The sequence below is a fragment of the Apium graveolens genome, chromosome 4, assembly GCF_009905375.1.
Source record: "Apium graveolens cultivar Ventura chromosome 4, ASM990537v1, whole genome shotgun sequence".
NCBI lineage: Eukaryota > Viridiplantae > Streptophyta > Magnoliopsida > Apiales > Apiaceae > Apium > Apium graveolens.
The window spans coordinates 7640446-7784624 of record NC_133650.1 but is presented as its reverse complement, the minus strand read 5'-3'; the positions used below and the strand labels follow the sequence as shown (position 1 = coordinate 7784624).

Sequence of the window (144179 nt, the reverse complement as noted above, 5' to 3'; positions counted from 1 at the left end):
CTTGGATTAGTTTGGGGTCATAGATGATAAATATCTTCCGCTAGCTTTTGTTTATTGATTTAACAGGTTATTTTGGATTGAGGTTTCATAGTGACGACCAAATCCTCTGACCCCGGATTTGGAGGCGTTACACTTCTCTACAGAACAAAAGGAGACCTCGACAACCTATCTCATAATTTAAGATGCAGACAAATGAAAGATCCAAGATTATCAGTCAACAAATAACTCATTCACTGAATTAGAAAGTCTATAAAAGCAGCTTGAAGAATACAAGATCAAGGGCCAAGATTCACTGGACAAAGGATGGTCACAGACCTACAAAATTTTGCACAGATTTTCTAACACCAGAAAAGGAAATAGACAAGATAGCTTTAGAAACTGTGTTAGTACATTTTAGTGCAAGTTTTGTACACCCGAGTTGTTGGTATATAAAGCATGCATGGGTCTTAGCTTTAGGAGATATCAAACAGATCTAAAAATTATCTTGTATTCTCTCTCAAGATTTGTAACTGAGTTCTTATTTTTAAGAACACAGATTTGTAGCAAAATAAATTTGATTAATACAGTCAATTGAATTTTTGATATTTCGTTTGTGTGGTTACAGTTAAATAATTTATGTCTACAAGTTGTTATCTGCTTTGTTCACTTATAAGCCAAACACTTTCAAAGCCAATTAAAATCCAAAGAAACACATTCACCCCCTGTGTTATATTTCAATGAACTCAATATATAACATGTGGTATCAGAGAAAAATTTGAAAGTAAACAGATAAAGATCTTGGAGGTATAAATGCACAGAAAATAAGCAGCATCAAGATACCTGTCTTTGACAAGATAAACAACACCTTATGGAAAAAGAAAATGAAGTTATTCCAATCCAATGTACATTGAGATTCTCAGGCATGGACCCTTTATTCCTATGGAAAGGGTTCCTGAAGCAACTGATGGAGACATGGTCATTCCTGCACACTTTGCACCTAAAGATCCCTCTACCTACACAGAACCAGAGAAAGAGAAGGTTGCACTGGACAGTGGCTTACAACTCATATTAATTGAGTCTCTTGATAATGTAATGTACAATAACGTTATTAATTGTGAGTTAGCTAAACAAATCTGGGAGAAGATAGAGATCTTGTGTGAAGGAACATAAGAGGTTAGATCTAATCAAAGAAGGATCATGGTTTCACGGTATGGGGGTTTTATGGCTAAACCAAAGGAAGGAATAACTGAAGTTTTTGAAAGGTTCAAAAAACTGATAAATGTTTTGCAACTTCATGACAAGTATTATGAAGCTGAAGAAGTTAACCTAAAATTCTTGCTCACTCTCCCTGATCACTTGGAACAGAAAATTTCTGCAATTGGAGAAGGAGGAGATCTAGGGAGAATAACCTTGGAGGTTTTGTATGGTATACTAAAAACCTATGAGCTAAAGATGTTGCAGAGAAAATCATTAAAAGATAGTCAAGGACATGTTGTGGATGTATCAAGTGCCTTGGTAGCAAATGATAACAAATTGATTGAAAATGAAACTGAATCCCAAACTCAGGATACTCAAGCTGTTGAGGAGAAAAATAAGGAACCTAAAAAGCAAGTCAATTTATAGCTGGAAGAGGATGAATACTACACTCTTGATGAACTGGATGAAATGGACCAGCCAATGGCTTATATTACAAGGAAATTTTCAAACATCAGAGTCAAGAAGCCTAAGTACTTCAAGAGTAAAGGCCAAACATCGAAAAATAGCAACTGGAAAGGATAAACTCATCTTAATGCAACTGGAAAAGGTGGCTACAAGTCGGGATATGTGGACAGATCAAAGATAAGGTGCTACAACTGTGATGAACTTGGTCACTTTCTCACAGAGTGCAGAAATCCAAAGAAAGTGAAGAAATACAAGGCTTATTTGGAACTGGAAGAAAAATATGAAGCACTTTTGTAAAAGTAACATGGAAAGGCTTATGTTAGTGAGGGAAAAAGTTGGGATGATAGAGATGATGAGGAAGATGGTGAAGAATATGAAAATTATGCTCTCATGGATTTGGAGCAAGGAGAATCATCTACATCTAAATCAGAGGTACCTATCCTAACTATAATTGATTTAAATGCCACACAATATAAAGAAAATGTTGAGAAAATGAGTGTAGAAATATTTCACATTCATACAAGCATGGTGGTAGCTACTGAGGAAGTGAGTATGCTGTAAAAAATTAATGAAAAACTTGAGATTGAGAAACAGGGGCTAGAACTGCAGCTTGTTGGTCTTGAAACATTTAAGCAAGAAAATGAGTATCTCAAGAACAAGCTTAAGTGTGCTGGAGAAGTAGAGGCAGTGTTGAGAGAAAGAATTGAGAAAAATGATTTGAAGCTCAAGTCATTCAAGAATGCATCTCAGTTAATTGGTCAGTATCATGAGAAATATAAACCATGTACCAACACAGTTATTGGTTTGGACTATGAGGCTTTGAACTCTCACAAGAAAAATGAAGTTGATAAAGGGAAAGAGAGTGTGAACCAAGATGTTCCTGTAATGCTGAAGAATGTAAATGCACCTTTGTTCAAAGCTAGTGAAATGAATTTCAGTGAAGTGGAGTTGGTCATCAAGTAGGAAATTGCAGATGAAGACAAGGAAAATAAAGATGCAGAACCCACTCCCCACACTGAATGTGAAAAAATGCCTACAGTGAACCAAACTGCTAAGAAATCAACAAATGAGATCAAGACTGAAAACATTGAAAAATAGAAAAAGAACAGAAATAGAAAAATAGGTGTGAACAAAAGCAACAACTATGCCTATATTGCAAATGTGCCAAGAAAGCAGTGTCAGAAATATGGCTCAACAAATTATCTAACTCACCTTCATAAAAAGGCAGTTAGTGAGCTAAATTATGGAGCATGCAAGTACAATGAGGCACAATCAGAAGATCCCTATTCTTTCTGTGACAAGTTTGACTGTATTCCATGAAACATGAAAGTAATGACCAGTTGTCATAAGTTGAGGAAAGATCTTATAGAACTTAACTTTAGATCTGTAATTGAAGATAAAAATGATGATTAAACTAAGAATGTTGTTCTTTTTTAATGTTCAAGTTCTACTTCTACAAACTCAGTGAAAAAGAAGAAAGTGCCCAACGCTGCTTGGGTAGCTAAACACACTTAATCCTCATTGTATGTAGAGCAAGAATAATAAAGTTAAATGGATCATTGACAGTGGATGTTTCAGGCATATGACAGGTGATAAAGCCCTGCTATCACAGTTTGAGTAGATGGATGGCCCTTTGGTGACTTTTGGAGATAACATCAAATGATTCACAATGGGATATGGCAAGTTGATTTCTGGAAATATTGTCATTGATGATGTAACACTAGTTACTGGTCTTGAAGTAAATCTTCTTAGTGTCAGTCAATTTATTGACAAAGTTTCAAGGTCATTTTTTAAAAAGAAGTCTGCTCAATCATTAGCAAGAAAACTGGTGAAGTTGCTCTGAAAGGAGAAAGAAAAGGAAGCTTGTTTCTTACAAATTTAAACTCAGCAAATAATGATAAAATTTGTTGCTTCTTTTCAAAGGCATCCAGTGAACAAAAAAATATGGCACAAGAAATTCTTCCACTTGAACTACAAGGCAATCAATACTCTAGTGAAAAGAAAATTGGTGAGAGACATGCCAGCTTTGGAATTTTCTCAAGATGAGGTATGTGAAGCTTGTCAAAAAAGGAAAATGTAGAGGTCCAGTCACAAGAGCAAAGCTGTGAATTCCAAGTAAACACATTCACCCCCTGTGTAGTATTTCACTGCACTTAATATCTAACAAGTGGTATCATAGCAAAATTTTAAAGAAAACAGATAAAGATCTTGGAACTATGAGTGCATAGAAAATAAGCAGTATCAAGATACCTGTCTTTGAAAAGATAAACTACATCTTATGGAAAAAGAAAATGATGATATTCATAAGGATGGCCAATCCAATGTACATTGAGATTCTCAGGCATGGACCCTTTATTCCTATGGACAGGATTCCTGAAGCAACTGATGGAGACATGGTCATTTTTGCACACTTTGCACCTAAAGATCCCTCTACCTACATAGAACCTGAGAAAGAGAAGGTGGCACTGGATAGTGGCTTGCAACTCATTTTATTTGAGTCTCTTGATAATATAATGCACAATAAAATTATTAATTGTGAGTCATCTAAACAGATCTGGGAGAAAATAGGGATCTTGTATGAAAGAATAAAAGAGGTAAGATATAATCAAATAAGGATCTTGGTTTCACAATATCAGGGTTTTATGGCTAAACCAAAGGAGGGCATAACTGAGGTTTTTTAAAGGTTCAACAAACTGATAAATGATTTGCAGCTTCATGACAAGTACTATGAAGCTGAAGAGGTTAACCTAAAGTTTTTTCTCACTCTTCTTGATCACCTGGAGCAAAAGAAATCGGCAATAAGAGAGGGAAGAGATTTAGGCAGAATAACTTTGGAGGTCTTATATGGTATTCTCAAGACCTATGAGCTGAAAATGTTGCAGATAAAGACATTAAAATCTAGTCAAGGGCATGTTGTGGATGTGTCAAGTGCCTTGGTAGCAAATGACAATAAAATGTCTGAAGATAAAATGGAACCCCAGACTCAAGTTGTTCAAGTTGTTGAGCAGAAAAACAAGAAGTCCCAAAAGCAAGTCATTTTAGAGCTGGAAGAGGATGAATTTTACACCCTTGATGAACTGGATGAGATGGACAAGTTAATGGCTTATCTTGCAAGGAAGTTCTCTAACATCAGGGTCAATAAGCCAAAGTACTTCAAGTGTAAATGTTAGATATCCAACAATAGCAATTGGAAAGGAAAAACTTAGTTCAATTCAGCTGGAAAAAGTAGCTACAAGTCAGGATCTGTTGACAGATCAAAGAAAAGGTGCTACAACTGTGATGAACTAGGTCACTTTGCCACTGAGTGTAGAAAGCCAAAGAAAGTGAAGAAAGATAAAGCTTATTTGGGATTTGAAGCAAAGTATGAAGAACTATTGAGAAAACAATAGGGAAAGGCTTACATTGTAGAAGGTAAAAGTTGGGATGATACAAATGATGAGGATGACTGTGAAGAATATGGGAATTATGCTCTCATGGCTTTAGAGCAAAAATGATCATCTTCATCCAATTCAAAGGTACCTATTCTAACTACAATTGATTTAAATACCACTCAATATAAAGAAACTATTGAGAAAATGAGTGTAAAGATGTTTAATATCCACACAAGCATGATGGCAGCTACTGAGGAAGTGAGTAGGCTGTCAAAAATTAATGAGAAGCTTGAGATTGAGAAACATGAGCTAGAACTGCAGCTTGTTGGTCTTGAAATAGTTAAGCAAGAAAATAAGTACCTCAAGAACAAGCTTAAGTATGTTGGAGAAGTGGAAGCAGCGTTGAGAGAAATAATTGAGAAAAATGATTTGAAGCTCAAGTCATTCAAGAATGCATCTCAGTTGACTGGGCAGTATCATGAGAAAAACAAATCATGTGCTAACATAGCTATTGGTTTGGACTATGAGACTTTAAACATTCACAAGAAAAATGAAGTTGACAAAGGGAAAGTAATTGTGAACCAAAATATTCCTGTAATGTTGAAGAATGTAAATGCACCTTTGTCTAAAGCTTGTGAAGTGAATTTCAGTGAAGATGAGTTGGTCATCAAGCAAGAAATTGCAGATGAAGATAATGAAAAGAATGATGCAGTAACTACTCATATTACTGAAAGTGAAAAGAAGCCCATAGTAAGCCAAACTGCAAAGACACCAATCAAGGAGACCAAATTGAAAACACTGGGAAAAAGAAAAAGAACAGAAATGGAAAAATAGGTGTAAACAAGAGTGTAATATATAATAGATGATGTCAAAGATTACTGAACTGACAATGTCATTAGCAATCAGTTAAGCTTGGGGCCAACCCTAAGTAAGTTATATTGTTATCTAAATTTGTATTATGTACTTGTAACACTTAAAGTCTGTAAAAATGCAAAGGAGCAGACTGGAGTCTTTTTCCTAAAATAGTATCAAGCCTAAGGATTCTATCTGGAAGAAGATCAAGAAGATCATGCCTCAGAAGAATTTTAAAGAAGTTTGGAGTTGAATAATCTGTTTGGAGAAAAATGTTCTAAGTCAAGATCTCTACAAGTCACAGATTTAATGTTATAGAGAAGTCATTCGAGAACTCCAGAATGACTTATCGAGAAGTCATTCAAACTCCAGAGAGTACCGACGGATAAGCAACATCCACTCGACAAATGAGCTATATATCTACTCGACGGATAAGCAATATCTAATCGACGGATAAGCTATACATCTACTCGACAAATGAGCTATATCTACTCGACGGATATACATCTACTCGACGGATGAGCAATATCTATACAACGCATAAGCAATATCCACTCAACGCATAAGTAATATCCACCGGGAGTAGAGAAGTCAGGAAAGCTACTCAAGAACTCAAAAAGTTATCGACAAGTCATTCCTTCAATAGAGAACTGTTATTCCTAGTGGACTAACAATGAGATTTACAGAAGGGGGGTTGAATGTAAATCTCAAAACTTTTTCAAGTTTTGAGCAGTTTTAAAGGCTTTGTGTTCAAGATAAACAAGTGTGTGAATTGCTTTAAGCTAATACAGACAGATATATATTCAAGCACTAATGTAAAGAACACAACAGACCTTAAAAACTTTTCTGGTGGATTGTTGTTCCACCAGAGATGGTATTTCAGAAAATCTGTGATTCAAGATGTTGATCACAGCTGCATCCTAGTACAAACTAGATAATTTTTCTCTCAAGATTTTTCTAAACAGCACTGGAAAAATTCTTGTCTAATTACTAGCTGCTACTTGGTTTATATATCACCAAGTGTACAAGTGAAGACAAAGATAAAAATATAATAATAAAATAAGTTCTCCACTTGTTTCTTCTCCATATCACTCAAGTACTTTGTTGACTATTGCCTCTTTGTACTAGAGTAGAACGACTGCTTTTTCTGATGTTCCTGAAATTAGGCTTCCACATTTCAGTTATCTCTGACAACCCATGTGCCTCTGTCTGCTGTTACAACTACCACTTATCAACTGCTATTTAACAGAACATCCGTTGAAGCCTTCATCCGTTGATGGCTTTATCCGTTGATGTGTTAGCAGTTGAAGCTCTATCCGTTGAAGCTTTAAAGACATCCGTTGAAGCTTTGTTTCTCATCCGTTGAAGGTCTTTAAAATATCCGTTGATACCACTTCATTTATACAAAATTACAAGGCATGAAATATTTACAATTGGCCTTCCTATTTGCATATCTTCTAGTAGTCAACATGACTTATATTTTCTCTCAACTTCTAAGAATTATATCTTAAATACAGAGACTGAAATGTGCTACAACACTAGACTTATTTCTAAGTAAAGCTGCACCATCAACGGATAGCCAAAGTGGTCTTATCCGTTGAGGCTACAAACACCAAACTTCTACTTAAGTGTTTTGTTAAACATATCATCAAACTAATGCACATATATTCCTAACAATCTCCCCCTATTTATGTCTATAAGAATTGTAGACATAAATTCAGGGTTAACTTGATGATAACAAAACACTTAACATATATATGAATTGAAACTAAGTAGAAATTTAATAGTGCTGCAAAAGTGTATGTACTAGGAGGTAATTGAAGATTTACAGAATTTCCAAGGGTGCTCCTCTAGTCTGAGCAAATCATCTTTTTCTTCTTTGTTCCCTTGTTTTCTTTCCTAGCCCTTTGTCATTTTCCTCAATTTGGAGTTGGAGTTGTCTGTAGAATTCAGCTTCATCTTCATCACTAATATCCAACTTAGATTGCATTTCCTTGAGAGTTTCATTGCTGGCAATCTTGAGTTGGTCTTCAAGTCTGAAAAATCTTCTGACTCCTTTATCATCTCTAAATTCCATCAACCAATGAGGTGATTTGTGGATTGTAATTCCCCTTTCTTGAATGAGTAAAGTTCTGGGCAAAGCATTGGGCTCCCTCCAAGTTTTCCTTATGTTGGCAATCTTGTTGAGAATTTCAGTCTTGGCAGTCCTGGTAAAGCCAGAATCCTTTTGTATGGCTGAAAAGACTCTGATCAAGGTAGAGTAGCCTTCATTCAGAATCCTGTAGAGAGGCCATGTTCTTTCCCCAGCTCCTTTGTATCTGAACACCAATCTCTCTGGTAGCTGTCTGTAGGCAGCTATTCCCCTTACATCCTCCAGCTCATCCAGATAGAGTTCAATGTCTGAAATTTCTTTTATGTCACAGATGTGAACATAATCATCTTTAGAAATGGGTGGCATAGGCTTAGGTTTTTGTTTTTGAGTGAATTTCTTAGAGGTTAGGGGAGGTGTAGATTTGGATTTTCTTTTCTGTTTCTTTGGTAGTGGAAGAGTGGTTAAAAAGGTAGGCAATTTGATGGTGTCCCAATCAATAGGTTCCTCTTTTGGGATGATTAGTTCACCATGGATGTTTATAGTGGGATCAGCAACACAAGGTTCAGGTATGGAAGGTAGTGGTTTAGATATTGATTTAGTTTCTTCAGTGTTATCTTCACTCCTTCTATGTGCCTTGGCCTTTCTTCTGTTTCCCTTCTGCCATTCCTCTCTTTCCTCCATACTCTCACCAAATATACTCCCAAAAACCTCATCTAGGTTTGCAATCTTGTCTTCACCTCTGACTTCAATTCCTTTCTCTCCTTCAACTTGACTTGACTTTAGCTGTTGTTCAAGCTTTGCTTGTGCTCTTTTGTCAGCCTTGAGTTTTTCAGCTTCTTTCTTCAACCTTTTGGTTTCTTCCCTCTTGGCCTTTGGAAATTTGGGATGTCCTTGCATCACACAGATACTCTTTCCCTCTCTAAAGATAATGGCCATTTTCATTCTTTCAACTATGTCCTTGGTCTCCTTAAGCTTTTTGATGTTAGCACCCAAAACTTTGTCTTCATCAGGCTTTGGAAGAGGAAAGTCCACTTCTTTCATCTGAGCAAAGTCTAGGGGGTTCTTTGTGGAGTCCTTGCTGGATCTAGTGTTGGGCTTGAGAACTATAGGTTTTAGATTCTTGAAAGAAGTCTCTCCAACCTTATTCCTCCTTTCTGGCTTGTGCTCCATAATGATTAGTTCAACCTTTGTGCTATGTTTCACATATATTGATTTATCTTGTGTTGAGCCAAACATTTGTTGCACCCTTTCATCAATTCTCCTCCTTTGCTCTTTCACTTGAATTTCAGCTGCTGCTAGCTGGATTAGGTCAATTCCATCAGGCTTTCCTTTGATTTGCATAATTGGAGAAGTAGTGATGGCAGGAACTAGCACTTTAGATATCTGGATTTTTGTAGATGGCTCTCCTTCCCCTTCCCTTTTTCTCTCCCCCTTTTTGTTATCATCAAGGAGAGGGGTCAAGCCTTGTGCCTTTGCCAGCTGCATAAGTAGACTTGTTTGAGATTGTTGGTTGTGAAGAATGCTGGCCACAGAATTTTCAATAACTTGGACTCTGTCTTCTAACTTAGCCAGCCTCTTTTCAGTATTTGAATCCTTTTTCAATCTCAACAATAAGTCCTTTATTGTACCATAGGGCATGACTGAATCCAATTTTTCAGAATTGTAGGATTTCAAGTCAGCAATATCCTTCTTGAGTTCATCCACACTCTGATTCTGGCTTACTTGCTGCAACTTCATGAGATGCAGTGAGTCCAGATGAACTGTAAGGATTGTCTTGGTACCAGCATGTGAAGTTTTCTGAATGGCCTGTTGGATAGTACTGATTTGTTTGACTAAGGAGACATTAAATTGCCCTGGTGTAGACTCCTTTGTCAAGGCCCATTCAGGTAAATTTGGAATAGAACTAGGGCTTTCATCTCCCCCTAAGTTCATGCTTCCATCAAAAGAAACAGAGTCATTATCATCATAATTTACTCTAAATTCCTCAGATGACTCACCAGCTGTAGAAGGCATCTTGTTAATAGCAGCTTTATCCCTTTGAAGAGATTCTGTTGTATGTACTAGATGTAGTGTCTTTTCTGCCTCCTCATTGCCCTGAGCAGCCAACAACTGATAGGCTGACACAGGATGAGTAAAAGTGTCAGCATCCAAGGAAATGTTATCAATTACAGCTTTGTAATGTTGCTGAAATTGTCTTTCCTTTTCAGCATCATCCACAATCATTGACTCATTAGCAATGGCTGGATCCACCCTTATATCTGCTGTACCTGCCTTTCTCTCTTTTTCTCTATATTCTTGCATCAGGGGCTCCCCCTGGCTCACACTCCTCACACCCTCACCTTCACCTACTAAGGTGGTACTCCTCTCACTTACTTTTGCCATGCTGGAAGAAATAACATGCTTATTTGAGCTCTCAATCTCTCCTTTTGCCTGGGAGCAACCCAGCCTCTCACTCAAATTGTCACTCCCTTCCCTCAATCCTAAAAGTGATTATACAGTAATCATGTCTTCTACACTTGGAATTGTTTCAGTTGTGTGTGTAGAGACTATCAACGGATATGAAATAGCCATTGAAGGTGACACTGATTGTATCAACGGATAACTGCTGTTAAGCTTATCCGTTGAAGAACAACCACTTGTCAACGGATGAGTGATATCCGTTGAAGAAGGAAAAGAAGTAGAAATTGAAAGTGATATAACTGTTGAATCTGTGTGGATTGATTTGAGTTTTGGTGACACATATCCTTCAATTACATCTGAAAGAATTTGCGGGTGATCCAACAAATCATCTAAAAGATGATGATCACCTGTATTTGAGTGGGGCTCCTCCCTGAGTTGTAAAGAGGGAGAATCAGGAATTGATGGGAATAACATATCCACGTCCAGAGATGGTGATGAAGTGTGTGGTGATTGATGTGTGTGAATTGTGAGAGAATGGGGCTGTGACTCCACATTTGTTGGAGCCACATCAAACTGTGTTTGAGAAGGCATATATACAGAAGGATGTATCTGTGCAGTGTGTGCACCCTGTGTAGAAGATTGGGTTTTAGCCCTCTTTCTTCTAATAAAAGCTTTTGTTGGCGAGTGTTTGGCTTCAGTGTCCCTCCCTCGTTTGTTCTGTATTCCTGGTTGGGAACTATTTTCAATAGTTACATCCTTTTGGGAGGATGCAGCTAGGGATATGCTAGAGACCTTTTCAACCACCACAACTTTTTGAGAAACTGTGGCTTGGCTAGCTTGGGAAGCACTTATCTCTCCTTCCTTATCCTGGGGGTTTCTTTGATGTTCACCCCTCCCCTCACCACTCACACCCTGTTCACTCCCCTCAGGGTTAAGGGTAGGTGTTACAACTATTGTCTTTTGAGAAACAACAGAGGTGGTTTTCTTTGTCTTTGATTTTGAAAGTTTAGTTTTGGTGACCTTGGTAGGAATCTGTTGGGGCATTGTCACAGATTCCATGGGCACACTAGAAGATAAAGAAATAGAGGGGTTGGAAGAAGTAGGAGTTGTAGAAACAATTACCTCACTTACCTGAGGTGCATCCATGATTGGTAAATATACCAATGGTACACTGCTGTTGAGATCCATTCTCAATAAATCTGCAAGAACTCTTTTCTCTTGTGCCCAGCACTTGAGTTTGTTATTCTCATTGGTTATGACCAAACCTTCAGTAACATGGTTAGCCAATAACATAAAGAATCTAGCATAATAGATGTTATTAGGTCTATTAGCTTTGTTACCTAATCTAGTACCCAATTCTAGCATAACATAATTGCTAAAGTTAAAATACCTATCAGAAACAAGCATATAGAGCATATTAACAAGAGATGAAGTTATGGCATCAAAATTACTAATTTTCCCAGAGAAAACCTTGATAAAGGCATCCCCAAGAAAACTCCATTCTTTCCTAAGGCCTTTTCTTTTAATACTCCCTAAACTAGCAGAGTTAAGAGAATAACCTATGGAATCTAACATGCTGGATACATCATTATCAGTGTGTGGTGTCATGGCATTGTTCTCAGGTAATTTAAAACATGCTAGTAAATCATCACAGTTAACACAGTGATTTTTACCTTTGAGAGTGAAAGAGATGGTCATATCTATGGAGTTGAACTCAGCAGTTGTCCAAATCTCCTCAACTACTTCACAGTAAATCGTTGGGGCTTCCAGCATTGCATAGCTAAGTTTACAGTTTTTGATGAAGTCCATCATTTTGTGATAATCTGAGTGGGCTTCATTCTTTGCTACCAAAGCTATGAAATTGTTCTTCTCATAGATGAACCCAGATTGAGACATAATTTTTACTACAGGTGCCATTGTTGAAAGTAGAAGTTGCAGAGAATAACTTGAAGGATTTGCAGAGAGAAAATGGTAAAAGCTTTGAAATTTCAAGAAAGCGTAAAGTAAAAATGAAAAATCAGAAGGGCTTATATACTTTCTCAAATTAAAAAGCATAAATAAAAGATTAAACAATAAATATATGTTAGTGAATTTCAGCCGTTTAAGAATAAACTGTAAGTATTCTAAAAACTACCTTTAAAACAAATACATACAGCTATATGTATGAGTATCAACGGTTAAGAAAATAGAATCAACGGCTGTGAAACACCTGAATCGACTGATGTGACATTTCAACGGATAAAGTAAACTGTCATCCGTTGAAAGGTACTTCAGTTTTATCCGTTGACGGATAAAAAATTCCAGAAATGTATATGTCTTTCAACGGATAATGAACATCCATTGACAGAACAATTTTGACTTTCAACGGATAGGAAATATTCGTTGATGGAATAATCTTTGTTAATAAGTCAAATTTGTTCTAGCAACTAATACATTTCAGGCTTCAATTCAAATTGCAATAAGGAAATAAATTTTATGAGTAATTAAGCATACCTAGCTCACTTACCAATCTTGTGAATGTTGATTCATCAAGTGGCTTGGTAAATATGTCTGCAATTTGTTGTTCACTTGGAACAAAATGTAGTTCCACTGTACCATTCATGACATGCTCCCTGATGAAGTGGTACTTGATATCAATGTGCTTGGTCCTTGAGTGCTGCACAGGATTCTCTGTTATGGCTATGGCACTTGTGTTGTCACAAAAGATAGGAATTTTGTCAACATGAAGTCCATAATCAAGGAGTTGATTCCTCATCCATAACACTTGAGAGCAGCAACTTCCAGCAGCAATGTATTCAGCCTCAGCTGTAGAAGTAGAGACTGAATTTTGCTTTTTGCTAAACCATGATACAAGCTTGTTTCCCAGGAATTGGCAGGAGCCTGTTGTACTTTTCCTGTCTATTTTGCAACCTGCATAGTCTGCATCTGAATAACCAATTAGATCAAAGCCAGATTCTCTAGGATACCAAATACCTAAATTTGGTGTACCCTTGAGATATCTGAAAATCCTCTTGATAGCAATTAAGTGAGACTCCCTAGGATCAGCTTGAAATCTAGCACACAGACATGTAGCAAACATTATATTTGGTCTGCTAGCAGTTAAATATAAAAGTGAACCAACCATGCCTCTATAACTTGTAATGTCCACAGACTTTTCAGTCTTATTTAATTCAAGTTTGGTGACAGTGGCCATGGGAGTTTTTGCAGATGAACATTCCATTAAGTCAAACTTCTTTAAAAGATCATGAATATATTTAGTTTGACTAATGAAAATTCCATCACTAACTTGTTTAACTTGTAAACCAAGAAAATAGGTTAGTTCTCCCATCAGGCTCATTTCATAATTACTTTGCATTAGCTTAGCAAACTTTTTACAAAGTTTATTATCTTTAGAACCAAATATTATGTCATCTACATAAATTTGAACAAGTATACTAGAGCCATTAACATTCCTAAAGAAGAGAGTTTTATCAACAATACCTCTAGTGAAGTGATTCTCCAAAAGGAATTTTGATAGGGTTTCATACCAGGCTCTAGGTGCTTGCTTCAGTCCATAGAGTGCTTTCAACAGATAATACACATAGTCTGGAAAATTTGGATCTTCAAACCCTGGAGGTTGACTTACATAGACTTCTTCCTCCAATTTCCCATTTAGAAATGCACTCTTGACATCCATTTGATAGACTTTGAAATTGGCATGGGCTGCATAGGCTAGAAAAATTCTGATGGCTTCAAGTCTTGCAACAGGAGCATATGTTTCATCAAAATCTATTCCCTCTTGTTGAGAATAGCCTTTAGCAACCAATCTGGATTTATTCCTTATGACAATGCCACCATCTTATTTCTGAATACCCATTTTGTGTCAATAGGACTCTTGTTCTTTGGTTTGGGTACCATCTTCCAAACTTTGTTTCTCTCAAATTGGTTCAGCTCTTCCTGCATAGCTAATATCCAATCTGGATCCAATAAAGCTTCTTCCACTTTCTTAGGTTCCTCCTGAGATAGAAAACTACTATACAGACATTCATCTTGAGTAGCTTTTCTTGTTTGCACTTTAGATGATGCATCACCAATGATCAGTTCAAAGGGATGATTCTTGGTCCATTTCCTTTAAGGTGGAAGATGTGCTCTAGATGAGGTGGCCTCAGTATTGTCATGATGTGAGACAAAGTGTTGATTAGTTGAAACTCCCCCTGAGTTGTTGGTTCTTTGCAGGGAATTTGGAGTTCTATCAACCGATGATGTAAATCGATTATCCGTTGATGAACTATGATCAACGGATGCTTCATTTTGTACTTCAATGGATGATGCACTATGTCTTTCAACGGATACTGCATTGCCTCTATCAACGGGTGCAGAATTTTGTGCATTATCCAAGGGCATATTTTGAATCCCTTTTGAAGTGTCATCTCCATCAATCTCCTCTTCACTATCATCACAATATATCTCAATATTGTCAAATTTGAGTCTCTCATTGTGTCCCTCATCTGTTAGTCCATCAATCTTTTTATCATCAAACACAACATGCACAGATTCCATAACAATGTTGGTTCTTAGATTGTAGACCCTATAAGATTTTCCAGCTGAGTAACCAATAAATATCCCTTCATCAGCCTTTGCATCAAACTTCCCTTTATGGTCAGATTGATTCCTCAGTATAAAGCATTTACATCCAAAGACATGAAGAAAGTTTAGAGTTGGTTTTCTTCTCTTGAACAACTGATAAGGAGTCATGCCTTTAGCTTGATTGATCAAAGAAATATTCTGAGTGTAGCAGGCACAATTAACAGCTTCAGCCCAGAAATATGTTGGTAACTTTGATTCTTCAAGCATTGTTCTGGCAGCCTCAATCAAAGATCTGTTCTTTCTTTCAACTACCCCATTTTGCTGAGGTGTTCTTGGAGCTGAGAACTCATGCATGATTCCATTTTCTTCACAGAACAGCCTTATTGACAAATTCTTGAACTCAGTTCCATTGTCACTCCTGATATTCCTAACCTTCAAGTCAGGATGATTATTGACTTGCCTGATGTGATTGATAATGATTTCACTTGCTTCATCCTTTGATCCAATAAAATAGACCCATGAAAACTTTGAGAAATCATCTACAATCACTAAGCAATATCTTTTTCTTGCAATTGACAATACATTGACTGGTCCAAACAAATCCATATGCAGCAGCTGTAATGGTTCATCAATTTTTGTTTCAAGCTTCTTTTTGAATGATGCTTTCCTTTGTTTGCCTTTCTGACAAGCATCACACAAACCATCCCTTGAGAATTCAACTAGAGGAATTCCTCTAACTAAGTCCTTTTTGACTAGATCATTCATTGTCTTGAAATTCAAATGGGATAGCTTCTTGTGCCATAGCCAACTCTCAACTGAACTTGCTTTGCTGAAGAGACAAGTAATAGATTCTGCATCTGTAGAGTTGAAGTCAGCTAAGTACACATTCCCTTTTCTAACTCCAGTTAGAACCACTTTGTTGTCTTTCTTGCTGGTGACAACACAGGCTTCTGAATTGAAGGAAATTGTATTCCCTCTATCACATAGTTGACTGATACTCAGTAAGTTGTGCTTGAGACCATCAACTAATGCAACTTCATCAATGATGACATTCCTTGTTGAAATCAAGCCATATCCCATAGTAAACCCTTTGCTGTCATCTCCAAAGGTTATGCTAGGGCCAGCTCTCTCCTTGAACTCAGTGAGCAGGGAGAAATCTCCTGTCATGTGTCTTGAACAGCCACTGTCCAAGTACCATAGATTTCTTCTTTTTCCCTGCACACCATAAAATCAATCAAGTTGATTTTGGTACCCAAGTTTCCTTGGGTCCATTCCTGTTAGCCTTTCTCCTAGACTTCATTCCTCCTGCATCTTTAGACTTAGGTAACTTTGAGTCAACCTTGATCTTAAATGTAGTTGGTTGAGGTGTAGGGTTAGTCACAGAATCATTTAGCACATTTGGAATTTGATAAGGCATGGATTGTGCAAGCATGTTATTCCACATTGGCATATTGTATGGCATTTGAGGCATACTAAATGCAGCTAGATAAGGATTGTTAAAATATGGCATGTTTGCAAAATGTGCATAAGGATTCTGTTGAGACATAACAGGCATAGCATGCAGAGGTGATGCAGACATATTAGGCATGGAAGAGGGCACAGGTATGGGAGTTTTCTTAATAGATTTGCAATTAGCAGATAGATGATTAACACTACTACAATGCACACAGCTTTTTCTAGGAGCATACTTATCAGGTGTGTAATTGTTATGTTTGTTAACCCCTACCTTCCCATTTCTATTATATTTCCTTTTAGTTTCCTTTTTATCCTCAACCACTTTGAGCCTATTCTTTAACTGTTCTAAGGTCATGTGTCTTATATTCACCTTACTGAAATCTTTGGATGTGCTTGCTTCTTCTTTGACAAAGTTCTTGGAAGTTGAACCAAACTTTTTGTTGAGTTTCTTTAGATTTTCACTTTTAGAAACATCTGCCTGTTTTAATTGAGGAACCTTCAACGGATGCTCCTTTTCTTCCTTCAACGGATAACTTTCATCATCCGTTGATTCCACATCCGTTGACAGCCCGTCAATTAATTCCAGTTTCTTTTTGTTTTTATCTCAGGCAGTCTCACAGAATGATTCAATTCCTTGGACCTTGGAAATTTGAGCACTAACATCCCTAGATGTCTTCCAGGCTTTAATCACCTCTTGCTCTCTCTCTAATTGATTGGAAAGTATTTCTACTTTCTTGACATATTCAGCTAGTTCATTTTCAACAGATATACAATGTAGCTTAGTTTTCTCTAGGTCAATCAACTTATCTTCTAACACAGCATTTCTATTACTTAAAAACAGATTGTTCTCTTTAATCCTACTATTTTCTTTAGCAAGAGATTTAAGAGACACACGCAAATGATACAATTCAGTAGACATGTCATTAAAAGCATCATTGCACTCTTCTTTAGTAAGCTGTGTTAAATCAGTAGTGATTACCTGGTTGCTTGATGAACTAACTTCATTTTCCTCAGAATCAGCCATGAGAGCCAAGTTGACATATTCCACATCTTCATCCTCTTCTTCTCCATCAGCTGCCCAGTCTTTTTCTTGAGTAATGAAAGCCCTCTCCTTTTGCTTGAGCAGATCAAAATATTTCTTTTTGTAATCTACTTGGTCAAATTTCTTCTTTTCAGAAGTTGGCTTTCTGCACTCACTTGCAAAGTGTCCACTTATACCACAATTGAAACACTTGAACTTGGATTTGTTCCCCATGTTCTTATGAGGTTTAGTGGCTCTAGTGTTTTTCCTAAATTTCATCTTTGCAAATCTCCTGGACAGAAATGCAAGATGCTCATCAATACCATCAGAGTCATCTTGGCTGGAGTTGTCTTCATTCTCAGCAACTTGCTCCTTACCCTTGCTTGATTCTGATTTGCTTGTGCCATCTTTGGAGTTTGATGTAGATCTCACTGTTTCTTGTCTGCATTCTTTCTCATTTTTAGCTACCAAGGCAACTGAACCTCCTTTCTTTCTTCCCTTCTCCAATACCTCATCCTGTTCCAGCTCTAGTTCATAAGTCTTCAAGATTCCATATAATCTTTCAAGAGTGAAGTCCTTATAATCTTGAGAGTTTCTCAAGGAGACAGTCATGGGTTTCCATTCCTTTGGCAAGGATCTTAAAATTTTAAGATTTGAATCTTTCACCTGGTACACTCTACCATACAGCTTCAGTCCATTCAACAGCTTTTGGAATCTATTGAATGTGTCATTTAAAGATTCATTTTCTTCAAAATGAAAATACTCATACTGTTGAATGAGAAGCTGCATTTTGTTTTCTTTTACTTGTTCTGTACCTTCACACAGTAGCTGAACTGTGTCCCAAACCTCTTTGGCAGTTGTGCAATTTATCACATTATCAAACATATCCTTGTCAAGGCCATTAAACAAAATGTTCATAGCCTTCTTATCCTTGTGGACTTCTTCTGTGTCTTCCATTGTCCATTCTGCTCTAGGTTTTGGAATGGATTGACCAACAGCAATTGTGGCCGTAGCAACTGTGGCTACTTTGTGGGGAATGTGAGGACCATTCTCAATGCAGTTTACATAACCTTCATCTTGGGAGAGTAGATGAAGGTGCATTTTCACCTTCCAATGGTGATAAATGTCTTTGTCAAGAACTGGGATTTTTACTCCAATATCCTTCTTACTCATCTTTGTTAGTTTCCAAGATCTTTAAACTCTTTGTGTGTCAAGAGCTTGCTCTGATACCAATTGTTATTCCTAGTGGACTAACAATGAGATTTACAGAAGGGGGGTTGAATGTAAATCTCAAAACTTTTTCAAGTTTTGAGCAGTTTTAAAGGCTTTGTGTTCAAGATAAACAAGTGTGTGAATTGCTTTAAGCTAATACAGACAGATATATATTCAAGCACTAATGTAAAGAACACAATAGACCTTAAAAACTTTTCTGGTGGATTGTTGTTCCACCAGAGATGGTATTTCAGAAAATCTATGATTCAAGATGTTGATCACAGCTGCATCCTAGTACAAACTAGATAATTTTTCTCTCAAGATTTTTCTAAACAGCACTGGAAAAATTCTTGTCTAATTACTAGCTGCTACTTGGTTTATATATCACCAAGTGTACAAGTGAAGACAAAGATAAAAATACAATAATAAAATAAGTTCTCCACTTGTTTCTTCTCCATATCACTCAAGTACTTTGTTGACTATTGCCTCTTTGTACTAGAGTAGAACGGCTACTTTTTCTGATGTTCCTGAAATTAGGCTTCCACATTTCAGTTATCTCTGACAACCCATGTGCCTCTGTCTGCTGTTACAACTACCACTTATCAACTGCTATTTAACAGAACATCCGTTGAAGCCTTCATCCGTTGATGGCTTTATCCGTTGATGTGTTAGCAGTTGAAGCTCTATCCGTTGAAGCTTTAGAGACATCCGTTGAAGCTTTGTTTCTCATCCGTTGAAGGTCTTTAAAATATCTGTTGATACCACTTCATTTATACAAAATTACAAGGCATGAAATATTTACAATTGGCCTTCCTATTTGCATATCTTCTAGTAGTCAACATGACTTATATTTTCTCTCAACTTCTAAGAATTATATCTTAAATACAGAGACTGAAATGTGCTACAACACTAGACTTATTTCTAAGTAAAGCTGCACCATCAACGGATAGCCAAAGTGGTCTTATCCGTTGAGGCTACAAACACTAAACTTCTACTTAAGTGTTTTGTTAAACATATCATCAAACTAATGCACATATATTCCTAACAAGAACTCAGAGTTATCGACAAGTCTATATCCATTCGAGAACTCAGAGATATCTACAAGTCAAGTGAAGTTATGAAGACTAGAGATCTCGATGAGCTGAAGACCTCTACAAGCCAAACTCATTATGGAGTACTAGAGATCTCGATAAGCCTTTATACTTATCGAGATATTAAGTGTTCAAATGAATCAAACTGGAGATCTCGAAGTACAGTCTCAAAGTACAGAATTGCAGATCAGTTTAATATCCAAGATAAACAATCAACAAACAATCCAACAGCTGGATTGACAAGTCTACAAAAAGCAGCTTGAAGAGTGTGCAAGATCAATGGCAAAGATTAACTGACAGAGGAAGATTAAAGTAAACACGGGATGCTAAAGATATGCTAAGCCAGAAATGGAAGATTTGTTTTTCTATAAATAGAAATGACAAGTGACAGTTTAGAAAAGATAATAGCATATTTATTATCCACTGTGTAAACCAGCAGTTAACTGAGCTATAAAGTTAACACTGGTCCTCTAGTTAGAAGTAACAATTTAGATCAAAATTCTTGTAACACTCTCGAGAGGAAGCTGAGCTCTTTAACTTCAAAGAGCTTAGAAATTTTGTAGCAAAGCATCTTAATTTTTAATACAAAAATTAAGTGAGTTTTGAAGATTTCTGTTCTTTATTTTATGCAAGTTTAATTTCTGCATGAACACATTTCTATACTAGATTTAATTTACTTTGTTCAACCATTATCTTTCAAGAAAAGCCTAAAATCAGAAAAACACATTCACCCCCCCTGTGTGTGATTCATTACCTAACAAGTGGTATCAGAGCCAAATCTTAAAGAAAACAATTTCAAGATCTTGGAAGAATGAATACACAGAAAATCAGTAGCATTAAAATTCCCACCTTTGACAAAGCTAACTACACTCTTTGGAAAAAGAAAATGATGCTGTTTATCAAGATGACCAATCCACTCTACACTCAGATCCTCAAGAATGGACCTTTCATTCCTGTGATAAGGGTTGAGGAATCTACATATGGAGACATTGTCATACCAGCTCATTATGCTCCAAAAGATCTTGCTGAGTATACTGATCCTGAAAAGGAGAGGGTTTCCCTGGATAGCAGTTTATAATTGATATTGATTGAGTCACTTGACAATGTGATGTACAACAACGTTGTTAACTGTGACACTGCTAAGAAAATATGGGAGAAGATTGAAATACTCCGTGAAGGAACTGAGGAAGTTAGATCTAATCAAAGAAGGATACTGATTTCACAGTATGAGGGTTTCATCGCTAAGCCCAAGGAAAGCATTATTGAAGTGTTTGAAAGATTTAATAAGCTGAAAAATGATTTGCAGCTTCATGACAAGTACTATGAAGCTGAAAAAGTGAATCTAAAGTTCTTGCTTACTATTCCTGATCATTTGGAACAGAAAATCTCAGCAATCAGGGAAGGGAGAGACTTGAGCAGGATAACTCTGGAATTTCTATATGGAATTCTCAAAACCTATAAACTAGAGATAATTCAAAGGCAATCACTGAGATCTGGTCAAGGACATGTTGTGGATGGCTCAAGTGCTCTAATTGTTAATGAAAGCCAAACATCCAATGATGAACCAAGATCTCATATCTCAGTTGCCTCAACAAGTGAGCAGAGAACAATTGATTCACAGGAGCAAGTCATACTAGAATTGGAAAAAGGATGAGTTCTACACTCTTGAAGAACTGGATGAGCTAGATCAGTCAATGGCCTATCTGGCTAGAAAATTCTCTAACATTAGAGTAAGGAAGCCAAGATACTTCAAAAGTAAAGGACAATCTTTTAACAAAGGTGGCAGCTGGAAAGAGAAAGGGAAGTACAATTCTGATAGCAAAAGTGGTTACAAGACTGGGTCTGTTGACAGATCTAATATAAGGTGCTTCAACTGTGATGAACTGGGCCACTTTGGTACATAATGCAGGAAAACCAAGAAGGCAAAGAAATATAAGGCTTATCTTAACCTGGAAGCAAAGTATGAAGCTCTTCTGATGAAACAGCAAAGCAAAGCTTATATGGCAGAAGGTAAAAGTTGGGATGATTCTGAAAATAATGAAGATGAAGAACTTGGAAACTATGCACTCATGGCCTTGGAGCAAGGAGAATCATCCTCATCTAAATCACAGGTACCAACTCCTACCTCCACTGATTTAAATGTGAATCAATATAAGGAAACTGTTGAAAAGATGAGCACATAAATATTTCACATTCATAGAAGCATGGTTGCTGCTAATGAAGAAGTTAGCAGATTAACAAAGTTAAATGAGAAGCTTGAAAGTGAAAAACAAGAAGCTGAATTGTTGATAGTGGAGCTTGAAGCCTTGAAACAAGAAAATGGATATCTGAAAAACAAGCTCAAGTGTGCAGATGAGATTGAAGCTGTGCTAAGAGAAAAACTGGAGAAAAGTGAAGTAAAGTTGAAGTCCTTCAAGAATGCATCTGAATTGGTTGGTCAGTACCATGAGAAAAACAAACCATATGCAAACATTGCCATTGGTCTTGATTATACTACCTTAAACAGCAAGAAGAAGAATACTGGTGATAAAGGAAAAGCAACAAAGATTGAAAATGTTCCAACAATGCTGAAAAATGTTGGGTCACCAGTATTTAAGACTTGTGAGGTAAACTTCAGTGAAGAAGAATTGATTATCAAGCAAGAAATTGCAGATGAGGATAATGAAAAGAAGAATGCGGATTCAATTCAATCTTCCAAGGCTGAAGAAAATCTTATGGATAACCAAAGTACCAAGACTCTTGTCAAAGAAACCAAGATTGAAGATGCAAGACAAAAGAAGAAAAATAGAAGTGAAAGAATGGAGAAAAACAAAAGCAATAATCTGAACTATGTTGCAGATATTCCTGGCAAAAAGTGTGGAATATATAGTTTTACAAATCATCTAACTCATCTTTGTAAAAAGAGTGTTAGTAAGCCAACTGAAGGAATTTGTAAATACAATGAAGCAGATTTAGATGATCCCTACTCATTATGTGATAAGTTTGATTGCATCCCTTGCAACTTGAAAGTGATGAAGAGTTGCCACAAACTGAGAGTAGACCTTAAAAAACAAAAATTGAGTCTACATCAGAAAGGAAAAATGCACAACAATCATTGAACTCTATTTTATCTGAAACAAATCACTCTACTTCTGCTAAATCAGTTAACAAGAAAAAAGTACCCAACACTGCTTGGGTTACTAAACATAACTGAATCTCATTGTGTACAGGGCAAAGTGAAGAAAGTAATATGGATCATTGGCAGTGGATGTTCCAGACATATGACATGTGATAAGGCCCTGATATCACAGTTTGAGGAGAAAGTTGGCCCATTGGTGACCTTTGGAGACAACAACAAAGGATTCACAATGGGATATGGCAAGATTATTTATGAAAATGTTGTCATTGATGATGTAGCACTAGTAGCTGGTCTTGAGGTGAATCTTCTCAGTGTTAGTCAGTTTGCAGACAAAGGCTTTAAAGTTTTATTCAACAAAGAAGAATTCACCTTTATCAGCAAGAAAACTGGTGAAATTGCTCTGAAAGGAGCAAGGAAAGGAAGCTTGTTTGTTGCAGACTTGGACTCAACAAATAAGGATGGTATTTGCTGCTTCTACACCAAGGCATCAGAAGAACAAAGCAACCTATGGCATAAGAAGCTGTCTCACTTGAATTACAAGGAAATTAACAACTTAGTCAAAAAGGAGTTAGTGAGAGACATGCCCAACCTAGAGTTTGCTCAAATTGAAGTCTGTGAAGCTTGTCAGAAAGGAAAGATGAAAAGATCTAGTCATAAGTCAAAAACTTTGAATTCTATTAGTGCACCCTTGCAGCTAATTCACATGGATTTGTTTGGCCCAGTAAATGTCTTATCTATTTCAAGGAACAAATATGCACTTGTGATGGTGGATGATTTCTCAAGATACACTTGGGTAGAGTTCATGAACTCTAAAGATTAAACTCCACATATCATAATTGAGCACATTAAGAAGATAGAAAAGCAGGCTGAGGATTACAATTGTGTGAAAAGACTGAGAAGTGGCAATGGAACAGAATTTAAAAATGCTACATGAAGTGGATTCTGCAAAGGCAAAGGCATTGTTCAAGAGTTCTTAGCTGCCAGGACACCTCAAAAAAATGGAGTAGTTGAGAGAAAGAACAGAACATTGGTTGAAGCTGCTAGAACAATGCTGCAAGATGCCAAGTTGCCAACAAGTTTCCGGGAAGAGGCTGTCAACACTGCATGTTATACACAGAACATATATCTCATTAACAAGGCACATGGCAAGTCACCCTACTCAATCATGTCCAAGAGAAAGCCTACTGTAAAGCATCTTCATGATTTTGGAATCAAGTGTTACATTTTGAAAGACAATTCTGAATATGTGGGAAAAATTGACTCAAAGGTCTTTGAAGCATTTTTTTCTAGGATATTCACTGGAAAGAACAGCCTACAAAGTCTATGTGATTGATCAAAAGAAGATCATGGAAAGCACAAATGTGACCTTTGATGATGACAAATCTCCAGGCTTGGAATGCCTTGATGACAATGAAGCTGAAGCCCTTGCATTTGAAAACCTCAACATTGATAGTGATTCAGATGAAGAAGTTGAAGGTATTGCACAACAAATGATGAATGAAGAGTCTACCGAACAGGAAAATCATGAGAATGGAAGCTCATCTCAAACACCTGAAGTTGATGGCACAAACTCAGGGGGAGAAAGAGAAGAAGGATCTACCAGTCACACCAATAATGAAGAAAATGATGAAGGCACAAGTCAACACACTTACACAAGAAAGTGGGATAGAAGTCACTCTAGAGAAGAAATTATTGGTGATCTTACTGCTGGTATGAGGACTAGAAGTGCAACTGCTAATGAGTGCCTACATGCATATTTTCTGTCCCAAGTAGAGCCTAAGAAAATTGATGAAGCTCTATTGGATCCTGACTGGATATATGCCATGCAGGAAGAGCTGAATCAGTTTGAAAGAAGCAAAGTCTGGAAGTTAGTTCCTGCACTAAAGAACAGAAGTATTATTGGAACAAAATGGGTATTCAGGAACAAAATGGATGAAAATGGTGTAGTGACCAGAAACAAAGCAAGGTTGGTTGCTAAAGGCTACTCACAAGAAGAAGGAATTGATTATGATGAAACTTTTGCTCCTATTGTAAGACTTGAAGCTATAAGAATTTTTATAGTATTTGCTGCACACTCAAATTTCAAAGTGTATTAAATGGATGTCAAAAGTGCCTTTCTGAATGGTGAGTTAGAAGAAGAAGTTTATGAGCAACAGCCTCCTGGCTTTGAGGATCCAAAATTTCCTAACTTTGTGCATAAGTTACTCAAGGCTCTATATGGACTGAAGCAAGCACCTAGAGCTTGGTATGACACACTGTCAGATTTCTTACTGAAGCATCATTTTACTAGAGGAACCATAGACAAGACTCTCTTCTACAAGAAACATGGTGAAGATATAATCCTAGTTCAGATCTATGTGGATGATATCATCTTTGGCTCTACTAATGAGAAGTTGTGCCAAAGATTCTCTAAGCTTATACAGAGTGAATATGAAATGAGTACGATGGGGGAACTGAGTTACTTCCTTGGACTTCAAGTCAGCCAAAGAAGTGATGGTATATTCATCAGCCAAACTAAATATGTCAATGATCTTTTAAAAAAGTTTGGAATGGTTAATTGTTCACCTGCATCTACACATATGTCTACTGCAACTAAGTTGGATGAAGATAAAAAGGGCAAGAGTGTAGATATTTCAAGCTACATAGGGATGATTGGATCATTGCTTTACTTAACAGCAAGTAGACCAGACATCATGTTTGCAACATGTCTATGTGCAAGATTTCAGGCCAATCCAAAAGAATCACATTTGATGGCTGTAAAGAGGATTTTCATATTTTTGAAGGGAACTCCAAACTTGGGATTATGGTATCCTAAGGGAACTGGTTTTGAAGCTGTTGGATACACAGATGCAGATTTTGCCGGACGCAGGGTTGACCGAAAGAGTACCAGTAGGAGCTGTCAATTTCATGAACAAAGACTTGTATCCTGGTACAGCAAGAAATAACAATCTGTATCAACTTCTACAGCTGAAGCTGAATACATAGCTGCAGGGAGTTGTTGTGCTCAAGTGCTTTGGATTAGAAATCAGCTAATGGATTATGGCCTAGTGTTACACAAAATTCCTATCATGTGTGACAATACTAGTGCTATATCTATAGTAGATAATCCAGTTAATCATTCTAGGATAAAGCACATTGATGTGAGGTATCATTTTATTAGAGAACATGCTACTAATGGTACTATTGAGCTCATTTTTATACCAACAGAAAAATATCTAGCTGACATTTTTACTAAACCTTTCGAGGAAGCAACTTTCACTAGACTTGTAAATAAAATTGGAATGCTCAATTCTTCATCCTAAGGAAGGAACTCAGCTAATGTTGTACAACAGATTAATCTCCAGTAAATCAAAATTAATTTGATTAAATTGGAAATTAACTGAAATATGAATTATAAATATATCAGAAATCTCTATATATTTGTCTTTCAAATTCATTTAACTTGGAATTTTTCAAATTCTGAGTAAACTGCTGAGGTGTTAATTTACATCCTTAATATGTAAAATTAACTCAAGGCAGAATTACAATAACCAAAAGTATCTAGCAAACTGAGTTCTCGATAAGTATAAATTGACTTCTCGACAAGTCATTTTAGGACTTATCGAGTGAGTTCTCGATAAGTCAACTCACTGACTTCTCGACTGACTTCTCGATAGGTTTACAATGACTAATCGACAAGTCCTTGCAGAGTTCTCTACAAGTACAATTCTTGACTTATCAATAACTCAGAACTGAAATAACTTAAACTGATAAATTATTTTGGTAAATTACTTTTGGAAAATTTATTCTAATTTTATTTTGAATTTATTCAAGTAAAAGTTAGAATTAATTCAGTCCACTTTTTGGACAAACTGGGTATTTATTTGACATTTCGACAAGTCAAGGTTGAGTTCTCTATAAGAGTAATTTAAAATGACTTCTCGACATATACTTCACTTCTTTAAATGACTTCTCGATAGACAACTCCTGTTAGGTCACACAACATTATAGAAGGGGGTTGAATATAGTGTTTATACAATCTAAATCGATATGAGTTCTAACTTCAGTAAGTTCTGATTTCCAATAAGTCCTGATAAGTCCTGATATTAAGATCTAAAACTAAACACATCATATTAGTTATAACATCACAAATATATCTAACAATCTCCCCCAACTTGTAAATTATGAAAAATATACAAGTTAATAGATTTGATGATGTCAAAAACATTTAAGTATAAATGCAATGAGAGTTTAATTAGACAACTAACTATAACTTACAGTCCTTGCAGTTTTTACCGATTTTACTGAGTCAATCTGAATCCAAAGTGATTCTTGACAAAGTTTGATATCAGCTTCTCTTCTGCAATTCTCAGGACTTGAGCTAATATAGCCTTGACTTGCTTCATTTCTTCATCTTGACTTCCAATCTGGTAGATTGCAGTCCTAAGTGCTGAGATAGATGTTCTTTCAAGATCATCACCAAGTCTGATTACCCTAGGATGAGATAAGTCTTCATTATAGCACAGACATTTCTCTTTCAGAATAACTTCAAGTTTAACATAATTTTTCTTCATTGGAATTTTACTTCCATCATCTTCAACTATGTTTGGAACAAATTCTTTAACCCTTGATCCGGAGATTCTGGCTTTATCCCTTATGGTCTTCATGATGAAATTTGACCATCTTCTGGTAATCTCAGACTTTATCTCCAAAAGATAATGAAAGAATTGTAGTTCTTTCAGAGATTTGTTCAGCACATCTGATTCTGACATTCTGTATGTCCTTCCATCTTCATGAAATAGAATCAGATTTTTTTTGACATTATCCTTATCATGAGCATCCAGTACCACTTGAACATAAATAACCTTGTCAAGGTGTTTCTGTGTAACTTCTTCAAGTGGTTTGTCAGTTAATAAGAATGGATCTCTGGTAATTACTTCAACTCCTGTTTTGATCTTGGCTTCTTCAGAACCTAGTCCAGCTCTGTCTCTTGCTTCTCTGGCTTTCAATCCAACAGTCATGAAATCAGATAGCAGTTGACTTTTCTTAGGATCTGATGGATTAACTTTTTTCCACAAGAGTTTCCTCTTATCAGTAATTGTCATCTTGTTCAAATCAACTTGAGCTCTGTCAGAGGTTGATGTCTTAATGACTTGTTCAGGATTTGCAACTTGAGCAGATAGCTTCTCAGAATTTGATAAACTCTGAGCTTCCAGAGTTTGAGTAGATTGAGCAATATCAGTAGTTAACTTTATTTCTTTCAGTTTCTTCCTTTTCTTCAAAGATTCAACTTCCTCTTCTATCAGAGTATCTTCATTATGCACTGTTGCTTGATAGACAGGTTCTATTAGAACTGAAGGAACTTTCTTCTTCTGAATCTTTGTTGGTTCATCAACCTTTTCTTTTCCTTTTGCTTTGGGATCTATCTCACCTTGTGATCTTGTCTTGGGCTTTGATGCCTCAGAAGTTGACTTTCTCCTTGATTACAATGCCTTTTTCTTTAGGCCTTGGAGGTTTCTTTGCATTAGAAGTTTTAGACTTAAGATTTGTCTTCTCAGCTGCAAATCTAGCTTCTTCCTCCTTAAGAGTCTCTAAATCCATTCCAGGATTATGCTTGAGAAATAATCTTCTAGCAATTTGTTCATCAAGTGTTTGAATCTTGAGATTCTTGTAGTAGACAGTAGTCTCTCTTCCCTTAAGCTTCAGAGTTTGTAAAAATTTCTGAGAGTCTTGACTTTCAGCTTGAATGAGAACATTAGAACTTGATATCAGATTTTGATTATCAGAACTTGCTATCAGATTTTGAGCATTTACAGCTTCAGCACTTGAATTCTTCTGTGTAGAAGATTTGCTAGAATCAGAAATTAGTTTCTGTGAAGAAACTTTGTTGCTTTGCCCTTGCTAGGGTTTCCCTGGTCATCCCATTTTTCATCCTTCTTCTTCAGTGTTTGAATAGTAGAGCATTTGGACTTAACTATCTTATCCCCTTTTTGGCATCATCTGATAAGAGTAGAGAGAGAAGAAGTTCCACTGAAGATTGGATTTCATTCAGTTGAGTCTGTTGAGAGGCTTGATTCTTCAGGACCTCAGTCAGTTGGGCATGTTGCTTTTCTTGAACTTTCTCAATAGCCTCTACTTTTACATCAATAGGTCTGATAAACCTGTTCTTGTCTAGCTTGAGCACCAGGTCCATCTTATCAGCATTTTCCTGTAGTTTATCAACCTTGGCATGAGTAATGGAGTGTTGACCTTGAAGACTTTTAGTACTGAGAGCTGTGACTTTAAGTTGAGCTTTAAAGTCAGAATTTGTCAACAATTCATCAGCTTTTGCAATATGATCTGACAAAACTTTTGAGCTGGGAATGAAGTCAGATTCATTCCACTTCTTAGTCCACTCAACTCCTCTGTGAGTTTCTTCCCATGGAACAGGAGCATCTTCTTCAACAAACTTTTTAAGCAGTGCCTCCTTTCCAAGAATTGGAGCATTAACTGGAACACTTGTTGGAGCACTGTCTCCAGAACTTGAAGAAATCTCAACATCTTCTGACAACACAAGAGTGTGTGTGTAGCTGTAGGAGATTCTGGTACAACTTCATCTGTTTCCACATCCAGAATTGGAGTAGTTAGTATTTCAGCATTTAATGGAGAAACATGTGGAGTTGTCTCCTTTGCTGGTGCTTTCATATACAAGACAGTTGGTGTGTTCAGCTTGTTAATATCAGTTTCAGGACTTAATCCTGAATCTTCAACTGTAGCAGTTTCTTTTACTGGAGAGAGAGAGGAGGTGTGATCACTGTATCTGGAACAGTATCTTTAGGTGCTGGAAGGGCTTCAATGACAATTGGTTCTGTTGAGATCAGAGATTCCTGATCCCCTTCCTCAGCTTCTTCATATTGAGCTTGTGTTATTCTCAAACCTGCTCTCTCTTCTTTGATCTTGATTTCTTAGATGGAGAAACATTATATGTATCAGAGTTTGAAGACCTTTTTATTTTCTGAAGATCAGAACCCTCAGCTTCAACCTGTTTCTGAGGAGTTACCTCTTCAGCTTCTAACTCCTTCTGAAGAACTGATTCTTCAGCTACTACTGCCACAGAATCTGATGCAAGAACATGTGCTTCTTCATCCTCATCAGATTCATCCCTTAGAATAATCCTTCTTTTTCTCCTTGGTGGAGATCTAGGCACTGAGATAGTCCTTTTGGGCCTAGAGGATGAGGTTCTGATTGTAGGTGCTGATGGTTGTGGTTGTGAGGATTGTGCTGGTTGGAAATAGGTTCTGATAGTAGGCTGTGATGGTTGTGGTTGAGAGTTGGAAGGTTTTGTTGGTGGAGGTTGAGAGGTGGTAGGTTGTGTGGGTGCAACAGGATATATGGGTTTGTATGTGTGAGGATCATAATTTACTAAGAACTGTTTTACTGATGTAGGAATTTGAAGGGGTCTTAGTATCTCTTTCTTATTATTAGTAGATAACAAGTCTATGAAGGCCCTTTTAGCAAGTTTAAAAGGTGAAATTGACTCACTAAAGTTTTTGGGTGCATCAGAACAACAAAAACTGTAAATGAGTTGACAAAATCTAGCAAAATAAACAGTATTTGTGTCCTCCTTCATCCTATCCCCAATAAAACCCAAAATAGCAATAGCATAATCAAAGTGAGTTTGATTTAGAAGTGCATACCCTATTTGCTGACTCAGAATGGGAATGGCATCAAAATTTGAGCATTTGTTGGCAAAAGCTCTGGTGATGCAGTCAAAGAAAAAACTTCACTCCTTCTTATGTGGGGCCTCTTCAGTTGTCCCAGCTTGGACAAAGACTTCTCATAGCCAAGATTGGCCATCATACCTTGTAGAAGTGGTTCTTCAATTTGAGCATTGAAATTACAATTTTCTGGCAGATGTAGAGCTTGTCTAACAGTAGACAAAGTAACCAGATGCTCATCTTCCCCTGTTGTGAAAATAATACTTGGGGACCCATCTTCACCACCATCATCATAAACTCCACTCCTCCAAAACTCCAGTATCTGTGATCCTGAGAGTGATTGTGGTTGGTTTAGAGCATACCCAATCTCACTTCGAGCAAGAAAGTCTTGGATGAAGTGAAGATCTGATGGAACATCGTCCTTGGTGAGAATAGCCATGTAGTTATTGGGGATGAACTTGGCTCCATTAAAGATGATGTTCTTGGGTGCCATTTCTGTAAGAAATTAAGTGAAAAGTTATGTGTTTGCAAGGTGTTTGATAAAATGCCTGTAAGAAATAGCTTCAGAGAATATTAGAGAGTGAGAGAGAATAAGAGAGATTAGAAATTGAGAAAAGTAGGTAAAAGATTGTAAAATCTTTTAACTCTCTTATTTATACACCCCACGTGATAACAACTATTTTTGTGAAGCAGAACAGTCTTTTTACACCTGGCAGCATGGAAACAGTCAAAACAGTAATGAGTGGGCACAGTAAACGTGCAGTAATTATTGCTCACATGTTGTAAACCAAAACAAACACGCAACCTATTAACCAAATGATTATTACTATTTTTATCTCACTTAATCATTTTCTGATAAATATGACCGTTACAGTAAATACCACAAATAAGTCAAGTAAATAAATAATGCCACGTAAGCATCAGAGTTTCTATAAGGAATTGCATCAGAACTTGACTATTATCAAAATTTAACGGTCATCAGAATATGGCTTCTGTACAAATTCAGTGAACTGAAATATCAATTTTTGTAGTTTGTCCTTATTTGTTTGATATTTTATTGTTATGTTTTACTTTTGTCATGTAGGAAATATTACAAATGTCGAAAATGTTGATACGGTCGAAGACTTTTTTGATCCTGCTTGTTATGAAATGCTTAAAGAGTTGGTAGAAGGGTTTGATGAATCTTTTAATAAGACTACTCAAGTTTGGAATCCTAAAGTTGCTGACATTAAAGTCAAACCTTATGCTGGTCAGCGTTTTAAAGATATTGATTTATGTTTTGATTTCTACACTGAATATGGAAGGCAAGGTGGTTTTAATGTTCGCAAATCATCACATAAAGTATGTAATGGTATTATTGTGATAAAGTATCTTGTTTGTCAGAAAGAAGGTACTCATGAAACTGTTATGCCAAAAGATTCTGATTCTAAGACAGAATCATCCCATTCATCTAGTTTTGTTGGTAAGGAAGTTAGGCGGAGGAATACAGTCACCAAAAAATGAGGTTGTCGTGCCAAAATTATTCTGAAGTACATTGGTCCTGATAGCCCTGATAAATATGTGATATCTGGCTTTATAGATGGTCATAATCACCCGTTAGCTTCTGAATCGGGAAAAGAGTTTCTTCGTGCTAATCGAACTATGACTGCTTTTCAACGCCACTTCCTTTTAGATGCTGTAAAATCAAATATAGGGGCTTTTAGGGCTCATACCATGTACAAGTCCTTATTTGGCTTATATTCTGATGTTGGTCCTACTGCTGTGGATTTTCAAAACTGGATGAGAGATATGAAGTTGTATATTGGAAAACATGATACAAATATACTACTTCAGAAGTTCAAGAACAAGCAGGAGACTTCAGGTTTTTTTTACGAGTTTCAGACAAATTCAAATGGTCACTTAAACGTTTATTTTGGGCTGATATTCGTGGTCGAAAAAACTATGAAGTTTTTGGAGATGTTGTATCTTTTGATGCTACTTATCGTACCAATAAGTAAGGACAAACAAATTTAATTAATTTTTTTATTTTTTGTTTCTTTTTAAATTGATTACCTACTGTACTTTATGGTTTTTTGAGTTCCTGTTCATTTGAGATAAAAGAGTTTTTGTTAAGTTATTTTTGTTTTTATTTGTACTGCAGGTATGGCATTGGCATTGACAATCATTGGAAGAGTTGTACTTTTGCCTCTGCTTTGCTTAATAGTGAGAATGAGAGTAATTTTACGTGGTCCTGTGAGATGTTGCTTAAATTTTTTCCTCGTCCACCAAAGTGCATAATCACTGATCAGTGCCCTGCCATGAAAGTTGCAATTTCTAAAATATTTCCTGATCTATTCATCGATACTGTATGTGGCATATAATGCAGAAGTTTCCGGCCAAGGTAGATTCTGTTTTTATTTAGCTTCAATTAAAAATGGCCTTTATAAACATATAATGATGCTTGTTTATGTGCGTTATCTTACTTAACCGGTACTCTAAAAATTATTTACTTTGTTGCACTATTTGTTTATCATATTTCCAGTAGACTTTGAAGCTATATTGTATTTAGGGATACTAGTATGCTTAATTAAAGTGCAATAACACACCAAGAATGGTAGATTATATTGTTTTAGATATTTTATTTTGTCCGTACTTTCCAAAGAACTGTAAAAAATGTTGGGTCACTAGTGTCCACTTACAAGGCTATTGTGAATGCTCCTTTAAGACTTAATATTATAGTTGAGCCTAGTGTGCTTTCGTTCAAATCCATGGGCCACAAACAAAGTTTTTACGGTAACAGTTGTTGTAATATTTGGTACCAAAGTGTTGTCTGGTTCTTTAGTGTGGGATGATAGGGAGTTTCAAGTGAGGAGTCCTGTTGTTGCATATTTTGTTTCATTCTCCTAGTTTTACCCATCATTTACATTGATTTCTCATGTTTAAACGCTTGATAAACATCATGTGATTAAATTACTACAACATCTTACTTTTGTAACTTGTTTCATTATAATTTTAATAAGAAATGATCTGATTTGAATCAAAACCATACAAATCAACTTCAGAAATTGTTGTAGCTGATCTTAATTTCTTATGATTTGTTATTTTTACTCTGTATTCTGACTTCTGTATTCTGACTTGCGCTTTTTACCTTTTTTTAAAATATAGGTTGGACCTGTATTTTGTGTTGAATCTGGATTTATGAACAAACTAAACAAATTGGTATGGTCATCACATTTGACAGTAGCCGAATTTAAGCAAGGATGGAATTCTGTGTTGAATGAATTTGGAATGAGTGAGCATATATGGTTGAAAGATATATATGCAATCAGAAAATCGTGGATTCCTGTTTTTTCCAGGAAAAGCCAATGGGAACACTACTTAGAACCACATCAAGGTCAGAATGTACAAATTTCTATTTTAATCACTTTGTCCAGAAAGGAGACATGCTTTCTGAATTCTATATGTGTTATGAGAGTGCAATCGACAAACAAATTCATGAAATTAAAAAACTTAATGATGGAGACACATGTGTTCTATAATGTGTGACAGAAAAGCAAATTGAGAAGCATGCGACTCATCAATACAATCGTGCCATATTCTATAAGGTTCAGAACAGATTAAATCAAGTTGTTTTCATATTAGTTTGGCAAGCCAATCAATTGTTTTTTATGGTGTTAGTAAATATGTTGTTCGAGATAAAAGTTTTGATGAAAAATACTTTGAAATTGAATTAAATTTTCAGAAGAATGATGTTGACTGTTCTTGTAAACTATTTACAAGAGTCAGTTATCTTTGTAAACATTATTTCTATATTTTAGGGCTTTGGGGTGTGGAAAGAATACCGCATCAATATTAGTCTACTCGGTGGATGAGAAATGCAGAGAAAAGGTTTTCCAAATTAAAGTTTGGAAATGAGATAGAGAATAGCAATGACGCTATTATTAGAGATACATCAAAGAAAATATGGACAGAGTTTCAAGGCTATTTTGGGATTGTTTCAAATGATATTGGAGGATTGAATTTTATGTTGGAGGGAATGAGGTCTTTAAAAATCAGCATTGATGATAAATTTCAGAGTCGTGGTGTTTCAAAAGATGATATTCTACAAAAATGCTTTGGTGTTAGACCTTTCGGTTCAGGCACTGTTCTTCCTCCACTCCAAACCAATAAAAAAGGAAGCAGGAAAAGAATTGCTAGTGCTGCTGAGTTGAGTCGTGATGGAAAAAAGAGAAAGTTAAGGATTTGCAAGACTTGTAATACTGAAGGATACCATGATTCGCGAAAATGTCCAACTAAAGGTATCCACCATCAGAAAAATTCTTCTCTTCAGAATGCTCAAATTGTATTAAACCAAGTTATGCAATTTTCTCAAATGGATTTTCAGTTTTTTCATTTCAATTAGAAATTTTAGAAATTTGTTAAAGTAGGTAAAATTATTTTTTAACAAAATGTACAAACTAAGTATTCTTTTATGTTTAATGTAAATTTTAAAACTTGATTAACATATTAGTCTTCTACATAATGTTTATAAATGTTGGTAAATAAAATATTTGAACTAAATACGGTGCAAAATAAGGGATTTGTTAATACAGTACTTTCTAAGTGTTTATATCTTTCTTTTCACCTTGATGTTTTGAAAATAGTAATTTATTTACTCCACTTTATCATTACTTCTTGATTAACTTCTTTGCTGTATTTTAAATTCCTTATCTTCTACTTAATCTTGCATTAATTATTTACTGTTTTGTTGTTCAAGAAATGTTATAGCAGCAGCTGGACAAAGATTTGGAGTGGATTGATTTCATTTGTAACATGTTTCATCCTGTTATCAAGGTATTTTTCAGTTCTTAAATTCTGGTTATTGTAATGATTGATTGGTTCAGAATCGATGTGCTTATATACTTGTAGATTTAAATTGTTATATAATATCCATTTTCTTATTGTGATTATAATTATCATGTTTATTTCATTGTTTTTTGTGCAGGAATCTTTCAACACCATCAAACAACAGATCAAATAATTCAAGAATATATAGTTATATAGTTTATTTTCTTTTTGTGGATTAATACGAAACAATGCTAATGTTCTGGAAATAAATTTTTTTTATTACCATGTAGTAATATGTTTGAAATTTTTCATTTAATTTTTTTGGTTATCTTGTTGAATAATAGAATAATTGATAATTAAATAAACTTTTACTTAGCATTTTTATATATTTTGGTTCCGTCACAGAAACACGTTTAAATCTCTCCCTACCCCTTGATGTATTGAACACCAATTTTTTATTCTTATGTAGTAGAATCACAAAATAGACGCTTTTTGATTTTTAGCTATGAAATTTAAAACATTTCCCCAATTTTACATATTTTAAATGTTTAGGGTTCACCTATCCCTTTTTTGAGTTTTAGAAATATTGTATCTAAAATAAAATATCTGACTAATTAGGGTTTAAGATTTGGAGCTTAGGGCACTTAGGCCCTAAGCACCAAAGCTTAAACCCTAAACAGTCCTAGGGTTTAGGGCCGAAGGCCCTAAAGCCTAGGAACCGGTAACGTAAATCCTAAATTTTTGAAGTTACGAAATTTAAAACTTTTCCCCAATTTTACATATGTTAATCATTTAGGGTTCACCTATCCCTTTTTAGGGTTTTAGAAATATCGTATCTGAAATAAAATATCCGACTAATTAGGGTTTAAGGTTTGGGGCTTAGGGCCTAAAGGCCCTAAGCACCAGAGCTTAAACCCTGAACAGTTCTAGGGTATAGGGACGAAGACCCTAAAGCCTAGGAACCGGTAACGTAAATCCTAAATTTTTGAAGTTATGAAATTTAAAACTTTTCCCCAATTTTACATATGTTAATCGTTTAGGGTTCACCTATCCCTTATTTGGGTTTTAGAAATATCGTATCTGAAATAAAATATCCGACTAATTAGGGTTTAAGGTTTGGGGCTTAGGGACCAGAGCTTAAACCCTAAACAATTCTAGGGTTTAGGGCCGAAGGCCCTAAAGCCTAGGAACCGGTAACGTAAATCCTAAATTTTTGAAGTTATGAAATTTAAAACTTTTCCCCAATTTTACATATGTTAATCGTTTAGAGTTCACCTATCCCTTTTTTGGGTTTTAGAAATATCGTATTTGAAAAAATATCCGACTAATTAGGGTTTGAACTTTTAACGATTCGTTTTTTTCTCCTTTATTTTTTGGTTTTGTCACAGAAACATGTTTAAATCTCTCTCTTCCCTTCGATGTATTGGTTATGGACTAGAATAAAATATTGAAACTTTGAATATGTTAAAACTAATCCCTAAATTTTGATATTTGTTTCTGTTATACTGTCTTAATATATTGAACTTTGGTTGTTTTTCTTGTATAGTAGAATTAAACTTAAAAAATCTTATTTTCCTATTTCATATAATTCATATAGCACTATATTAGTACTATCTATAATTTGGATCATAAAAAATATATGGAACAAATTTATAGAAAACTTCTACATGTAATGGTTGTTAAAGTATTAGCAAACTAATACATTTTGGAGCACATTAGCATTAGACATAAAAATTATCAATTCTTAGATAAAGCACTATGTTCTAGGTTCATCAAAACTAAAATATTATCGAAACTAATATTCTTCACATCGACATGAACACTCTTATCAGTAGCAAATTACAACTCAACATTCTCGTTCAAGTCATTGCAGAACATTACTTTTCGTTTCTAGTCATTGTCTGAATTTCTTTGAACATCTTGTTTCGCCATCTATTTTTCGGAGAACAAATAATCTTTGCTGCATAGATTTGACGGGCCTTCAAAACTTGTCTTTCCAGTTTATATGATTGATACAAATATCGAAAAAGTTAGTTATTTGTAATTAATAATTAAATAAATAAATATATTTCAATTAAGGCATAAAGCAATAAGCAAGATGATATTGTCATGTTTAGGAGAAATGCCAAATCTTATACAGAAACTAATGAATATAGTGAGCCCGGAAATAAGAACACGCTATGACTTTCGATGCCAAAGACACTTAGGAGATTAACTCATAGGTCTTGCTGTGAAATCTGATTTGTCTTAGACCTCCAACAGGAGATAAAAAAAATATCAACAAAATCCCGACAATGATGTATATGTCAGAAAAATATGGTAATCTATATTATTTTCTGTTCATTCACTAGATCACAAATGCTTTATCATCACACACATATACAATCACCTGGACTTATATTACACAAATAGGGTATTGTATCTTCAGTTGCATACACGATACACTAAAGGGAAATATAAACAAAAAACAGAAAAGTTACCTGCATGATTAAGTTCCAAATAGATAAAACCTAGCATATCAAATATCTTCAGACTTAATTTTTACACAGTACAAGTCTTGCCAATTCTTGTCATTAAAATTTAATTTTGATTTTATCGTGGTAATCGTAAGTAGAATTATATTCTTAGACATCTTTTTAGCACTCTTATGACATAAACTGTCTTCTGAAACTCGGAGACATTTATGAGAAGAATTTGTAATCGTATAACTTACTATCAATTCTTCTATTTTTCACAATAAATGTTTTATTAGCTAACTATATTTAAAAAATAATATATATATATATGTACTTAAATTTTTATGTGTTTTTAATTAAACAATGCGTGAATGTACATAATTAGATTAGAGGGAAGAAGAAAGAACGTTCAGTCTCGTCGGCCAAGGCTTTAAAATTCTGGAAAGTACTTAAGGATGGAAAGAGGTGAAAGAATGTAGGAAAATTAAGCAGGGACGCCTTGCAAGAGTTTACATTTATAGATATATTTTTTGTTTCTGTGATATTCCCTTAATTATTTGTTTTCGAAATATATACCTTTCTGTTCCAAATTTGCATTCCCATCTTCTTACTCCATTTCCTTTGTACGTCTCCATGTGATGGATTGTAAAAATTTCAGAGTCCACATTGATATCACCACTGCACCATTTCATTTGTAAGAATACGATTGCAAGATTTTTTTATTACTGAGCTCCTCAATGGACTGATGTTCTTCATGTAGTTCACAAACAGATCTTTCTGAAAAATATAACACTCATTTGAATTACCGATATATTCATGCAGGTTTTGAAATAAAAATTAAAGTAATGAATTAGGAATCATACTAAGCTTTCTAGATATCCATCATAACCAGTTGTGCTGCCATTATCATTTATTATATTGTCAACCAGTTTTATTGATGGATTTTTGAGGTTAAAGCACATTAGATAGTAATGATTTGCATCTTGAACTGTAAAGAAAATCTGCACAAATTATCATTAACATAAGATGAATTTATATCATATAATGAAGCTTCACAATAAAAAAATTAAATATTAGTTAGTTAGAAATGTTTTACCATATCAATCTCAGTAATTTTCACACCATGCTTTGTGACAATCATATCCAATCTAGCACGAAATTTGTCAAACTTTATTGAATTCTCATCTTCATTACATTCATTTTCTACCTGGTTCTTGTTACTCAGTGTCAACATCTGCAAAAAAATTATTATTTATACATCAGTAATTTAGAAATATAGATGTTAAAGCAAACAGTGCAAATCTTTAGATCACCATGTTTCAGCATAGTATTTGATCCATATCTTGCTTAATCTAAGATCTGTTTGGTGGCAGGATAGTGATCTTAACCCAATTAGTTTTATTGATAGTAGTTAAACTAAGAAACACGTAGTCAATTTTATAAATAAGTACTTATTAGAAATTTTACCGTGATGTATGTGCTATAAAAAAACCTATATGGGGATTCAGCATATCTGAATTTCTCATCTTCATTTAAAATTGATGTATATGCATCAATTACACCACTGGATATTTTATTATTGATCTTCAAACTTTTAATCTGATATTTCATGCAAGTTATATCCTCCCAAAAAAAGACTGGTTGCCTGCGTCAATATTTGAAATTAAATGCATTAACATTAAGGTGCAAAGTACCGTATAATTAAAATTAGACAAAAATTTTAATTTGACATACATTGGGTTTCCAGCATCTTCATTAATCCAATTCCAGACCTCCTCCTTTGTTTTTGTCAATCTCATTCTATCAATATCAATCACTAGATCCAGGAAATGAGATTTCTGGAATTCGCCTACTTTCAGCTCCCTCCTTGGTCTTTCATTGTCAAACAGATCTTCCAATTCAATTTTTTTTGAATTATCACTGGCAAATCTATCAAAATCCACAATATCACCACCAATTGTTAATTCTCCTAGGATATCATCGATTTCATGTAATTTATTAATAGCTCTATCAAAACGAGGAAGTGACAAAATCTCAATTATCCTCCAGTCACTCTCTGATAAATTTGGCCATTCTTTTGCATTTCTGTTTTATTGAAACAATTTTTTTTAATAAAGCATACTAAAACATAAATTTAGAATTTTGATTAAGCAAAACAAATAATTTATATTCTTATTTTTTTAATAAGTTATCCATTATTAGCAGTCAAGTCAAACTTGGTGTGAAACATAAAATTCAATAAATCAAACGTAATACCTTGGATCAACAGCTTGTGAACCAAAGTCTTCAAATTGTTTGCCAAATTTTTCTTCAAACACCTTCACCTTTGGATTATTTTGGAAAATTTCATTTGCAACTACCAAGTTGTTCTTGAATTTTTTATTTGCTGCTTCAAATTCCATGAAATCAATATTCAGCTGTGATAGCATTTCCTATTTATTGCAAAGAAATTATTATTTAAAATTGTATAAGAAATTATCATAGCAACTATTTTTGAAGTAGAAATATCATTTTTTTACCTCCTCAGTACAGAAATCGTTACAATTGTATTCTTTTTAAACATTCCTTGAAATTGACATGATATCGCTGTTTATCTTGTCTGTTAGGAAATGAATAACACACAGGGGGGTGCATGTGTTTTACTATTTTTGAGCTTTTCTTGATCTTTTATGGTTGACACCTCGAGATCTCCATTTGGTCTATAGAGAACTTGACATCTCGATAAGTATATTAGTTTATCGAGATCTCTAATGCTCCATAGTAAATTTGACTTGTAGAGGTCTCTGAGTTCTCTATAAGAGAATTTGGCTTGTAGAGATCTATAGTCTTCATATCTTCACTTTGACTTATCGATATCTCTGAGTTCTATAATGGTTTACTGACTTATCGATAACTCAGAGTTCCTTAGTCAAATTTGACTTATCGACAACTCAGAGTTCTCTAGTGAACTTTGGCTTATCGATATATCTGAGTTCTCTAGTGAGATTTGACTTATCGATAACTCAGAGTTCTCTAATGAATGTTGTCTTGTCGATAACTCTGAGTTCTCTAGTGAAGAAATGACTTGTCGATATCTCCAAACTCCATGTCTTCAATTTGGCTTGTCGATATCTCTGTGAGTTCTCTAGTGCCTTTCCTGACTTCTTAATAGGTCATTTTTAGTTCTCGAATGACTTCTCTATAACACTAAATCTGTGACTTGTAGAGATCTTGACTTCGAATATTTTTCCTAAAATAGATTTATTCAACTCCAAGCTTTTTCATAATTCTTCTGAGGCATGATCTTCTTGATCTTCTTCCAGATAGAATTCTTAGGCTTGACACTGTTTATAGAAAAAGACTTCATTCTGCTCCTTTGACATTTTTACAGACTTTAAGAGTTACAAGTACAAAATACAAATTAAGATAACAATACAACTAACTTCGGGTTGACAAAATGTCTTAGTCTTGTTAAAGTACAGGCATGTCTTATACAACAATCTCCCCCAATTTGTGAGAAGATTGCTTAATACAAATTCATGCCTGTTAACAAGACTAACCCCAAGTTTAAAATGAAGGAAAATAAAATTAATACACAAAGCTTGATAGAGTTACAATTTTTGTACAACATAGGATTTATAAGATTCAATGGTTACAAGTGTCAGGTAAAGACAGTTTTTGTGTATGCTTCTTCTCTAAGTAAATCCTTCAAGTGATCTAGAATTTCAAGTTCTTATATGATAGGTGTTCCACTTAAGCCTTCTACAAGTTTTTTTCTTGCTACCTTGGGATAACCACTGTCTAGCAAATCTATTATGAACCTTGAGAATCCACCAGCTTTAATGTTTAGAAATTTCCCATCTTTTGATATTCTGCTCATTCCTTTAACCTTTAGTTCTTCTGATCTTTTTGTATACATCTCTATTTCTTCATCATACTTCCTCCTTCTCTCTTCAGCTTCAGCCTCATCTCTTTTCTTTGTTTCCTCCCTTTCAATCAACCATTCAGCTAGAACTGATCTCCATGCCCTTGTAGCAGTATCCTTGTCCTTTACCAAGCTTATTATTCTCTTAATTTCTGTGGTTGAAAGAGAGTCCATTAATTTGCTGCTAAGAAAGGTGAAGGAACCATCTTCATAGAAAATTCTAACTTCTCTAAGAGATACAATCCAGACTTTGACTCTTTCCTCAGCAAGTTATTGAAAATGGTCTTCATCTGAGATGCACCAGTTTTGAGGTGGAAAGTCAAATTGCTTAAAGTAATTCCAGATGGCCCTTTCAGTGACTTCTCCTTTCTTTGTAGGCTTGATTTTCTCAGGCTTTCTTCCAACAGATTTGAGATTGACTTTAAGTGAAGGCTTGGTTAAGGGTAAGGTTGTGATTTTCTTGAGATTTGTCTGGCTTGTGGTGATTGGGATTTTTGGGAAAGAGTTGGCTATTTGTTTGTACAGAAATTTTGGTTTTGAGATTGAAGGTGGTTTGATGTTTGAGATAGTTGAAGTTGTAGGTTGAGCTAGTTGTGTTTGGATTTTTAAGGATTGGTGTGGTTCTGAGCCATCATGAAGCTTTTTGCTTCTCCTCTCACTTCTTCTCTTCTTTTCTTCATCTTTCTTGTCATCCTCCTTCTTCTCTCTACTCTTGCTGTCAGATGGCTTACTGGATTGACTTGGATTTGAGCCAGAAGGATTTTGATCATCTTTCTTCTGTTCATCATCATCCAAATCATCCTTGTTGATTTGTGTTTTGGACAAGTTGACTTCTACATTATCCAGATATCTCCTCAGTAGCTTTATCATTTCCATATCATCATTGTTCTTGTTCTTTTTGGCTTTTAAACCAGTTCCAAGAATCATGATAAGCTTCTTGTTACTCATGACACACTGTTTGGGGATCTGAAAATGTTTGAATTGTTTGGTGTTTGGACAGATGTATGTTATACCCTTGCTTGGCTGTAGATATGCTTCAGTAAAGGCAGCCACTTGAGCATCTCTCAATTCAGTTAATAGCAAGGTATCTTCATGAGTTATAATTTTGACTTTGTTGTTGAAGATGTCTAACTCAGATGCCCTCCTTGAGACAAGATAATTGAGGGAAACCTGCATACATCTGTCTGTCCCTGAGTCATTTGCATTGATCACTATCCTCTTTTTCAAAAAGTTGTCATGATTGACCATGATCACTCTTATGAAATTAATTGTCTTGTCCAGGGCCTTTTTGTATGTGAAGTGATTGTTGTTGAGAGAAGCTTTTAAGGCTTTGAGTAGTTCATCAAACTCTCTGCTCAGACTAGGTCCTTCAGCAGCCCTAATAAGTCTCTCCATATCAAGATCAACTTCTTTAGATACTTTCTTTTTAGCACCCTGGACTTGTTGTTGAGAGGACATTGATTGTGCCAATCTAGCCTCTATCTCCCCCTTAGTCTTGTTGACAGGCATGAGAAGGGGAGTAGGGATTTCAGGCCTTACCTGTTCAGGTAGAGAAGGTAGTGGTATGTTGAGTTTGCCCATGATGGCTCCCAAGGCTATAGAATTCTACATTTGAAGATGCTTATGGGAGTCCACCAAGGTTTGGATATCTGTTTGTTGACTTTTGACAAGAGATGTCAATGCCTGAACTTGTGCAGTGAGATAAGAGTTGGAGTCTTGCAATGCTGTGCTTGACCTTGTAAAGATTGAATCTGTAGATTTGTTGAAGTAGATTCAGGTTGATGGGAGCTTGATTTAGAGACAGCAGTAGATGACCCAAATGTAGCTTGTACAAATTTCTGAATTTCATCCATGATCAAAGGAGAAGGAGTGTATCTAGCAGTGTGCATCTGATCCAACTTCAACCTTGTGTCATTAGATTTGGTGATATGATTTTGAACTTGATTGTGCAAGGCAACAAAGGAGTCCTGGAGTTGTGTTATGCTTAAATCTACACCACTGAGATAATATCTGGACATTTGGTCTGAGAAGTGTTTGAATTGATTTTTTATCTCAGTTTGAGAGGGAATGATTTCATCCATCTTTTCCTTTACCATCTTCCTGATCCTGTCTTCATGACCAGTTAATTTGACTTCAAGAGCTTTACCAAAAAGGTGAAAAGCCTTGAGTTGAGCTTTATGCACTTCTGTGACTGCATGATACACTTCTTGTAGAGTCAAGGCCTTTGCATTGCTTCTAAGGATAGTAACATACTCTTCCCTGAATCTGGCCAAGACTTGATCCATTTTCAACACAAAGTCTTAAGATAGCCATGCATCCACATTACCATCATGTTCTTCATCATTTACAATCTTCTCCTTATGTTTCTCCACATCTTCATTGTAGGTGAGCATGATGGCCTGATAATCCTGATTGCTCATATCAGAAGTGAGTAGATGTTGAGAGATATTTTCCAGTCCAGAAATCTGCTCCACTAAGAGATCAACTATAGATGTGGGTTGAGAGACAGATTCTTGCAGCCAGTTGGTGAGAATGTGAGGTTGTTGAGGTTGGGAAGTTGAAGGTTGTGAGGTAGATGGTTCAGAAACACATGTGACTGAAGTCACAGTTTGACTCACAGATTGCGTTATCCTCCGCTTGTAGTGGGAACCTCCAATTGAATTGGAGGGGATTTGACTGGGTTATTGTCATGTACACCAGCCTCAAATTCTTGTGTGTCTTACAACACAGTGGCACTTGAATGTGCTATACTTGTCTCCCCTATGACAGGATCATGGGCAATTGTACTCCTAGCTTCAACTGCCAAGGCAGTTTCTGCTAGGGTTGTGATGGGAGTTGTCCCTACATGAGAAACCTATAATTAAACTGGAGAGGGATTAGATAGCTCCCCCTCAGGAGTATTACCCTCAAACCTTGTAATCTTTGAAGACTGGTTTGCACATGAAGGTGCATTAGAAACATCCATGGGGTCTTCAGTAAAAACTGATGAAACCCCCATGGTTTTGATGGTGTCATCAAGGTCTACCCCAGCATGTAGCCTCTCACCATCTAAATATAGTATCTGGGTGGTGAGCAAAGCTTCTTGAGCTAAGTCACTTGATTTTTGTTGCACTTGAGAAGTGGATTCAAGTGAAATTGGAATAGAAGAAATTTTAGTCATAAGAATTTGTTGCTCAGTTGTGAGTGTTGGCAGCTCCCCCTGAATGAATGAGGGAGCTTCAAGAGATGTGTCCTCACAGTGTGTGCCTTCCTTATTTCTCCTACCATACACTTGAATTGCTTCTTGTGCAGGCTATGTAGACTCACTACTGGTGGCTTTTACAACTGCATCATGTTGGGAGGATACAGAGGAGGCTCGAGTGGTCAGCTCAGTTTGCTTACTCCTTTTGGATCTTTTGACCAGAGGTGACTCTTTTTCAGCTATCTCCTCACCACTCTCAGTTACTACAGTTAAGGTTGCCCTCTTTCTCTTCTTTTTACTCACCTCATCCTTTTGAGAAGATGAGATGGTTGGTTCCCTAGTTTCTAAGGGTTTTGAAAGAATGGTTGCAGCTTGGGAAGATCCCTGTTGGTGTTCCTGTATTTGTGCTTCCACAGGTTCAGGGATCATAGTTGTGCAAGATTGTATATTAGATCTCATGTCCAGCATAGGGTAAGGGTAAGTCCTAAACCTCTCCAACATAAATGGAGTGATTTTTAGACCTACATTTACTTTATTCTTTGTAGTAAGTGAGCCAAATATTATTTTGGACACTTACTTACAATTGCCTATTTTAGTACTGTCTATACCATTCAATGGGTGTTTGTCTGCTACTTTATTATTTAAAGTGGACATAATAAATCTCGGGAAGAAAATTTCCTTGCCTCTAGCTGACAGGGGCATAGTTAGCCTGGTTGCAAGTTCTTTCAGGATCAACAGACCAACATTCAAATGTTTGTTGTGGGCAATTGAGTACACCAACTTTTGCACCACACTTGAAATGTTGTCATATCATGTCTTCCTGCATGTGAAGGCTCTCACCACTGAATCAAAAATAAATGACCACTCCTTCCTTAGATTATTTATGTTCATGCTTGATAAGTTGATTCTTCCACCATAGTTGATGAAGTCCAGAAACTCAATCAGCTCATCAGGAGTTGGCACCTCCACCAGATTTGCAGTGGGCAATCCCAAAGCTAGGTTCACATCCTGCTCATTAAACTCAATTTGTTATCCTCCAACTGAGCAAGTCACCACCATTGATACAAAATTATCATTCATTATAGTCCTCACTATAGCTGTAGTCCAAAACGCATGCAATACATCCAGGTACAACACTGGATTAACAGTCAAGGCTCCTGCAATGTAAGATTCAGACAGAAATTTCACAAACCCCTTGAAACTGTCAAGGGCTTGGTTAGCATCAGTAAAAGCCAAATAGTTTGTTCCTTTCTCTGGGATAGTTACTCTAACAGTTTTTTGTGCCATTGTAGTTTAGGGAGTGAGAATGGGTAAGAAGAATTTTTGAGAAATGAGTGAAACTGAGAGAGAAATCGGTTTTTGCTTGAAAGGTTAGGTCACTTGAGATCTCGAAAATTGTAAGTATGTATATGTATCGAGAAGTCTGGGTATTTATAGTAAAAGTGAATGACTTGTCGAGAACTCAAAAATAGATGTTTGAAATTTATCTATCGAGAAGTCATTTTAAGAAATGAAGTACACATCGAAAAGTCATTTTAAATTACTCTTATAGAGAACCAAAAATTGACTTATCGAGATGTTAAATAAATACCCAGTTTGTCCAACAATGGACTGAATTAATTCCAACTTTTATTTGAATGAATTCAAAGTAAAATTAGAATAAATTTCCCAAAAGTATATTACCAAAACAATTTATTAAATTAAATTATTTTAGTTCTGAGTTATTGATAAGTCAAAATTATACTTGTAGAGAACTCTTTGAATTAACACTACTAGAGAACTCTACAAGGACTTATCGATAAGTCATAATTAAGCTTATCGAGAAGTCAGTAAATTGACTTGTCGAGAACTCACTCGAGAAGTCTTAAAAAGACTTGTCGATAAGTCAGTTATACTTATCGAAAACTCAGTTCTCTATATACTTTTGATCATTTTAATTCTGTCTTGTGTTAATTTTATATATTAAAAAAATGTAGATTAACACTGAACAGTTTACTTAGAATTTGAAAAATTCCAAGTTGAATTTTGAATTTTGAAAAATAAATATGCAGAGATTTCTGAAATATTTATAATTCATATTTCAGTTAATTTCCAATTCAATCAAAATAATTTTGATTTACTGGAAATTAATCTGTTGCAAAACAATAGTTGAGTTTTTGCCTTAGGATTAAGAATTAAGCATTCCCATTTCACCAACAAGTCTAGTGAAAGTTGCTTCATCCAAAGGTTTAGTAAAAATATCAGCTAATTATTTTTCTATTGGAACAAAAATGAGCTCAATGGTACCATTTGTAGCATGTTCTCTAATAAAATGGTACCTTACATCAATGTGCTTTATTCTAGAATGGTTAACTGGATTAGCTACTATAGATATAGCACTGGTATTTTCACACATAATAGGAATTTTGTGTAACACTAGACCATAATCCATTAGCTGATTTCTAATCCAAAGCACTTGAGTACAACAACTTCCTGCAGCTATGTATTCAGCCTCAGCTGTAGAAGTTGATACAGATTGTTGTTTCTTCCTATACCAGGATACAAGTCTTTGTCCAATAAATTGACAGCTTCCACTTGTACTCTTCCTGTCAACCCTCCATCCAGCAAAATCTGCATCTGTGTAACCAACAGCTTCAAAACCAATTCCCTTAGGATACCATAATCCCAAGTTTGGATTTCCCTTCAAATATCTGAAAATCCTCTTTACAGCCATCAAATGTGATTCTTTTCGATTGGCTTGAAATCTTGCACACAGACATGTAGCAAACATGATGTCTGGTCTACTAGCAGTTAAATAAAGCAATGATCCAGTCATCCCTCTATAACTTGAGATATCTACACTCTTGCCCTTTTTATCTTTATCCAACTTTGTTGCAGAAGACATAGGTGTAGATGCAGGTGAACAGTCAACCATACCAAACTTTTTCAATAAATCCTTGATATATTTAGTTTGGCTGATGAAGATACCATCACTTCTTTGACTGGCTTGAAGTCCAAGAAAGTAACTTAGTTCTCCCATCATACTCATTTCATATTCACTTTTCATAAACTTAGAAAATCATTGGAAAAGCTTCTCATTTGTTGAACCAAAGATGATATCATCCACATAGATCTGAACTAGGATCATATCCTCACCATATTTCTTGTAGAAGAGAGTCTTGTTTATGGTACCTTTAGTAAAACCATGCTTCAGTAGGAATTCTGACAGTGTGTCATACCAATCTCTAGGTGCCTGTTTTAGTCCATATAGAGCTTTGAGTAACTTAAACACAAAATTTGGAAATTTTGGATCTTCAAAGCCAGGTGGTTGTTGCACATAAACTTCTTCTTCTAGCTCACCATTCAGGAAGGCACTCTTGACATCCATTTGATACACTTTAAAATTTGAATGTGCAGCAAATGCTAGAAAAATCCTTATAACTTCAAGTCTTGCAACTGGAACAAAAGTTTCATCATAATCAATTCCTTCTTCTTGTGAGTAGCCTTTTGCAACCAACCTTGCTTTGTTCCTGGTGACTATACCATTTTCATCCATCTTATTCCTAAACACCCATTTTGTTCCAATAATACTTCTATTCTTTGGTGCAGGAACCAATTCCCAAACCTTGTTCCTTTCAGACTGATTCAGTTCTTCCTGCATGGCAGATATCCAATCAGGATCAAGTAGATCTTCATCAATTTTCTTAGGCTCTACTTGAGACAGAAAACATGCATGTAGGCACTCATTAGCAGTTGCACTTCTAGTCCTCACACGGGCAGTAGGATCACCAATAATTGTTTTTCTAGTGTGACTTCTATCCCACTTTCTTGTATGAGTTTGTTGACTTATGCCTTCATCATTTTCCTCATTGTTAGTATGACTACTAGATCCTTCTTCTCTTTCTCCCCCTGAGTTTGTGCTATCAAATTCAGGTGTTTGAGATGAGCTTCCATTTTCATGTTTTTCTTGTTGAGTAGACTCTTCAATTGTCATCTGTTGTGCATCAACTTCATCTTCCCCATCAGAATCACTATCAATGCTAAGGTTTTCAAATGCAAGGGCTTCAGCTTCATTATCATCAAGGCATTCTAAGCCTGAACACTTGTCATCATCAAAAGTCACATATGTGATTTCCATAATTTCTTTTGATCAATCACATAAACTTTGTAGGCTGTTCTTTCCAATGAATATCCAGGAAAAATTGCTTCAAAGATTTTTGAGTCAAATTTTCCCACGTATTCAGAGTTGTCTTTCAAAATGTAACACTTGCTTCCAAACACATGAAGATGCTTAACAGTAGGCTTCCTTTTAGACATGATTGAGTAAGGTGATTTACCATGTGCCTTGTTAATGAGATATATGTTCTGAGTGTAACATGCAGTGTTAACAGCCTCCTCCCGGAAACTTGTTGGCAACTTGGCATCTTGCAGCATTATCCTAGCAGCTTCAACTAATGTTCTGTTCTTTCTTTCAACTGCTCCATTTTGTTGAGGTGTTCTAGCAGCTGAGAATTCTTGAACAATGCCTTTGCTTTTGCAGAATTCACTTAATGTTACATTTCTGAATTCTGCTCCATTATCACTGCTCAATCTTTTCACACAATTATAATCTTCAGCCTGCTTTTCTATCTTCTTGATGTGCTCAATTATGATGTGTGGAGTTTCATCTTTAGAGTGCATGAACTCAACCCAAGTATATCTTGAGAAATCATCCACCATCACAAGTGCATATTTGTTTCTTGAAATTGATAAGACATTTACTGGCCCAAACAAGTTCATGTGAATAAGTTGCAATGGTGCACTTATAGAATTTACAGTTTTTGCCTTATGACTTGATCTCTTCATTTTTCCTTTCTGAAAAGCTTCACAAACTTCAACTTTAGCAAACTCCAGTTTAGGCATGTCTCTTACTAACTCCTTTTTGACCAAGGTGTTAATTGCCTTGAAATTCAAGTGAGACGGATTTTTATGCCAAAGCTTGCTTTTTTCTTCTGATGTCTGGGTATAGAAGCAACAAATACCATCCTTATTTGTTGAGTCCAAGTCTGCAACAAACAAGCTTCCTTTCCTTGCTCCTTTCAGAGCAACTTCACCAGTTTTCTTGCTGATAAAAGTGCATTCTTCTTTGTTGAATAAAACTTCAAAGCCTTTTTCTGCAAATTGGCTAACACTGAGAAGATTCACTTCAAGACCAGCTACCAGTGCTACATCATCAATGACAACATTTTCAGAAACAATCTTGCCATATCCCATTGTAAATCCTTTGCTGTTATCACCAAAGGGCCAGCTTTCTCCTCAAACTGTGATAGCAGGGCTTTATCACCTGTCAAATGCCTGGAACATCCACTGTCTATGATCCAGATGACTTTCTTCACTTTGCCCTGTAAATTAGAAGAGGATGATTCTCCTTGCTCCAAGGCCATGAGTGCATAATTTCCAAATTCTTCATCTTCATCATTTTCAGAGTCATCCCAACTTTTACCCTCTGCAATATAAGCTTTGCTTTGTTGTTTCTTTAGAAGAGCTTCATACTTTGCTTCTAATTCAAGATAAGCTTTATCCTTCTTTGCTTTCTTGGGTTTCCTGTATTCTGTAGAAAAATGACCCAACTCATCACAGTTGTAGCACTTTATCTTAGATCTGTCAACGGATCCAGTTTTGTAACCATGCTTGCTATCAGAAGTGTACTTCCCTTTTCCTTTCCAGTTGTTGTCTTTGTTGAAATACTGTCTTTTACCCTTGAAAAATCTTGGCTTCTTTACTCTAATGTTAGAGAATTTTCTAGCCAAATAAGCCATTGACTGATCTAGCTCATCCAGTTTATCAAGAGTGTAGAACTCATCTTCTTCCAATTCCAGAATGACTTGTTCCTGTGAATCATTTGTTCTTTGCTCACTTGTTGAGGCAACTGGAGTTTGAGATCTTGGCTCATCAGTGGATGTTTGGCTTTCATTGACAATTAAAGCACTTGAGCCATCTACAACATGTCCTTGGCCAGATCTCAATGATTTTCTCTGAATCATTTCAAGTTCATATGTTTTAAGAATTCCATATAAAACTTCCAATGTTATCCTACTCAAGTCTCTCCCTTCCCTGATTGCTGAGATTTTCTGTTCCAAATGATCAGGGAGAGTAAGCAAGAACTTTAAGTTTACTTCTTCAGCTTCATAATATTTATCATGAAGTTGCAAGTCATTTATTAGCTTGTTAAACCTTTCAAACACCTCAGTAATACTTTCCTTTAGCTTAGCCATGAAACCCTCATACTATGAAATCAGTATCCTTCTTTGATTTGATCTAACTTCCTCAGTTCCCTCACAGAGTATCTCAATATTTTCCCAAATTTGCTTGGCAGTGTCACAGTTGACAATGTTGTTGTACATCAAATTGTCAAGTGACTTAATCAATATTAATTGCAAGCCACTATCCAGGAAAACTTTCTCTTTTTCAGGCTCAGTATACTCAGAAGGGTCTTTTGGAGCATAATGAGCTGGGATAACCATGTCTCCATCTGTAGATTCCTCAACTCTAACAATAGGAGTGAAGGGCCCATTCTTGAGGATCTGAATGTAGAGTGGATTGGCCATCCTGATAAACAGCAACATTTTCTTTTTTCAAAGAGTGTAGTTAGCTTTGTCAAAGATTGTAATTTTGATGCTACTGATTTTCTGTGTATTCATTCTTCCAAGATCTTGAATCTATTTACTTTCAGATTTTGCTCTAATACCACTTGTTAGGAAATTAATAACACATAGAGGGGGGGTGAATGTGTTTTACTGTTTTTGAGCTTTTCTTGATCTTTTATGGTTGAACAAAGTAAATTAATTATTGTAGTAAAATGTGTTCATGCAGAAATTAAGCGTGCAGAAAATAAACACAAATCTTCAAAACTCACTTAATTTTATATTAAAATTAAGAATGTTTTGCTACAAAATTTCTAGGCTCTTTGTTGATAAAGAGCTAAGCTTCTTCTTGAGAGTGTTACAAGATTTTCTATCTCAATTGTTACACCTGACTAAAGGACCAGTGTTAACTTTATAAATCAGTTAACTGCTGGTTTACACAGTGTACAATAAGACATGCTATTAGCTTTTGTAAACAGTCACTTTTCATTTCCATTTATAGAAAAGTATATCTTCTATTTTTGGCTTGGCATATCTTTAGCATCCTGTGATTATCTTGATCTTCCTTTGTCAGTTAATCTTCACCATTGATCTTGCACATTCTTCAAGCTGCATTTTGTAGACTTGTCAATCCAGCTGTTTGGATTGTTTGTTGATTGTTAATCTTGGATATTGAACTGATCTGCAATTTTGTATTTTGAGATTTTACCTCCAGATCTTTATTTGGTCTATAGAGAACTTGACATCTCGATAAGTATATTGGTTTATCGAGATCTCTAATGCTCCATAGTAAATTTGACTTGTAGAGGTCTCTGAGTTCTCTATAAGAGAATTTGGCTTGTAGAGATCTCTAGTCTTCATATCTTCACTTTGACTTATCGACATCTCTGAGTTCTCTAATGGTTTACTGACTTATCGATAACTCAGAGTTCCCTAGTCAAATTTGACTTATCGACAACTCAGAATTCTCTAGTGAATTTTGGTTTATCGATATCTCTGAGTTCTCTAGTGAGATTTGACTTATCGATAACTCAGAGTTCTCTAATGAATGTTATCTTGTCGATAACTCTGAGTTCTCTAGTGAAGAAATGACTTGTCGATATCTCCAAACTCCATATCTTCAATTTGGCTTGTCGATATCTCGGTGAGTTCTCTAATGCCTTTCTTGACTTCTCGATAAGTCATTTTGAGTTCTCGAATGACTTCTCTATAACACTAAATCTGTGACTTGTAGAGATCTTGACTTGGAATATTTTTCCTAAAACAGATTTATTCAACTCCAAACTTCTTCATAATTCTTCTGAGGCGTGATCTTCTTCCAGATAGAATTTTTAGGCTTGACACTGTTTATAGAAAAAGACTCCAGTATGCTCCTTTGATATATTTACATACTTTAAGAGTTACAAGTACAAAATACAAATTAAGATAACAATACAACTTACTTAGGGCTGACAAATTGTCTTAGTCTTGTTAAATTACAGGCATGTCTTATACAACATTGTCTTCTTCGAAAGATAATGTACATGATTGAACTCCTTTAATCGTTTGTTCTGGTGTTTTCAAATTGTCTTTTACATCAAATATATGTACATAATATATTGATTTAAAATAATTAAATCCATAAAGTTATGACATTTCAATACATCTTGAAGTTATAACATTGGAAAACATTTGTTTTCTGTACTTTAGAACAAATTATCAAATTATATATAGGATATGATCAACTATGTAAGAAGTACTTTTTTAGTTCAATAAAGTTTACCTTGTTGACCATCCCTTTAGCATTCTCAATTTGCTTGTCTTGTTCGTCACTCTCATTAACATTTTGGCTCGCATCTGGATGACTATGTTGTTTATCAGTTGGTAGTTGACTGGTTTGTTCATGATATTTGTTTTCTTTATCCAATTTTTCATTCTGCAAAATAAATGTAAGTTAGGCAGTTCTGTACTAGTTAAAACAACAGAAATGAAGATTGGTACATAAGAATTTTAACGTTGCTCACCATTCTTTGATCATTCTCAAATTCCTCTTTTTGTGGGTTAGCATTCTCATTCTCTTGTACTTTTTCTAGAACTTATTCTTGGTTCTTAATTTTTTGAAGCTGCAAAATAATTCAGCACCATATTTAGAATGTAAGATATTTATCTATTGTACTAGATGATTATAGAATTGAAAGAATAATATTTATTTAAATTATTATGAATTTGGTAGCATTTGCATTAAACTTACCAATTCTCCTTTACCAAAACCATCATCATACATTTCAGCTTTACTTCGATTAGCTATGAGGGAAGTGTTCCAACCAATGAAAGCTGGTACTGTTCTATCAGCAATGATTCGAAAATGTCTTGTTCGATCAAGGTACAGAAATTGAAATAAAAAAATAAAATATAAACAAGCTCATAATATACTATGCATAAAATGAATGTAATTGAACTATAATAAAATGTGAGTTGATTACTTACGAGAAAAAACACCAATGACCCAGTATAGTACTGCGTGTGAGGATTCTTCCACCATAACTCATGTGCCTCCTTAATGTTCTCTAAAACTGGCTTGCACCAATTGAAGTTTTTTGCTTTCTCGTAATCACCCTTGAGTCCCAATGCATATTGACTCACATTAGCACTCTTATCTGTTTTTATGAAAAGATTTGTCATTAGTACCATAAAGTTCTGTTTGAAAACTAAATCTGCATCTGTGGACATTGCAATGGCATTTGAAACCATCAATTCAGTGATTCTCTTCTTCTGAAATTGAGACCTCCATTTAGTATATATTTCTTTGTTTTTCTCAAACTGAACTTCTTCTGTACCCTTTGGAAGACCCAAAATCAGATTAACATCTTCTTCATCCACTTTAACACTTTGGTTATTGGAGAACACCATTGACATATTATTGTGGTCAAACCACCACAACCCATTAATTCCAATTTCACGTGGAACAACTCTCATCTCAAATGAAAGTAGGGGACCAAACCCTGCATTCGTTACCCATTCTTTTTGAGCTTTGGACAGCCCACTTACAACTTTTGAAAAGGTTGATGGATAAGCTCTGATTAATAATGTCTTTGGCTTTCCCTCTTGTACAGTTTCTGAGTCTTTCTCCATTTCAGCACACTTGTGTTTCTTCACATTTCATTTTTCAGGCTGAAAATATAAGAATAATAGAAATATTGATTATATAAAACTACACAAAAACTAGATACAAGTTTGAAGACTTCTAATATAGAATTGTTTTAATTTATTACCTGCACATGAGCTTTTCTCTTTTTCCTTTCAATTTTTCCATTTTTATCTTTCTTTGTTCTACTTCTTCTTTCTTTTGCGACTGTTACAACCTCTCTGGCTTCAAAATCATCATCAGAGTCGTCAATAACGCTTGATTGTTCTTTCTTTCTTTTTCTTCCAGTTGAACCTTTTTCAGCCTAATTGAAATCATATATGAATATTAAAAAGGAGAAGCATGTAGAAATTAATTTATATGTGCTTAAAAATAATTGAACATCAAGTAAATATCTAGCATCATTAAAGTGACTTTATCATAACTTTAATACAAATAAATTCTATCAATTTATTCTCCTACAAGTTTTTTTATCTTCTGTTCTATAAAGAGTAAAATAAGCAAGGAAAAATATATTAATATAGAGATATATTTTACTTGATAGTTTCTTCCTTCATTATCTGATTTTGGGCTTGCTGTCGCAGCCTTGGTGTACTTCATTTTTCCATTGTACCAACTGAAGTTGCCCTGCTTTTTTTCTTTTTTTTTCTTTCTTCAGTCCTGTTAAAATTTAATAACTGTAAGTGAACCTCGTACAATTTGAACAGATAAATCGACAAATGTATATAACTAGAAAATCTATTTACCTTGTTGTCCAATCGATTATCAAATTTCAATGACTTTTCTTGTTCTTCATTTTCTTTATCATCTTCATGTTCAGTTTCTTTATCAATTGAGGCATGTTTATTTTCTTTTTCCATCATTATTTATGTCTTCAGCTCCAGTAACTTGTTTTCCATTTTTCAGACTTGATGCTCTTGCTCCTTCATGTAATGCCAACTGTTGTTCATCAATGTCATTATCCTACAATAAACATTGGATTAGTTACATACTAGTAAAACACAATTTTGTGTTAGCAAAGATATTAATATAAGGGATTGTGAGACTAACCTCATCAGAAAGTTGTCGACGCGCCCTTGTTTTGATTCTAATTTTCTTTACCTTATGCTGAAAAGCAGACTTGTTAATCTCTTTCACTGAGTCTTCATTGACTTTAATCTGATCAAAATTTGTTGGTATTGGAGACTGAGATAGTCCATGCAAGATACCATCATGCAAAGTACCTATATGCATTACCAGTTAGGTTACATTTTTTTAAAAATGTATAAGTGTACAACTAGATAGGTAGCTAGTTGTATACTTTTCACAGCTTTTACGAGTTTAGATTTCGAAAAAAAATGATCTTTACCTGTTTCTGCGACTGGTGTCAGCTTTTCTTGAGAACTTTCGGAAGTATATATACATAACGCCTGAAGTGCATCGGTTGGCTGCATATTACAAACAGGAGAATGCAGTTGAACTTCTAATGCACTCTTGTCACCAGTCTCTTCTTTTTCTCTTGAAAAGTCTGTAACAGTGATTATTTCAATATAATCATCTTCTTCATTTCTGCAGTTGGATTCATTCACTATAGTCTCACGCATTGATGGTAGTTTTGAAGAAAACTCATCCACATCATCACTTGTGAACCAGTTCTCATTTATCTATTAATAACCAAATAAGAACAAACAGTTAAATAAGTGCATGTAATCAGACAAATTAAAAAAATATAAAGTGTATTATACTTACAAATCCTGGATAATGTTCTTGGAAATTGTAATGCTTTGGACATGAGATTAGAAATTTGTATATGTAGTACAATACATAGTAACCACATTTAGAGTTATCCTTCTGTTGCAGGACTTTAGGAATATGAAATGGATACTTTAGAATTTCATGTGTTCCTTCTCTTTCCTCCTGTTTCAAAATGTCTTGGACAAACCTATATATTAAATAATACTTTGTTAGATTACTTTTATTGTCTGATATTATAAAGCATTACATTTATGATTAGATGAAGTCAAAAAACAGATTAGGGGTCATACTTTTGAAGTTCTGCTTTTAGTCTATGTGAAATTTTTTACTTTAGTGAATCCAACAACAACAAACATGGACTTCTTTTGGATTCCAGTGTTTCGCCAAAATTACATAATATGAGCAAATTCCAGTGGCCCCTGTAATGAAAAATATATAAAAAATTATTAAAGTTACAGTTTTTCTAATATTATTTTTTGAAGATTGTTTTACATACCCTTCACACATTGGAACAAAAATATATCTTTTTCCGAACACTTTCTCCTTTGATATGTATCTCAATGCATTTTTCCTAGAATCACCATTGTTCAACATATATTTTCTGAACCACAGAGGGTCCAGAAAAATACATTCTCCTATTTTGTCAATCGGTAGTGTTTGCCACATACCCCTATAAAAGGGTCAAATATATTATTATTAGCAATTTAAGACCAACAATATAAATTCTGATGTATTTATAAATGCAACACAAGTGAATTTTTGTAGAGCTATGCTAAGTTGATTAGAATTGATAGTTATACAATTTAAAATAATTACCTTATGTATTGATCAAAATTGTTTGTGCTTAGATATCCTACTTTGTTTCTCATTTTCCGTTTCATTTTTTATTTGCTTGATCCATAATTTTTATTTTTTGACTTCATTTCTGCTACTTGAATGAGTACCTGAAATTTTAACAATATATATACTACATGTTATAAATATCTTGAATTTGAATGGTTAAAAGATCAATAACATGTGTGAACACATTCAAAAGAGTTAACAAATTATCATTTAAAATCATATAAATAATAAAACAACAAATTAATGATTCAATCGATAATGACAATGTAGCAAGTATGTTACCAAATTCAGACCTTTTAGCTAGTTCAATTTGGGAACGATATCGTTGTTACTATTCAAATAGGGTAGATTTTTACTGCTAAATAATGTCGACATAATTATCTATGAGCACTTAAAGGTCCTCAATAGTCTAATCATCAAGCTTCAAGGTGGACTGGAGTAGTTTCTGGGAGTAGTTGTGCAGGTGATGACTGTGGTGGTGTTGGAGTCACAAGTTTTGCATTGTCAACTCTTGTTTCATCTCTTTACCAAGTCACCAATTCTAAAATAAATAAAATTCTAATAAGTCTAGTAAAGGATCATCAACCAATTTATTCAAACACAACACTACTTGGTTTTTATAATTTCTCTTTTGAAATACCTAAATTCTAAGCTACACAAAATACATGCTCAACCTAAGACCAATTTTATATCTATTGTATCCATTTACTGAATCATAATCTAAAAACACACTTCTATACTTCTAATACATAACCAAAAGATTAAACATATTTCTTGTTTAAAGAATAACGCTTCTATTGTATATTTTAATCAGAATTTCCTTTTTTACCATGGAATTTTAGGAACCCATGATTCCTTATTATTAAATTTAGTATAGAATCGAACTCAACTATCCATTATAGAATCACTAAATACATTCTACATTTTACGAACAACTTATACATGATATGTAGGAAACAGATCTAACAAATATACAAATGAAGAAATACACTTTTAGGATCCAGATCTACTAATGTGTAGTTCAGGGCTTACTCAACTATGATGAATAACACTTCCAAATCTTGAATTCCATCCATTTTAGTAACTTCATTTTTATGCAGAATCATAAATACTGATTCAAAATCTAAAAACACAAAACATATTTCTCTACTTCTGATACACAATTATAAGACTAAACATATATCGTGTTTTAAAAATAACGCTAAATCACTGGATTTATCTATAAGTATTTTTTTTATCCTTTATAGAATAAATGTATTCCACTGTAGAATTCATATCTTCAATAGAATCGAAAATAAACATACAGAATCTATTTTACAAATAAGTGATTTAAACGCACAGACTTTGCTTCTACCATGAAATCAATATCTTCAGTAGAATCTGAAACTAAAATACATAATCTACTCTACAAACAAGTGATTCTAACACACAAATTTGCTTCTACCGTGAAATCAATATTTTTATTAGAATCTGAAACTAATATACAAAATCTACTCTACAAACAAGTGATTTAATCACACTGATTTTGCTTCTACTGTGGAATCAATTTTTTTAGTAGAATCTGAAACTAACATACAAAATCTACTCTACAAACAAGTGATTCAAAACACACAGATTTTGCTTCTACCGTGGAATAAAAATAAAAAAACCTATAACAGAAATCGACATGCATTTTAATCTAAGTCAGTTTTATATATATTTCTTCTGTATAATCTATCTAAAAGCTTGAACTCAAGTCAACAACTACAAAAAATTATATTCTACTTTAGAAACTTTAAATATATTATAAAATATAAAAAAAACCTTACATATACGATTAAACTTCATTGAAGTTGAATTTATCCTTCAAATCTACCTGAAAAACGAATTATATATCTGAAATTGATCTATATATTCTCAAATTCCTGATAATATTCAAATTAAAGATAAAATAGATCTACTTACGGAGCTCGTTTAGATGAAATCGTCGATTATGAGGCTCAATTTGAATGATTTCTTTCTAATTCATGCGTTTTCATCTGTTATTCATCTCCTTCCTTGCTCTAGATCACAACTTTGTTACGTGTCTGTGTGTGTAGTGTGTTTAATGTGTCTGTACGGACTGTTATTAAAAGTAAAGGGTTGGTTAGTTTTTACTTTTTTGAAATTAGGCTTGAAGTTTCATTTAATTACAAAACTGCCACTTAATTTGCGCCATTAAAAAATTGGATGGTTGAGATTGGGGTTCTTTATGGTTCACTATATAAAAAGTTCTCTATTGATTGGGACTCGAATTTGGTGAGGGAGGAAAATTAGGAAGAAGATAATTATGAATTTTTATTTCAACGATAAATACGTTTTTGTTATATTTTCATCTTTAATTTATATATTTATATTTAAATATTCAAAATTGAACTAAATTTAGACTTAAATTATTTACTTTTTTAAGTTGAATTATTTTACTAATTTATACATATTGTTTACAGTTCAATGGTTATCCCCTATTTTGATAATTTAAAAAAATAGCTTTACAACCCGTGCGATGCACGGGTCTTTATTAATATTTTTATATTATTTAAAATTATAATAAATTTATTTTTAGATCATTACCTTATTAGTATATTTATAAATAATAATATAAATATTCGTTGTTGGTGGTATTCCAACTTGAATCTTGGATAATGTATAAATAATAATATAAATATTTGTTGTTGGTGAGTTCGAGCCTGGGAGATTTAGTAGTGTATAAATAATAATATAAATATTTGTTGTTGGCGGGGTTCGAACTTGGGAGTTTGAGTAGTATATATTTTTTAAGTATTTGAATCTAACGGTCCTGATCACTTAATTAAAAGATCCGACGGTTATAAATGGGGATAACCAAACCAACCAAAAAAATGCATACCAAATTATACTACATTCCGGTTATTATAGTATAGTATAAATAGTAGAGATTAATAATAAATAGTACTTTACATATGCTAAATTACTAAATTGATTAATTACTAGATTTATCTAATCATAAATAGTGTTATACATATGCTAAATTACTAAATAGAGTCTCATTATCTTACTAAATTACGACCAAAGCATTCTACCAAAGTACGAGCACAACTTCTTCCTAATTCTTTTATTATTTTTATTATAAATTTATAATTATCATATCTTTATATAAATATATTAAAGTTATTATATAATTAGATAAATAAAATTTTAAAATTATTTAAATATTAATGAACCCGTACATCCCACAGGATTTAAGATATTACATTTCATAATTCGCGTGTACAGCTATTGCTTTCGTTTTTTTTCACACAGCATATATGGGCAAACTCTAATCCACGTGCAACCCAAAATCTTTATGGGCCTCCATTGGCCCACAATGATAAGAAGATCGAAAGTGGACAAAGGGAGCTTAATTATCGTCATTGTCGTCTGCGATGAACCAAAGATGTCAAATACATGAAGTGAACATATACAACAACTTGGCTAATGGCAGTAGAAGTCTTCCACTTAATTCGCAGGGATTAGTCCACGGTCTTATCATTTTGGATCAATATGTTGCTCATCTTAATTATGTTCGTTGTTCCTTTTATTTTATATTTAAGAGTTGCGGATATCATGATAGGCCAAGGAGGAGCCCGTGGGCGATCACATTTCAGGTCTTATAGGGAACGGTTTTGGAGGTTAAAACCATCTTCAATGAAATTCTAAAAATATACTTTTACCATTTTAGTGTAAAAGTTTACTCCAACTCAACTCTAAAAGTCACACCGGTGTGACACCAAAAATTGCACCAAATTTGATGTTGCACCAAAATTTATAGAATTTTATAAAACTTGTATTTGGATACTCTGAAGTCTGAATGGTATCAGAAGCTCTTAAGATGCTAACAGTTTTACGTGTGCTTGGTGATCACAAGTTTTGAGTTGAACAGCATTGCCGTCTGGCAAACTTTTTAGTCTGCTCAACTCAAACGCATAGATGATCGATATCTTTGTACATATAATTAAACTCGAAATCTCGACCTTTAGTTACTGGTGGAACAAGGTTGCAATGCTAAGAATATTAGTCTTCTTTCATGCAGATACAATTATCAAACTCGAACTGCATTTGTTTTAGCAGAATGTTGTTCAACTCAGAACCTAAAAAGTCTTGATGTATTTCAAGTATTTATAGAACACGAAGTACGTATTAGTATTAGCTGGTAACACTACAGATACCGACACTTTTAACATCTCCTTATAGAGGATACAGATATCTTAAAATCCAATTCATTCCAATGCAATAGCAGCACCAGATTTGCGTAAATTCTACTTGATTGCTTTACCTTCCACACCCTTCTTTTTCTTCTATTTTCTTGCCCCTGTTAACTTGAATTATAAGTAATAAGTTCATTTGTGGTCCTCTATGAACCAACAGAAACTATTCTCTATATATATGTCAATTCTCACATTTCAACCACTTGAGCTATCATAATATTACGGTGTTTTAACAACTTTTGTAAACACATGAAGTAATAGAGTTCTTTCTAAGTTACTCTTTCCGAATGGGGAGACAATCTTGTTGTGTGAAGCAAAAGTTGAGAAAAGGCTTGTGGTCACCGGAAGAGGATGAGAAATTGTTTAATCACATTGCTAGATATGGTGTCGGTTGCTGGAGTTCTGTTCCTAAATTGGCTGGTAAGTTGAGTTGTAGAGCTCTGTCGGCTAAGGTCTGTGTACATCTTATCCTCGAGAGACCCTGCCCCCGAGTGGGAAATGCTGGAAATTTTTGGTTTGTTTTTGTGGTATTTTGCTAATGCATTATAATTGCAGGCTTGCAAAGGTGTGGAAAGAGTTGTAGACTGAGATGGATAAATTACTTGAGGCCTGACCTCAAGAGAGGAATGTTCTCACAGCAAGAGGAGGATCTTATACTCGGTCTTCATCAGGTTCTTGGAAACAGGTAAAACTACTAACAAAATGCTGATGAATTTAAACAAAAGTTAAAATCCTTGGTGGATTAGTAGTGCACTGAAACGTAAATGGCAGGTGGGCTCAAATTGCAGCACAATTACCTGGAAGAACAGATAATGAGATCAAGAACTTCTGGAATTCATGTTTGAAGAAAAAGCTGATGAAGCAAGGTATTGATCCTAATACGCACAAGCCATTAAGTGAGTCTGAAGTTAAAACAACGAATGAGAAGAATTATATAGACGGAGCTTCTATACCACAATCATTACAAATGAATCCTCATGAGATTGCACCAATTTCGACTGATAATGGTAATGTGAAACTTGCTGAAGCTTCAAAGGACCTTATGGACAGTAAACCAATCTATGATCCTTTTTTCATGATTGAATTTCAAGAAAGAGTTAATCTGCACGGATACAGTTCCAGTCTCATGGGGCAATTTCAGAGAACTCGGACAATGTATGACCACAGCCAGTTTGATGTCAAACCAAAATTTGGCTTTTCTTCCATGCCAAATCTAACAAATTACGATATTCAAGGGATAGCAGAAACAGAATTTTCTGCAAATTCTGCTTGTACAATGAGTTCACTAATTTTCAATGAAGTGAAGGGAAGTTCATTTAATAACTCAATTGTAAATATTACTGCAAATGCTGCACTGGAGTTAGACAAAATGGTGGTGAATGGTAGAAGCTTTTCATGGGATGCTGAAAACAGTTTTGAATCATTGTTCCAAATTGGCGAAATAAAATCTGAAGAAAAGGCAAGTCACTGGCAAGGACAGCTACAAGCTCTTTGTACCGATGATTACATTGGTTATCCATTAATGTCCGTATCACAAGATGTAGTCGGGGAGAATGCAGATATCTTTAACCCGATACAGATCTTGGATTGAATGGCATTCTCAACCACAGAATTTCATCCATCAAGATGTTAATAGTACAGGGTTTCAGCTAAAAAGGTTTGAGGTGAGCTTAGTTGAGTTGTTCCCCCTTTTCCCACACTATTTTATATCATTGTTATCTGTAGATACTGTATTTTTACAATTTTTGAATAAGAATTCACAGTTGTAATTGCATGGAATGTTAGAGGAGTGTCGCCTGATGTGGTCTAGCCAGAGCTATTTCATAATTTGCAAAACAGTCGTGGAATACTTGCAAATGGTTAAAAACTGTAATTAGAGATAATGATACTTCTTGTCTGTTGATGAGTCATAATCAGTAATCACTAACCATATTGACAAATTATTGGAGGCACATCATTGCTAAGTAGAAGTTTAAATGAACGTAATGTGGGTTTTCGACAAAAAGATATCAACTTGAATCTAGTCCATTAGTTACTAGAACTTGAATTGACGGATAATAAGCCATGTACCTGGATGAATTCTATCGTCGAGATCAGAAGTTTGTCTGATGAGATTATCAATTGACAGTCACTATCACTGATAAAACCTGCCAAGAACAGTTCTACACAATGGATTGAAATCATAAAATTTCACTGCAGAAAAATGCAAAAAATGTGAGGAGTTGACAACCAGGAAGGGGTAAAAAACCTTTGGCATTCTGTTCAGGAAACAAAGCTCTGCTCAGGAAACAAAATGCTATTCATTGAACTACAAGTGATTTATCTGGTAATTCTCTGAAGTAGCCAAATCACAAAAAACAAGCACAGAAGTTAAGAGACCACAGAAAAGTAAGTAGGTCCAATGAAATCTTTAAAGCATCAGAAAGTTTGGAGAAAGATAGCGGAACCTTCAAGCATTATGCTCTACTTCAAGTTGCACATTATACGACAAAAATAAACTTCCCAGCAAGATCTTGTCAAGTGCAGAAAGAATTAAGAGTAATGATAATTTTGAGGTAATATACAATATGCATACTAGTTCTTGCATATCAACCGTGTTCTTCTCAAAAAATACATCGAAGTTTAAGCTTCACAATAATCGATTACTTATCTACCTAAACAACTAAATTCTTTCACTTCAATAATCTGATGTGAACTATATTACAAGTGTTTGGACAATTTCAACTAGGGGAAGATATGTAATTTCGTTATCCAGGAGCCAGAAAATATATTTACGATAAAATGATCCTTGTTACAGAACGTGTAACGCGATGCATAAAACAATGCTTCAATCGTCACATCAAATACATGTTTCATGGATTGCGGTACATGTTCTGTTACAAGGATCGCAGAACCGTAGAACCAAGAAGCTTATAGCCGGTGAACGGAATCAGCGGAGTTGTAAGTTGAAGGGTATTAAGATTGAATGATTAATTGCAAGTCTGGCATGTAAGATATATAGTGTAAGCACTGGTGTTCAGACATTTGAAGTATGACATTTTAATCTTTGTTTAACAGGCCAGCTGTAGTAAAACAAAGATTTAAAATTAGAAATGCACATGCTAATCGTCATGCATTGCGTTAACATTCGAGATATTTGTATTTCTTAATTGTCAAAACACCAAGCATCAGGTTAATATAAAAAAAATTCTGCAGATCTAGATTTAGGGCTGTATCTCAAAACTCTGGTACTACACTCTTCCCCAGCTACCCTCACGCATTCTTATGCCACAAGATCCGCATTATGCGGCTACGTTTCTTAAAAAATCTAACATAGTAGGCCGTGACAAGATGAGGGCCCGGGGGTGTTTGGTTGATGGTTAATGTGTCCGGTTAACGGGAATCGAAACCTTAAACCCAATTGATAGTGCTTGGATTAACAATTTAGTAGTGGGGAATGGGAACTCCATCGGTTTCCATTTCATTCTCATTCCAATTAATCTCAATTCCTATACCTTTCATTCCTATTCCCGACTCATTCCCCGGGTACATCTAAACGCCTCCTTGGTATACAGTACAAGGAGGCTCCAAGTAAATAAATGAATATCCAGACTCCAGAACCTTTCAGTTAGATGGATTCACCAAATTTAGCACATCAAAGTTGTCCTGGATACTTTAAGCAGCTTCCTCCACTGCAAACTTATCAATTACACCAGTTTTCCGGTATGTGAAAAATTCAATTTCACATGCTTTAACCTTGCGACTTGAGCACGATGTGGGAGTCATATTTTTCATTTTGTAAGTGAAAGCAATCTGGTTAAGTGATGTTCACGACTCCCGTTTCTTCCCTAAGAAATTGAAGCCATAGACCACATTCGGGGTTTCTTAAGATCTTCACTGTTTAATTAGACTTTTCAGTTAAAAGTTTGAGTTTTTTTATTCATTTCTGAAACAACAGTCATTTGTGTAAAATTTAGGTTCAAAACTCTTGTCACCTCGACCTCAATAAGAGACTACAAACAAACACCAATGTTTACTTGCCTAAGACAAACAAATTAAATTCCTGCATGTAAATATCAGAATATTCATATCTCCAACCAAAGAATCCTCACCTCAACAACAATGCCCGTTCATAATACAAAGATAAACACACCACCACTAAAAAAACAACCAGCAAAACTGGCCCAAAATCAAAGCTTCCTATCATTTCATCAATCAACACAACCTCATGAAAATTTCAATTTTTCGAAGCAAGGTCTTTAAAACAATGTTATGGACAGAATCATTTGCAACAAATTTGAGTTACCAAAAGTTCTTATTACTACAAAGCCAACCGCCTACTACAACCAACCCCCTAAGGCTAACGCCTACTACTGCTTGGATACAAACAAGTATCAAGACTAAAAATATATATCAAATAGATATTACTATAAAACACAAGCAAATTAGATTCATGAGCATACATGATACATGTCAGACAAATGACATTCACAAGTCACAAGTAATTTATTTTAAAATCCATTCACATTTATATCCCTGAAGGTTATTCCACCTGCAGTGTATCATTAACAACACCCATATAATGCTCCACATGAACAGCATAATGATTTAGAAAATTACACCTAAACACCTAGAAATTAGTACTATAATGCCCGATACTTCATCAATCCTAAACAAAAAATAAACTAACACAAGGAAAAGCAAGGTTCTACTTCCTGCCCGTTCGACTTCTAACCTGATTTCCCAAAAACTAAAGAGTTCATAATATTTGTGACAAGCTTACAACAAGCTTTAAGCACACTTATTGAAAGAATTTACAAAACCAATTACTGCAGCAAATATGGAAGGTAACACTTCATACACATCAATCTTGGCTAGCAACTTAAAGGCTAAAGCTCTTTCTTCACTTGGAACAGAGGAAATTATATGAAACAGATATATGCTCGTACAAAATGACAACTCAGTTCGAAATCAGAAGGAGCCATATTTTTATTTCAATTAAAAAATAAATAATGAATAAATGCCAGCTCACTCCCCTCCAAAAACTAGACAAAATTTCATTCAATTGCATTCCGGCAAACAACCTTTGCATATGAATATATACAATGGTAGAGTGCAGACCCTTGAAAATTCCATTCTTCAATGCAAGTTTTGTAAAACAGTTTGGCATTAACACAACCATTTGCACAAAAGTTGACTTACTAAGAACTCTTATTAATTGAATGTCAATACAATTGTCAAAACTACAAAGAATCTAGTTAACTTGTAAAAAAAACAAGTAAATCATAATCATGACCGTAATGTCAGACTAATCATACTCACAAAACACAACAAACAAATTTCAAACCAATCCCCAATTATATCCCTAACAGTTAAACCACCTACATTACATTACCAGTCTGCATAAAACCACATACCAACAGCATAACAATTTTGGAAAATTACACCTAAGCACCTCAAAATTAGTACTAATCAAACATATGAGTATCAAACATATTCCCAACAAATAAACTTCAAGACCAATGCCCAACACTACCCCCCAAAAGTTATCCCCTCAAAATCACACTAACAAGACGCATATAAGAATCACATTAATCAACCTACATTTCATTAACACTACACACCAATCCCCACCAGTTCATCAGTCCATAAACAAACAGGCATTAAAACTTAAACACACATTAAACTTGAACTCATGTAAATCAAGACCACATTTCTAAATCTAAAAAAACCATACCAACAAAAATCCGAAACAAAACTAAATTCTTTCATCACAAATTATCCTAACTCGCATTAAGAATACACATAAACACTTAAAGTTAATCAACCTGCATTTCACTAACAATGTGCATATACACATCATGTTAATCCTACGCATCATATCATCAATAAAAAACAAACACAAATACTTATTTAAATCGCGCATTTCTAAAATTAAAACCATTTATAAGAACAATAATCCGAAACAAAACTAAATTCATAAGCGATGCTAAAATTACGACAAATGCACTAAGCAGTAAGGACAACAGCACCGCCAGCCTCCTTAATCTTCCTCTCCGCAATCTTCGAAACAAGTTTAGCCTTAACGACAATCGGTTTAGACACGGAGCCTTTCCCGAGGACCTTAAAATATCCCAGCTGCGTCACATCAAGCACCGGAGCCTTGGACTTATCATCACCAACACTCTCTTTAGCATCTTGTGGGACCATAGACCAAAGCTTATCAATGTTGACTATCGGGCAGTAGAATTTGTTACGGAGCTTGTGAAAGTAACGCATACCGACTTTACCGAAGTATCCGGGATGGTACTTGTCGAAGAGGATGCGGTGGTGGTGCATTCCTCCGGCGTTTCCGCGGCCGCCGGGATGCTTGCGGTGCTTTCCGATACGGCCGTGGCCGGCGCTGACGTGGCCGCGCTTCTTGCGGTTCTTCTTCAAGCGGGTTGTCATTTTGGGGATTAGGGTTTGAGCGGCGAGGAGAGGTTGAGTGGATTAGGGTTTGGGGAATTTATAATAAGGGGTTGTGAAGATTTGGACCTCAACTAGTAGAATTATATATGGGCTTTTTACTAAAACTGAAGAAGCCCAATACATGCACAAAGGTACTCACTCTTATTCTTTGGACTCCCGTCAATGTCTACGTGTTCGGAAAATCGGAATTAACCGGTTAAGATACTGATTTGTGATTGATCGGAAATTTTTAAAAATTTAATTATTTATCTTTAATTTATCAAATTAGTTAAATATTTATGATTTATTGGACGATATTTAAAAATTTGATTATTGATCTTTGATTTATCAAATTGATTAAATATTTTTAATATTTGATCAGTTTATTGTCCATGTATGGGTGATTTTTGAAAAATCGGTCGATGTTAGAGGTCTTAACTAAGAAATGCCATGGACTATTCTTGGTTGTGAGTTTAATTGCTTAACTATTTACAGGTTTACTCTAAGTACTTGTAGTTCTTGGTTGTGAGTTTAATTGCTTAACTATTTACAGATTTACTCTTAATACTTTACAAGTCTTTAAATATTATTAAATGAGTAGGTCTAAGTGCCCAAATTAATTTTTCATTCTTCTGTTCGAATTATATATTTTTTATATTTATCACACATAGTCAAGTTCGTGACTTATCATAAGAGGGACGAATTTAATCACTGCACCAGTACACTGCCAATTTCTGTTGAAATTACGTGATTAACAAATGACAAATTTTAATTTATGGCACATAAAGCATGTTTAAAAATTCAACTCCCATTGAACATTGCACTAATGACTTGTTCACTCCTCTGCCCATTGAGCCAGATCACGCGATCATTAACCCAGGTTAAAACATAATTTGCTCGCAAAAACACTACTACCAGCCAACAGGGGCCTCTTTAAGTTTGTCCTCTATAATATGTATGATAATAATTTTGTTACACATTCTATAAAGCATATACTAGCCGCACAAAAAATATACTAGTCGCTTTTAGCTGAATTTTCCTGAGAAGCATATGCAGTCAAGAAAAGTCCGCGGAGGTTGTTGAGCACTCTTTGATTTTCTGCGATCAGATGCAACAATTGAAGACACTCCTTCGTTTGATTGCTGCTGTTTGCCATCAACAACTTTCTGATCATCACCATCGACAACTTTTTTGCCATCATAAACAATGGTGACTTCACAATACTCTGGTGCGCTCTTCTGAACGTGTTGTGCTTTTCCTGCACTCTTCTTTATTAGCCTAGAAAAAGCATGACACTTATGAATACATGTCATAGCACCAAGCATTACTAGTTCACTCGTGTCATGTTATAACATCCAAGAATTAACGATATATTCTAGAGGCATTACTAGTTACGCAATGGCCATGCTATATTATGCAACATTAGGAAATTGAAAGGAGCCAGATAAACTAAATCATTGCTGAATCAATGTCCCACTGTTATATGTGATCCTGTTTTGTACAAAACGGAAAAGACTGTACCTAATAGGAGGCCGTTTAGTTCCCATAACAAGGTTTGTAATGTTAAGGACTGGAATAAGATCTAGGACTGCTTTGGTTACTGCATTACTTTCAACAAGCATTGTGTCCACAGGCACCTGTAAATAAAATTTTAAACACAAGTCAGTAATGTTCTAGTATGGAACTTACAGATGATGTTTTAACTTATTTAAGTCATTCATGAAAACGCACTCTGGCATCAGTGCAGAGGTTTATATATTTCTGCAAGAGATTCCTCCTCTTGTTATTCTCTTCCTTAATGTAGATTTGCACCTGTTCATTACTTAACTGGCTGCTTGTTAGCCTCCCAACTGTTGCAAAAACATAGTATTGGACTCAGATCATTTTAAAAGCATTGCATTAGTCGAATTGAGGAGGTACTCTATTGTATCATCTGCTGTTTTCCTAAAACAGTTATCAGGCTTACTGATGCCATGTACATGTAGGAGGAACAAAGAAGGAATTGCCCAGTTTGATATGAAAATACGAATTAAGTCCCACCAAACGAAAGAAATTCATATACAAAAATTCGATGGTAGGCTACTAGGTACTGGCAATATGTTGCCATTTGCCTAGAAGCTAGAATGGCAATGCTGGGAAGATGGCATTGACTTGTTTCCTGTTGATAGTAGTCCATCCGTTTGTTACTTGACATTTTAAAGTTCACTCTGCAATCTTTTTTATTCTATCTGTATATTCCAATTGACATTTCAAAAAGAAAATTGTGTAAAGCAAAAGCTAGAAAAATTCTGCAGACTTCCACTATATGTATTTGATGGCATCAATGCTCCACTGGGATTTTTTAGTCACATAACGACACGATCTAAATCATCATTCAATCAGATTCCATGATAAGTCTAAAATTAATCGATAGAAGTTCATCAGACAGATAACACAAGGACGACAAAGCTAAAACTGATTATTATGTGGATCAGCTCAAATTATATCTACAAGTAAAGAATAAGTGTTACCAGGTGTAGGAATGTAGGCGATGGGCGGATAAACATGTACAAGAAAAACGCGGCTTCCTGGAAGAACAGCATGATTGAGAACCCATCTGATCACATCCAAATCATTTTTCCCCACAGCAACATAAACATCAGCAATCCCTTCATCTCTGCTACATATACTACTCTTTATATCATCTCCAATTTCGACAATCTCTGGTGACATCATCTGATGATTATAGTATTGTTTGTCTTCCGAGCTCTTTGTTTCCATCTTAGTCCTAGTCTTTCTCCGGCATAACACAGTAAGCCACACAAGAATACAACAATAAAGTATATTAGACAAGGGAGATGAAAACAAAGATACAAAAAGGTATGGGGGACTAAAATGAGTTAAATATTTATGTAAACGTTGCTTTCGACGCCATATTTATATAAAAAAAAGCGGTGGTTCTATTTTGTCAATTTGCAGGTCTTTTTTATATGTCACACTCTCCAGGCACCACCTGTGGCTTTGGTTTAACAGAAGAGTTTTGTTCAGTTTTTGTTCCGCATTTCCTCATATATAGTTCTTTAAATTGACTTGGTTTGTCAAGGAAGCGATAGAGGAATCTTGAATTTCATCCTTACAATTGAAAAGGAGTAGCACTTTGTACACTTTAGGTCTGGCATATGTCCATTTCCTGATGAAAAGTTCAGTACTGGACCAGATCATTGGGGTCACCGGCCTAATTAGACAATTGGTAGGACGACTACAAAACCTTAGTATTTTACCATCTTGATGAGACTGTCAAAATGTGCCATCCATTTTGCGAACAGACAGTATAGTCTACAACATTGTAACATGGACCGAAGCTACACAAATATCTAAAGTGATCAGGAAAATACATAGTAAAGTCCGGACATACCACAGACAATTCATCCTTTATGCAACCCTTTCCGGTGCGCACTGGCTAGACCCCACGCGCTCACGCAATAGCCTGCAAATCACGTCAACCAAGTTAAACCTTTTTTAGGTGACATGCTTGATGAACATTATGAGAAGAATCGTACGTTACCTATATAATTTTGATCTGCATAAAACTCAGTTTGGCGAGAAGCATGCGCATGGGTCTTGGGTGCATGAAATTCAGATTGATGAACTTTAAGGCAAAATCAAGACAGCCTTCTACTTGAGTCTGAGCCCGGTATTCTGAGTTGTAGTAGCATGGCCTGCTACATCAACAAAATTTAGAACTAGTAATAGATCATTGCCTCGAAGAAAAGTGCTCAGAACATGCTGACATGTGAATGAATATTCGGGATCAATGAAGTTTACGAATGAGTTAAGGGCTTAACAAGATAAAGGAGAGACAGTAGCGGAATCAGGACAGGCTAGCAATTAGCATAGACTCAAGTGCTCAAGTCTAAACGGTCTTAAAAAATTAATAGCAAATTTTCCAAAATATTCTTGATCAGAATTTTTTCTAGATTTTTTACGAGAATAATACAAAAATTCCCAAATTGATATCCAAAACGGATCATCAAATATTAGTTGTCATGATTTGATTGGCTACCATATAATTAATAATAATAGAAAACTAATTTCAAAATGCCGAGTCAATCTCACGTACTCAATTTGATACTTCACTATTCTTTTTACAACTGAATGTCTCTGCACACCGAAATTGTTGTTCAGCCATTTGTAGCAAAAATGAGTCCAACACTAAATAGGGAAGAAAAGAACCATTGCATATATATATCCAGCCCCGAGTCATTTAACAGCTGGGTTGCATGCCTGAATACTTTATGTATTGAAGTCCAAACCCAGTAAATTTTGTTTTTTATTACTAACCAAGCCCAATAAACTGATGGGATTGTGGTATCTGTGCTGTACACGGGTCTTAATTAATACTATTTTTATATTTTTATTTCTATTATTTATAATTTTAGTAAAGTTTTAAATTAATAATTAAATATTACATAATGATTATATAATTATAATTTCATTGTGTATACTTTCAAGTTAGGTTCAAATAGTATAAATAACATATGATTGATGAGATCTTATTGATAAATAATAATATAAATTTTTGTTGTTGGTAAGAATTGAACTTGATAACTTATATGTATTTTTATTAATTTATATATTATAAATTGCTGGATAACCCTTTTACTAAGGTTTGGTATCTATATTTTGGTTCAGATATGATTTTTAACTTTAATTTGACCAAGTGGACTATTCATTTTTAGGTTTGGTATCCATATTAAGTTTATAAAAGATCCATGATCCATGTACTTATTATAACCCATTTTAATTATAGAAACTTTGCAATACAATTTTAAATATGAATTGTGTTACTTATGGTAAGTTTTTAATACAAATTTGAAGTAATGTTTAAATTTTAAATACGAATTGTGTTACTTATGTTATATATTTTATCAGATTATTTCTATAAATAGATTTATTAAAATTTAAACATTACTTCAAATTTGTATTAAAAACTTACCATAAGTAACACAATTCATATTTAAAATTGTATTGCAAAATTTCTATAATTAAAATGGGTCATAATAAGTACATGGATCATGGATCTTTTATAAACTTAATATGGATACCAAACCTAAAAATGGATAGTCCACTAGGTCAAATTAAAGTTAAAAATCATATCTGAACCAAAATATGGATACCAAATCTTAGTAAAGGGTTATCCAACAATTTATAATATATAGATTAGATTCATAAAAGATCCATATACTTATTATGACTCATTTTAATTATTATGACCTATTTTAATTATAGAAACTTTACAATACAATTTTAAATATGAATTGTGTTATTATGGTAAGTTTTTTTTTTGAAAACCACTTATGTTAATTTTTTAATACAAATTTGAAGTAAAGTTTAAATTTTAACAGATCTATTTATAGAAATAATCTCATAAAATATATAACATAAAATTAACATATGTAACGAAAGTAATTCTTAAATAAATTTATCATAATATGTAGATGTAATACACTTATTATATAGATAATTTAATCTTTCATAATCATATTATTCAATTTAAATTATAAATTTATTTATTTATTTTATTAAATAATTTTTGAGCTCCCCGTGTGCAAAGCACGGGCTATAAACTAGTAATAATATAAATGTTTGTTGTTTGATGGGATTCGAACATGAAAACTCGTGGAGTGTATTTTTTCAGTATTTAAATTTAACAGCTCTGATTATTTGATGAAGAATATCTAATTAGTCGTTTTTAGTGCCTCCTGCAGGCTTGCAGCATATATTAATGCATCAATGTTCATTATTTGTAGAAAGGGGTTAAATTTGATTTAGTAAAATTTTCATTGATTCTTAACTAAAAATTATGACTATAAAAAATTCCTTTTTAATTTTTTCAGGGTAGCAGCCTGTATTAGTATTCTGTGAAAGAATCTAAAATTTGTCAAGGTTCTAGAATCGAACAATCCAGAGGTCGGCCATAAACCATCAAAATTCATAAGTCATGAAGTTCTAGATTCAAAAATAGTCTGAGCATGGAAGAAATATGGTTGTTTGGGAAGGCGAAAAAGGAAAGCCCTATCCAATAAAAAATGTGTTTCACCAATTTGTGATGGCTCTCATGTTCGAGATGTGACCCAAATTTTGGAATTCTAGTCAGCAATCAACATCGTATTAGGCAAACCATTTGCAGCTGGCCCAAAACGGTTTTGTTACGTACAAAATGTATTCTTTTTTACATCAACAGTAGGAGGAGCAGTGCTAGTTTCCCCCAATATCTTCCCAAAAATTTTACCAAATGACGTGGCTGACACGTGGCTTATTTTAATATGTGGACATATATTAATGCACGCGGGGTCCCATTTTATTATTAGAAAGTTACCAACTATTCATGTGACACATCAGATTTGAGAAATTTTTTGGGGTAAAAATTTGGGGTCTCTAACATTTTCCTTACAGGAGAACATCTCAATAAATGAACATGATTTGGATGATAAAAATATTTATTAATTTAGAAAGATTATTTATTTATTTACCGATTAATAAATATTTTATTTATTTATTGATAAATAAATTTTTATTTATTTTGATATCATTTTTAGGTTTTTTTATAAAATTTCTTTATAATATTTTATATTCAAATATACCTAAAATATATTATATTTATGAAAAATTTAATTACATCCATTTTTTTAATATTCTAATTTAAATTTTATATACATGTAATAGGTACAATTACGTGGTGCATTCACTGTATGTCTTACATAATACTGAGACAATACATTTAATGTGTGTAAAATATTAAAAAGTAAGATATTTACAAAATTACTCATAATCAACAATATATTCCAGATCTTATTTTAATATCACAATTAAAAACTAATAATAATGATGAATCAAATGAAAAATATTTATTGAATTGAATGTATTCATATATTTATATAAATTTATTATTCGAGCTATTGCGATATTCATTTATATTTAAATAGGGTCTATAGAAACTTAATTTTTTATTATCCATAAATGTGTTTACCGAGATTATTCATTAAACCCATTTGCTCAAGTTGGGACTCGAAAAAATTATTTGTTGAGATTATTCATTATCGAACATTCATTTATCGAGTTTCTATTGTATAAGGCCCCTAATATTTGATGAAATTAATATTTTTATGTACGTAGTCATCTAACTTAGTGAAGTATAAAGTGATTTTTAATATGAATGTCGGAGTTTTGTTTTAATTACAAAATTAGACTAAAAAATTAAAATTCTACTACAAAAAATACAATACAATACGTACTTAAATAATTTAGATAAGTATGTAGTTATCAGCATTTTTCTCATATTTTATTTAGCTTTGTACAATAGTTGAGACGGCCTTGCCCTTCCCTTTGAAGAACAATTTCGAGATAAGTAAAATAGGGTGCAGCTACAGCTACAGCAATTATTGTTGTTACTCCATTTCATCACTGTGCGTCAACTAATCAGTTTAAAATTTCTGAAGGTCCTGTATCGGAGGTGTCAGGTATCGAATCTCAATCATCTGTCAGCTTGATCTCTATACCATTTTAAACAATCAGTCCATCTAAAATTAAAGTATTAGAGAAAAATCTTTTCAGGATTTTATAATATTTTTCTAACACGTAAACTTGTTTAAGGTTTTTTCCAGTATTAGTGACAAAAGAACCAAGCCAATCCACCCATGTTTTAGTTTTTTATTCCAACAGTAACCTTCCCCGCAAAGAAAACCAACCCATGTTTCAGTTTTTGATTCCAATCCTAACCTTCCCCAGAAAGAATGAAAGAAAATCTCAGTTTTTAAAATTTAGAATCACCTATTATCAAAAGTGCATAATGCATTAAAGTTGTTCCAAGTGATCTCTAATCCTGGAATATCTTATAGAGGTTGATATATAGGTATATAGATGCACTTTAATGACTTTTAATTGTTTCTAAATTTACTAAATTCAGTTCAATTGTTCAATTTCAAATAACACAAGTAGCGTTGTCATTATAAATACTTATAATTATGTCAATATTATTATGTCTTTGTTTTAAATATTATTGTTATTTTGGATATTATCTAAATAGGGTATTGATATCGTGATAAAATTATGAAAAAGAGTGTCTCATTCTTCTAGGTACATTTTTTGAATAATTAGTCTTAAAGTATTTGTTTTAACTAAACTCGAGATGAGCGAAAATTGAAAACAGTATATATACAAATCGATCGATTTATGATAGAGGTAGAAGTTAATTAGAGTAATACTTTATGATACATTTCTTATAATTTCGAGACTAATTATTATGTCCACCTATCACAAAGTAAAAATACCAAGAATCCCTTCATAAAAGAAAAAAAGAAGAAAAGAAAATAATACCAATAATGCTAAAAGTATATAGATGATCGAATAAGCATGGTCTGATCAAGTCGGCGAGAATAATGCACATAACTTTATAGCATTTGATTTTAACACATTCAGGTTATTTGTCTTGTAGTTCCGTTAAATTTTTGAAAATAGTATAAAAAATCATGAATAATACTGTAATGATATTAAGTTCGGCTGAATACGTATTTTAACAAATAAGATTTGTAATTTAACGAGTCTCATGATGCAGCCTATTGCTCGTTTGTAGCTTATTGTTCTAATCATCAAACATTTGATTATTAAAAGGAATGAAAAGAAGGAAAATATCTGATGGACTAATTTCGTGTTTTTTACTTAAAAAATTGGTTTGTGGTAATCAATACAAGTATTTCTAATCTAATTGTACGGACAATTAATTTTCCCAATAATTTCTCATAAAAAAACTCCCAATAATTAATTGCACTGTTAAATTTAGTAGAAATGACAATTTTGTATGTTACTAGCAGCATCCAACTTCCACTTTTAAAATTATTTCATTGCATTTGCGGACATTACTTGAATCCTGTACACTCCAAAAAAGAGTATACAACCCACACATGTACTATTTAAAATTGTGACAAAGGTACGGTTTGGTATTGCTGTTGCAGACCGCTCCCGTTTGGTATTGTTGTTGCAGAACGCTCCCGTTGGGTATTGCTGTTGCAGACAGCTACAACAGCTACGGTCTGAAAAAGCCCTTTTGATCTAAAAGCTGCTGTTAGAAAAAGCATGTCTCCATGCTTTTGGAAAAAACGGTTTACATGCTTTTGGAGAAAACGGTTTTCAATTTTTGCAGGAAGTAGCTATCAGTTTCACCATCAAACCTTCTCAAAAATATTAATTTTATATATTATATCTCAAAATATGCATAAATAAAAAAAAAATACCAAATAGTCATCTAATTTTCCTGACAGCACTTTTTCCACTAGCATTTTTTCTCACAGCACAGCAGTTTTTAACGGCACTCCCAAACGGAGCAAAAAAAAGTGTTTCCTCTGTCCCATTCAATTGAATACGGTTTTTATTCAATTCTCGATAAATATTTTAGGGTGAATATAAATTATATTTTTATAATTTATTTTTATTTTTTTATATATAAATTCAAATACCAAATTATATTCAGAAAAAAAATTTAAAGCTATTTACAGCACTATATTTTATAAGAGTATAAAAATACGTACCGAGTCACATCTCCGGTGTATGGAATCCTAGGGGAAGAGGGAGAGTAGTATTTCAGATCGGTTGGAAAAAGGTGACGAATACGCAAAAAAAGAAAACCAAATCAAACACTCGTCCCATATACAAAAGAACAGAAGTATAAACTCCTGAATAAAGGGAGCAAAAATCAAGTTTGAAATGTCGATGACTACAAATTTAAGCCGTTTCTTCATTTTAATCTTCTTTGTTTAGTCAAAAACCACCCAATTAGCGTACCTTCACGTCAAAAAACACACACAAACACACACTAAATATCCAAAGTACAAAACAGTACAGCTGACGCCAACATAGATACACAACACAATCTACATGTATGTATCTCCGTTCCTACAAGAACTCACTTATATTCGTCACTTTTAAAACCGCCCCTTGTTGTTCTTTATCTTTTAAAACCATTACATAAGTCCAGTCATCATTAAATTTATATTCGTGTCACTTTGTTCAGACACCCACGTTAACATATCTTCTTCTTCACCCCCATAACAACCATTATTTTATTATTTCTCATTTCCATTTATACCCCTCTAACAAATTTCCATTTATATATAGCTAGGCGCCTAGCAGTTATTTTTTTAATTATTTTTTTTCGATTTTTTTTTTAAAAAATGAGGCTGTTTGTGTATGTGTTGGAGGGCAGGGACTGGATAGTAGAGGAGTCGTACGTTAAATTACAAGTAGGGAAATTTAAATCAAAGACAAGAGTGTTGAAGAATACTAAAAACCCTGTTTGGAATGAAGAGTTTGCTTTTAGAGTTCATGATTTGGAGGAAGTGCTTGTTGTGTCTGTGTTTCATCCTAGAGATGATCCGGGTTTTTTTAATGGGTGTGGTGAGTTGGTGGGTCGGGTCAAGATTCCTGTTTCTTCTGTTACTGATGAGGATACTATGAATTTTCCACCTACTTGGTTTACTGTTCAGAGGCCCAAGAGCTCGAAATCTCGAAATAGAGATGCTGGTTAGTACTCTTTTTTGTTGTGTTTTTCATTTCTCTGTTTTGCTTCTGTAGTTGTGTTTTTTGATTGTGTTACATATTTTTTGATGCATTAGATTTCAATACTATATGTTTTTTGCTCATTATCATGGTTATAAATTTCGGAAATCGTAATTAATAGGTGGGGTTAAGATTCGATTTTATTGAAATGACAAATCGGATAAATTTCAATATTTTAGTAATATTTAATGTATTAACCTTATTTATAGTAAAAAATGTCATTAAAAAATAATTCATATTGATAAATCGGATTTTAAAAATTGAATTGATTAAACATTTGTAAGAATTTATTGGCAAAATTGGACTATTTTGAGAACACTGATCACTATGCTATGACGAATCCTTAAGGTTTGCTATGTGTAACATTGTTTGAATGTGCTTGAAACTAATTTATAGGTAAGTGATTGTTATAGTGACTAGGACATTTTCCTTTTGCACCAAGTGCCATGTATTTGAAAAATGTAGTGCTAATGATTAATTGATGATTATGCCTCAAATGTTCGAATTATTAACTTATTTGATTTCGATGCAAGAAAGGTGAAGTCTTCTTCCGTTTCGTACACTTCAAAAATAATTTAATTCAAGAATGGGTTGGTGCTTGAAATTGCTGTAGTATGTACTAAAATTGTGGTAATTGCATCAGTAATATGATTTAGATTTTTAATTTTGGTGAAAGATATGAACTTGAAATTTGTTGGGCCATGAAGGGAAAATTCTTGTCACTCTTTCTCTGCATGGAAGAGATCCTGAGAATTTGAGTGAACGCCCATTATTTGCACAACCAAATATTCGTAACGGAAATGATGAAGATTGGGAAGGTATGTACGCTTCATCGCAAGATGGTACCAGCTCGAAGTCTCCATCTCGTCATAAGATCCTGGATGGAAAATATTTGATGAAACCTATTGCTGGACGTTTGAAGAGACTCTTTAATAAGAATGAGGACAGCTCAACAGTTGATGATTCATCTGAACAATCTACTACGGTATCTGATTATGAAGATTGCGTAGATGAGCCTGCCCCAAGTGTTAGTTTCGGTGAATTGGTGGAAATGATGCAGTCAGCGACGATTGAAAGGGAAATGCCAGAAAATCTGCAGGGAGGCGTTCTTGTTGATCAAACATATGTTGTATCTCCAAAAGATTTAAATGAGAACCTGTTTGCTCCAAATTCACAGTTTAAGAGAGATTTAGCAGATTTGCAAGGAACAACAGATGTTCAGGAGGGGCCTTGGATCTGGAAATCAGAAGACAAGTCGTTATTAACACGAGTTGTTACCTACACCAACCCACCATCAAAACTTGTAAAGGCTGTCAAGGCCACTGAAGAGCAGACCTATCTTAAGGCAAATGGATCGGAATTTGCTGTTTCCGTACATGTCAGCACACCAGATGCACCATATGGCAACACATTTAAAATTGAAATTTTATACAAGATAATCCCTGGGCCAACATTATCTTCTGGAGAAGAAACCTCCCATCTTACTATATCATGGAGCATCAATTTTCATCAGAACACTATGATGAGAGGCATGATTGAAGGAGGAGCTCGCCAAGGATTAAAAGATAGTTTCGATCAGTTTGCTAGTTTGCTGTCTCAAAATTACAGAACAGCAGATCCTTCAGCTATATCAAATAAAGATCAAATGCTGGAAAATTTACAGTCTGAGCATCAGTCAGATTGGGAGTTGGCAGCTGAATACTTTTGGAATTTCACTGTAATTTCCACTGTTTTCACAGCGATGTATGTTTTTGTGCATATCCTACTATCCGGGCCAAGTAAGCTGCAAGGATTAGAGTTTCATGGTCTTGATTTGCCAGACAGTTTTGGAGAACTTATCACCAGCGGGATTCTAGTTTTACAGCTTGAGCGTGTTTACGTCATGGTATCTCATTTTATAGAGGCAAGGTTTAGAAAAGGTGAACAATTTAACATTTTTGTGTTTCTATTATTAGTTCATGTTTAAAACACTGATTTCCAACTGGACCCATAATAATGATAACAGGAAGTGATCATGGAGTCAAAGCACAAGGTGATGGATGGGTGCTTACAGCAGCACTAATTGAAGGGACAAATTTAGCTTCTTTAGACTCGGAAGAGCTGCCAGATCCATATGTGGTGCTCACCTGCAATGGAAAAACACGAACAAGCTCTGTGAAGCTTCAAACTCTTGATCCTCAATGGAATGGTACATAATATTTTTAAATTGGGCATTCTCGTGTTGTCATCTCTATGAGTGATCATTAACTTTTACTATGCAGAGATACTTGAGTTTGATGCTACAGAAGATCCACCATCAGTGGTGGATGTTGAAGTATTCGACTTTGATGGTCCATTTGACCAAGCTGTTTCACTTGGACATGCTGAAATTAATTTATTAAAACACAGTTCCACAGAACTGGCAGACATGTGGGTTCCTCTTGAAGGAAAACTTGCTCAGGCTTCTCAGTCAATGTTGCACTTGAGAATATTTTTAGACAACAACAATGGAGTTGATACTATAAAAGAATATTTAAATAAGATGGAGAAAGAAGTTGGAAAGAAGGTGATTGATTTCATTGTGTATTCTGTTGTACTTTTTCAAGTTTATGCCTGTAAATTAACATCCGTTCTTCTGCTTGACAGTTGAACCTTCGGTCCCCTCACAGGAATTCCACATTCCAGAAAATTTTTGCACTTCCACCAGAAGAATTTCTCATTAGTGATTTTTCGTGTTCCCTTAAAAGGAAGATGCCACTACAGGTACCATGCCTACTATCTAGAGTGTTTTTTTTTGTTGTTGGTTCTTTTGATACCCCATCCCCTTCCTTTCTCCTTGGAAAAAAGAGAAGATAATGTATTGTGTAGTATACAGTAAATTTAACAGAAATGAGAGTAATGGAGAATGTTTTTATCATGGGTTTTATTGAGAATTTCATGGGAGCAAACTTTATTATAAAGAATTTTCATTTCATAAGCATGGACATCTCTACATAAAATTAAATCGTACACAAGAAGTATGCTATATTATTGCTGTTAATTTTGTTCTACACGAAATCATGTTAAAAATAGTTGTGGTGTAAAAGAGACATTTATGCAACAACATAACATGAATCGGTGCAGAACTATGATAATAAGCTAAGATGAGTTGCCAATTAATAATGTGTGTAGTCCCTCTGGTAACGGAAGTTGCACATCTGTCATTACTTGTATGAATCAGGTTGATTAGGTTCCATGCATCTGCTAAAAGTAGAGGCCACCTTTATACAAAGCTTTTATATCTTAAATTTTTACACCAAATGTTGTTCATTGCCAAATACCCCTGCTCACGATATTATTGAAAACTTTGGTGCAGGGGCGACTCTTTTTATCTTCAAGAATTGTTGGTTTTTATGCGAACTTGTTTGGACACAAGACCAGATTTTTCTTTCTTTGGGAAGACATTGATGATGTTCAAGTGCTTCCCCCATCCCTGTCATCTTTTGGAAGTCCCTTGCTTGTTATAGTTTTGCGAAATGGTCGAGGTTTGGATGCTAAGCATGGTGCAAAGTCTCAAGATGACCAAGGCAGGCTACGGTTCTACTTTCATTCATTTGTATCCTTCAGTGCAGCTAGCAGGTAGAGATGGGAAATTGTTGCTTGCCTGTAATGCATTTATGATGTTTTCGAAAAGATGATAACTATTTTGCAAAAACAGGACGATTATGGCCTTGTGGAAAACCAGAACATTGAGTCCGGAGGAGAAAGCTGAGATCGCGGAGGAGCAACAAGTTGAAATCGCAGAGAGGCAACATGAACAAGATGGCGAGTCCACTTTACCTGATGAAGGTACCAGTTCGATAATTGAAGATGTGACAATGTCAAAGATCTATTCGGCAGAAATTCCTGTTAATGTAAGTTGTTAACTCTTTGATTGATCATGACAAAAAAAAAACTTTGATTGATCACTCCACATCCCTACTTGTTTGTACTCCTACTCTATTAATTTGAAGAGAGAATTGCAAAAGGGAAGATACGAAAAGAAGATTTGTTAAACTAGGAACTTTTTCTTTAACCTCTATGGATTACAGTTCCATAATACATGCACTATGCATCTTGTAGACTATTTTCTTTTCAATGGTTCAGGTCAAATCATTGATGGGGATATTTGATGGAGGCTATATGGAGCATGCAGTGATGGAGAGATCTGGCTGTCTTAATTATGTGACTACTAGCTGGGAACAAGTAAATCCAAATGTATTTGAAAGGCGGATGTATTTCAAATTCAACCGTCGAGTGTCAGTCTTTGGAGGAGACGTGACCTGCACACAGCAAAAATCTCCCATTTCTAATGGGTGGATTGTAGACGAGAGTATGGTCTTACATGATGTTCCTTTTGGCGACTACTTCCGTGTAAGTGGCTCATAATTGTACTTTTAATAGGATGTCTACATGTTGATCTTTTAATAGTGAACATGACGATGTATTTATCGGAAAACAAAAGTGAACTGAAAATGTATGCAAGGTTGTATATGGTTGATGTCCCTTACTCGCATATTCCTTGCACATATTTGAAGTTGACTTCGAGTTCTGACATCTACTTCAGCTGACATCTAACTATATTTTCTCGTGTGCAGGTTCACCTCAGGTACGAGATCGAGAATTCAAAGCTTGCTGTTTCATCATCCAAGTGTGATGTGTATATCGGTGTATTGTGGTTGAAGAGCACCAGGTTTCGGGACAGAGTAACAAGCAACATCGTCAAAAAATTCAAGCAGCGGTTGAAGGAAATTTTTGAACAAGTCGAGAGGGAGATCTTGTTAGCAAGTCAATAGAATGCAGCCAACAAGTCATGATCTAAGTGTTGTCATTTCCGGCCTTCACGTTGGTCTATTTTACGGTAAGCTATGCGTCAATGTACTTCGCATGATACTGCAGTTTTTCTTAGGACTTGTTCCTGTTCTTAGGATTATACATACCAGTGATCTGCATAAATATGTGTTCCGTGACTGAAATAAGGGGCAGCGGATGTATTTTATAATTGGCAATATCTGTTGTAAATTCGGGTAGGAATTTCAGTAGCCAGGGATAATTTTTTGCATAATGTAATTTTTCTGATTTGTAAGTCCTCATTTCTTACACTGTTGCTATGCCTTTATTGTTTCCAAAGGTTCTATTCAGCCGGCCTTGGGCGGTTAAAAAGTATTCAGTGATGATAGCAACTTAAACAATTAAATAAGAAATGGTTAGCAACATGCCTGTTGTTTTGAATCTCTTTGTTTTTTTTATTAAATGTTGCCGTGAATCTCATAAAACTCAATTTCATATCCAACTTCCATAACCAGACTTTAGGCCCGGACTTGGCAGGTTAATATGCTGTGCTAACAATTTTCAAAAAATTAATCATACTCTATTTATTATTCATTTTTTCCATTTTTTCCATCTCATCGATTTTTGTTATTTCCTATTTCATCATATCATCATATCCAGAGGTTGAAACGATCATCAGGCATTCATTTTTTTCCATCTCATCGACTTTTCTTATTTCCTATTTCATCATATCCATCATATCCAGAGGTTGAATTTCTTATTTCCTATTTCATCATATCCATCATATCCAGAGGTTGAATCGATCATCAGACTTTAGGTCCGGACTTGACAGGTTGAGATGTTGTGCTAACACTTTTCAAAAAATTAATCAAACTTTATTTACGATTTATTTTTTCTATCTCATCGATTTTTCTTATTTCCTATTTCATCATATTCAGAGGTTGAATCGATCATCAGAAGAAGAATTAGAAATTAACGGTTATTACAAAAAGAAAAAACAAACTTTTTTTGAAATTTATCAACGTGAGATTAAATTATAATATAAAAAATTATCTTTAGTCTTTTTTTCTTTTTCATAAATAGCTAAATTCCTATTTCTCGAATTTTACCTTTTAACCTGTACCTTGCAGTAAAAAACTCCCCTATGACTCTTCCCAGTAAAAAACCTAATGATTTTTTTTTTGTTCTGTAGTGCATTCGTTATCACTACAAATTAACAATGGAACAAAGCTCTACTAGATCAATCCCAATTTTCTCTTACGCCATGAACAAACTCCCCAGTTTGACCCGACCCTCCGGCGCTGACGTTTCCGTCGCCGTCTCCGCCTTCGACATCGAACAGCCACCGCCGATCTCTCCGGCGACTCCTCCGCCGGCCGAGCCGTTCTTCGATCCCGCCGAACGTATGCCTCCTCTCACCGATCCCAATCTCGTCTCCGCCATGCGATCCACCGTCTCCGACGTGTCGCAAACTCGATCGATTCTCTCGCAACTCGGTCCCCGACCCGATCACGAGTCAGTCGACTCAGCGAAGGCGAGACTCGCGGAGATCGAGGTGAGATTAGCGAACGAGCTCGATGAGATCAATTTGAGTGAAATTGACGGCGAGGATGTGAAGAAGAAGGAGATGGAGAGAGAGAAGGAGATTTATAAGGCGGTGATTGCGTTGGATGAGTTACATGACTCGTATGGGAAGTTGTTAGCCGACGCCGAGGCGAAATTGGAGAGGATTTATGAGGCGGCGGTTGCTGGATATGGCGGTGGTGAGGATGTGGTGGAGGAAGGTGAGGAGGTTAATGAGGAAGTTGTTAGGATTTTGCAGGAAGCAAATCGAGGTGAGGTGGAGAGGATTGAGTTGGCTGATCGGTGTTTGAGGTTTGTTCCTGAGGCGTTTGGGAAGATTCGGAGTCTCGTTTCGCTTAATCTCTCGGTTAATCAGCTCCAGGTCAGCTCCTTTTTCGAGTTTATTAATCAACTTGTTTTAGTTTAGCAGCTTCTCTGCTGGTGCTGATGTATGTCTAATTTGTGTTAATGACTCACTTGATCACGGAAACAAATAAAACCTAGTACCTATTGTAGCTAAAACTTCTAAAATGATGCTTTTAAGTTTTTAATATTACGTTTTGATCAAAACGAGTAAATTTAGGTGATTCGTATGTGGATATTTAGCGAATTAATTGAGATTAAGCTGTTTGCTCCTTGGTTGAAGCTGTAAATAGTATACAAACAGATTGGGGAACAGAGGAAGTGTCATATTATACTTGAATAGTTGATCGTATTTCGTGCCGAATTGTGTATTTGTACTGGTATTTAATTGAAAAAACTAGTGACAAACTTTCTGACTGATACATTTATGACATCATAATGTTAGTTTTAAACTGTTGGAGCTAAGCTTGTTTGACTTTTAGATTATATCTTAATGCGAAACACTGCAATATCTCTTGTGTGGATAGACTACTTGAGAATACTTGATAGTTGATACTTGTAAATTTCGAAGTGTTTAAATCAGAAAGTAAGCTGAATTTATATATTTGAAATATATTTGATATAAGTCCCTGACCAATTAGAAGTTATTGTTCAAAAGTTGGGGACAGGCTTTAACTCGCAACAAATGTACAACAGTCTACAATTATATCTGCTCAAATTGACTTATATAATTGCATCTTTCTGAAATTCTACTAGTTGAAAGTTTTCAGAAATGTCAGTTGATTCTAAATTTCTGACATTTTGCTTACTATTAAATCTAAGAAACAAGAATGTGTATACTCTTTCCAAACTGAGAGGGGTTCTATATATTGTTGGTATAGCTCGTATAACTTATGCTAGCTAGCTTAATAGTTACTAGTCCTATTATCAATATTATTTGAAGTTTTTATTAGTTGGGCTCTCTTGATTAGGGACCATTGATGTTTGATGAATTATTGAATCTGAAATGGACTTTGGTAACACAAAATGGTTTTTCTAATGTCGTCTTGACTTTGAACAACTAGTTGTAGCTAAGTATGTTAAAAATTCAAAGATTATTTTATCAGAAAAGTAAAATAGATCAAACTAGAAAGAGCGGGTGTCGGAAAGCTCCTCCCCAGCTGTGTAATTGGGTATTGATATTAGTAGGTCATGATAGCATTGTTAGCTGATGGGTCTGTATACTAATTTGTACACTGTACATTCTGATTTTTGGTTATTTGAGTGCTTGGACAGATGGTTCCAGATTCAATTGCTGGTCTTGAAAATCTTGAGGAGCTAAATCTTTCATCTAATATATTGGAGACTTTGCCGGAATCCATTGGGTTACTACTGAAACTAAAGACTCTTGATGTCTCTAGCAACAAGCTCACAGCTTTGCCTGACAGCATCTGCCACTGCAGGTAATTTTCAGAACATGTGGAACGAATAAAAATTCTTTGTGGTCCCCACTTATTCTTAAGGTTGCATATCTAATTATCTTAACTTTTGCAGTTCATTAGTAGAACTGAATGCCAGCTTCAACAAATTGACTTACTTGCCAACGAACATTGGGTATGAACTAGTTAATCTACGCCGACTTTCAGTCGAACTGAATAAAATCCGTTCGCTTCCCAGTTCTGTATGTGAGATGAGTTCCTTGCAGTTTTTAGATGTGCACTTCAATGAGCTTCGAGGTCTTCCACATTATATAGGGAAGTTGACAAACCTTGAGCATCTTAATCTGAGCAGTAACTTTAGTGACCTGACTGAACTTCCAGAGACATTTGGTGATTTGATCAACCTTCAAGAACTTGATCTCAGCAATAATCAAATTCATGCACTACCCATGACATTTGGTCAACTGAAGAATCTCCAGAAACTTAACTTAGAGGAGAACCCTATTGCAATTCCTCCCAAGGAAATTGTGAATTCCGGGGTTGAAGCTGTGAAGGCGTTTATGGCTCAGAGGAGGATTGTCCTATTGGCGGAGGAAGAGGCAAGGAGTAAACTTCAGGCCAATGAGGAGACACCAAAGGGTTGGTTAAATCGAAGCACCTCCTGGTTAAAAGATTCTGTTGCGGTCGTTTCGCACAGTGTTTCAGGATATATGGGAGTTCAAGAGAAATCCAAACTAGACCCTTGCCTTAATGAGACGTATTGAATGTATTCCACGATCTTAGAAATTCAGCATTCAGAGGCATTTGGACTTCAGTAGATTTATAGAAATATATATGTCTGTCAAATACTTGTACGCTTTCAATGTTTACTATGCACATCCCAGCATCTGGGAGACCAAGATAAGTGTTTTTATTGCTTCTTTTCTTATGTGTCTTGGAACTTTTGTTATGTCGTGCATTAGGAATTGTATGACATTGATAAGAAACTGAAGTTACTGTTACGTCATGTGTAAATTATTCAGAGTAAGTTTATGTTTCTATTACAGATTTACAGATATTAAAATCTTATGTAGATATGTAGATGTGCTGCTATGAATCGTGTAATGATATCAGAAATTAAATTAGCTACAAGGGGGTGAAAAAAGGAGAGAAAGTTACACACGCACAATTTTAATTTAATTGTATGTATTACTATTTATATAAAATTTGTAAAGTATTTAATCGTGCTTTTACTATATAGACTGCTGTTTTTGTTGTCAGATATACAAAGAGGGCTGTTTGAAGTTAATAGAACTACCAGAACTCCCGGAAATACACGACTCAAAAAACAGAGCCGATAAATAATTATCTAGTTTCATGAAAGATAAGGAGTCCTTATGAGTAGCAAATGCCCTCGTAGATATATATCACACCAGGTTATAATCAATAATTCTTTTTCCAGGATACCACAATTACAAAAACTCTTCCTGGTTCTTAACTATCAATCATGTTCGAAGTCTTCACTGCGCTTATTCTTCTTTCGAACTTGCTACTGCTGTTTCTTTTATGTTCGCTTTTCTTTTCACAGAGGACCGTGTCGGAATCTGATGATTCTGAGTCTGCTGATACAGATGATAAGACTACTGATCATGTTGACGAGTCCGGTGAGGCAGAATCTAAGTCTAATGAACGTTTCTTGATTAAGGTTCGATAAATAACTCTACTCGCGTAATTATATATCTTTTTGCATGATTTTTTCAAGTATGTGACTTTTTTTTGTAAAACATATTAGTATTTTCCGTGAATTGGTATATGTTTCATGTGAAACATTATGTGCAGGTTCTGTATGAGGACGCGGAGACAGTTAAGCAGTGGTTTGTACCGATAATTAGTGGAATTCTTGACATTGACATGGATGAGTTCAGAAACAGGATTACCAAACTGTTTGGTTTACCACGTGATTCAGAACTTGATTTACGGTATCACGATGAAGATGGATTGTTGACAACCATTACTGACGACGACGATCTTCAGGAAATACTGATGCATAAGATAGATCAGGTGAAGATATATGCCAGAGTTATTAACAATGCAAGAACTATGCAAGGAGATGGATTTGAACCTATTTATAATTCAAAACCTATTAACACTTCAGCAGCTCCAGAGCCCGATTTCGATGACTGGTTACTTACTTAAGGCTAGCTAGCTAGGTAGCATTGTTTTCATACTGGTGTTTTTTAGTAATTTTTTTGGTGCAACTCTTATTTTCTGTTAGATTTTTTTAATGTCGGATTTTCTGAGCATGGATTGAAATTTTATACTATTCAACTTCTTGTTACGCTAAATTTATGATTGAAAGGCAGTGAAACGGAAACCAGTCTTTTGCATATGACAAAAATATATGTAGAAGGCGTGAAATGATCTTCTTCTTCTTCTTTTTGTAGCAGGAATTATCTTTGGATCATGTTGCCCGACAATTATGTGTCAGGGGACCCTTAACCAACATATTGCGCATATTTATCGCGGAACATGCCCATTTCCGCGCTTATTTTTCGCGGAACAGGAAATGACAAAAATGCCCTTAAAAGGACTATGCGCTTATTTTACGCGGAAGGCCTGGAGAACGAATAAATCCAGTTTATCACGTTCTGGTGATAGTTGTACATAAAAATACATACAAACGGCGATTGAAGGCGATTGAAGGGCAATTCAGGGCGATTAAAGGCGATTACATACTATGTTGCTGCATAAGGTCCCTGGTTCCTAATCTATTAATAATTTAATGTTCTTGTATATAATCGGGTATTTAGGGTTCCAAATTGACCCGATTTGGTTTCGAAATTGACCCGATTTGTGTTTGTATGATCTTGTATATAATCAGGTTTTTAGGGTTCAGAATTGACTGTGATGTTGTGGACTGTGATGTTGTATATAATTGGATTTTGTATGATCTTGTATAAGTGATTCATATAATAATTTGGACTGTTCGTATAATCGGATTTGTGTTTGTATGTTGTATAGTAATTTGGTATGATGTTGTGGACTGTGATTCATATAATTGTGGACTGGGATTATAATAATTCATACAAACGTTTGTAATTGTGGACTGTGATTATATGGGTAATTTATGGAAATTTGCGTATATTCTGATGGGTCAGTGATTACCAATGGATTCTGACGGGTCAGTGTTTGGTTAGAGTAATGTGTATTAAACTGTTATGCACCAACCTTCATAAAATCCACAATTTGTCAGAGTAATGCACCAAGTTTTGATGAATGTCTCATTAGTAATGTGTACTAAATTATTAGTTAATTGGACGAACACGTGATGTATTATTTGGTTGGACATATGTTGTTAAAATGTTGCAATGTATGACATTTTAACGTCGGATTTGAAAGTGGTTAAATTGTTGAATATAATATTCAAAGTTTTGCTTATATGATTCAGAATTGATGTGTATTATTGTCGTTGGGATAACATATGGTTTATGTTTAATTTATTGAATTGTTTTTATGTTTATTGTTTCAGGATGGATAATATATTGCCAGGTCTAGTTAGTCATGACATTATCTTTGATAACTCCTATCATGTGAGTTCGGATGTTTGGGAGGGACATGAGCGGGGTCCTTTGGAGTGTTACTGTGGGAACAGGAGCATGCGCATGTGGGTTTTGTCTGATGCACAGAAGGACTTGTTGCATACCATTGGTTTTGGTGTGTTTGCAAATCCGGGTGTGGTTTTGCAGAATGATGCGAGGCTTGTCACGACACTTGTGGAGATGTGGCGTCCCGAGACCAACACCTTCTTCATGAGACATGGGGAAACGACAGTGACTTTGGAGGATGTTGGCTATATCTTGGGTTTACCGGTTGCTGGACATGCGTTAAGTGGCGACGGTCTGGATAGTGGTTTGGTGTATTTTTCGAGACAGTGGTTTGAGCCATTGGATGAAGACGAGGTGAAGGTGACATGGGCCAGAGCCGACATAAAGTACACATGGTTGTATCAGAGATATGTGAGGGATGATCCGGGTCCTGATCCGAGGAGGATTGTTATCCACACACAGACATACTTGCTCTTGGTCGTTGGTTCTGTTCTATTTCCTACAAGTAGTAGGAATGCCAGTAGTAGGAATGTCGTGCACCCGAAGTACATTGGACACCTCCGCTATCTTACGGGTGTGCAGAGATGGTCTTGGGGTTCTGCGGTTCTTTCATATCTGTATAGGGGGTCGAGCATGCAGCACAGAAAGGGGCTAAGAGGATTGCATATTGTACGTGGTTGTTGCAGTTTTGGGCATATGAGCGGTTCTTGATTGGGAGACCTCTTCCTGATCCTATCAGGGATTCATATCCAGTTGCTGAGTTCTGGGCTAGGCCAGTTGAGGAGGTTGTTGATGAGGAGGAGGAGGAGGTCGAGGCCGAGCCTAAGAGGAAGAAGGGGAAGAAGGGAAATAAGGTGAAGGGGAAGGAGGTGAAAGGGAAGCAGGGGAAGGAGGTTAGGGGGAAGAAGGTGACGGAGGTGAAGGAGGTTAGGGGTAAGGGTAAGGGAAAGGAAGGGAAGGGTAAGGTGCAGGCTGATGTTGTTCCTGATGATCTTATGGATGTGGATATTTCTGGGACTGGAATTGTTGTTAAGAGGAAACGGGCTATAGGTAGGCGTGATAGTAGATTGACGCCTCATCATAGTTTGCCACATTATAGAGGCGAGTTTGATGGAGTTGCAGCTGATATTGTGGCGTGGACGCCATTTGCGCACTTTCACGAGGTGGAGGAGGATTCAGATAGGGATCATGACATATCGGCTGAGGATTGGGAGGCTCATTTCTTTGGTCTTGCCAGGATTCCAGTGCTATGTTATGATGTTGTTGAGTATCAGCATTCTGATAGGGTGATGAGACAGTTCGGGTTCAGATAGGGTATTCCACGGTCACCTGTTAACATGACAGAGTATAGGAAGCCTATGATTCCGTTTAATCCCTATGACTGGCGGGGTATATGGTTTGTTGAGATTGGTAAGTGGACCCGTTTTAGTTAGCATCCGAGGTTGTAGTTGCTCATCAACCAGACGCAGTGAATGACACAGGCTACATGCAGTGGTACTCAGGCATAGCACGGATGCGTATTGGGAAGCCACAACCATTTCCAGAGCCATAATACAGCACACGGGAGTTGTTTAACAACTCCCAGACATTTGACCTTGTAAGTTTGTTAATAATTATTTCCCCGATATTTTAAAGAATTATTTCCTCCTTTGGATTATAGTAACATCTGATTATATGCCACAAATGTATTTTGCAGATACAGAAGGGGTTGGCATGTCTGCAAGCTATGGATAGTAGCATTCCCCCTGAGTATGAGCATGAGTTTGGGAGGATTGCCCCTTTATTTCTCGAGCCGTACTGTCGATTCATGCAGGATGTTAGAGGTCCGGCATATATGGCTCCAGTATTCCAGCATGTTCATCTTTCTCCCGAGACGATGAAGCCTATAGTTGGAGAGACTCGAGAGGCCGATGTAATTGACATGACACAGCCGTCTCAGCAAGTGTCACAGGGCCCGACACAAGCATCTTTATTTGCAGCAGGGTCGTCTTCGAGGGCTGAGAAGATGGATATTCGCCGCCCTGTGGAAGAGAAATGGGAGATAAATAAGAGACTAAAGTGGGAGAGGATGAACGCTATAATGAGGGATTGGGGATTGGGTGGTTTGCCCGGGAGTGGTCCTATTATACACGATCTTAAGTGGACCTTGGACACAAGTGTTAAGCAGAGTTTGGAATCCAAAGGATGGCTAGATGATAGGATCATATATGCCTACATGGTATAATCTTTGACCTTCTTTCATATATGTTCTTTTTATTTCATAACCTGTTTCTTGCAGTGGTTGTTGCGTGATCGTGAGGAGGCCATAGCTGTCGTGGGGGTGTATCCGAGGATGCCTTCAACTACTTCATGGATCCACTTTTTATGGAGTTGGCGAAGAAAGTGGACTACTCACGTCCCTATTCTGCGAGGACCATGCATTTCTTTCTTAATTGGGCGAGTTATGGGGTAGGTCCACCAATTAACCAGGTGGACTACATATTTCTTCCCGCGCACGTGAACCAGAACCATTGGATTCTCATGGTATTTTCTGTGAGAGAATGGGGCGTGATGGTACTTGATCCTATGAACTACAACGCTAAATATCCCGAAGAGGAAGAGTGCGTGGTAATACGCACGTGAACCAGAACCATTGGATTCTCATGGTATTTTCTGTGAAGGAATGGGGCGTGATGGTACTTGATCCTATGAACTACAACGCTAAATATCCCGAAGAGGAAGAGTGCGTGGTAATAGTTCCTCGACGATACCTTATATTATAATTTCTAAATCTTTCCTTATTACTTTCGTGAACTGATGTTATTTTTTATTGTGTGTTAGGTTGGAGTTGTTACATGTATGCTTGGTTATGTTGGGAAGAATAGTAATTTCCCAAATGAAGAGCCTTTAGTTCATGTTTGGGATGCAATGCCTAAATAAGATAACTACTCAGATTGCGGTGTGTACGTGTACAAATATATGGACTACACCTTGCAGGGATATGACCTCGCTAAAGTGTGTTGGGATGCCTCGGACGTGGAGACCTTTTATTATAGGATTGCGAAGGAGCTTCAAAGAGGGATGACTAAACCCATACCAACACATCGCATGAGGCAAAGGATGGAGAGGGTAGCCGGAAAGAGTAGTAGTTAGGTCATTCGTCTAGTTTTGTAGTTTAGTTGAACTTGTGACTTAATCTTATGCTTGTATAGTGTAGTTGAACTTGTTTCACCTACATATAACAAGAACAAATGCATGTTAGCAAAATGACGTGGAACTACTAAAATCAATATAGTGTAAAGCACGTCAAAAAAATATATAAGAGATTGTTATATAAAATTTGAATTACAATTGGCCACTTTGACTTTTTCTCAATTCTTCCAATTTCACTAAACATTTTCTAGCATCATGTCCCTCAATGTTGCAATATCTGCATTTCTTTTTTTTTCTTTGCAAGTTCCTCAACGGGACTTTTAATTCGGTGCTCTTTTTTGCGTCCTTTAGTTTTCGAAACAACGAAGTCAAGAATAGTTTCATGCAAATTCTCTCCACTTTCTTGAGTAATTTTGGTATCAAATTCAATTCCAACACCTTCCACCCCATGAACGGACATTTTCTCAATAATTTCGGTCTCTCAATTAATAACTCTCACTACATACTCATAATGTTCCTTCGACGCCATGCAACTATGACTAAACCCCATAGTGAGTAAAGTCATGTGATTAAATCTTTTCGTTGGAGTCAAATCATGGGATGAGGCATCATCTCCGGGCATGTGATATGGCAACACACCATCAACTCTATTGGCATCCATAGTCCACCTCTGTTTCACAAAATGTTCCGGTAATTCGGCCACACACCTCTTTGTCAATACGACAATAATATGACGACACGACATGCCCGAATGCTTAAACATTCTACATATGCAAGAACCCCGAAATGACAACTTGTTGAAGGTAACGAGATAAGTGGTTCTCTTAGACTCAACCATTAATGGCCGATAACATTTGTAGTACGTATCCTCCACATCTTCTAAGGAACAGTCCCTATCCTTCTCCACAAAGTACTTTGCGGCCTCAACCAATTGGTCTTGAAATTTTTTGAACATCTCTTTCGTATAAATGGAAGCGACATGTTGCTCCAAGGCGGTCTTCAGTCGCATGCAAAAAAATTTATGATGTGTATTATAATCCTTTTCTTTCTCACGCATAAATTGTCTTTCTAACGCTTTTTGTGCACCCTCAACAAATTATTTCAACCCCGTGCAAGACCCTACATAAGCATCAAAAAAGGCATTCATTCCTTCGCTTCTTGAAGTTATTTTTTGACCCGCGGAAAAAATGTTACGTGTATAAGCATCGATCCACTTATACTTCAAATTATACAAGCCTTGCAACCATGTATTATCCTCCAACTTGTATTTCAAGATCAATGCTTTCCACCTATCCTCAAAAATTTCTTCGGTCAACGAGTGATATATGTAATTGTTGAAGTCACCTTTAATTTCCTTCTTTGCATAGGAGGTTGAGAGCTTCTCCGGAAATTTGTTACTAATGTGCCACGAACATAACAAATGTGTCGTGTTCGGTAGTTGAGATTGAATTGCCCCCGCCATCGCTTGATCTTGCTCGGTGATAATAGCCAAAGGTGATTTTCCTTCAACGGCCTCTAACCAAGTACCCAAAATCCACTCAAATGTAGTCTTCAATTCATCACGCATTAGTGCAAATCCAAAGAGAACCGATTGATAGTGATGATTCATCCCGGTGAACGGCACAAACGGCATAACATACCTATTTGTTCGATATGTTGTATCAAATGCAATCACATCACCAAAATTTTTGTAGGCCAACAACGACCGGGGGACAACCCATAAAAGACACTTCAATCTTCCTTCTTCATCAATTAGAGTCCGAATAAAAACATTTCCTCCACTTTCCTCTTCTAACCTATGTAACAAATCCAATCCCGCTTGCGCATCATTCACACCCAAATTTTCTTTTCTAAAATCTCGCACGACATTTCTCAAGTGTTGGGCATGAAACCCTACTTACTCCTCTCCTCCGTGCATTTTTCCAAATATATTCATTTGTTGTCTAGGCTCAATACCCGAAACATGTAAACTCTTAATTAAATTCTTTTGGGCGGCGGTTACATGTCGCTCTCTTTTAATTAAATTCATCTTAGAAGGTGACACAACTTCGTGATTGTGATTTAACTCCAACGATGTTATCTCCCAATGCCTTGTATTTCGCCTATTAATCACATAGATCCTAAACTTACATCCCCTTCTAGGAAGTTTATCTCTACGCCTGTTCTTCTTCTCACTACCGACACTTCCTATCAAAACTTCTTCATCCTCTACGGGTTCTTTATCGCGATTTTCTCCCGTTAAATTACAAACATAAGTACGGGCATATATTGTTTTGTCCACACGCCTTTGTGTATTTTGGATTTTAATTGCAAACCCATTTTTCAAAGCGTAGGCCCTAATTACACTACGCCATAAGTGGCGTATTGTAATGCCACTCCTGGTGTTACAATAGGCCAAAAAAGTGTTACAATTGGTCTATTGTAACACTAGGGGGCGTTATATCTGCGAGCATTACAATAGACCCTCTATTGTAACACTTTTTTATCTATTGTAACACCAGTAAAAGCATTACAATAGGGCCCTATTGTAACAACATAATGTCCAAATGTAACACCTGATTAGTGTTACAATAGCTTGATTGATTATTTTTTTTAATTTGGGCCCCCCAGGGTGGGCCCACCTAGGACCCCCCTGTGGGGCCCACTTATGGGGCCCACCCTGTTGGGCCCACATAACCTATTATAACACTATGTTTATCTATTGTAGCACAAATTTCACAATAATGTAACACACATTTCACAATTATGTAACAATAAATGTAAGATACTGTAACAGTAAATTAGGCTAATGTAACAGTTAATATATAAATTTTTGAAATGTCATTCCTGTTTTCAGAAGAATCCCATAATATAAGTCCCAAACATACCACAACTACATGACCATTCAAATAACTCCCAACTCCATCCATCAAGTCTCAACTCCATCCACCAACTAAAACAACTACACCAAAACAATCTACATTGAAAGTTTATTCACCAACCACCACTACTTAACCGTTAAAATAACGAAACTAGTTACGAGATTATAATAAAACAAATTCGATGATTACAAAATACTTAAATTGTGTTGCCTTCAGTGCCTTCAGTGCCTTCAGTGCCTTGACCTCGAGTGCCTTCAGTGGCAAAAGGAGTGCGAGTTCCACTGGCAAAAGGAGTGCCATTCTCATCATGATCACTTGACTCATGCGCACAAAAGTTTCCAACATCAATGTTCATACTTGAATCTGCACACGGGAATACGAATGAGAAAGAGTCACAGAAACTAGCAAATAAAAGAATGAAAATGGATGGTTTTTAAACTTATACCTACAAACCGAATAAGTAGAAGGTTGACCTCATGAGATTTTATTCCTTCTGGTGTTCCGTTAATTGAGTATATTAGAAAAAATCTAACAATGCATCAGATATAAAATGCTACTTCATTCGAATAAAACTTATTGCTCCTTGTGATGTGAAAGATCCCATTTAATTGTATTAAAAGGATATTTCACATCACAGGGAGTTTTATTCGAATGAAGTAACTTTTACATCTGATGCAATGTGAGATTTTAGGCTGCAAAAAGCTTTCCCTCCTCCGCTAGCAGTGTTCTTAGCATCTACACCATATGCATATGCACCACAACATTAAAACACAACTTTGACACATTCTACTTAAAACCAATTCACAAATGGACTGCTGGCATATAACAACAAATTTACAAGCTAATTACATAAAGAACATATTTTTAATTGAAAAAAGATCAAGAAAATCAAGAATTAACATACCCTTTGTTGGTGTGAATATACCTTTCCATTAACTGTAAAACCCAGTCCCTTGTTTGTGGATTATAGCCTTGTTTCCCACCCTACCGCGAGATCTCCTTGACAGGCCTAAATAATATAAGAATTTATATTTAGCATACATACTTGCTCAAAACAAATAATATTAATGTAAGTCAAAACACATAAACAAATGTATGAGACAAACCTATTTTAATTTATATTTAGTATAATTTCTGCAACAAAAAAGAACGAGTCTACCAGGTAAATGCAGACAATTTTAATTTTAAAAAGAAAATTGTCTATGAGGTAAATGCAGACAGTTTTAACCCTCTAAATATCTCTGTAGGATATTTATAACACATGAATTATGATAATTGATAGCCCTCTCCTTTCCCACATGCCAAATAAACTTTCAAACAACATGATGCATATATTCCTCGCTGCCAATTTTGGGTTTGGATTAAAAGGTATTGTATGCCAGAAGATGAAATATACATCTTTCTAAAAGTAAACTCCTTAAACTTAACAAAAGACTGACTGTAATGTAAATATTAATCAAATGTTCAGCAACTCGTCAGAGAAAAATATATAATCAGATGACTTATGTATAAAGAGTCATCATTCTTAAAATACGCTGATATATTAATTGCGTCCACTAACATCATTTAAATCCAGCCACATAGATTTTTTCACACATAAATACACATAACCAGATTAATATCTTAGTATAAAAGTTTTGACTCCCAAACAATAAAAGTTTTATTCACAAATATTGAGATTTGTCTATTTGAGGGATAATCTACTGAAATCAGTTAACCACCAAGACGAGTCAGCTACTATGACTATAAAATTCATTTACACATTATAAGCTCAAGGTTCACATCCACTTGCTCAAAAATGCAAATCAACAATGCACAAAACCATAATATTGGTCTAGTTTAGATATGCCCACTTAAAGCATAAAACTACTACAAATTAACCAAATATTACACCCTAGCCAAAATCCACACCCTTAGTGGTCATGCAGGATCTAAGCATATGTACCTCTACAGGTTGCCCTTTTCTACAGAGACGGTCGTCCTGTTGATGGGAAAGGTATTGGAAGGAAAGTGCTTGATTGTGTACATGAAACTTACAAGGCTGAGTTGGAAGGCAAAGACTTTGCATATGACGGTGAGAAGAGTTTGTTCACTGTTGGGGCTCTTCCAAGAAATAAGCTCGAGTTCACTGTTGTGCTTGAAGATATTTTATTTAATTGGTATGCCCTTTCTTGACTTTGTTTCTTCTTTTGTTATGTACACTTATGTCCTCTTTGTTATCACTTAATTTTTCCTCTTTGTTATTGTTCTGCAGGAGCAATGGAAATAATAGTCCTCATGCTGATGGAAGTCCTACTGAAAATGATCGCAAGCGGTTGTGCAGACCTTACCAGTCTAAAACTTACAAGGTTGAAATATCTTATGGTGCGAAGATTTTTATCAAGTCTATCGCACAAGCTTTGCGTGGTCAGGAGTCTGAGAACTCTCAGGAGGCTTTAATGCATACGAATTTGATTGTAAAATGACAAAAATTTAAGACTGCAAATAAAATTTTAATTTAAGACGGGACCATGAAAACTTGTTTTTAATATTATCCTGGGGTTTCTATGGCTCTGATAAACCAGTCACAACCAATGTACAAACTGAGTAGTCAAATTATCGTCAATTGTTATCCTTGTAATAATTATAATTAAGATCACTTGTGAAATGCCTGTTTTCACTTTCTCCATTATTATCCAATACTTCTGAGTAAGGGTACTGTATCCATTCACACACCTGAGTAGCAGTAGAGATTTTCGCATCCTACATTAAATTAAACAGAGAGAAGGCATCAATCGAGAACCCTAACTAAAAACTTAGCCCCCTCATTTCTTAAGAACTTTAAATCTAACCCACTAGTATAGAAGCTAAATAATCAAAAATACATCCAAATAATTAAATAACACATAACAAGCATACATGCGTATACATCACCACACCCATAAAATCAAACAAATATAGAAAGCAAAAGAAAAAATACCTTAATTGTAAAAAACCTCAATAGATTTAAACCGCAATAGTTTAGACCCAATCGCCTGAAATAGAAATCAAAAGAGCTTAGATCCAACAGTTTATTGAAACTAAAAGAGTTAGAAGCCCCACTTAATATGTGTATTTACCTTAATCACAAAAGCCCCAATTTATGAAACCTTATTTTCCTGTAAATAGAGAAAATTAGTAACCCTAAATGGAGAAAATGTGTGTGTTTGTATATACAAATACCTGTTCTTCTTCAATTTGGAGCTTTATTTTTCTTCCGAAACTTAATTAGTAACCCTAATCGGAGAGAGTGTGTTTGAAGAGAGAGGGTTTGAGAGAAAGTGTGTTGAAGAGAAAGGGTTTGAGAGAGAGTTTACAGAGAGGGTCAATCTATTCTTCAATTGGAAGAGTATTGAGAGAGATGACTGAGTAGTGAGAGAGACGACTGAGTGGTGAAAGAGAGGACTGAGTTGCGGTGTTGGAGTCGGGTGTTTGAGGTACACCTGTGTATTTCAGTTTGGGGGGAATCTTACCGCCTAAATAATTTCACCTCGATTATTGTATCTGCCTTTTCATTTTCTTTTTTCTTTTTTAATCTTGATTTATAAATTTTTGATTTATAAATTTTTATATATCTTAAAAATGCAAAATTTTATTTAAATTTATTATTATTTATTCTTTTAAAAAAATATTAAACATTATAAAAATTTCATAATATTACATATGACATTCTGTAGTCATAAATAATATAGATTATAATTCTAATTCTAATTTTAAGAAAATATAACCATTTTATTAATTTTAAAAATAAAAAATAGCTATTGTAACAGCATGTACTGGTGTTACAGGTTGTGTAACACTGTCACTCCAATGCAACACTAACTTTACAGATATTGTAACACCAAATCAGTAATGTTACAATAGAACAAAAATTTCTTAGCTACTGTAACGAAATGCTTGTAACGCTTTTTAAAAAGTATTGCATCAGGCCACTTATGGCGTAGTGTTACATTTTCGGCGGCTCCCAAATTAGGGAAATTTTGACTCAAGAAAGGAATTATAATATCTTCTTCCCCAATAACACTCTTATCCCTACTCTCACTACTCTTATGCATAGACTCACTATTTTCATGCAAATTTTCATTTTCAAATCTATGTTCACTAACATAAACATCTTCATCACAATAATCAACAAGGTTAACATAATTTACATTATCATTACGTAAGCAACTACCAATAATATCAACAATCTCACTATTTACAACATTATCACTTTTTTTCAAAACTTTTCTATTTTGAAACCTAGCAAACATCTTATCCATAACTACAACAAGAAAAAAACAAGAAATTGAGTTTACCAAATGTAATTAGTGAATAAGGATGAACAAAACCAAGAATTCCCCCAAATTTACTCTCCAATTTGACAATTGCTGCACAAAAAAGAAAGTGTGATCGTTTTAGGGTTATAAACTGCAAGTACAGTCGTTTCGCTAATATTATCCGCGGAAGGAAAAGAGGTTCCGCGATAAATAAGCGCGGAAGGGTAGCAGTCCGCGGAAAAAAAGCGCGGAATGACGAATTTTTTTTTTAAATCCTGACCGTTGTATTGTTCATCCAACAACCACGAAATGATGTGTTGGTTTAAGGGTTTTCTGACACATGATTGTCGGGAACAGTACTCATTATCTTTGTATATCTAAGAAATGTGCGTGTCAAGATTGTGATTGTAGTGTCTTTTAAATTTGATGCCATTATGTTATTTTTTTTTAAAAAAATAATGAGATTTATATGCCTTACAAAGAAGTCGCAAAATAACATTTACTTTACAAATATTAAGATTAACGGGAACCAAACTAGGACCGGAAACGACAAGATATAAATTTTTATAACTTTTTTGTTTTATCTTGTTGATTGATAAATAATGTTTGTGTTTTGAAAAAATAAATAAATGTATATAGATATGGGTTTTTAAAAATAAATATATGTTTAAAAGGTCTTTTATATCAGATCCCTCATCATTAGACCTGTTCAAAATTTAAATCAAATACTAATGTACTATATATTTTGGATTAGTATTGACAAGCTAAAGAATTAGAAGAAGCCTGTAAAAATTGAGAATCCTGAGCAGAATAGAAATGGGGTTTAGAAACTGAAAATCAGAATCCTCAGCGGCCTAGGTAATATCACATTATAAATATACGTTATGCACATAAATATTATAGATTTATACGACGACAGAAAAATAAAATCTCTGCATAATTCTGTAGTCTCAAGCATGATGTTGGCCATGATCACTACAACTAGTCCTTTTGCTAAGTTTATGGTCCTATGGTTAATTTGTGCCCTCCTTCTCTGTACTATTTCCTCTACCACGGATTCCGAGTTCGAGCCCGAGTTCGAGCCTACTGTTAAATACGATGAGAACAATCACGCAAAACTTAAATCTGATAACAAGTCATCTGAAACTTTCTTGTTCAAGGTTAGTTCGACTAATTGTAATATTTTCTATAATTATGATGCATTTAAGTTTTCTTGTTTTAACTTCATGTAAACATGCAGATGAGATATGAGAAGACACTAAAGCGGTTGAAAGTGCCGATACATGATGGAAAATTACACTTTGACATGGATGAACTGAGAGGCAGGATTATTTACATCTTCGGCTTACCAAAGATCTCTGAACTCGAGATATCGTATATCGATGAAGACGGGGAATTGGTAACAATGACAGACGAGAACGATCTTGTGGACATAATGACACAGAAGAAGTTGCAGCATTGCTTGAGGATGTATGTTAAACTCATCAACAAAGAAACAGCTGCACCAGCAGGAGCACAAGCAAGACTTGAACCTGTTCCTACTTCAGGCGCCTCTGAATCTGGTTGGAGTTATGATTCACTTGATGATTTTTTTATCTACGAGTGTTTGTAGCTAAGGTTTTGTTACTGTGATGCTCAGATTTGATTTTTAGGGTGTGGATTTAAAGCGGTTCTGAATTTTAATGATACTGATTCTAAGAATTATGTACTTAAATTTTATTATATTGATTTTATGTACCTTTGCTTCCTTGCGTGTTCTTGACTTGATTTAAGAGTGTTACGGTTAAACATCGATGAAGTAATAATCGATAAAATAATAATCTTATTAAAATAATATTTTTCTTCGGTACCAACATAATGGAAACAGAACATAATAGAAACAGTGTATTTTTACTCCCGGTAAAGTAATAAACTCGTTAAAGTAATACATTTTTTTTGGTCCCGACCTTATTACTTTAAAGAGATTTAACTGTATTTTAATTTTCATATAAAAAATTAAGAAAAAAAAAGATTTTGAGTAGAGCTGTATCCAAAAGTTTTACAAATTTTTCTCCGAAATAATGTGACATGACCTATGATCGGTTTCGATTCGTGGGCGTATTTATATACACACACGTGCCTAGTAGCAAAAATTTTGGAGCAATTTTTGGTACTAGCATTTTATATAGAATAAAGCCAGAGATAAACAAGATTTGGTACAAACTATTGCTATTTTGCACGGTAAATTAGTAGGAAAGCTAGTAAAAACAGTATTACAGATTTTGAAAATCGGAAATATTCGGTTGAGATACCGTTTTATAATTTATCGAACGATTTTAAAAAAATTGAATGATTTATCAGCCATTTATCAAAAATCGATCAAATCGAACAATATTTTTAACCAATTTTTGAACGATTTACCGGAAATTTTTAAAAAATCGGGCGATTTCTATTAACGGGGTAAAAACTGGTAAAGGATAATTATAAAAACAAAGCCCATGCAAATTAGGAGATTGCCTTGAGTATTTGTCTTGGAGAAGGATTAAAATACCTAGCACCGACCTCGTTTGTGTATATAAAGTTTGCAGGGCCATTCACTTAAACAATTTAGTGTTTTAAAAAATTTAAGTTTACAATGTCGACAGATAAAGCTTCTTCCAAAAAATTTGTTCTGTTCTTGGACATTACTTCTCTTAATATTGCATTTTCGATTTCTGTACTGGTGCTAGAAGTGTGCTCACCAATTTTACCACTTTCTACCGCTGTGTTCTTGCGATTGCATGTCCTTTTCTTGTATTTGCTTGCTGCCTTTTTAATGGTGGATGAATGGGCTGTTCCTAACGAGTCCATGCCCGAAAAGTCCGAGGCCGCGGCTGTTGCTGCTGTTGCGGAGGAGGTTGTTCATGAATCTGTTGAATCTAAGGATGCTGTTTCAGAGACAAAGGATGATGAGTTTGATGAGTTTAATGATCGACAATATTTTGATGACCTTTTCGTGCAAAGTTTCTTGTTCAAGGTTTGATTCGATTGATATGTTCTGCTCTAATTAATTTCGTTATTGTTTTCATAGTTATGCTAACTGTATACGAATATATTATAGTTTTAGAATACCACTTAAAATCATGTTAACGATACATTCTGCTTTAATTAATTTTGTTGTTGTTTTCGTAGTTGTGCTAGTTGTATAGTATACATTATAATTCTAAAATTTCACTTAAAATTATAAGTTACATTAATGAAATAAATTTTTGAATGTATACGATCTCCGTTATAAAAATCGGCCGATATTTGAAAAATCGCTGATAAATTGGTCAAAAAAATTTGTTCGATTTGACCGATTTCAGATAAATCGCTGATAAATCATCCAATTTTTTAAAAATCGTCCGACAAATCACAAATCGGTACCTCAACCGAATAATTTCGATTTCCGAAATCTGTAACAGTACTTTACACGATATATTACAATTTTAGATTTTCACTTAAAATCATGTTTACGAAATTCATAAGTTACATTAATGAAACAAATTATCGATTCTATTCATACGTCACTAGTCAAAATATTGTCAATACTGAATGATCGCCTTGAATTAGTTTTCTCTTTGGAGTGAGACCCTGTATATCATAGAATTAAATTGATGATCTGCTAATTCTCTACATATGTTTTGCAGATAACATATGGGGTTAGTACAGTAAAGCGTTTTGTTGCCCCCATAGTTAATGGAAGTTTTGCATTTGACATGTCTGACTTGAAAGAGAAGATCAAATATCTTTTCAATTTTCCGATCCATTCAGAGCTCGAGCTAACGTATATCGATGAACATTGCGAGCTGATAACAATGACAGACGACGAAGATCTCATGGATATAATGACGCAGATGACATTGCCATACCTGAGGATGTATGTTAAAGTGATCAACATCAGACCACCTGTACAAGTAGGAGCAGGACTCAAACATACTGGTACTTCAAAATCAACCAAGCATGATGAGTTCTCTGAGTTAGATGATCAGCAAAATTTTGGCGATTGGTTCTTGGACCATTTCTTGCTAAAGGTTCGATCCAATTACTGTATTCGATACATTACAGTTTTAGTATTCCACTTAAAATTATCTTAACGTAATTCATAAGTTACATTAAGGATACAAATTATCGATGATATTTGTACTTCACTAGTCAAAACATTGTCAGTAATGAATGATTGCCTTGAATTAGTTTTTGCTGCAGATTAAGGCCTATATATATTACTCCTACAGAACTAAACTGATTTGCTAACTCTCAACATTTGAACATATGTTTTGCAGATAAGATACGGGCAGACACAAAAGCGGTTTGTTGCTCCAACAGTTAATGGAAGTTTTGTATTTGGCATGTCTGGCTTGAAAGATAAGATTAAATATCTCTTCAATTTACCGAACGATTCAGAGCTGCTGCTAAGGTATATCGATGAACATAACGAGATGATAACAATGACAGATGACAACGATCTCGAGGATATAATGATGCAGATGACATTGCCAAACCTGAGGATATATGTTGATGTGCTCAACATTGCACCACCTGTACAACTAGGAGGGGGAGGAACAGGACTCAAACATGCTGATACTTCAAAATCTACCAACACCTGGGAGTCTGATTCACCTGCAAACTCAGATGAGGATGATTGGTTTCTTTATTGATTAATGTAGCTCATAGGTAGCAACTTTTTTTCAGAAATTTTTGATTCCCATAGATGTCCCAGAACTTCTATTTTTGCTGAAATATGATTGTAATGTAATGTAATGACTTCTTTATAATAAAGTGATAATATCTGTATTTTGGGTGCTAATTCCTAACAATCGGGTGTTATATAACCCATATGTAACACTGCTGCAGAACCCTTAGATCATTATTTCAAGTACCCATATTTAAGAAATTTTTTGCAAAACCCTTAGATCATTATTTCAAGGGCTCATATTTAAAAAAAAAAATTAGGCTTTCGCGGAAAGGGAAAAAGACCTTCCGCGGAAAATATCCACGAAAGGCTAAAAAAAATTCTTAAAGTCACTTGAAATATAGACCTGACGCCCCTGAAATAGTATGTTAGATAAAATTTAAATAACACACGATTGTCAAGAAACATGACCCCTGTATTTAAGGATGACCCAGTTTATTTAACTTTTATCACCTTTTGTCATTAGTTACATTTTCTGTTTTTGGAATTATGTGGGATGAATCTATAATTAGTAGGAATAAAATGCTAAAATTACAAACCAAATAATAGAGCAGCAAACTAGTTCTTTTCAAACTAGGACTTGCATAATTACATTGCATGTTCTTAAACTACATTACCAGATATAACTATCAAATAACTACATATTTGAATTGTGGATCTGTGGCGCAATGGTAGCGCGTCTGACTCCAGATCAGAAGGTTACGTGTTCGATTCACGTCAGGTTCATTTTTAGTCTCAAATTTTGTACTCCATCCGTCCCTTTTAATTGTTTACATTTTTTAATTTTTTTTTACAATTTTGTTTTTCTGAATAAAAATTAAAACAGTCAACTTTTATTCAGAAAAAGAAAATTGTAAAAAAAAGTTACATAACTATACTTTTTATGTACCTTAAAATGCGTGCCGGACACTTTCTAAAAAATGTAAACAATTGGAAGGGTATAGTTTTTCAATATCACAGTTTTATTTAAACTATAAAAAAAACTTAAAAATTGGTATAAAATTAGGTTTCGTAGCCGGAGATTAGGGTAAACCTACTTAGGCTACTCTATTATCCTATCGGAGTAGATGTAATCATCTAGTCATCTCATGGCTGTTAAAACTCTATCAATCCTGAATGTTATTTTTCTGAACACAGCTAACATATTTGGGATGAATTGTTAATTCATTATTGCTCCAAGCAATCTCCCAAAACTTTTTGGGCTTATGAAGAAACTGCCGCAAGTTTCACAATACACTCCGTCTATTAAGAGCAAGTGCAGCGGAGCCTATTTGAGGTCTCGGGATACGCGAAGTGACCTGTCCCCTTCAAATGTGGCACTTGATAGCGTTACACTCAATTAAAGTAAATGGCATGGTCTCTCTTCACCGGGTTGGGACACTTGATTTTTCTATTATTATTTTCCTCCACATTTCACAAAAGCTGTACCCACTTGCTACTCAAATTATAATCAGAATTTATAACTTAATATAAACGTTGTAATGTTAACGTTAATAAATATTAACTTTGTAATATAAACGGTAACTTTTTTTCCTCCTATAAATACCAATCCCCGAGTCACTGTTATTTACACTCTTTGATTCTAAAAAAAATTATACTAGCAAAAATGAATCCAAAAAATACCCCATCTTCAAATCAAAATTCAACTCCTCAAAATCCAAAGCCTCAATTTCCATATCCATACCAAAATTCCTATTTTCCAAACCCATTTAATTTTACATTTAATTCTTAAAATCCCAATTCCCAATACCAATTTTCACATTCTCAAAATTCTCAATTTACATTTTCATATCCTCAAAATTCTCCATATCAGTTTCCATTTCCTCCATTTTCAAATCCACAATTTGTAACCCAACAAACACCTATCAATATTTAAAATTCTCCGGAAATGCAAGTCCCCGCCTTTAGTCATGAAAACATTATTGATCTAAATGATGATTGCGAGAAAACGGAAGAGGTACGAGAAATTATTGGTCAGTGGAAGTGGGTTGAAGATAAATTCTTAATAAGTGCATGGTTGAATGTGTCAATTGATACATTAATCGGTACTGATCAAAAAGCCGACGCATTTTGGGATCGAATTCGTCAATATTGTGATGAAGATAATTCTGATATCATTAAGAGAGGAGTTATGGCAATGAAAAAAGGTGGCAACGAATAAATGAAGGTACTCAGAAATTTGGATCATGTCATGATGAGGCTGAACGAAGAGTCGGGAGCGGTTCAAACTTGGACAACATAATTGAGGAAGCTAATGCACTTCATTTAAAATATTACAAGAAGAAGTCTAACTTTGACAATCATTGGCGTGAGCTTCGTAAACAACCCAAGTTGAGAACTCCTAAAACTAGTGAAAGTTCTAAAAGAACTAAATTAAGTAGTTCTGGAGTGTACTCATCGGAGGGAAATAATGATACACCTCCATCTGAAGAATTCGAAGCGGTCCGTCCTACAGGTACTAAAGCAGCTAAAAGGAAGGGAAAGGGGAAGGCAACAGCTACAGAAGTTGAAGAATTTGAAGCTTTCGAAGCTAATGACTTGAAAAGAATGAGCATGATGGAAACCACAAATGAAATTAAACTAAAAGATCTTGACATTCGACAAAGGGAGATGGATTTAAAAATCATTTTGGCAGATACTGAAAAAATGACCGAAGCTCAACGGAAGGCTCATGCAAAATTGCTTGAGAATATTATGGCAAGAAACTAGTCGTTGGAAGCTAGTGGTTATTTTTATTTATTTGTAAACTAGTTGTTGGAAGCTAGTAATTGTTTTATTTATTTGTAAACTAGCCGTTGGAAGCTAGTAGTTATTTTTATTTGTTTGTAAACTAGCCGTTGGAAGCTAGTGGTTGTTTTTATTTGTTTGTAAACTAGCCGTTGGAATATATTCGTTTTTACCTTCTATATAAACTAGATGTATTATCTCTTTCAATTCACATCAAAATGAATCAAACACCCACACTACAAAGCTTCACTGAAGATATCACCGAAGATATCACTAAAGAATTTATTGAAGAGTTTTTCGATGACACTAAAAGAAAGCGTCGACTCGAGCTCTTTCGTAAAATACATGTCTTTCTTCGTATTGTGGATGCTGTTTCAAATTTTGATTCATACTTTCAACAAAGGATTGATGCAGTGGGAAGAAAAAGTTTATCACCTTTAGAAAAATGCACCGCGGCAATGCGTATGTTGGCATATGGTGTATCTGCTGACGTTGTTGATGATTACGTTCACATTGGGGAGAGTACTGCGGTTGAAGGCTTGAAAAAGTCCGTCTCAAATATAATTACAATATTTGAGGGTAAATACCTATGAAAGACGAACTCGAATGACGTGCAACGTCTATTGCAGATGGGTGAGGCTTGTGGCTTTTTCGGTATGATGGGTAGTATTGATTGCATGCACTGTCAATGAAAAAATTGTCCAAAAGCATGGAAGAGAATGTTCATGAGCGGCCATAAAGGAGTTGCAACAATTATCCTGGAAGCGGTTGCTTCATCTGATCTATGGATATGGCATGCATTTTTTGGAGTTGCTGGATCAAATAATGATATAAATGTTTTAGATCGGTCACCGGTATTTGATGATATCCTACAAGGTCGTGCTCCAGAGGTAAATTATATTATCAACTGAAACAATTATAATATGTTGTGTTATTCCTAATGGACTAACAATGAGATTTACAGAAGGGGAGTTGAATGTAAATCTCAAAACTTTTTCAAGTTTTGAGCAGTTTTAAAGGCTTTGTGTTCAAGATAAACAAGTGTGTGAATTGCTTTAAGCTAATACAGACAGATATATATTCAAGCACTAAAGTAAAGAACACAACAGACCTTAAAAACTTTTCTGGTGGATTGTTGTTCCACCAGAGATGGTATTTCAGAAAATCTGTGATTCAAGATGTTGATCACAGCTGCATCCTAGTACAAACTAGATAATTTTTCTTTCAAGATTTTTCTAAACAGCACTGGAAAAATTCTTATCTAATTACTAGATGCTACTTCGTTTATATATCACCAAGTGTACAAGTGAAGACAAAGATAAAAATACAATAATAAAATAAGTTCTCCACTTGTTTCTTCTCCATATCACTCAAGTACTTTGTTGACTATTGCCTCTTTGTACTAGAGTAGAACGGCTGCTTTTTCTGATGTTCCTGAAATTAGGCTTCCACATTTCAGTTATCTCTGACAACCCATGTGCCTCTGTCTGCTGTTACAACTACCACTTATCAACTGCTATTTAACAGAACATCCGTTGAAGCCTTCATCCGTTGATGGCTTTATCCGTTGATGTGTTAGCAGTTGAAGCTCTATCCGTTGAAGCTTTAGAGACATCCGTTGAAGCTTTGTTTCTCATCCGTTGAAGGTCTTTAAGACATCCGTTGATACCACTTCATTTATACAAAATTACAAGGCATGAAATATTTACAATTGGCCTTCCTATTTGCATATCTTCTAGTAGTCAACATGACTTATATTTTCTTTCAACTTCTAAGAATTATATCTTAAATACAGAGACTGAAATGTGCTACAACACTAGACTTATTTCTAAGTAAAGCTGCACCATCAACGGATAGCCAAAGTGGTCTTATCCGTTGAGGCTACAAACACCAAACTTCTACTTAAGTGTTTTGTTAAACATATCATCAAACTAATGCACATATATTCCTAACAATCTCCCCCTATTTATGTCTATAAGAATTGTAGACATAAATTCAGGGTTAACTTGATGATAACAAAACACTTAACAAATATATGAATTGAAACTAAGTAGAAATTTAAAAGTGCTGCAAAAGTGTATGTACTAGGAGGTAATTGAAGATTTACAGAATTTCCAAGGGTGCTCCTTTAGTCTGAGCAAATCATCTTTTTCTTCTTTGTTCCCTTATTTTCTTTCCTAGCCCTTTGTCATTTTCCTCAATTTGGAGTTGGAGTTGTCTGTAGAATTCAGCTTCATCTTCATCACTGATATCCAACTTAGATTGCATTTCCTTGAGAGTTTCATTGCTGGCAATCTTGAGTTGGTCTTCAAGTCTGAAAAATCTTCTGACTCCTTTATCATCTCTGAATTCCATCAACCAATGAGGTGATTTGTGAATTGTAGTTCCCCTCTCTTGAATGAGTAAGGTTCTGGGCAAAGCATTGGGCTCCCTCCAAGTTTTCCTTATGTTGGCAATCTTGTTGAGAATTTCAGTCTTGGCAGTCCTGGTAAAGCCAGAATCCTTTTGTATGGCTGAAAAGACTCTGATCAAGGTAGAGTAGCCTTCATTCAGAATCCTGTAGAGAGGTCATGTTCTTTCCCCAGCTCCTTTGTATCTGAACACAAATCTCTCTGGTAGCTGTCTGTAGGCAGCTATTCCCCTTACATCCTCCAGCTCATCCAGATAGAGTTCAATGTCTGAAATTTCTTTTATGTCACAGATGTGAACATAATCATCTTTAGAAATGGGTGGCTTAGGCTTTTGTTTTTGAGTGAATTTCTTAGAGGTTAGGGGAGGTGTAGATTCGGATTTTCTTTTCTGTTTCTTTGATAGTGGAAGAGTGGTTAAAAAGATAGGCAATTCGATGGTGTCCCAATCAATAGGTTCCTCTTTTGGGATGATTAGTTCACCATGGATGTTTATAGTGGGATCAGCAACACAAGGTTCAGGTATGGAAGGTAGTGGTTTAGATATTGATTTAGTTTCTTCAGTGTTATCTTCACTCCTTCTATGTGCCTTGGCCTTTCTTCTGTTTCCCTTCTGCCATTCCTCTCTTTCCTCCATACTCTCACCAAATATACTCCCAAAAACCTCATCTAGGTTTGCAATCTTGTCTTCACCCCTGACTTCAATTCCTTTCTCTCCTTCAACTTGACTTGACTTTAGCTGTTGTTCAAGCTTTGCTTGTGCTCTTTTGTCAGCCTTGAGTTTTTCAGCTTCTTTCTTCAACCTTTTGGTTTCTTCCCTCTTGGCCTTTAGGAATTTGGGATGTCCTTACATCACACAGATACTCTTTCCCTCTCTAAAGATAATGGCCATTTTCATTCTTTCAACTATGTCCTTGGTCTCCTTGTACTTTATGATGTTAGCACCCAAAACTTTGTCTTCATCAGGCTTTGGAAGAGGAAAGTCCACTTCTTTCATCTGAGCAAAGTCTAGGGGGTTCTTTGTGGAGTCCTTGCTGGATCTAGTGTTGGGCTTGAGAACCATAGGTTTTAGATTCTTGAAAGAAGTCTCTCCAACCTTATTCCTCCTTTCTGGCTTGTGCTCCATAATGATTGGTTCAACCTTTGTGCTATGTTTCACAGATATTGATTTATCTTGTGTTGAGCCAAACACTTGTTGCACCCTTTCATCAATTCTCCTCCTTTGCTCTTTCACTTGAATTTCAGCTGCTGCTAGCTGGATTAGGTCAATTCCATCAGGCTTTCCTTTGATTTGCATAATTGGAGAAGTAGTGATGGCAGGAACTAGCACTTTAGATATCTGGATTTTTGTAGATGGCTCTCCTTTCCTTCCCTTTTTCTCTCCCCCTTTTTGTTATCATCAAGGAGAGGGGTCAAGCCTTGTGCCTTTGCCAGCTGCATAAGTAGACTTTTTTGAGATTGTTGGTTGTGAAGAATGCTGGCCAAAGAATTTTCAATAACTTGGACTCTGTCTTCTAACTTAGCCAGCCTCTTTTCAGTATTTGAATCCTTTTTCAATCTCAACAATAAGTCCTTCATTGTACCATAGGACATGACTGAATCCAATTTTTCAGAATTGTAGGATTTCAAGTCAGCAATATCCTTCTTGAGTTCATCCACACTCTGATTCTGGCTTACTTGCTGCAACTTCATGAGATGCAGTGAGTCCAGGTGAGCTGTAAGGATTGCCTTGGTACCAGCATGTGAAGTTTTCTGAATGGCCTGTTGGATAGTACTGATTTGTTTGACTAAGGAGACATTGAATTGCCCTGGTGTAGACTCCTTTGTCAAGGCCCATTCAGGTAAATTTGGAATAGAACTAGGGCTTTCATCTCCCCCTAAGTTCATGCTTCCATCAAAAGAAACAGAGTCATCATCATCAGAATTTACTCCAAATTCCTCAGATGACTCACCAGCTATAGAAGGCATCTTGTTAATAGCAGCTTTATCCCTTTGAAGAGATTTTGTTGTATGTACTAGATGTAGTGTCTTTTCTGCCTCCTCATTGCCCTGAGCAGCCAACAAATGATAGGCTGACACAGGATGAGTAAAAGTGTCAGCATCCAAGGAAATGTTATCAATTACAGCTTTGTAATGTTGCTGAAATTGTCTTTCCTTTTCAGCATCATCCACAATCATTGACTCATTAGCAATGGCTGGATCCACCCTTATATCTGCTGTACCTGCCTTTCTCTCTTTTTCTCTATATTCTTGCATCAGGGGCTCCCCCTGGCTCACACTCCTCACTTCCTCACCTTCACCTACTAAGGTGGTACTCCTCTCACTTACTTTTGCCATGCTGGAAGAAATAGCATGCATATTTGAGCTCTCAATCTCTCCTTTTGCCTGGGTGCAACCCAGCCTCTCACTCAAATTGTCACTCCCTTCCCTCAGTCCTAAAAGTGATTGTACAGTAATCATGTCTTCTACACTTGGAATTATTTCAGTTGTGTGTGTAGAGACTATCAACGGATATGAAATAGCCGTTGAAGGTGACACTGATGGTATCAACGGATAACTGCTGTTAAGCTTATCCGTTGAAGAACAACCACTTGTCAACGGATGAGTGATATCCGTTGAAGAAGGAAAAGAAGTAGAAATTGAAAGTGATATAACTGTTGAATCTGTGTGGATTGATTTGAGTTTTGGTGACACAAATCCTTCAATTACATCTGAAAGAATTTGCGGGTGATCCAACAAATCATCTAAAAGATGATGATCACCTGTATTTGAGTGGGGCTCCTCCCTGAGTTGTAAAGAGGGAGAATCAGGAATTGATGGGAATAACATATCCACATCCAGAGATGGTGATGAAGTGTGTGTTGATTGATGTGTGTTAATTGTGAGAGAATGGGGCTGTGACTCCACATTTGTTGGAGCCACATCAAACTGAGTTTGAGAAGGCATAGATACAGATGGATGTATATGTGCAGTGTGTGCACCCTGTGTAGAAGATTGGGTTCTAGCCCTCTTTCTTCTAATAAAAGCTTTTGTTGGTGAGTGTTTGGCTTCTGTGTCCCTCCCTCGTTTGTTCTGTGTTCCTGGTTGGGAACTATTTTCAATAGTTGCATCCTTTTGGGAGAATGCAGCTAGGGATGTGCTAGTAACCTTTTCAACCACCACAGTTTTTTGAGAAACTGTGGCTTGGCTAGCTTGGGAAACACTTATCTCTCCTTCCTTATCCTGGGGGTTTCTTTGATGTTCACCCCTCCCCTCACCACTCACACCCTGTTCACTCCCCTCAGGGTTAAGGGTAGGTGTTACAACTGTTGTCTTTTGAGAAACAACAGAGGTGGTTTTCTTTGTCTTTGATTTTGAAATTTTAGTTTTGGTGACCTTGGTAGGAATCTGTTGGGGCATTGTCACAGATTCCATGGGCACACTAGAAGATAAAGAAATAGAGGGGTTGGAAGAAGTAGGAGTTGTAGAAACAATTACCTCACTTACCTGAGGTGCATCCATGATTGGTAAATATACCAATGGTACACTGCTGTTGAGATCCATTCTCAATAAATCTGCAAGAACTCTTTTCTCTTGTGCCCAGCACTTGAGTTTATTATTCTCATTGGTTATGACCAAACCTTCAGCAACATGGTTAGCCAATAACATAAAGAATCTAGCATAATAGATGTTATTAGGTCTATTAGCTTTGTTACCTAATCTAGTACCGAATTCTAGCATAACATAATTGCTAAAGTTAAAATACCTATCAGAAACAAGCATATAGAGCATATTAACAAGAGATGAAGTTATGGCATCAAAATTACTAATTTTCCCAGAGAAAACCTTGATAAAGGCATCCCCAAGAAAACTCCATTCTTTCCTAAGGCCTTTTCTTTTAATACCCCCTAAACTAGCAGAGTTAAGAGAATAACCTATGGAATCTAACATGCTGGATACATCATTATCAGTGTGTGGTGTTATGGCATTGTTTACAGGCAATTTAAAACATGCTAGTAAATCATCACAGTTAACACAGTGATTTTTACCTTTGAGAGTGAAAGAGATGGTCATATCTATGGAGTTGAACTCAGCAGTTGTCCAAATCTCCTCGACTACTTCACAGTAAATCGTTGGGGCTTCCAGCATTGCATAGCTAAGTTTAGAGTTTTTGATGAAGTCCATCATTTTGTGATAATCTGAGTGGGCTTCATTCTTTGCTACCAAAGCTATGAAATTGTTCTTCTCATAGATGAACCCAGATTGAGACATAATTTATACTACAGGTGCCATTGTTGTAAGTAGAAGTTGCAGAGAATAACTTGAAGGTTTTGCAGAGAGAAAATGGTAAAAGCTTTGAAATTTCAAGAAAGCGTAAAGTAAAAATGAAAAATCATAAGGGCTTATATACTTTCTCAAATTAAAAAGCATAAATAAAAGATTAAACAATAAATATATGTAAGTGAATTTCAGCCGTTTAAGAATAAACTGTAAGTATTCTAAAAACTACCTTTAAAACAAATACATACAGCTGTATGTATGAGTATCAACGGTTAGGAAAATAGAATCAACGGCTGTGAAACACCTGAATCGACTGATGTGACATTTCAACGTATAAAGTAAACTGTCATCCGTTGAAAGGTACTTCAGTTTTATCCGTTGACGGATAAAAAATTCCAGAAATGTATATGTCTTTCAACGGATAATGAACATCCGTTGACAGAACAATTTTGACTTTCAACGGATAGGAAATATCCGTTGATGGAATAATCTTTGTTAAGAAGTCAAATTTGTTCTAGCAACTAATACATTTCAGGCTTCAATTCAAATTGCAATAAGGACATAAATTTTATGAGTAATTAAGCATACCTAGCTCACTTACCAATCTTGTGAATGTTGATTCATCAAGTGGCTTGGTAAATATGTCTGCAATTTGTTGTTCACTTGGAACAAAATATAGTTCCACTGTACCATTCATGACATGCTCTCTGATGAAGTGGTACTTGATATCAATGTGCTTGGTCCTTGAGTGCTGCACAGGATTCTCTGTTATGGCTATGGAACTTGTGTTGTCACAAAAGATAGGAATTCTATCAACATGAAGTCCATAATCAAGGAGTTGATTCCTCATCCATAACACTTGAGAGCAGCAACTTCCAGCAGCAATGTATTCAGCCTCAGCTGTAGAAGTAGAGACTGAATTTTACTTTTTGCTAAACCATGATACAAGCTTGTTTCCCAGGAATTGGCAGGAGCCTGTTGTACTTTTCCTGTCTATTTTGCAACCTGCATAGTCTGCATCTGAATAACCAATTAGATCAAAGCCAGATTCTCTAGGATACCAAATACCTAAATTTGGTGTACCCTTGAGATATCTGAAAATCCTCTTGATAGCAATTAAGTGAGACTCCCTAGGATCAGCTTGAAATCTAGCACACAGATATGTAGCAAACATTATATATGGTCTACTGGCAGTTAAATATAAAAATGAATCAACCATGCCTCTATAACTTGTAATGTACACAGACCTTTCAGTCTTATTTAATTCAAGTTTGGTGACAGTGGCCATGGGAGTTTTTGCAGATGAACATTCCATTAAGTCAAACCTTTTTAGAAGATCATGAATATATTTTGTTTGACTAATGAAAATTCCATCACTAACTTGTTTAACTTGTAAACCAAGAAAATAGGTTAGTTCTCCCATCAGGCTCATTGCATAATTACTTTGCATTAGCTTAGCAAACTTTTTGCAAAGTTTATTATCTTTAGAACCAAATATTATGTCATCTACATAAATTTGAACAAGTATACTAGAGCCATTAACATTCCTAAAGAAGAGAGTTTTATCAACAGTACCTCTAGTGAAGTGATTCTCCAAAAGGAATTTTGATAGGGTTTCATACCAGGCTCTAGGTGCTTGCTTCAGTCCATAGAGTGCTTTCAACAGATAATACACATAGTCTGGAAAATTTGGATCTTCAAACCCTGGAGGTTGACTTACATAGACTTCTTCCTCCAATTTCCCATTTAAAAATGCACTCTTGACATCCATTTGATAGACTTTGAAATTGACATGGGCTGTATAGGCTAGAAAAATTCTGATGGCTTCAAGTCTTGCAACAGGAGCATATGTTTCATCAAAATCTATTCCCTCTTGTTGAGAATAGCCTTTAGCAACCAATCTGGCTTTATTCCTTATGACAATGCCATTTTTATCCATCTTGTTTCTGAATACCCATTTTGTGTCAATAGGACTCTTGTTCTTTGGTTTGGGTACCAGCTTCCAAACTTTGTTTCTCTCAAATTGGTTCAGCTCTTCCTGCATAGCTAATATCCAATCTGGATCCAATAAAGCTTCCTCCACTTTCTTAGGTTCCTCCTGAGATAGAAAACTACTATACAGACATTCATCTTGAGTAGCTTTTCTTGTTTGCACTTTAGATGATGCAACACCAATGATCAGTTCAAAGGGATGATTCTTGGTCCATTTCCTTTGAGGTGGAAGATGTGCTCTAGATGAGGTGGCCTCAGTATTGTCATGATGTGAGACAGAGTGTTGATTAGTTGAAACTCCCCCTGAGTTGTTGGTTCTTTGCAGGGAATTTGGAGTTCTATCAACTGATGATGTAAATCGATTATCCGTTGATGAACTATGATCAACGGATGCTTCATTTTGTACTTCAACGGATGATGCACTATGTCTTTCAACGGATACTGCATTGCCTCTATCAACGGGTGCAGAATTTTGTGCATTATCCAAGGGCATATTTTGAATCCCTTTTGAAGTGTCATCTCCATCAATCTCCTCTTCACTATCATCACAATATATCTCAATGTTGTCAAATTTGAGTCTCTCATTGTGTCCCTCATCTGTTAGTCCATCAATCTTTTTATCATCAAACACAACATGCACAGATTCCATAACAATGTTGGTTCTTAGATTGTAGACCCTATAAGATTTTCCAGCTGAGTAACCAACAAGTATCCCTTCATCAGCCTTTGCATCAAACTTCTCTTTATGGTCAGATTGATTCCTCAGTATAAAGCATTTACATCCAAAGACATGAAGAAAGTTTAGAGTTGGTTTTCTTCTCTTGAACAACTGATAAGGAGTCATGCCTTTAGCTTGATTGATCAAAGAAATATTCTGAGTGTAGCAGGCACAATTAACAGCTTCAGCCCAGAAATATGTTGGTAACTTTGATTCTTCAAGCATTGTTCTGGCAACCTCAATCAAAGATCTGTTCTTTCTTTCAACTACCCCATTTTGCTGAGGTGTTCTTGGAGCTAAGAACTCATGCATGATTCCATTTTCTTCACAGAACAGCCTTATTGACAAATTCTTGAACTCAGTTCCATTGTCACTCCTGATATTCCTAACCTTCAAGTCAGGATGATTATTGACTTGCCTGATGTGATTGATAATGATTTCACTTGCTTCATCTGTTAGGAATGTATGTGCATTAGTTTGATGATATGTTTAACAAAATACTTAAGTAGAAATTTAGTGTCTGTAGCCTCAACGGATAAGACCACTTTGGCTATCCGTTGATGGTGTAGCTTTACTTAGAAATAAGTCTAGTGTTGTAGCATATTTCAGTCTCTGTATTTAAAATGTAATTCTTGGAAGTTGAGAGAAACTATGAGTCATGTTGACTACTAGATGATATGCAGATAGGAAGGCCAATTGTAAATACTTCATGCCTTGTAATTTTGTATAAGTGAAGTGGTATCAACGGATGACTTAAAGACCTTCAACGGATGAGAAGCTAAGCTTCAACGGATGTCTCTAAAGCTTCAACGGATAAAGTCATCAACGGATAACATCCTTCAACGGATGAGTGCATCAACGGATGAAAGCTTCAACGGATAACATCCTTCAACGGATGAGTGCATCAACGGATGAAAGCTTCAACGGATGTTCTGATGATTAGCCGTTGATAAGGGGTAGTTGTACCTACAAACAGAGGCACATGGGTTGATAGAGACAACTGAGATGTGGTAGCCGAATTTCAGGAACAACAGAAAAAGCAGCCGTTCTTCTCTAGTACAAAGATGCAATAGTCAACAAAGTACTGGAGTGAACAGGAAAAGAAGCAAGTGAAGATCTTATTTTATTACTGTATTTTATATTGTTCTTCACTTGTACACTTGGTAATATATAAACCAAGTAGAAGCTAGTAATTAGATGTGAGATTTTCCAGAGCTGTTTAGAAAAATATTGAGAGAAAATTCATCTAGTTTGTACTAGGATGCAGCTGTGATCAACATTGTTTAATCACAGATTTTCTAAAATACCATCTCTGGTGGAACAACAAATCCACCAGAAAAGTTTTTAAGGTCTGTTGTGTTCTTTACATTTGTGCTTGAATATATATCTGTCTGTATTAGCTTAAAGCAATTCACACACTTGTTCTTCTTGAACACACAACTTTCATAAACTGCTCAAAACTTGAAAAAGTTTTGAGATTTACATTCAACCCCCCTTCTGTAAATCTCATTGTTAGTCCACTAGGAATAACAATTGGTATCAGAGCAGGCTCTTGACATACAAAGAGTTTAAAGATCTTGGAATCTAACAAAGATGAGTAAGAAGGATATTGGAGTAAAGATCCCAGTTCTTGACAAAGACAGTTATCACCATTGGAAGGTAAAAATGCACCTTCATCTACTCTCCCAAGATGAAGGTTATGTAAACTGCATTGAGAATGGTCCTCACATTCCCCACAAAGTAGCAACAGTTGCTACAGCCACAGTTGCTGTTGGTCAATCCATTCCAAAACCTAGAGCAGAATGGACAATGGAAGACACAGAAGAAGTCCACAAGGATAAGAAGGCTATGAACATTTTGTTTAATGGTCTTAACATGGATATGTTTGATAATGTGATAAATTGCACAACTGCCAAAGAGGTTTGGGACACAGTTCAACTACTGTGTGAAGGTACAGAACAAGTGAAAGAAAACAAAATGCAGCTTCTCATTCAACAGTATGAATACTTTCATTTTGAAGAAAATGAATCTTTAAATGAAACATTCAATAGGTTCCAAAAGCTGTTGAATGGACTGAAGCTGTATGGAAGAGTGTACCAGGTGAAGGATTCAAATCTTAAATTTTTAAGATCCTTGCCAAAGGAATGGAAACCCATGACTGTCTCCTTAAGAAACTCTCAAGATTATAAGGACTTCACTCTTGAAAGATTGTATGGAATCTTGAAGACTTATGAACTAGAGCTGGAACAGGATGAGGTATTGGAGAAGGGGAGAAAGAAAGGAAGTTCAGTTGCATTGGTAGCTGAAGATGAGAGGAAATGCAGACAAGAAACTGCGAGATCTACATCAAACTCCAAAGATGGTATAAGAAATCAGGAATCAAGCAAGGGGAAAGAGCAAGTTGCTGAAAATGAAGACAACTCCAGCCAAGATGACTCAGATGGTATTGATGAGCATCTTGCATTTCTGTCCAGAAGATTTGCAAAGATGAAATTCAAGAAAAACACTAGAGCCACTAAACCTCACAAAAACACTGTGGACAAATCCAAGTTCAAGTGTTTCAATTGTGGTATAAGTGGACACTTTGCAGGTGAGTGCAGAAAGCCAACTTCTGAAAAGAAGAAATTTGAACAAGTAGATTACAAAAAGAAATATTTTGATCTACTCAAGCAAAAGGAGAGGGCTTTCATTACTCAAGAAAGGGACTGGGCAGCTAATGGAGATGAAGAGGATGAAGATGTGGAGTATGTCAACCTTGCTCTCATGGCTGATTCTGAAGAAAATGAAGTTAGTTCATCAAGCAATCAGGTAATCACTACTGACTTAACACAGCTTACTAAAGAAGAGTGCAATGATGCTTTTAATGACATGTCTACTGAATTGTATCATTTGCGTGTGTCTCTTAAATCTCTTGCTAAAGAAAATAGTAGGATTAGAGAGAACAATCTGTTTTTAAGTAATAGAAATGCTTTGTTAGAAGATAAGATGATTGACCTAGAGAAAACAAAGTTGCATTGTATATCTGTTGAAAATGAACTAGCTGAATCTGTTAAGAAAGTAGAAATACTTTCCAATCAATTAGAGAAAGAGCAAGAGGTGATTAAAGCCTGGAAGACATCTAGGGATGTAAGTGCTCAAATTGCTAAGGTCCAAGGAATTGAATCATTCTGTGAAACTGCCTGGGATAAAAATAAAAAGAAACTGGAATTAATTGATGGGCTGTCAACGGATGTGGAATCAACGGATGATGAAAGTTATCCGTTGAAGGAAGAAAAGGAGCATCCGTTGAAGGTTCCTCAATCAAAACAGGCAGATGTTTCTAAAAGAGAGAATCTAAAGAAACTCAACAAAAAGTTTGGTTCAACTTCAAAGAACTTTGTCAAAGAAGAAGCAAGCACATCCAAAGATGTCAGTAAGGTGAATGTAGGGCACATGACCTTAGAACAGTTAAATAATAGGCTCAAGATGGTTGAGGATAAAAAGGAATCTAAAAGAAAATCCAACAGAAATGGGAAGGTAGGAGTTAATAAACACAACAATTACACACCTGATAGGTATGCTCCTAGAAAAAGCTGTGTGCATTGTAGTAGTGTTAATCATCTATCTGCTAGTTGTAAATCCATTAAGAAGACTCCCATAAATGTACCCTCTTCTATGCCTAATATGTCTGCATCACCTCTGCATGCTATGCCTGTTATGTCTCAACAAAATCCTTATGCACATTTTGTAAACATGCCATATTTTAACAATCCTTATCTTGCTGCATTTAGTATGCCTCAAATGCCATACAATATGCCCATATGGAATAACATGTTTGCACAATCAATGCCTAATAATTTTACAAATGTGCTAAATGATTCTGTGACTAACCCTACACCTCAACCAACTACATCTAAGACCAAGGTTGACTCAAACTTACCTAAGTCTAAAGATGCAGGAGGAATGAAGTCTAGGAGAAAGGCTAACAAGAATGGACCCAAGGAAACTTGGGTACCAAAATCAAATTGATTGATTTTATGGTGTGCAGGAAAATGGAAGAAATCTATGGTACTTGGACAGTGGTTGTTCAAGACACATGACAGGAGATTTCTCCCTGCTCACAGAGTTCAAGGAGAGAGCTGGCCCTAGCATAACCTTTGGAGATGACAGCAAAGGGTTTACTATGGGATATGGCTTGATTTCAACAAGGAATGTCATCATTAATGAAGTTGCATTAGTTGATGGTCTCAAGCACAATTTACTGAGCATCAGTCAACTATGTGATAGAGGGAATACAGTTTCCTTCAATTCTGAAGCCTGTGTTGTCACTAGTAAGAAAGACAACAAAGTGGTTCTAACTGGAGTTAGAAAAGGAAATGTGTACATAGCTGACTTCAACTCTACAGATGCAGAATCCATTACTTGTCTCTTCAGCAAAGCAAGCACAGTTGAAAGTTGGCTAGGCACAAGAAGCTATCTCACTTGAATTTCAAGACAATGAATGATCTAGTCAAAAAGGACTTAGTTAGAGGAATCCCTCTAGTTGAATTCTCAAGGGATGGTTTGTGTGATGCTTGTCAGAAAGGCAAACAAAGGAAAGCATCATTCAAAAAGAAGCTTGAAACAACAATTGATGAACCATTACAGCTGCTACATATGGATTTGTTTGGACCAGTCAATGTATTGTCTATTGCAAGAAAAAGATATTGCTTAGTGATTGTAGATGATTTCTCAAAGTTCTCATGGGTCTATTTTCTTGGATCAAAGGATGAAGCAAGTGAAATCATTATCAATCACATCAGGCAAGTCAACAATCATCCTGACTTGAAGGTTAGAAATATCAGGAGTGACAATGGAACTGAATTCAAGAATTTGACATTAAGGCTGTTCTGTGAAGAAAATGGAATCATGCATGAGTTCTCAGCTCCAAGAACACCTCAGCAAAATGGGGTTGTTGAAAGAAAGAACAGATCTTTAATTGAAGCTGCCAGAACAATGCTTGAAGAATCAAAGTTACCAACATATTTCTGGGCTGAAACTGTTAATTGTGCCTGCTTCACTCAGAATATTTCTTTGATCAATCAAGCTAAAGGCATGACTCCTTATCAGTTGTTCAAGAGAAGAAAACCAACTCTAAACTTTCTTCATGTCTTTGGATGTAAATGCTTTATACTGAGGAATCAATCTGACCATAAAGGGAAGTTTGATGCAAAGGCTGATGAAGGGATATTTGTTGGTTACTCAGCTGGAAAATCTTATAGGGTCTACAATCTAAGAACCAACATTGTTATGGAATCTGTGCATGTTGTGTTTGATGATAAAAAGATTGATGGACTAACAGATGAGGGATATAATGAGAGACTCAAATTTGACAACATTGAGATATATTGTGATGATAGTGAAGAGGAGACTGATGGAGATGACACTTCAAAAGGGATTCAAAACATGCCCTTGGATAATGCACAAAATACTGCATCCGTTGATAGAGGCAATGCAGTATCCGTTGAAAGACATAGTGCATCATCCGTTGAAGTACAAAATGAAGCATCCGTTGATCATAGTTCATCAACGGATAATCGATTTACATCATCAGTTGATAGAACTCCAAGTTTCCTGCAAAGGACCAACAACTCAGGGGGAGTTTCAACTAGTCAACACTCTGTCTCACATCATGACAATACTGAGGCCACCTCATCTAGAGCACATCTTCCACCACAAAGGAAATGGACCAAGAATCATCCCTTTGAACTGATCATTGGTGATGCATCATCTAAAGTGCAAACAAGAAAAGCCACTCAAGATGAATGTCTGTATAGTAGTTTTCTGTCTCAGGAGGAACCTAAGAAAGTGGAAGAAGCTCTATTGGATCCAGATTGGATATTAGCTATGCAGGAAGAGCTGAACCAATTTGAGAGAAACCAAGTATGGAAGCTGGTACCCAAACCAAAGAACAAGAGTCCTATTGACACAAAGTGGGTATTCAGAAACAAGATGGATGAAAATGGCATTATCATAAGGAATAAAGCCAGACTGGTTGCTAAAGGCTATTCTCAGCAAGAGGGAATAGATTTTGATGAAACATATGCTCCTGTTGCAAGACTTGAAGCCATCAGAATATTTCTAGCCCATGCAGCCCATGCCAATTTCAAAGTCTATCAAATGGATGTCAAGAGTGCATTTCTAAATGGGAAATTAGAGGAAGAAGTCTATGTAAGTCAACCTCCAGGATTTGAAGATCCAAATTTTCCAGACTATGTGTATTATCTGTTGAAAGCACTCTATGGACTGAAGCAAGCACCTAGAGCTTGGTATGAAACCTTATCAAAATTTCTTTTGGAGAATCACTTCACTAGAGGTACTGTTGATAAAACTCTCTTCTTTAGGGATGTTAATGGCTCTAGTATACTTGTTCAAATTTATGTAGATGACATAATATTTGGCTCTATAGATGATAAACTTTGCAAAAAGTTTGCTAAGCTAATGCAAAGTAATTATGAAATGAGCCTAATGGGAGAACTAACCTATTTTCTTGGTTTACAAGTTAAACAAGTTAGTGATGGGATTTTCATTAGTCAAACTAAATATATTTATGATCTTTTAAAGAAGTTTGACTTAATGGAATGTTCATCTGCAAAAACTCCCATGGCCACTGCCACCAAACTTGAATTAAATAAGACTGAAAGGTCTGTGGATATTACAAGTTATAGAGGCATGGTTGGTTCACTTTTATATTTAACTGCTAGCAGACCAGATATAATGTTTGCTACATGTCTATGTGCTAGATTCCAAGCTGATCCTAGGGAGTCTCACTTAATTGCTATCAAAAGGATTTTCAGATATCTCAAGGGTACACCAAATTTAGGTATTTGGTATCCTAGAGAATCTGGCTTTGATCTAATTGGTTATTCAGATGCAGACTATGCAGGTTGCAAAATAGATAGGAAAAGTACAACAGGCTCCTGCCAATTCCTGGGAAACAAGCTTGTATCATGGTTTAGCAAAAAGCAAAATTCAGTCTCTACTTCTACAGCTGAGGCTGAATACATTGCTGCTGGAAGTTGCTGTTCTCAAGTGTTATGGATGAGGAACCAACTCCTTGACTATGGACTTCATGTTGATAGAATTCCTATCTTTTGTGACAACACAAGTGCCATAGCCATAACAGAGAATCCTGTGCAGCACTCAAGGACCAAGCATATTGATATCAAGTACCACTTCATTAGGGAGCATGTCATGAATGGTACAGTGGAACTACATTTTGTTCCAAGTGAACAACAAATTGCTGACATATTTACCAAGCCACTTGATGAATCAACATTCACAAGATTGGTAAGTGAGCTAGGTATGCTTAATTACTCTTAAAATTCATGTCTTTATTGCAATTTGAATTGAAGCCTGAAATATATTAGTTGCTAAGAACAAATTTGACTTTTAACATAGTTTATTCCATCAACGGATGTTCCCTATCCGTTGAAAGTCAAAATTGCTCTATCAACGGATAATCATTATCCGTTGAAAGACAAATACATTTCTGGAATTTTTATCCGTCAACGGATAAAACTGAAGTACCTTTCAACGGATGACAATTTGCCTTATCCGTTGAAATGTCACATCAATCAATTCAGGTGTTTAACAGCCGTTGATTCTATTCTCTTAACCGTTGATACTCATACATACATCTGTATGTATTGGTTTTAAAGGTAGTTTTTAGAATACTTACAGTTTATTCTTAAAACGGCTGAAATTCACTAACGCATATTTATTGATAAATCTTTATTTTATATTTTTGTTTATTAATTTGAGAAAGCATATAAGTCCTTCTGATTGTTCATTTTTACTTTACGCTTTCTTAAAATTTCAAGCATTTACCATTTTCTCTCTGCAAAAACTTCAAGTTATTCTCTGCAATTTCTACTCACAACAATGGCACCAGTCGTGAAGATTATGTCTCAATCTGGGTTCATCTATGAAAAGAACAATTTCATAGCTTTGGTAGAAAAGAATGAAGCCCACTCAGACTATCACAAAATGATGGACTTCATCAAAAACTGTAAACTTAGCTATGCAATGCTGGAAGCCCCAACAATTTTCTGTGAAGTAGTTGAGGAGATTTGGACAACTGCTGAGTTCAACTCCATGGATATGACTATCTCCTTCACTCTCAAAGGTAAAACTCACTGTATTAACTGTGATGATTTACAAGCATGTTTTAAATTGCCTGAGAACAATGCCATGACACCACACACTGATAGTGATGTATCCAGCATGTTAGATTCCATAGGTTATTCTCTTAACTCTGCTAATTTAGGGAGTATTAGAAGAAAAGGCCTTAGGAAAGAATGGAGTTTCCTTGGGGATGCCTTTATAAAGGTTTTCTCTGGGAAAATTAGTAATTTTGATGCCATAACTTCATCTCTGGTTAATATGCTCTATATGCTTGTTTCTGATAGGTATTTTAACTTTAGCAACTATGTGATGCTAGAATTAGGTACTAGATTAGGTAACAAAGCTAATAGACCTAATAACATCTATTATGCTAGATTCTTTATGTTATTGGCTAACCATGTTGCTGAAGGTTTAGTCATAATCAATGAGAATAATAAACTCAAGTGCTGGGCACAAGAGAAAAGAGTTCTTGCAGACTTGATGAGAATGGATCTTAACAGCAGTGTGTCATTGGTATATTTACCAATCATGAATGCACCTCAGGTAGGTGAGGTAATTGCTTCTACAACTCCTACTTCTTCCAACCCCTCTATTTCTTTATCTTCTAGTGTGGCCATGAAATCTGTGATGCCCCAACAGATTTCTACCAAGGTCACCAAAACTAAACTTTCAAAATCAAAGACAAAGAAATCCACCTCTGTTGTTTCTCAAAAGACAACAGTTGTAACACCAACTATTAACCCTGAGGTGAGTGAACAGGGTGTGAGTGGTGAGGGGAGGGGTGAACATCAAAGAAACCCCCAGGATAAGGAAGGAAAGTTGAGTGCTTCCCAAGCTAGCCAAGCCACAGTTTCTCAAAAAGCTGTGGTGGTTGAAAAGGTATCTAGCACATCCCTAGTAGCATCCTCCCAAAAGGATGTTACTATTGAAAATAGTTCCAAACCAGGAACACAGAACAAACGAGGGAGGGACACTAAAGCCAAACACTCACCAACAAAAGCCTTTATTAGAAGAAAGAAGGCTAGAACCCAATCTTCTACACAGGGTGCACACACTGCACAGATACATCCATCTGTATCTATGCCTTCTCAAACTCAGTTTGATGTGACTCCAATAAATGTGGAGTCACAGCCCCATTCTCTCACAATAATCACACATCAATCACCAAACACTTCATCACCATCTCTGGATGTGGATATGTTATTCCCATCAATTCCTGATTCTCCCTCTTTACAACTCAGGGAGAAGCCCCACTCAAATACAGGTGATCATCATCTCTTGGATGATTTGTTGGATCACCCGCAAATTCTTTCAGATATAATTGAAGGATCTGTGTCACCACATCTCAAATCAATCTACACAGATTCAACAGTTATATCACTTTCAATTTCAACTTCTTTTCCTTCTTCAACGGATATCACTCATCCGTTGACAAGTGGTTGTTCTTCAACGGATAAGCTTAACAGCAATTATCCATTGATAACATCAGTTTCACCTTCAACGGATATTCCACATCCGTTGACAGTCTCTACACAAATAACTGAATTAATCCCAAGTGTAGAAGACATGAATACTGTGCAATCACTCTTAGGATTGAGGGAAGGGAGTGACAATTTGAGTGAGAGGCTGGGTTGCTCCCAGGCAAAAGGAGAGATTGAGAGCTCAAAAATGCATGCTATTTCTTCCAGCATGGCAAAAGTAAGTGAGTGGAGTACCACCTTAGTAGGTGAAGGTGAGGGAGTGAGTTGTGTGAGCCAGGGGGAGCCCCTGATGCAAGAACATAGAGAAAAAGAGAGAAAAGCAGGTACAGTAGATACAAGGGTGGAACCAGCCATTGCTAATGAGTCAATGATTGTGGATGATGCTGAAAAGGAAAGACAATTTCAGCAACATTACAAAGCTGTAATTGATAACATTTCCTTGGATGCTGACACTTTTACTCATCCTGTGACAGCCTATCAACTGTTGGCTGCTCAGGGCAATGAGAAAGCAGAAAGGTCACTACATCTAGTGCACACAACAGAATCTCTTCAAAGGGATAAAGCTGCCATTAACAAAATGCCTTCTACAGCTGGTGAGCCATCTGAGGAATTTGGAGCAAATTCTGATGATGATGACTCTATTTCTTTTGATGGAAGCATGAACTTAGGGGGAGATGAAGGCCCTAGTTCAATTCCAAATCTACCTGAATGGGCCTTGACTAAGGAGTACAGATCAGGGGAATTCAATGTCTCTTTAGTCAAACAAATCAACACTATTCAACAGGCCATTCAGAATACTTCACATGCAAGTATCAAGGCTATCCTTCAAGCTCACCTGGACTCACTGCATCTCATGAAGCTGCAGCAAGTGAAGCAGAATCTGAGTATGGATGATCTCAGGAAGGATATTGCTGACTTGAAAACCTATACTTCAGAAAAATTGGATTCAGTCATGCCCTATGGTACATTGCAGGACTTGGTTTTGAGATTGAAGAAAGAATCTGTTACTGAAAAACGGTTGGCCAAGTTAGAAGACAGAGTTTAAGTTATTGAAAATTCTGTGGCCACCATTCTTCACAATCAACAATCTCAAACCAGTCTCCTAATGCAGCTGGCAAAAGCACAAGGCTTGACCCCTCTCCTTGATGATAACAAAAAGGGGGAGAGTAAAAGGGAAGGGGAAGGAGAGCCATCTACAAAAGTCAACATATCTAAAGTGCTAGTTCCTGCCATCACTACTTCTCCAATCATTCAAATCAAGGGCAAGCCTGATGGAATTGATTTGATTCAGCTAGCAGCAGCTGAAATTCAAGTGAAAGAGCAAAGGAGGAGAATTGATGAAAGGTTGCAACTGTTGTTTGGTTCTACACAAGACAAATCAACATCTGTGAAATACAGCACAAAAATTGAACCAATCAACATGGAGCTCATGCCAGTAGGGAGTCATAAGGATGGAGAAGCTTCCTCCAAAGAACTACAAGCTATAATTCTCAAGCCCAATGAAAGATCCAATAAGGACTCAACAAAGAATCCTTTAAAAGAAGTGGACTTTCCTCCTCCAAAAGCTGATAAGAACAAGATTTTAGGCAGAAGTATTGCTTATCTCAAAAAGACCATGGATGAGGCTGTAAGGAGAAATAGAGCTATTATCATTAGAGAGGGAAAGAGCATATGTGTGATGCAAGGACATCCCAAATTCTCAATAGCCAAGAAGGAAGAAGACAAGCAATTAAAGGCTGACAAAAGAGCACAAGCAAAGCTTGAACAACAGCTAAAGTCAAGTCTAGTTGAAAAAGAAAAAGGGATTGAAGTCAGGGGTGAAGACAAGACTACAAACCTAGATGAGGTTTTAGGGAGTATATTTGGTGAGAGTGTGGAAGAAAGAGAGGAATGGCAGAAGGGAAACAGAAGAAAGGCCAAGGCACATAGAAGGAGTGGAGATAACACTGAAGTAACCAAATCTATATCTAAACCACTACCTTCCATACCTGAACCCCTTGTTGCTGATCCCATAATAAACATCCATGGTGAACCAATCATTCCAAAAGAGGAACCTATTGATTGGGACACTATCAAATTGCCTACCTTTCTAACCACTCTTCCACTACCAAAGAAACAGAAAAGAAAACCAAAATCTACACCTCCCATAACCTCTAAGAAATTCACTCAAAAACAAAAACCTAAGCCTAAGTCACCCATTTCTAAAGATGATTATGTTCACATCTGTGACATAAAAGAAATTTCAGACATTGAACTCTATCTGGATGAGCTGGAGGATGTAAGGGGAATAGCTGCCTACAGACAGTTACCAGAGAGATTAGTGTTCAGATATAAAGGAGCTGGGGAAAGAACATGGCCTCTCCACAGGATTCTGGATGAAGGCTACTCTACCTTGATTAGAGTCTATTCAGCTATACAAAAGGATTCTGGCTTTACCAGAACTGCCAAGACTGAAATTCTCAACAAGATAGCCAATATAAGGAAAACTTGGAGGGAGCCCAATGCTTTACCCAGGACTTTACTCATTCAAGAAAGGGAAATGAAAATTCTCAAATCACCTCATTGGTTGATGGAATTTAGAGATGATAAAGGAGTCAGAAGATTTTTCAGACTTGAAGACCAACTCAAGATTGCCAGTAATGAAACTCTCAAAGAAATGCAATCTAAGTTGGATGTCAGTGTTGAAGATGAAGCTGAATTCTTCAGACAACTCCAACTCCAAATTGAGGAAAATGACAAAAGGCTAGGAAAGAAAACCAGGGAACAAAGAAGAAAAAGATGATTTGCTCAGACTAAAGGAGTGTCCTTGGAAACACTGTAAATCTTCAATTATCTCCTAGTACATACACTTTTGCAGCATTTTTAAATTTCTACTTAGTTTCAATTCATATATCTGTTAAGTATTTTGTTATCATCAAGTTAACCCTGAATTTATGCCTACAATTCTTATAGACATAAATAGGGGGAGATTGTTAGGAATGTATGTGCATTAGTTTGATGATATGTTTAACAAAATACTTAAGTAGAAATTTAGTGTCTGTAGCCTCAACGGATAAGACCACTTTGGCTATCCGTTGATGGTGTAGCTTTACTTAGAAATAAGTCTAGTGTTGTAGCATATTTCAGTCTCTGTATTTAAAATGTAATTCTTGGAAGTTGAGAGAAACTATGAGTCATGTTGACTACTAGATGATATGCAGATAGGAAGGCCAATTGTAAATACTTCATGCCTTGTAATTTTGTATAAGTGAAGTGGTATCAACGGATGACTTAAAGACCTTCAACGGATGAGAAGCTAAGCTTCAACGGATGTCTCTAAAGCTTCAACGGATAAAGTCATCAACGGATAACATCCTTCAACGGATGAGTGCATCAACGGATGAAAGCTTCAACGGATAACATCCTTCAACGGATGAGTGCATCAACGGATGTTCTGATGATTAGCCGTTGATAAGGGGTAGTTGTACCTACAAACAGAGGCACATGGGTTGATAGAGACAACTGAGATGTGGTAGCCGAATTTCAGGAACAACAGAAAAAGCAGCCGTTCTTCTCTAGTACAAAGATGCAATAGTCAACAAAGTACTGGAGTGAACAGGAAAAGAAGCAAGTGAAGATCTTATTTTATTACTGTATTTTATATTGTTCTTCACTTGTACACTTGGTAATATATAAACCAAGTAGAAGCTAGTAATTAGATGTGAGATTTTCCAGAGCTGTTTAGAAAAATATTGAGAGAAAATTCATCTAGTTTGTACTAGGATGCAGCTGTGATCAACATTGTTTAATCACAGATTTTCTAAAATACCATCTCTGGTGGAACAACAAATCCACCAGAAAAGTTTTTAAGGTCTGTTGTGTTCTTTACATTTGTGCTTGAATATATATCTGTCTGTATTAGCTTAAAGCAATTCACACACTTGTTCTTCTTGAACACACAACTTTCATAAACTGCTCAAAACTTGAAAAAGTTTTGAGATTTACATTCAACCCCCCTTCTGTAAATCTCATTGTTAGTCCACTAGGAATAACATCATCCTTTGATCCAAGAAAATAGACTCATGAAAACTTTGAGAAATCATCTACAATCACTAAGCAATATCTTTTTCTTGCAATTGACAATACATTGACTGGTCCAAACAAATCCATATGCAGCAGCTGTAATGGTTCATCAATTGTTGTTTCAAGCTTCTTTTTGAATGATGTTTTCCTTTGTTTGCCTTTCTGACAAGCATCACACAAACCATCCCTTGAGAATTCAACTAGAGGAATTCCTCTAACTAAGTCCTTTTTGACTAGATCATTCATTGTCTTGAAATTCAAATGGGATAGCTTCTTGTGCCATAGCCAACTCTCAACTGAACTTGCTTTGCTGAAGAGACAAGTAATAGATTCTGCATCTGTAGAGTTGAAGTCAGCTAAGTACACATTCCCTTTTCTAACTCCAGTTAGAACCACTTTGTTGTCTTTCTTGTTGGTGACAACACAGGCTTCTGTATTGAAGGAAATTGTATTCCCTCTATCACATAGTTGACTGATACTCAGTAAGTTGTGCTTGAGACCATCAACTAATGCAACTTCATTAATGATGACATTCCTTGTTGAAATCAAGCCATATCCCATAGTAAACCCTTTGCTGTCATCTCCAAAGGTTATGCTAGGGCCAGCTCTCTCCTTAAACTCAGTGAGCAGGGAGAAATCTCCTGTCATGTGTCTTGAACAGCCACTGTCCAAGTACCATAGATTTCTTCTTTTTCCCTGCACACCATAAAATCAATCAAGTTGATTTTGGTACCCAAGTTTCCTTGGGTCCATTCCTGTTAGCCTTTCTCCTAGACTTCATTCCTCCTGCATCTTTAGACTTAGGTAACTTTGAGTCAACCTTGATCTTAGATGTAGTTGGTTGAGGTGTAGGGTTAGTCACAGAATCATTTAGCACATTTGGAATTTGATAAGGCATGGATTGTGCAAGCATGTTATTCCACATTGGCATATTGTATGGCATTTGAGGCATACTAAATGCAGCAAGATAAGGATTGTTAAAATATGGCATGTTTGCAAAATGTGCATAAGGATTCTGTTGAGACATAACAGGCATAGCATGCAGAGGTGATACAGACATATTAGGCATGGAAGAGGGTACAGGTATGGGAGTTTTCTTAATAGATTTGCAATTAGCAGATAGATGATTAACACTACTACAATGCACACAGCCTTTTCTAGGAGCATACTTATCAGGTGTGTAATTGTTATGTTTGTTAACCCCTACCTTCCCATTTCTATTAGATTTCCTTTTAGTTTCCTTTTTATCCTCAACCACTTTGAGCCTATTCTTTAACTGTTCTAAGGTCATGTGTCATATATTCACCTTACTGAAATCTTTGGATGTGCTTGCTTCTCCTTTGACAAAGTTCTTGGAAGTTGAACCAAACTTTTTGTTGAGTTTCTTTAGATTTTCACTATTAGAAACATCTGCCTGTTTTAATTGAGGAACCTTCAACGGATGCTCCTTTTCTTCCTTCAACGGATAACTTTCATCATCCGTTGATTCCACATCCGTTGACAGCCCATCAATTAATTCCAGTTTCTTTTTGTTTTTATCCCAGGCAGTCTCACAGAATGATTCAATTCCTTGGACCTTGGAAATTTGAGCACTAACATCCCTAGATGTCTTCCAGGCTTTAATCACCTCTTGCTCTCTCTCTAATTGATTGGAAAGTATTTCTACTTTCTTGACAGATTCAGCTAGTTCATTTTCAACAGATATACAATGTAGCTTAGTTTTCTCTAGGTCAATCAACTTATCTTCTAACACAGCATTTCTATTACTTAAAAACAGATTGTTCTCTTTAATCCTACTATTTTCTTTAGCAAGAGATTTAAGAGACACACGCAAATGATACAATTCAGTAGACATGTCATTAAAAGCATCATTGCACTCTTCTTTAGTAAGCTGTGTTAAATCAGTAGTGATTACCTGGTTGCTTGATGAACTAACTTCATTTTCCTCAGAATCAGCCATGAGAGCCAAGTTGACATATTCCACATCTTCATCCTCTTCTTCTCCATCAGCTGCCCAGTCTTTTTCTTGAGTAATGAAAGCCCTCTCCTTTTGCTTGAGCAGATCAAAACTTTTTCAAGTTTTGAGCAGTTTTAAAGGCTTTGTGTTCAAGATAAACAAGTGTGTGAATTGCTTTAAGATAATACAGACAGATATATATTCAAGCACTAAAGTAAAGAACACAACAGACCTTAAAAACTTTTCTGGTGGATTGTTGTTCCACCAGAGATGGTATTTCAGAAAATCTGTGATTCAAGATGTTGATCACAGCTGCATCCTAGTACAAACTAGATAATTTTTCTCTCAAGATTTTTCTAAACAGCACTGGAAAAATTCTTATCTAATTACTAGATGCTACTTGGTTTATATATCACCAAGTGTACAAGTGAAGACAAAGATAAAAATACAATAATAAAATAAGTTCTCCACTTGTTTCTTCTCCATATCACTCAAGTACTTTGTTGACTATTGCCTCTTTGTACTAGAGTAGATAGGCTGCTTTTTCTGATGTTCCTGAAATTAGGCTTCCACATTTCAGTTATCTCTGACAACCCATGTGCCTCTGTCTGCTGTTACAACTACCACTTATCAACTGCTATTTAAATGAACATCCGTTGAAGCCTTCATCCGTTGATGGCTTTATCCGTTGATGTGTTAGCAGTTGAAGCTCTATCCGTTGAAGCTTTAGAGACATCCGTTGAAGCTTTGTTTCTCATCCGTTGAAGGTCTTTAAGACATCCGTTGATACCACTTCATTTATACAAAATTACAAGGCATGAAATATTTACAATTGGCCTTCCTATTTGCATATCTTCTAGTAGTCAACATGACTTATATTTTCTTTCAACTTCTAAGAATTATATCTTAAATACAGAGACTGAAATGTGCTACAACACTAGACTTATTTCTAAGTAAAGCTGCACCATCAACGGATAGCCAAAGTGGTCTTATCCGTTGAGGCTACAAACACCAAACTTCTACTTAAGTGTTTTGTTAAACATATCATCAAACTAATGCACATATATTCCTAACAATCTCCCCCTATTTATATCTATAAGAATTGTAGACATAAATTCAGGGTTAACTTGATGATAACAAAACACTTAACAAATATATGAATTGAAACTAAGTAGAAATTTAAAAGTGCTGCAAAAGTGTATGTACTAGGAGGTAATTGAAGATTTACAGAATTTCCAAGGGTGCTCCTTTAGTCTGAGCAAATCATCTTTTTCTTCTTTGTTCCCTTGTTTTCTTTCCTAGCCCTTTGTCATTTTCCTCAATTTGGAGTTGGAGTTGTCTGTAGAATTCAGCTTCATCTTCATCACTGATATCCAACTTAGATTGCATTTCCTTGAGAGTTTCATTGCTGGCAATCTTGAGTTGGTCTTCAAGTCTGAAAAATCTTCTGACTCCTTTATCATCTCTGAATTCCATCAACCAATGAGGTGATTTGTGAATTGTAGTTCCCCTCTCTTGAATGAGTAAGGTTCTGGGCAAAGCATTGGGCTCCCTCCAAGTTTTCCTTATGTTGGCAATCTTGTTGAGAATTTCAGTCTTGGCAGTCCTGGTAAAGCCAGAATCCTTTTGTATGGCTGAAAAGACTCTGATCAAGGTAGAGTAGCCTTCATTCAGAATCCTGTAGAGAGGTCATGTTCTTTCCCCAGCTCCTTTGTATCTGAACACCAATCTCTCTGGTAGCTGTCTGTAGGCAGCTATTCCCCTTACATCCTCCAGCTCATCCAGATAGAGTTCAATGTCTGAAATTTCTTTTATGTCACAGATGTGAACATAATCATCTTTAGAAATGGGTGGCTTAGGCTTTTGTTTTTGAGTGAATTTCTTAGAGGTTAGGGGAGATGTAGATTTGGATTTTCTTTTCTGTTTCTTTGGTAGTGGAAGAGTGGTTAAAAAGGTAGGCAATTCGATGGTGTCCCAATCAATAGGTTCCTCTTTTGGGATGATTAGTTCACCATGGATGTTTATAGTGGGATCAGCAACACAAGGTTCAGGTATGGAAGGTAGTGGTTTAGATATTGATTTAGTTTCTTCAGTGTTATCTTCACTCCTTCTATGTGCCTTGGCCTTTCTTCTGTTTCCCTTCTGCCATTCCTCTCTTTCCTCCATACTCTCACCAAATATACTCCCAAAAACCTCATCTAGGTTTGCAATCTTGTCTTCACCCCTGACTTCAATTCCTTTCTCTCCTTCAACTTGACTTGACTTTAGCTGTTGTTCAAGCTTTGCTTGTGCTCTTTTGTCAGCCTTGAGTTTTTCAGCTTCTTTCTTCAACCTTTTGGTTTCTTCCCTCTTGGCCTTTAGGAATTTGGGATGCCCTTGCATCACATAGATACTCTTTCCCTCTCTAAAGATAATGGCCATTTTCATTCTTTCAACTATGTCCTTGGTCTCCTTGTACTTTATGATGTTAGCACCCAAAACTTTGTCTTCATCAGGCTTTGGAAGAGGAAAGTCCACTTCTTTCATCTGAGCAAAGTCTAGGGGGTTCTTTGTGGAGTCCTTGCTGGATCTAGTGTTGGGCTTGAGAACCATAGGTTTTAGATTCTTGAAAGAAGTCTCTCCAACCTTATTCCTCCTTTCTGGCTTGTGCTCCATAATGATTGGTTCAACCTTTGTGCTATGTTTCACAGATATTGATTTATCTTGTGTTGAGCCAAACACTTGTTGCACCCTTTCATCAATTCTCCTCCTTTGCTCTTTCACTTGAATTTCAGCTGCTGCTAGCTGGATTAGGTCAATTCCATCAGGCTTTCCTTTGATTTGCATAATTGGAGAAGTAGTGATGGCAGGAACTAACACTTTAGATATCTGGATTTTTGTAGATGGCTCTCCTTCCCCTTCCCTTTTTCTCTCCCCCTTTTTGTTATCATCAAGGAGAGGGGTCAAGCCTTGTGCCTTTGCCAGCTGCATAAGTAGACTTGTTTGAGATTGTTGGTTTCTTCCCTATTTGCATATCTTCTAGTAGTCAACATGACTTATATTTTCTTTCAACTTCTAAGAATTATATCTTAAATACAGAGACTGAAATGTGCTACAACACTAGACTTATTTCTAAGTAAAGCTGCACCATCAACGGATAGCCAAAGTGGTCTTATCCGTTGAGGCTACAAACACCAAACTTCTACTTAAGTGTTTTGTTAAACATATCATCAAACTAATGCACATATATTCCTAACATGTTGTATTACTTAACTGATGGAATATATCCTGAATGGACAACATTCGTTAAAACGATACCACGTCCACAAGGTGAGAAAAGAAAATTATTTTCAAAATATCAAGAAAGCCAACAAAAAGACGTTGAACGAGCGTTTAGTGTGTTACAGTCTCGTTTTGCAATTGTACGTGGTCCGACACGCTTTTGGGACAAAGAAGATCTTGGGAGAATCACGAGAGCATGCATCATAATACATAACTAGCTCTATAGCCCGTGCGAGGCACGAGCATGCTATATTATGGGCATGCCCTATTCTAAAATATTTTAAAATTTGTATACATGTTTGTTAAATAGATATATAGTAGGTTGTGACTTGTGAGAAATTAGTTTTGTGTGTGTAGTGACCTCTATTATAAGTTTGAGCTATTCTGATTTGTATGTTTCAATAGCCGGTGCGAGGCTTAAAGTTTTTCAAAACTCACGTATGGATTCATATTACATAAATGAAATATATGTTATATTGTGAGATTATCTTTTTTCTAATTTTAGATCGAATAACAGATATATAATATTCGTAAAATATGTACATTGAAGTGTTTTGAATTTTGGAATTCTACAATTGGTGCTATCGAGCACGGACATTCATAATTATTTGACAATATCATATTAATCGATTAAGAAAAAATTTAGTTCATTTGCTTTAGTTGTCTTAATTTCTTATTTATGGTTTGCAGTATTCATTATAGTGATTGAAAATATTTTTCACCACACATGCTGAAAATGTGAATGAAATATTTTTTTTTTAAAATAACTAATGTATTTTATTAAAAGCGAGATAAGTGAGTTACATGATTATTGATCTTGACAGAAGTATATGCTCTGAGACCCATGATATGATCTCATGAATGGGAAGTATGTGTCATAATATTAACGATTCTCCAGTTTGTTCAAATATTTTTCTCATAGAAATGAAAGTTCTATATTTATTATATCTAAATACGTTTAGAATTTATCAGCAGTACATCACATTTAACCTTAAAAATTTCAGTATGGTCTTCGTTTAGATTTAGTTTTCGCCATTTTATGAAAATGATGTTTTATTATAATAGTTTCATGTATTATCATAATAAGATAAATATATATATATATATATATTTATATATATAAATTGTTAATTTTATATTGAAGTATTAATAAATATATGTAATAGTGAGTCATACTAATTAATAGATGCATATTAAGTTAGATGTAATTAATAAATGCTTATTAAATGAAATGGTTAATAACATACAATTATGAAGGGTAATTTAGTAATTTTAATAGGATTAAAATGTCTCATCCAACCCCCTAATTGCTCTATTATATATATAATAGATATGATTGTTGAAGATGAAAGTGACACATATGCCACTCAATTTGGTTCATTCCCAACTTATGATGATGCAACAAATGGTTTTTCGCAACCAACTTTAGGGGAAGAATCCTTTGTCCCGTATGAAACATATATTCAAAGCAGTATGCAGATGCGTGATAGACGGTCACATCGTCAACTACAAAATGACTTGGTTGAGCATATCTCGCAGTTCAACGAGAATCGTTTAATTGTAACGTTTAAATTTTATGTTTTCTTGTGTGTTGTTTTCAATTTCATGTTTTTTAATAATATGATGCATTTTAATTACGGGTCATATTTTTTATTTTAGTGACATTTAAAAAAATTAATCACATTAATTTTATTATTAAAATTTTTGTACTAATAAATTAAAATTAAAATCAAATAATAAAAACAATAATTAGATATATAATATAATAATAATATAAGGGGTACTACACAAATATGGGAAGTGGGCTTAGCATTGGATAAGTTTGGGTCACATTTTTATGGGGTCATTTCGGGTGACGTGGCGGGGAATGTGTAAGTGTCCCCGGGGGAGTTGACCCCGAGGGCTGTGGATGCTCTTACTGCATATTTGAATGAAAATTTTCCTATATTATATTTTGACCTAATTATCATATCTGTACGGTTGTATCGTGCAAAAATATTCGATAAATATAATTTGAAGACGCGTTAATAAAAACAATTATTATGACTTTTAGAAATTCCAACCCCTAGAATAACTTTAGGGGGTGTATTGAACTGAGATTTTAATGCATTATATATAATTCATGGATTTTAATGGATTATATTTTTTTAAAATATATAAAAAAACCCTACTCTTTTTTTTCTCTCTAGCCTCCTCCTCTCTTTCTCAAAATATAGCCGTCGCCGGAGTTTTCACCGGTTTTCTCCGGTGAAAATCCCCATTATCTTTATTTTCTTTCATTATTTTATCTTTATTATTAGATCTTGATTTCTATCGTTTTTTTTTCAAAATAATTCTTAGATAAAAAATCATCGGAGTATCCGGATTTTCTATCTTCTTCGTTTTCAAGGGATCCAGGTTCTCTTGTTTTGTGGATCTAAGTCTTGCTTTTATTTCGTAATTTCAATTTGGTTATAGTCTCTCCTTAGTGAGAGTTTTGGTATTTCTCTCCTTTATTTGTGAGATTATAATTTTTGATTTAATGATAAAAGTTTCGATGGGATTACAATTATGGTCGATAACTCAAACATGATTAGTTCCAGCTGGATGTGATGAAGCGGGTACATGTAAATATATCATCTTCAACAAATGGCGTGATTGTTTGTCCAAAATAGATGGATTGATCAGCTATTGTTTCTGTTTTATGTTTGCTCGACGCGACTATCTTTGTAGATGCCGTATGGCTTTTATTTATTGAATTAATTTCTTACTCAAAAAAAAATTAAAATATATAATAATTAAACTTATTTATTTTCTTAATTTTATAAATAAATAACGTTACACTAATTTTTAAAATAAATATCTCATTATAAAGTCACATAAGATAAATCTGAACAAAATTTGATCACTTTTACATAATTAAAATCAATCTATTGTAACATTCAATACAGTTTTATCATCGAAAAAATTATCAAAAATTTATCTCCGTTTGAGAGAGTTGTACATTTACTAGATTTTTATTATAAAGTTACACAACATAAATCATTTAAATAATTAAGCTTGTGATCAAAAATTTATAAATATTAAACACATAAGTCAAATTGATAAATACCAATCGAATAGGGTTTCGAATAGGGTTTGTGGTCAAATATTATTTTGTTATAAAGTTTTTTTTGTCAAGATCAATCCATTTCATTTATTGTTGTGCAAAACATACCTGTGCTATAACAAGACTAAGTAAAATTGACAGTCCTAAGTAAGTTGTGTGATAATCTAAGTTTGCATTTTGTATTGTATCATTTAAGTTTGTAAAAATGAAAATAGATTAGACTGGAGTATTTTTCTATAAACAGCCCCAAGGCTAAGAATAAAAATCTGGAAGAAGATCATGCCTCAGAGAAAGTATAAAGAAGTTTGGAGTTGAATAAATTTGTTTTGGGAAAAACATTTCAAGTCAAGAAATCTACAAGTCACAGATTAAGTGTTATAGAGAAGTCATTTGAGAACTCCAAAATGACTTATCGAGAAGTCAAGAAAAGCTTATAAAGAAATCTCAGAGATATCAACAAGCCAAATTGAAGACATGAAGATTGGAGATATCTACAAGTCATTTCTTCACTAGAGAACTCGGAGATATCGACAAGTCAGAATATCATTAGAGAACTCAGAGATATCGATAAGTTGTATCTACATGCAAAGGAATGAAGACCTCGATAAGTCAAGTTTACTCGAGGACTCAGAGATCTCGATAAGCCAAAGTTACACTCGAGAACTCAGAGATCTCGATAAGTTAAAATTACACTCGAGAACCCAGAGATCTCGATAAGTCAAGATTATACTCGAGAACTCAGAGATCTCAACAAGTTAATCTCACATTCGAGAACTCAGAGACTTCGATAAGTCATATCAACTATAGAGTAATAAGAGATCTTGATAAGCCATTATACTTATCAAGATGTCTAGTTCTCTATATACTAAACTGGAGATCTCGAGGTAAAACTCAAAGTACAAAGTGCAAACCAGTTAAATATTCAAGATTATCAATCAACAAACAAATCAATCAATGATTTGAAAAGTGTACAAAAGCAGCTTGAAGAGTACAAGATCAAAGGCCAAGATTAACTGACAAAGTAAAGTCACAGACATGCACGATTTGCAAAGATACACTAAGGCAGAAATAGAAAGTTTTAGTTAACTTAAAGTAGGGTTTAGTACATGCTATTGCATGCTGTGTAAAACCAGTGTTAACATTTCTATAAAGTAGACACTGGATGATTTGTTTAAAGTGTAACAAAAATAGATCTAAAAATCTTGTAACTTTCAAGAGAAAAGTTGAGTTCTTAACATAACAAGATCAAAATCTGAAAGCAAATAGATTAAAAATCTTGGAAGAATGAATATACAGAGGAGGTTAGATCAAACCAGAGGAGGATTCTGGTTTCTCAGTATGAAGGGTTTATTGCTAAACCAAAAGAAGGAATCACTGAAGTTTTTGAAAGGTTTAATAAATTGATTAATGACTTGCAGCTACATGATAAGTATTATAAAGCTGAGGAGGTTAACCTAAAGTTTCTGTTAGCCCTTCCTGATCATCTTGAACAAAAAATATCTTCATACTTGTTTCTCAATCTCTGAACATTGTCCTTCAGGCATCTTTAAAAAAAACATAGAATACGTCGTCATTTTTTATATAACAACTTTTAAAAAAAAAATCTTCCCTTCTTGTGAGAATAATTGGGCTTCCCAATAATTGAATGTGACCGAAAACGATTAATTTGTAATGTTATAAAAATATTATTTTGTCATAATAGTTAAAATGTAATGTATATAATTTGATAATTTTTGGCATGAATCATTCAAAACTAACAAAGTTAATATCTGTACGGTTGGATCGCTTAAATTATAATTTCGATATCACGAAAGTAGCAACACTAGCATTAACGGCCTAACCTCTAAATTCAAAAATTATATCATATATTTTACACAAACATTTAAAGTATTGTTGATATAATTTTTACATGTATATTACTTTTATGCCATTATTTTTCATAGCAAATACTTTGTTGTCGTCCTAAACACATAAAATAATTATAAATATTAGAATTAAGTAACTAATGATTTATTTTTGAATTTTTTTGAAATAAATATAAAGTAAATCTTTATTTATCACTTTTAAATTAAATTCGACTAGTGGCTAAAATTATTTTTAATATGATGTTCATGTTATCTAGGTATCCCAATATTTATTTTAGAATTTAAAAAATATTTAATATTTATTTAAATTAATAAATAAAAAAAGTTAAATTTAATATTGAGCACTGACAACCATATTTATAAATATGACCGATTTCGGTTATATTTGTTTTTTTGATAATTTCGTTTAATTTTGACGGGAATTTTAGCACCAAAAAATATTATTCTGACTGTGCCTAAATATGACCGACTTCGGTTAAATTTGTATCTATCAAAATTTTATTTCATTGACGGGAAATTTCCCTCTCCTTTTTATGACCTAAAAAATAAATATGACCGACTAGTTTTGACCGAATATAAATATGACCGACTTTGGTCAAATTTGTACCTATCAAAATTTTGTTCCATTGGCGGGAAATTTCTCTCTCCTTTTTTAGAACCTAAAAAATAAATTTGATTGACTAAATTTGACCGAATATAAATATGACCGACTTCGGTCAAATTTGTACCAATCAAAATTTTGTTTCGTTGGGGGGAAATTTCCCTTTCCTTTTTAGGACCTAAAAAATAAATATGAACGACTAAATTTGACCGAATATAAATTTGACTTCTTTCGGTCAAAAGTACGTCTTGACTAGCTGTGGATGAATGTTTGACTTTAAATATGACCGGCTTCGGTCAAAATTAAGTCTGACCATCTATAAATAAAATTTGACCGTAAATATGACTGCCGACGGTCAAATTTAGCCGCGGTAAAATTTAGTCGGTCAAATTTACCCTTGTTTTTTAGTAGTGGTCGTAGAGTGTCGTAGAGTTGATGAAGAGTATTTGGGATTTAAACACAATCCTTCAAAATCTCATTAATTATGGTGGGATTTTAAAAAACCATATAATACATTGAACAATCCCACAAAATCCACATTTTATGAAGTCCAAAAAAATCCGTCATCACGTGAATACCATCAGATTTTAATGAATTTTAAATAATCTCAGTTGAATACCATCAGATTTTTAAGCATAATTTAAAATTCTCATTGAATACCACCAGATTTTATAACATAATTTAAAATCATAGTTGAATACCATAAAATTCTGATATATTTTTTAAAATCCCATTTGAATACACCTAAATTTCATAAAATAAAAAAAAATGTTTTAAAATCCCAGTTCAATAAAAACCTCTTGCTCTTTTATGTTCGCCTGGTAAGTGCACCGAACCAAAGTAATCAAATTTGCAATCGAAACCCAGGCCCCTACAGAGTACAAATAACAAAAGCCCAAGGCTCAACGGGCCGATTTTTTTCTACGTATATATAGGACATTAGGACTGACCAGCTGAAAATATAAAGCATTGATCTGTGAGAGTCAGCGATACAAATATTAGGACAAAACCCTAGTATTGCACTTTTGACAATTTGTAGTTGTACACATATGAACACCATTCAAGAAGAGCAGTTTAGCCACGAAATTCTTGATGAATTTGTTCGCGTTGCTAATAAGGCCGCAGATGCTGCGGGTAGAGTGATCAAGGAGTTCTTTTGGAAACCTGCATTGATTCAAACTATTAATAAGTACGACGAAGATGGATTGATTGTCGAGCAAGCAACCAACGTTGATCGGCTTGTCGAGGATGCTATAGTTTCGATAATTTTACAAAATTTTCCGAATCACTTAATTTTTGGCGAGGAAGGGGGTTGGTATTTACCGAAAGACAAGGATGCTGCTGCTGATTTTGTGTGGGTTTTGGACCCGATTGATGGGACTACTAGCTTCGAGAATGGAGTTCCTCTGTTTGGAACTCTTATCGCACTTTTGTACAAGAGTAAGCCGATCATAGGAGCCATTGATCAGCCTATACTTCGGGATAGATGGGTAGGAGTGCAAGGAAGAGCTGCCATGGATCATCTCGGTGTGCCTGTACGGACCCGTTCCTGTGAGCAGCTTTCGCGAGCAACACTCTATGCCTCCAGCCTGTTGCACTTTAGTGATCAAGAACGAGAGGCCTTTAACCGTGTCACGGATAAGATTAAAGAACCAATATTTTGTGCTGAGTGCTATAATTATGGGCTCTTACCCTCGGGGTTCATTGATGTGATTGTGCAGTCGTATCTGGGTCCATATGATTTTCTGGCTTTTATACCGATCATTGAAGGTGCTGGAGGTGTTGTAACAGATTGTGATTGTGAGAAACTTCACTGGGAAGCTTCTTCGATGTATAAAGCTCCAAAATATTATCGTATTATTGCAGCTGGAGACGCCCAGGTCCACCAGGATGCATTGATATATCTCAAGAATGTTAAAAAAGAGTAATACGGAGAATGCATGAGTACAATCTGAAGTGTTTTTTTTAATCTAATGATGTCTAATGTTTGTGACTGTAAAGCCTTTGGATTTTCATCTCAGGCTTGTTATTCTATACATGACTGCTCTGATTTTATCGATCTGTTGAAACATAGATTCATCATTTATCAAATTTCCCTACTTTTGAAATGGCAAATACCATGGTATTGTCTGTGATTAGATAACATCCTCTTGGTATAATTTATTAACACTACGCGCAACAATGAGGCAGTTATATATATCAAGATTAAGCAAAAACATAAAATAAACCAAATAACGAAACAAAGCATGAAGGCGGAAACAATAAGATAAATCAGTAATTGAATTGACAAAGATCGAATATAATACTTAGTTCTAACAAAATCATTAACAAGTCTGAAAGAACCAATAAAGCTGAGGCGCCTAGCGTTCGAGAAGCCTAGACTGTTCTTGAAGAGATTATTGTCCCGCTTACGCTGTGTTGGGTTGCAGCAATATCACTTATAGGATACAACATCACAGAGCAATTCATCCACAGATACGTAAAGTTCAACAGCGACCTGAGCTCAGTTTGCCCAGAAAACCTATGCTATAAT

At 35.3% G+C, this 144179-nt stretch overlaps 12 protein-coding genes, 1 long non-coding RNA gene and 1 other non-coding gene across 16 annotated transcripts; 10 read left to right on the top strand and 4 right to left on the bottom strand.

The window, feature by feature from the left end:
* Positions 1-61336: 61336 nt before the first annotated feature.
* Positions 61337-63160, top strand: LOC141717647 (myb-related protein 308-like). Its single transcript, XM_074519804.1, has 3 exons — positions 61337-61806; positions 61942-62071; positions 62158-63160. Exons 1-3 carry the CDS (start codon positions 61674-61676, stop codon positions 62975-62977), a joined length of 1083 nt encoding a protein of 360 aa, XP_074375905.1. The 5' UTR covers positions 61337-61673; the 3' UTR covers positions 62978-63160.
* A 4114-nt stretch (positions 63161-67274) lies between these two features.
* Positions 67275-67886, bottom strand: LOC141717645 (large ribosomal subunit protein uL15x-like). The gene has a single exon (XM_074519803.1). It carries the CDS (start codon positions 67813-67815, stop codon positions 67375-67377), a length of 441 nt encoding a protein of 146 aa, XP_074375904.1. The 5' UTR covers positions 67816-67886; the 3' UTR covers positions 67275-67374.
* A 719-nt stretch (positions 67887-68605) lies between these two features.
* On the bottom strand, positions 68606-71251 carry LOC141716632 (U-box domain-containing protein 36-like). The gene is made up of 4 exons (XM_074518823.1): positions 70326-71251; positions 69547-69665; positions 69337-69452; positions 68606-69093 (listed from the first exon to the last, which is right to left on the bottom strand). Exons 1-4 carry the CDS (start codon positions 70573-70575, stop codon positions 68841-68843), a joined length of 738 nt encoding a protein of 245 aa, XP_074374924.1. The 5' UTR covers positions 70576-71251; the 3' UTR covers positions 68606-68840.
* Positions 71252-77510: 6259 nt separating this feature from the next.
* LOC141717644 (C2 and GRAM domain-containing protein At5g50170) lies at positions 77511-83504 on the top strand. 2 transcript variants are annotated; one of them, XM_074519801.1, is made up of 9 exons: positions 77511-78369; positions 79113-80324; positions 80411-80593; positions 80667-80950; positions 81031-81147; positions 81740-82002; positions 82082-82277; positions 82510-82776; positions 83001-83504. In XM_074519801.1, the coding sequence occupies exons 1-9, from the start codon at positions 78021-78023 to the stop codon at positions 83196-83198; spliced, it is 3069 nt and encodes a 1022-aa protein (XP_074375902.1). In that variant the 5' UTR covers positions 77511-78020; the 3' UTR covers positions 83199-83504. The 2 variants fall into 2 exon arrangements, with proteins under 2 accessions (XP_074375902.1, XP_074375903.1); XM_074519802.1 differs by having other exon boundaries at positions 78238-78369; positions 79082-80324.
* Positions 83505-84393: 889 nt separating this feature from the next.
* On the top strand, positions 84394-87580 carry LOC141717642 (plant intracellular Ras-group-related LRR protein 9-like). Its single transcript, XM_074519798.1, has 3 exons — positions 84394-85138; positions 86395-86561; positions 86653-87580. Exons 1-3 carry the CDS (start codon positions 84413-84415, stop codon positions 87299-87301), a joined length of 1542 nt encoding a protein of 513 aa, XP_074375899.1. The 5' UTR covers positions 84394-84412; the 3' UTR covers positions 87302-87580.
* A 115-nt stretch (positions 87581-87695) lies between these two features.
* LOC141717643 (protein JOKA2-like) lies at positions 87696-88767 on the top strand. 2 transcript variants are annotated; one of them, XM_074519800.1, is made up of 3 exons: positions 87696-87952; positions 88105-88221; positions 88356-88767. In XM_074519800.1, the coding sequence occupies exons 1-3, from the start codon at positions 87914-87916 to the stop codon at positions 88710-88712; spliced, it is 513 nt and encodes a 170-aa protein (XP_074375901.1). In that variant the 5' UTR covers positions 87696-87913; the 3' UTR covers positions 88713-88767. The 2 variants fall into 2 exon arrangements, with proteins under 2 accessions (XP_074375901.1, XP_074375900.1); XM_074519799.1 differs by having other exon boundaries at positions 87696-88221.
* A 5582-nt stretch (positions 88768-94349) lies between these two features.
* Positions 94350-95927, bottom strand: LOC141718261 (protein FAR1-RELATED SEQUENCE 5-like). The gene is made up of 3 exons (XM_074520644.1): positions 95875-95927; positions 95155-95631; positions 94350-95049 (listed from the first exon to the last, which is right to left on the bottom strand). The coding sequence occupies exons 1-3, from the start codon at positions 95925-95927 to the stop codon at positions 94350-94352; spliced, it is 1230 nt and encodes a 409-aa protein (XP_074376745.1).
* A 163-nt stretch (positions 95928-96090) lies between these two features.
* Positions 96091-99133, bottom strand: LOC141716811 (uncharacterized). The gene is made up of 4 exons (XR_012573376.1): positions 99074-99133; positions 97019-97123; positions 96560-96849; positions 96091-96477 (listed from the first exon to the last, which is right to left on the bottom strand). It is a non-coding gene; the product is annotated as an uncharacterized LOC141716811 (long non-coding RNA).
* Positions 99134-101315: 2182 nt separating this feature from the next.
* Positions 101316-102129, top strand: LOC141716900 (protein JOKA2-like). The gene is made up of 2 exons (XM_074519061.1): positions 101316-101551; positions 101632-102129. The coding sequence occupies exons 1-2, from the start codon at positions 101348-101350 to the stop codon at positions 102001-102003; spliced, it is 576 nt and encodes a 191-aa protein (XP_074375162.1). The 5' UTR covers positions 101316-101347; the 3' UTR covers positions 102004-102129.
* Positions 102130-102994: 865 nt separating this feature from the next.
* Positions 102995-105140, top strand: LOC141716631 (uncharacterized). The gene is made up of 3 exons (XM_074518822.1): positions 102995-103386; positions 104039-104422; positions 104672-105140. Exons 1-3 carry the CDS (start codon positions 103006-103008, stop codon positions 105044-105046), a joined length of 1140 nt encoding a protein of 379 aa, XP_074374923.1. The 5' UTR covers positions 102995-103005; the 3' UTR covers positions 105047-105140.
* Positions 105141-105735: 595 nt separating this feature from the next.
* TRNAW-CCA (transfer RNA tryptophan (anticodon CCA)) lies at positions 105736-105807 on the top strand. The gene has a single exon. It is a non-coding gene; the product is annotated as a tRNA-Trp (tRNA).
* Positions 105808-106969: 1162 nt separating this feature from the next.
* Positions 106970-107790, top strand: LOC141718260 (glutathione S-transferase T2-like). Its single transcript, XM_074520643.1, has 2 exons — positions 106970-107126; positions 107204-107790. Exons 1-2 carry the CDS (start codon positions 106970-106972, stop codon positions 107788-107790), a joined length of 744 nt encoding a protein of 247 aa, XP_074376744.1.
* Positions 107791-108026: 236 nt separating this feature from the next.
* Positions 108027-108719, top strand: LOC141718259 (uncharacterized). The gene is made up of 2 exons (XM_074520642.1): positions 108027-108387; positions 108517-108719. Exons 1-2 carry the CDS (start codon positions 108027-108029, stop codon positions 108717-108719), a joined length of 564 nt encoding a protein of 187 aa, XP_074376743.1.
* A 33976-nt stretch (positions 108720-142695) lies between these two features.
* On the top strand, positions 142696-143574 carry LOC141718258 (bifunctional phosphatase IMPL2, chloroplastic-like). The gene has a single exon (XM_074520641.1). The coding sequence runs from the start codon at positions 142696-142698 to the stop codon at positions 143572-143574; it is 879 nt and encodes a 292-aa protein (XP_074376742.1).
* Positions 143575-144179: the final 605 nt, after the last annotated feature.

What these genes read in the sequence shown, in the direction of transcription:
- LOC141717647 (XM_074519804.1), top strand. Translation starts at nt 61,674, where the DNA reads ATGGGGAGACAATCTTGTTGTGTGAAGCAAAAGTTGAGAAAAGGCTTG. An exon ending in TTCTGTTCCTAAATTGGCTG is followed by an intron (nt 61,807 to 61,941) that starts GTAAGTTGAGTT and finishes TTATAATTGCAG; the next exon opens with GCTTGCAAAGGTGTGGAAAG. An exon ending in CATCAGGTTCTTGGAAACAG is followed by an intron (nt 62,072 to 62,157) that starts GTAAAACTACTA and finishes CGTAAATGGCAG; the next exon opens with GTGGGCTCAAATTGCAGCAC.
- LOC141717645 (XM_074519803.1), bottom strand. Translation starts at nt 67,815, where the DNA reads ATGACAACCCGCTTGAAGAAGAACCGCAAGAAGCGCGGCCACGTCAGC.
- LOC141716632 (XM_074518823.1), bottom strand. Translation starts at nt 70,575, where the DNA reads ATGGAAACAAAGAGCTCGGAAGACAAACAATACTATAATCATCAGATG. An exon ending in ACCTCTGCACTGATGCCAGA is followed by an intron (nt 69,453 to 69,546) that starts GTGCGTTTTCAT and finishes TTTTATTTACAG; the next exon opens with GTGCCTGTGGACACAATGCT. An exon ending in ACTAAACGGCCTCCTATTAG is followed by an intron (nt 69,094 to 69,336) that starts GTACAGTCTTTT and finishes TGCTTTTTCTAG; the next exon opens with GCTAATAAAGAAGAGTGCAG.
- LOC141717644 (XM_074519801.1), top strand. Translation starts at nt 78,021, where the DNA reads ATGAGGCTGTTTGTGTATGTGTTGGAGGGCAGGGACTGGATAGTAGAG. An exon ending in AGAGGCAAGGTTTAGAAAAG is followed by an intron (nt 80,325 to 80,410) that starts GTGAACAATTTA and finishes TAATGATAACAG; the next exon opens with GAAGTGATCATGGAGTCAAA. An exon ending in TCTTGATCCTCAATGGAATG is followed by an intron (nt 80,594 to 80,666) that starts GTACATAATATT and finishes TTTACTATGCAG; the next exon opens with AGATACTTGAGTTTGATGCT.
- LOC141717642 (XM_074519798.1), top strand. Translation starts at nt 84,413, where the DNA reads ATGGAACAAAGCTCTACTAGATCAATCCCAATTTTCTCTTACGCCATG. An exon ending in TCTCGGTTAATCAGCTCCAG is followed by an intron (nt 85,139 to 86,394) that starts GTCAGCTCCTTT and finishes GTGCTTGGACAG; the next exon opens with ATGGTTCCAGATTCAATTGC. An exon ending in GACAGCATCTGCCACTGCAG is followed by an intron (nt 86,562 to 86,652) that starts GTAATTTTCAGA and finishes TAACTTTTGCAG; the next exon opens with TTCATTAGTAGAACTGAATG.
- LOC141717643 (XM_074519799.1), top strand. Translation starts at nt 88,024, where the DNA reads ATGTTCGAAGTCTTCACTGCGCTTATTCTTCTTTCGAACTTGCTACTG. An exon ending in ATGAACGTTTCTTGATTAAG is followed by an intron (nt 88,222 to 88,355) that starts GTTCGATAAATA and finishes CATTATGTGCAG; the next exon opens with GTTCTGTATGAGGACGCGGA.
- LOC141718261 (XM_074520644.1), bottom strand. Translation starts at nt 95,927, where the DNA reads ATGTGGGCCCAACAGGGTGGGCCCCATAAGTGGGCCCCACAGGGGGGT. An exon ending in GCCCCACAGGGGGGTCCTAG is followed by an intron (nt 95,632 to 95,874) that starts GTGGGCCCACCC and finishes TTGTAACACCAG; the next exon opens with GAGTGGCATTACAATACGCC. An exon ending in AAAATGCACGGAGGAGAGGA is followed by an intron (nt 95,050 to 95,154) that starts GTAAGTAGGGTT and finishes TTTGTTACATAG; the next exon opens with GTTAGAAGAGGAAAGTGGAG.
- LOC141716900 (XM_074519061.1), top strand. Translation starts at nt 101,348, where the DNA reads ATGATGTTGGCCATGATCACTACAACTAGTCCTTTTGCTAAGTTTATG. An exon ending in CTGAAACTTTCTTGTTCAAG is followed by an intron (nt 101,552 to 101,631) that starts GTTAGTTCGACT and finishes GTAAACATGCAG; the next exon opens with ATGAGATATGAGAAGACACT.
- LOC141716631 (XM_074518822.1), top strand. Translation starts at nt 103,006, where the DNA reads ATGTCGACAGATAAAGCTTCTTCCAAAAAATTTGTTCTGTTCTTGGAC. An exon ending in TGCAAAGTTTCTTGTTCAAG is followed by an intron (nt 103,387 to 104,038) that starts GTTTGATTCGAT and finishes TATGTTTTGCAG; the next exon opens with ATAACATATGGGGTTAGTAC. An exon ending in TGGACCATTTCTTGCTAAAG is followed by an intron (nt 104,423 to 104,671) that starts GTTCGATCCAAT and finishes TATGTTTTGCAG; the next exon opens with ATAAGATACGGGCAGACACA.
- LOC141718260 (XM_074520643.1), top strand. Translation starts at nt 106,970, where the DNA reads ATGCAAGTCCCCGCCTTTAGTCATGAAAACATTATTGATCTAAATGAT. An exon ending in GTCAATTGATACATTAATCG is followed by an intron (nt 107,127 to 107,203) that starts GTACTGATCAAA and finishes GATATCATTAAG; the next exon opens with AGAGGAGTTATGGCAATGAA.
- LOC141718259 (XM_074520642.1), top strand. Translation starts at nt 108,027, where the DNA reads ATGAATCAAACACCCACACTACAAAGCTTCACTGAAGATATCACCGAA. An exon ending in TATAATTACAATATTTGAGG is followed by an intron (nt 108,388 to 108,516) that starts GTAAATACCTAT and finishes ATTGTCCAAAAG; the next exon opens with CATGGAAGAGAATGTTCATG.
- LOC141718258 (XM_074520641.1), top strand. Translation starts at nt 142,696, where the DNA reads ATGAACACCATTCAAGAAGAGCAGTTTAGCCACGAAATTCTTGATGAA.